Source organism: Coregonus clupeaformis, chromosome 35, assembly GCF_020615455.1.
Source record: "Coregonus clupeaformis isolate EN_2021a chromosome 35, ASM2061545v1, whole genome shotgun sequence".
Classification (NCBI taxonomy): domain Eukaryota; kingdom Metazoa; phylum Chordata; class Actinopteri; order Salmoniformes; family Salmonidae; genus Coregonus; species Coregonus clupeaformis.
The window spans coordinates 25927695-26071873 of record NC_059226.1 but is presented as its reverse complement, the minus strand read 5'-3'; the positions used below and the strand labels follow the sequence as shown (position 1 = coordinate 26071873).

The 144179-nt window shown below is 43.0% G+C and overlaps 3 protein-coding genes across 3 annotated transcripts; 1 reads left to right on the top strand and 2 right to left on the bottom strand.

Moving 5' to 3' along the window:
* Window positions 1-27271: 27271 nt before the first annotated feature.
* On the bottom strand, window positions 27272-92654 carry LOC121551224 (E3 ubiquitin-protein ligase rnf213-alpha-like). Its single transcript, XM_041863780.2, has 67 exons — window positions 92511-92654; window positions 91016-91165; window positions 90432-90592; window positions 89164-90120; window positions 83702-83913; window positions 81672-81842; window positions 79709-79911; window positions 79186-79475; window positions 78503-78762; window positions 78019-78228; window positions 74412-74604; window positions 70101-70156; window positions 69828-70005; window positions 67399-67566; window positions 67177-67275; window positions 66965-67087; window positions 64949-65132; window positions 64450-64623; window positions 64028-64180; window positions 63258-63880; window positions 60785-60944; window positions 60338-60555; window positions 60082-60219; window positions 59676-59840; window positions 58194-59478; window positions 57888-58069; window positions 57593-57748; window positions 53883-57491; window positions 53600-53724; window positions 53384-53497; window positions 53172-53296; window positions 52912-53034; window positions 52732-52796; window positions 50604-50757; window positions 50111-50252; window positions 49706-49897; window positions 49277-49407; window positions 48475-48632; window positions 48065-48277; window positions 47233-47420; window positions 46807-46927; window positions 45255-45355; window positions 42994-43176; window positions 42494-42663; window positions 42262-42364; window positions 42037-42151; window positions 40458-40668; window positions 39727-39923; window positions 39307-39429; window positions 38604-38714; window positions 37989-38228; window positions 37331-37406; window positions 37214-37248; window positions 36989-37089; window positions 36560-36716; window positions 35661-35835; window positions 35362-35456; window positions 34779-35030; window positions 32799-32931; window positions 32415-32498; window positions 32057-32237; window positions 30964-31165; window positions 30345-30422; window positions 29961-30158; window positions 28918-29007; window positions 28398-28576; window positions 27272-28148 (listed from the first exon to the last, which is right to left on the bottom strand). Exons 2-67 carry the CDS (start codon window positions 91116-91118, stop codon window positions 27995-27997), a joined length of 16026 nt encoding a protein of 5341 aa, XP_041719714.2. The 5' UTR covers window positions 91119-91165; window positions 92511-92654; the 3' UTR covers window positions 27272-27994.
* Window positions 92655-110618: 17964 nt separating this feature from the next.
* LOC121551914 (neuropeptide B-like) lies at window positions 110619-111777 on the top strand. Its single transcript, XM_041864591.2, has 2 exons — window positions 110619-110975; window positions 111477-111777. Exons 1-2 carry the CDS (start codon window positions 110712-110714, stop codon window positions 111603-111605), a joined length of 393 nt encoding a protein of 130 aa, XP_041720525.2. The 5' UTR covers window positions 110619-110711; the 3' UTR covers window positions 111606-111777.
* A 428-nt stretch (window positions 111778-112205) lies between these two features.
* Window positions 112206-143704, bottom strand: LOC121551559 (guanine nucleotide-binding protein G(o) subunit alpha). Its single transcript, XM_041864263.2, has 10 exons — window positions 143491-143704; window positions 143197-143341; window positions 140077-140168; window positions 138266-138358; window positions 135866-136026; window positions 129850-129978; window positions 125404-125533; window positions 124976-125047; window positions 122366-122453; window positions 112206-112597 (listed from the first exon to the last, which is right to left on the bottom strand). Exons 1-10 carry the CDS (start codon window positions 143527-143529, stop codon window positions 112407-112409), a joined length of 1140 nt encoding a protein of 379 aa, XP_041720197.2. The 5' UTR covers window positions 143530-143704; the 3' UTR covers window positions 112206-112406.
* Window positions 143705-144179: the final 475 nt, after the last annotated feature.

Below are 144179 nucleotides of genomic sequence, written 5' to 3'. Positions count from 1 at the left end.
TCATCTTGTCTATTTCAAGTCTTCTTTCATTGATTGAGACAGGTGGGTGTCCACCCCAAAGTGCCGCATGTCATGATGACAGTAAGTATTTATTTTAATAACGGAGTATTTTCTAAATTCAAACTGACCCCCTGCAACTGGACACAGACATTTTATGAGACTCTTGTTTCCACAAATCGAGGACGAAGACAGACAGTACCTATCCTGTAACTCCCAGTAATGGATACCAAAAATCATTGGTTAAATCACATTATTGGGTTTAACAATGTGTAGCTAAGAGAACTGGTGATCAGCAGATGATGGGAGAGGTGGTCATGAGGAAATTGTCATTAACAAAGAAACATACAGTAAGAAGAAACAGTATGATCAGTGTAGTAAAGGGAATAGTTGTACAGCTGTGGGAGGAGTGTTGTCATGATCAAACTGCCATTCAGCTCCTCTTGAGACATCTTCAGCTTGAAATCCAGCATAATGTCCAATCCATCGAGAGGGATACAGTTCACGGGATACAGTTCTGTTACAATAACACACGCAGGCAAAGGAATTCTGTTCCTCTCCATCTGGAATCCACTCCAGGAAGAAGCCCAGGCATCACACGATATTGTCTGTAAGACTGAAAAATATAATAAATTATACTCTATTGTACAGTTTCAACATTAGGGTAGAATAGTTGATACATGTGCACAGGCACAGAGATTACATGTAGAACAATATCCAGCCTAACATAAATAAATATGGCATAACCCTCAACCTTGGCACGGTGACCAGACTGTACAAATGTATCTAGGTAGGTAGGCAGACAGTATTTAGCTACAGCCATGTCTATCAGGCATGCTTAGGCAAATATTTGTATAGTAAAACCAGCTCATCAGTTTGAGAATTACAACAGTAAATTGTTGTATTATTGTTTCTCACTGTTAGCGAGTAAATTTAGCTAGGTAGATGGATAGCCAATCATTGTTATTTACATCTGTTTGAAATCCTATCTTGCGTCATGCCTATAATTTTGTGAGATTGAAATGCGTCCATGGCCATAATCATAACCAATGTCAACCCTCATCAATTATGTTACATAGCTAGCTAGTAAAATTATTTACAGTTGCTGATGTTACTCATTTGCTAATGATTTAAAAATGTGAGGCGTGGCACATAACAAGTTAGCAGGAGCTAGGTTAACTAGCTAGCCATCTCCAGTCATGTGCTAACATTTGCTGGTAAACCTAGCTGGTTGTAATGTTGTAGCTTGTTGTTTAGTAGCCATATTTACAACTAAAAAGAGAAGAAGTTTTACAATCGAGATACAATATATCTCAGATTGTAAAACCTCTTAGATTTTTAGTTAAAGATTTGGCTACCTGTAATTGATAAGCTAACTTAGATAACTAGCTAGACTAGATAGCTACCTACCTAGCTAACTACCTAAGTTAGCAAACAGAAAAAATATTTGATTGCCCCCCACTGTAACACAGTAGTATGTTAGCCAGCAATACACAATATTGGCTTCAGTAGATAAACTAAAGTTAGCTACCTAGCTAGGTGGCTTGCAGTAAAAATAACTTACTTAGACAGCCACTGTATTTGTCATCTGCCCTCTTGGTGCTGGCATCAGCTGTAGCTGATCTTACAGCTAAATCCAACTCTCTGTTTCGAATCCTCTTCGCTATATTCTGGTTGAAACGTGTATGGTTGAATGTCATCATGTAGCTAATAGAACATCAAAAAATTCTCCATTGTCTAATTCATGTTGATGAGAGGAATCACTTGAAGCCATTGCGGTCTGGTCAGTTCTTTCAGTTTTGCTCAACGGATTGTGTTGTTAGTGTCCACCTCCCTTTCATAAAAGCCTGCCTTGGGGGAGGGATGGGGCCAGAGCACAAAGGACAAACACACGAGTTGTAGTTTTTCAGAGATTGGAAAAAATGTGTCAGCTGGTAAATTTAGTAATGAATCCGCCGATAGGAACATCGCTGAAAGACGTCCAATGGCTCTATCGAAACAAGGACCACCATATCTACACGCACAAAGACATACTGTATAGTGCGATCAGTATCACATAGAGCCTTCGCGAAATGCCACAAAGCAGAACTACATTTATTTTCAGATCTCGCCGCCCACCATCAATACACTGGAAGCCGTCATAGGGTGTATCATTCAGTGCATGAATCCCAGACCTGCCTTCCTCCAGGGCTATTATGTGTGAAACACATCTCAATGACCTAAAAATGCCTCGGACATGATGAAAACAAGCCCAGATTCCCCCAGTGTGAAATTCCCCTGTAGTGCCTGCAGGTAAAATCTAAATGCATTATAATGTATTGTAATAAGGCTTATAATGCGTTATGTTTCTCAGGTATCACTATTTCAACTGATTCCAAAAGGCTTGTATTTAGTCAGGGTCATTATTAGATGATTATAAGACAGTGTAAGGGTTCATAGTTCATACATGCTCATGGCAAGTTTTACAATGCATTATAATGGCAGTTAAGTAAAGTGTTACCAAACAGACCAGCCAATGTCTCTGTGTGGATGATGAGGTAATCTCTCTCTCTCTCTCTCTCTCTCTCTCTCTCTCTCTCTCTCTCTCTCTCTCTCTCTCTCTCTCTCTCTCTCTCTCTCTCTCTCTCTCTCTCTCTCTCTCTCTCTCTCTCTCTCTCTCTCTCACTCATCTCCTTTTTCCCCTTCTAATTAGCCTTTCATCGGAGAGGTAGGGAAAACATAACCCCATAATCCACACTCTCTAATCTGGTACAAGATGTCTTTCGCCACCTCCATTGACTGTGTGACAGGCTCTCCAGGCTTATTATGACAATGGCACCAAGGTAATAATTCTAATCCTCTGGTACCGGCCATGTAAACAGAAACTGTCTCACATCCGTAGCCATTATATAGTCATCGCTACAAGGCTGTCAGGTAAGAACGCATCTCAGGAAGGAGAGAATGAATAGGGAGAAAAGAAAGAGGAATGAAAAATGTGAGAGGAAGAGTGAGGAAGAGGAGAGAGAGAGAAGTGGGACCTTTTTCGAGACTGTAATTGCATTATATAACATTATTTTCTATTTGCCTGGCTGTTTCTCTTTAGGCAGCGAGATCTTTCTCTTGTGAATGTAAAGTCCCATTTCGCCTCTGACATTTCTCATACCTATAAACATTGATACTCATATTATTCTGTTATTTTATTTATTTTTCAAGTTAATCATAGAACTCCAAAATGAAAACTCTATAGCTTGTTGCCTACTTTCTGTAAAATGCCACACAACTAAGAGATCTTTGGCCACTGTTTATGACTACCTGTAAGCATTTCACAGATGAATACCATTTCAGTGACTCTAATCTGATCCTTTTTATAAAGTGACCTTTAAAATATTATTTATAGATTATTTTACCCTTAAAGGTTACCCTTAGTGCCTATCCAAAGAGAACCGCCTACGACGATTATGAGATGTCTTCTTGCTCCTCTTCAGTCAACTTTCGTCAACTATTTTAGAGAGGTTGTTAGGAGGTAGATGTGGCTGGTGTACGGCGTCCATATTAGGACAGTCACACTTATATGGAAGTATGGACACCAGACCGGTGTGACTTTCTGCAGCTCTTTAACCCTTCCTCCCTCTTCCCAGTGCTCTGTGTGGCCTGTGGTGCTAGGACCCATTAAAGGGCAATCTGCTATTGATGCATCAATTTTTGGACTTATAAATTAATGATCTGTACAAATTGATTCTTGAAGAATATAACTTATAAATAACCCCATCAGAACCCAAAATATAAGCTGTTTTTAAACAAAGTAAATGTGAACAAACACTATACATCCTCAAAACATGGTTAAAACTAGAATATTGATATCATCAAATTAAATCAAATCAAATTTTATTTTTCACATACACGTGTTTAGCAGATGTTATTGCAGGTGTAGCGAAATGCTTGTGCTTCTAGCTCCGACAGTGCAGTAATATCTAACAAGTAATATCTAACAATTTCACAACATATACCCAAATCTAGTAAGGAATGAAATTTATGAATATATACATATGTGGACAAGCAATGACAGAGCGGCATGGACTAAGATACAGTAGAATATTATAGAATAGAAGTAGAATATTATAGAATAGCTCTGTCTATGAATTTGAGAGTGGTTACATTTCTCCAGCCCCATCCCATAGCTTTCTATCGCAACAAGGGGCGGGGAGTACGCTTTGTTATTGTTTCAACTGCTGATTGTCGTTTTAAGAGCCCAGATCCAGCAGAACCAAAGTGCTAATCCCTCATACAGGAATTCAAGGGAAAGTGGGAACAGCTGAGGATCTAGTGGAGGGCTGGGGAATGAGGAGCAGCTGCTGTGCCTCACTACCTCTCTCACTGCCTCACAGCATCACCGCCTCTATGCTTACCTCAATGACTGCATCGTCACGTCTCTGCCTGTCTCCTTCCCTGTCTCTCTCTCTACCTCCCTGTCTGCCTATCTGCCTCACTGTCATGGAGATGGGAGTGTTGAGGTAGAGCAGACAGAGGACTGGATCTAGATGTAATAACACGATACAGGGTCAGGGGATCAGGATGGACTCAGGAGGGGAACATATACATTTTGTGTGATAGCAGATAAGACAATGTATGTGCAGTGAGAATAGAATACTAATAATAGAATAGAATAGAATCTAACAGAATAGTGATGTATGCTGGACAGAGGTTGATGTATCTAAACCCATTAAAACCTTCATTTCTGTCACAGGGTTAATTGGGTTGCAGAGAGCAGATTCTTAATGTTCCCTGGTTATATTCTGTGGCTTGGGAGACCAGCAGAAAGCACTTCTGTTTCAGCACCTTGTAAAAAATATTACTCTTTGAGTCATCGGCCTTGAAACACAATGTTCCAAACTTTTTCCCCTCTCAAACAAAATACAATCCTGATGAATGTGCAATGGGGGGAGAAGAAGAGGAAGAATTTTGGCCCCAATAATTATATCCAGTGACTGGATAAAACAAAACAGAGCGAGAGAGGCGGTGGCTTCTCAAACTTCGTGAAATGTAACACCACCTGACAATGCAACCCTGCGCTGCTCAGATTCTTCTTATTGTTATTTGGGAAATGCTAGACATATTTCTACGGCTTCTCAAACACCCTCTCCTCTTACCATAACAAGGCCAATTCAATATGGTGCTATTATTGCTGTGTGGAGTGCAGGGAAGAGCTGTCTGCCGGTTGCAGGGTTTGGTATTGAAATTCATGCCTTCATAATGAAACTGGTGTGAAGTGGGGGTTAAGGTTTCATGGCCAGGGCTGGGCTGCCCGGGTTTTAGGCAGCAGGCTCCTCCACTTGGCCTGTTTTGTGATTACGCAACACTGCAGAAAGCAGCGAGCAAAGTGGTAATTGGGAGAATGTATTTTTTTAAAGTCCTGTTGACAATAACGTGATGAGACAACAGAGAACAATGCATCAGAACATGTTTCTATTTGTAATACAGGCCTTTGTGACAACAATCAGGACATCCCAAGAATGTCAACTTATTTAGAGTACAATGGCAAAGACAAGACTATCTACAAAGCAATATTAATTAAAGCAATCCATGCAAGGCTGGAATTTTGTCATATTTTTTCCTTACCCTGAAGAATGTACTCACTCTGAAATGCTGTGCCTCCCATAATCCATTGTGGTATGTTCCCACTTAACTAGTAAATGTATTTTCTCGTCCTATATCTAATAGAACAATATGGCAGTGCGGCTCTTAATTTCTTCATTGTGCTTAGAGGGCAACCCAAGTGTTGAGCGCTAAGGAGGAGTGCATACAATTAAGCTAATATAAAGTTAAGGGCTTGTAAGTAAGCATTTGACAAATAAAATTTGATTGGATTTGATTTGATATAATTCACAGATTGGCTAAAAGCAGCCTCTCCACTCACTCTCTCCCTACCTCACCCCACCCTGACCTAGATACACATACATTTCTGATGACGTCATAATTAAAACACTAATTTGATAATAATGCAATAACAGCAGCACCCTGGAGGGCTTTTTTAAAGAAAACACTTACCCAGACCGACAGTAAAGCACGTGTAATTCCCCATAGAGAATACAGTAGCTTATGTCGGTGTGTTTTTGGGGGGCTCCGGACCTTTTCAGGGGACGGATTTCATACGGTAATCATTGAAATTTTCACTCCCTATTGGCAGGGCTGGCGTCGACCACCCAGTGGATGATATTGGATCCCTAAGGACATTGTGATTCGAAGGGTTAAGTTGGAAGCACTTCCAAGATCACTGTACTCAGGCCTGAAGTAGGCTATATGGGTTGATGTTTGTAATGTTGAATGACATTTTTTCATTTACAGGCCGTTGTTTAGAAGATTTAGAAGTGGTCTTTTGTTTTCATTGTCGAGGGGTGAGCTAAGGGCAGCTCCACTAGCTTCAGGTAGGAGATGGCTCTGGTTAAAGGGCATATAACCCTCTAATAGATTTGAAAGTGGAGCAATGTTAAAGGCAGGCTGATGACCTAGCTTGTAACCAACTTTAGTCATTTCTTATTTGCCCTGGAACACAAAAAGCAGCAGATAGAACTACATGGACACTACTTAAAGGGATAGTTCACCCAAATTACAAAATGACACATTGGTTTCATTACCCTGTCTATGGACAAGGTATAGCAGCAATCTATGATCTGCTTTAGTTTCCCTGGCACTGTTTCCACACGCTAACGTTTTAGCATTTGTAGCACAAATCCCATTCAAGCCATGGGACCGATATTAGGTTTTTCACGCATCATGTTCAAATCATCTACAGTATAAGATACTTTGTTGAGCTTCACAATCAATTTGAGATACTTTTGGATGATTTGGACATGATGCGCAAAACTGTAATGCCAATATCGTTCCTATGACTTGAATGGGATTTGTGCCACTAATGATAAAACGTTAGCATGTGGAAAAAGTAGTAGGGAAACTAAATCAAAGCATGAATTGCTGTCATACCTTGTCCATAGGCTGCTTACAGGGTAATAAAATCAATGTGTAATTTTGTAATTTGTGTGAACTGTCACTTTAAGGTCCATATGTTGGCCAATCCTTATTGTTGGGTGAGGGTACTGTCAGCTGAGTGTGCTTTGATATTTAACAAGATGGCTGTTACACCCGGCTGTTAAAGCTGTTTTTGGAGCTGTTAAATCTCTATTCACAAACAATGTCAATGGGATGGGTTGTCATTGTCCTTGGCTTCTGTCTGTTTTCTCTGAGCGTTTGATGCTTGTGATGATCGGCTGATGTGACCCCAATAAACCAAGCCAAACCCATCTCAGCTGACAAAGCTGAAGGACACAACGCTGGTTGTTTCTTTCAGAGAAGGCTAATAGTGCCATCTAGTGGTCCCAACTCACCCTGCAGTTAGTTCACAGGGACAACACTCTTCCTTTTGATATAGAAAATATTATGTCATCATGGGAGGTTTGTGAGGAACGTGATATCATGAGAGTGCCAACGTATCTGTGGATTGATGTAAGAATGACTGCCACACACTCATTGAGGGTTGTTCTTTTTCCCTGAAAGGAGAGCTGGTGATGGTGGGCAGCTCAATGTTCTGTCCTGGCTGTGGCAAGACAGAGACAGAGTCCCTTTACCCATGCCAGCTGTATCTCAATGATGCCAGTCCATTTGTTACCAAAGCATCGATCTTTACCCACCGGTTACACACAACCGCTCCATGAATATCATTAGGCGTCCCCGATTCCGTGTCGCATTTTCGGCCCTCATTTATTCTCATCAAGGGGACAAAGACAATTAGGGGCAGGGCATCCATTTTGGCTCCTTTGTTTACAAATTGTTTCAGGCCTTTTGTGAGGATCCACACGGCCGCTCTGCTCTAAAGACCACAGAAGTGGAAGGGAGAGCAATTGAGCTTGTTCACTGAGCCTTGGTCCTCCAGGCCTGAGCGCTGTAGATCACGCCTCATACCCCATTGTGGGGGTATGTTTGTCCCATGTGTTCCCTCAGCAGGGCTTGCTAATGAGCACGGGGCAGCGGGGCGAGGGTGGCGGGGGAAAGATGTCTGCCGAACTCCCTGACAGGTTTGGCACACTGACAAGAACTGAATGGGCCAATGCTGCATGCCATTGCATGGGGCATCATGGACATCTTGCACTGTCTGTCATTCCACAGGTCATATAGAAAACCTTACTGCTGAATATTCATAAAGGCTACTTAATGTAGTAGGCAGACTATAGACTGCCTGGCATGGAAAGTCCTGACCCTATTTGTTTTGGGGGGCCATGATATAGACAGCCAAACCTCTTTAGTGATGTTAACTCCCACTGTTACCATGATATAGACAGCCAAACCTCTTTAGTGATGTTAACTTTGAGTATCATTATCCAATTCATTTATGCTTGATACACACAGGAAACTGTTGAGCGTGAAAAACAGTGTTGCAGTTCTTGACACACTCCAACTGGTGTGCCTGGCACCTACTACCACACCCGGTTCTGAATGGCACACATACTGTACACAATCCATGTCACAATTGTCTCAAGGCTTAAAAATCCTTCTTTAACCTGTCTCCTCCCCTTCATCTACACGGATTGAAGTGGATTTAACAAGTGACATCAATAAAGGATCATAGCTTTCACCTGGATTCACCTGGTCAGTCTAGGTCATGGAAATATGTTTTATACACTCAGTGTGTCCTCCATTTCAAATTGCTTCTCATAAGCATACATTTTCCATCTGCCCAAAGTCAAAACACAGGCAACATACTCTCTATTTCTATATTTTGAACACTGTCACACATTTTCACAAATAAATATGTTATATATATATATATATATATATATATATATATTTGTTGAAGTAAAATATCTGTGCTCATAAGTCTAACTGAAGGATTTTAAATATGGAAAACACAAATGGATATGTAAACATGGTCAAATGTACCACAACCTGTTTGCATCTCAGACAGTGAGTAAACAAAGGGAACAAACACGAACCAAAAAAAGGAAAAAAGAGACTTGTACCTTATGACTCATCTTGAGTACAAGAGAAGGCAGTTTATCTAAGAGTATGAGTTTTGTATTTTTCATTGTGTTTCCTATGGTCCTGCCTTGACTGTGTAATTACTTGGTCTTGTCATGTAGGGCTCCCTTGAAAAATAGACCTTCTTCCCAATGGGACTCCCCTGCCTAAATAAAATAAAATATTATACATTAAAGGTCCAATGCAGCTGTTTTTTATCTCAATATCAAATCATTTCTGGCTAATAATTAAGTACATTACTGTGATTGTTTTCAATTTAAATGGTCAAAAAGAAACAAAAATAGCTTCTTAGCAAAGAGTAACTTCTCAAGCAAGAATTCTGCTAGGACTGTCTGGGTGTCAGGATGTTTAAATAAACCTGTGATAGTGGAACAGGCCCCTTCCCTCAAAATTCATCTTAGCATGACATGCCCTATGTTTGAAAAATATAAACGTTAAAGGGATAGTTCACTCGTATAAAAAAAAATTTGGTTTCATTACCCTGAACAAGACAAGACCTGGCCACTGTCTTTAAATGCTTACTTTCTTGTTTTTTTGTCCAAAAACCAATGCCAGTCCATAGCAGAGATAGTTACACATTTTGAGTCCAAATCTTCCCAAGTGTCTAAAATGTATTGTGTGTAGTCCAATAATGTTACTTTAAGATGATTTGGACATAAACTGTGAAAAATGCTAACATCCAGGATATTAACTTGCATTGGTTTTTGGACAGATGGACAGATAAAAAAACAAACATATGGCATTGTAAATAAGCTACAGCATGGATTACTGTCTTTTTTTCATTCTCGCAAATATATATATATATACGTATACATACATACATACATACGCATACATATACACATACACACATATAAATACATATACATACATATATATACATATCTTTTTTTTTAAATATATTTCCCTTTATTACTTTCCAACCCCACCACCCCTTCCCTAATTGGAGTAAACTAAGGAACAACAATGCTTAGGCCTCTACTATACGTATACATACATACATACATACGCATACATATACACATACACACATATAAATACATATACATACATATATATACATATCTTTTTTTTTTAAATATATTTCCCTTTATTACTTTCCAACCCCACCACCCCTTCCCTAATTGGAGTAAACTAAGGAACAACAATGCTTAGGCCTCTACTTCCAGCTTATACTATATACATATATATATATATATATATATATATATATATATACATACTATATACATTTTATGGACACAGCCAATTTTACAATAATTATATTTTGATTGTTTTTACTCCTGAACTTCCTCTACCCTCAACCTCTCCGATCATTTTCATGATGTCCATCCGGTTTGCTTCTATATGCCATATCTTTCTAACTGTGCTCTTTCACAAAAGCTCTCAACCTATAACTTATATACTTATTATGGATTACTGTCTTACCTTGACAATAGACTGCTTACAGGGTAGAGAAAATAATATGCAATTTTGTAATTTGGGTGAACTATTTTTGGGTAACTATCCCTTTAATATATCTTAATGACTATGTTTCATATTGTGTTAACCTAGTATCATCCTCATGGCCTCAATGATTTTACAGATTGTTGGGCTTTGAGCCAAATATCAGCTGCCCTCTGTCGGAAAACAACCTGACTGATGCCCAGGTTTAAAGTGGTGCCGAACATGTAGAGAGAGATAACTGTGTACAAGGTTTTATCGTCAAAGTATGTAGAGGAAAGAACATTGCTTAAGTAATGAATGAAAATCCACACTGCTGTAAAGAAGTAGATCATCCCCTGCAGGATACCGGCGATGGTGACCCTCATCTGACTGTGCAGTCGGGGAGAGGAGAAGGGGCTGCCGCTCTCTTTCATGCTCTTCATGTGTCTGTTCAGGTGACGCACCATCACACAAAGGCAAAATAAGACGTAGATCATTTCCAAAAACAGACTTGCTGTCGATGTGTCAAGCAGGACGACTTTTGGAGAGGCAGCATCATCTTTTGGAGTGGCATTAGTTGATGTGGTTGTGTTATTAAGCAGCACCTTTTTGGGAGAGACATTAGAAGTGCCATTCATTGATGTGAAACCTGTGCTATTAGTAGGCCATTCTTCTGAGGAATACAATTCTCCTGCAGCCCTAACAGCAAATTGAAACATAAAGAACATCCTGTCGCCAAATAGGCCCCAGTAGATTATGCTTTTGATGTTCCTCTTCACCCAGGTGAAGAGAGCTCGCTGGGCAGGGATGATCTGGGTGTAGTAGAAGAAATTCAGCCAGACAGAGGTTGACATGCTGGTTGATGCCATGTACACCATTATTAGATAAGCAAAACAGAAAAACTCAGAACTGGCAGAGACCATCCACAAGCATTGTGCTGCAATGAGAGAGACCAGGTAGACAGTGGTACAGAATACCATAGATCCCAGGAGTAACTTCACAGGCTGTTTGAGTCCCTCTCTGCCGTGCGGTGGACAGAGCATGCAGGAAGCGAAAAATAGGTTTGCAAAGATGTTTAGTAAGGTGAGTGGTCCGTTGACTATTATCACCGACATGTCGTCCATCGTTATACGTGTCATTTCTGTAGAGTGTATATGTGCAGGGACAGCCTATCTTCTCTCTCAGCGTCTAGTGTTCAAATGCTGGACACCCCATCCCAGCCAGTTGTCTGAGACACCAGGAAAACAAACTCAAACATAGCACAACCTATTTACATTGCACATACCCATATGTCAATGATTGAGGTGTACATCAACCCAAAAGGAAAACATTGGGTGAAACTTTTTATGAAGCAATGATATACAATAAATGCCTTATAAGTGCATGTATTATTCCTTATAATACACATATAGTGCCTTATAATACCCTGTATAAGATATCATAAATGCTCATAAGTAGTTACAGCATCCTTATAATACATCGCTGTAATCAAATCAAATCAATTTGTATTTGTCACATGCGCCGAATACAACAGGTCCTCTTTTTCCTGTAGTCCACAATCATCTCCTTTGTCTTGATTACGTTGAGGGAGAGATTGTTATCCTGGCACCACACGGCCAGGTCTCTTGCCTCCTCCCTATAGGCTGTCTCATCGTTGTCGGTGATCAAGCCTTAGCTTAGTGATGAGCTTTGAGGGCACTATGGTGCTGAACGCTGAGCTGTAGTCAATGAATAGCATTCTCACATAGGTGTTCCTTTTGTCCAGGTGTGAAAATGCAGTGTGGAGTGCAATAAAGATTGCATCATCTGTGGATCTGTTGGGGCGGTATGCAAATTGGAGTGGGTCTAGGGTTTCTGGGAGAATAGTGTTGATGTGAGCTATGACCAGCCTCTCAAAGTACTTCATGGCTACAGACGTGAGTGCTACAGGTCGGTAGTCATTTAGGCAGGTTAACTTAGTGTTCTTTGGCACAGGGACTATAGTGGTCTGCTTGAAACGTGTTGGTATTACAGACTCAGTCAGGGACAGGTTGAAAATGTCAGTGAAGACAATTGCCAGTTGGTCAGTGCATGCTCGGAGTACACGTCCTGGTCCGGAACAGCTGATGCTCTCATGCATGCTTCAGTGTTGCTTGCCTCGAAGTGAGCATAGAAGTAATTTAGTTTGTCTGGTAGGCTAGTGTCACTGGGCAGCTCGCGGCTGTGCTTCCCTTTGTAGTAAGTAATAGTTTGCAAGCCCTGCCACATCCAACGAGCGTTCGAGCCGGTGTAGTACGATTCAATCTTAATCCTGTATTGACACTTTGCCTGTTTGATGGTTCGTCGGAGGGCATAGCGGGATTTCTTATAAGCGTCCAGGTTAGAGTCCCGGCAGCTCTACCCTTTAGCTCAGTGCAGATGTTGCCTGTAATCCATAGCTTCTGGTTGGGGTATGTACGTACGGTCACTGTGGGGACGACGTCATCGATGCACTTATTGATGAAGCCAGTGACTGATGTGGTGTACTCCTCAATGCCATCGGAAGAATCACGGAACATATTCCAGTCTGCTAGCAAAACAGTCCTGTAGCTTAGCATCTGCGTCATCTTACCACTTCTTTATTGACCGAGTCACTGGTGCTTCCTGGTTTAGTTTTTGCTTGTAAGCAGGAATCAGGAGGATAGAGTTATGGTCAGATTTGCCAAATGGAGGGCGAGGGACAGCTTTGTTCGCGTCTCTGTGTGTGGAGTAAATGTGGTCTAGAGTTTTTTTTCCCTCTGGTTGCACATTTAACATGCTGGTATAAATTAGGTAAAATGGATTTAAGTTTCCCTGCATTAAAGTCCCCGGCCACTAGGAGCACCGCCTCTGGATGAGCGTTTTCCTGTTTGCTTATGGCCTTTTACAGCTCATTGAGTGCGTTCTTAGTGCCAGCATCAGTTTGTGGTGGTAAATAGACAGCTACGAAAAATATAGATTATAACTCTCTTGGTAAATAGTGTGGTCTACAGCTTATCATGAGATACTCTACCTCAGGCGAGTAAAACCTTGAGACTTCCTTAATATTAGATTTCGTGCACCAGCTGTTGTTTACAAATATACACAGACCGCCACCCCTTGTCTTATCGGAGGCAGCTGTTCTATCTTGCTGATGCAGCGTATATCCCACCAGCTGTATGTTATCCATGTCGTCGTTCAGCCACGACTCGGTGAAACATAAGATATTACAGTTTATAATGTCCCGTTGGTAGGATATCCATGATCTTAGTTAGTCTATTTTGTTATCCAATGATTGGCTAATAGGACTGATGGTAGAGGCAGACCCACTCGCCGCCGGATCCTTACAAGGCACCCCGACCTACGTCCCCGATATCGACGTCTCTTTCTCATGCAATGATGGGGATTTGGGCCTTGTCGGGTGTCTGAAGAAAATCCTTCACGTCCGACTCATTAAAGAAAAAAACGTTGTCCAGTACGAGGTGAGTAATCGCTTTCCTGTTATCCTGAAGCTCTTTTCTGTCAAATAAGTTACAAATAATGCGAAAAAACACGCACAATAGCACAATTGGTTAGGAGATCGTAAAACGGCAGCCATCTCCTCCGGGGTCATTCTCTCAATGCATTATATAACCGGAGAACATCATGCTTTGTAGCGTTCCTGATCAGAAAATGGTCTGTCACAGGCCTCAAATACAATATTTGACATTTTAGTATTGTTCAAATGGTAGGACGAGATGGTAGGTGAACTCACTACTCATAAACACATCATATTATGTCTATGTGGAGTAAGATGATGGCAAGGATCTTCAACTAAATCTCCTGAATATTGATATTATAATAATATGCCATTTAGCAGACGCTTTTATCCAAAGCGACTTACAGTCATGTGTGCATATATTTCTACGTATGAGTGGTCCCGGGGATCGAACCCCCTACCCTGGCGTTACAAGCGCCATGATATACCAATTGAGCTACAGAGGACCGCATTCATCAGATTTTTCTTGAAGGTTGGGTGATTTTGAGAAAGTAATTGTTATAACAAGAACATTTTCAAACACACAGCACTTGGGAAAAATAGATCAGGGGTGGCCAACCCTCCTGGAGAGCAAGCAGGATTTTCTTCCATACCTATTTTAAAGAGATAGTTCACCCAAATTACAAAATACAAAATGTTTGTGTCCTTACCTTGAAAGCAGTCTATGGACAAGGAGACCACTATCTATGATTTGGTTACCCACTACCATCAACCATTAATATTAGTATTTCCTGTGCAGAGCCTTGGTGTAGGGGTAACGCTCCCTGGCACATGTCGCATTCAAATTTACCCCTGAGACCAGGGTTCAAGCCCTGATTCTAACCTTCCCATTTGCCTGTCTCCCCATTTTATTACTGTCTGAATAAAGTGTCAAACCACCAAAAAAATTGGTAAAACAATAAAAATATTAGCATACTTCAAACTTCATCCCCCCAAAATCTCAAAGTAACAAAATTGTCAATTTTTCAGTGTTCAGTTAATGTTCAAAGCATCCTGAATACACCTGACCTGTGGTTTGTGTCAAAATATGTAGACTTGCAGGAAATTAGCTTTAAAACAGTAAAAGTTTACTGGGGGAGGACACTCAGACCCCTGTCTAGGGGTTGTGCCAGGGGGCGATGAAATTCACATAGCAAATCTCACTCCAAGCTTTCTTCAAAAGTTGGCAGCCCTGAAGTAAAGTGTGATCATTTCTACAATGGATATCAAAACGCAACAACACAGAGTTAGATACCCTGGTAACATTTTATTTGACAGTGTCAAGTACATGGAAAGTGCCTGTTTGGCAAACTAGGTGGTCACATGCATCCATAACATTCCCTTCCACCTCCCCATCACAAGTCTGTAGCCGGTCTGCTAGCTAGCTCCCAGCTCTATCAGGTCTGAAGCCTGTCCGCTAGCTAGATCCCAGCTCTATCAAGTCTGTAGCCGGTCTGCTAGCTAGTTTCCAGCTCTATCAAGTCTGTAGCCAGTCTGATAGCTAGCTCCTAGCTCTATCAAGTCTGTAGCCATTCTGCTAGCTTGCTCCCAACTCTATCAAGTCTGTAGCCGTTCTGCTAGCTAGCTCCCAACTCTATCAAGTATGTAGCCGGTCTGCTAGCTAGCTCCCAGCTCTATCAATTCTGTAGCTGGTCTACTAGCTATCTTCCAGCTCTATCAAGTCTGTAGCCGGTCTGCTAGCTAGCTCACAACTCTATCAAGTCTGTAGCCCGTCTGCTAGCTAGCTTCCAGCTCTTTCAAGTCTGTAGCTGGTCTGCTAGCTAGCTTCCAGCTCTATCAAGTCCATAGCTGGTCTACTAGCTAGCTCTCAACTCTATCAAACGTCTTCCTGTAGACAGGCAGTTTAACCACAGACAGAACAAGAAGCCAGATCTCTATCCATTTAGAGCCTCTTCTTACCACCAAATATGGTGATGAGAGGAAGTCCCGTGGCAGGAAGTGGGAGAAGATGGAGCTAGATGAAACTTGGACGACATTCTGCACATTTTCTCATCAAGGAAACATTAGATCTTTATACAGTTTTCTATTCCCAAAACTAGAATCTGTTACAAACAGTGCATTAAGTTTTGTAGACCTGACTCTTTCTTGTGTTAGTTATAAAAACCTTTGATTTAACTGTTTAGAGAGGCAAAGTCTGAGCACGAGCAGCCCCACCGATGACTAGCTAGTGAGTTATCTAGCTATGTATCTAGACTTGAGCATTTAGATATACAGTGCATACGGAAAGGACTCAGACCCCTTCCCGTTTTCCACATTTTGCTACGTTACAGCCTTATTCTAAAATTGATTTTTTCCCTAATCAATCTACAAACCATACCCCATAATAACAAAGGGAAAACAGGTTTTTAGAAATGTTAGCAAATTTATGAAAAATGTCACTATATTTACATAAGTATTAAGACCCTTTGCTATGAGGCTCGAAGTTGAGCTCAGGTGCATCCTGTTTCCATTGATCATCCTTGAGATGTTTCTACAACTTGATTGGAGTCCACCTGTGGTAAATTCAATTGATTGGACATGATTTAGAAAGGCACACACCTGTCTATATAAGTTCGCATAGTTGACAGTGCATGTAAGAGCAAAAACCAAGCCATGAGGTTGAAGGAATTGTCCGTAGAGCTCAGAGGCAGGATTGTGTCGAGGTACAGATCTGGGGAAGGGTACCAAAAAATGTCTGCAGCATTGAAGGTCCCCAAGAACACAGTGGTCTCCATCATTCTTAAATGGAAGAAGTTTGGAACCACCAAGACTCTTCCTACAGCTGACCGCCCGGCCAAACTGAGCAATTGGGGAAGAAGGGCCTTGGTCACTCTGACAGAGCTTCAGAGTTCCTCCTCTGTGGAGATGGGAGAACCTTCCAGAAGGACAACCATCTCTGCAGCACTCCACCAATCAGTCCTTTATGGTAGAATGGCCAGACTGAAGCCACTCCTCAGTAAAAGGCACATGACAGCACACTTGGAGTTTTCCAAAAGGCTTCTAAATGTCTCTCAGACCATGACAAACAAGATTCTCTGGTCTGATGAAACCAAGATTGAACTCATTGGCCTGAATGCCAAGCGTCACATCTGGATAAAACCTGGCACCATCCCTTTGGTGAAGCATGGTGGTGGCAGCATCATTCTGTGAGGATGTTTTTCAGCGGCAGGGACTGGGAGACTTCTCAGGATCGAGGGAAATATGAACAGAGCAAATTACAGAGAGATCCTTGATGAAAACCTGATCCAGAGTTCTCAGGACCTCAGACTGGGGTGAAAGTTCACCTTCCAACAGGACAACGACCCTAAGCACACAGCCAAGACAACGCAGGAGTGGCTTTGGGACAAGTCTCTGAATGTCCTTGAGTGGCCCAGGCAGAGCCCGGACTTGAACCCCTGTCGCAGGTGGAGACGGAGGCTATGGAGACATACGTCACCGAGTCCCTGCACCAGGGGTACATACGTCCCTCCACTTCACCCGCCTCCACAAGTTTATTTTTTGTGAAGAAGAAAGACGGCGGTCTGCGCCCGTGCATTGACTATCGACCACTGAACAAGGAGACGATTAGATTTAGTTATCCTCTCCCCCTCATTCCATCAGTGGTTGAGTCATTGCATGGAGCGCGCTTCTTCACTAAATTAGATCTCAGGAGTGCGTACAACCTGGTGCGTATCCGAGAGGGAGATGAGTGGAAGACAGCATTCAGCGCAACCACGGGCATTATGAATACCTGGTGATGCCCTATGGTTTGATGAATGCTCCCTCAGTCTTCCAGTCCTTTGTGAATGAGGTGTTTCGAGACATGCTTGGTCGCGGTGTAGTGGTCTACATCGACGACATCTTGGTGTATTCCGCTACGCGCGCCGAGCATGTGTCCCTGGTTCGCAAAGTACTGGCTCAACTGTTGGAAAATGACCTTTATGCTAAGGCAGAAAAGTGTACTTTTTTTCTAGCAGTCCGTCTCCTTCCTCAGATACCGCATTTCTACCACAGGTGTGGAGATGGAGGGCGACCGCATTGCAGCCGTGCGTAATTGGCAGACTCCAACCACGGTAAAGGAGGTGCAGCACTTCATTGGCTTTGCCAACTATTATCAGAGGTTTATCCGGGGCTTTGGCAAGGTCGCAGCTCCCATTACATCTCTGTTGAAGGGTGGGCTGTCCCAGCTCCGCTGGTCTGCTGTGGCTGACAGGGCCTTCAGTAACCTGAGGGAACTGTTCACCTCGGCCCCGGTACTGGCCCACCCCGATCCATCACTACCGTTCGTAGTGGAGGTGGATGCGTCCGAGGTTGGGATGGGAGCAGTCCTGTCTCAACGATCGGGCACGCCACCCAAGCTCCGCCCCTGTGTGTTCTTCTCAAAGAAGCTCAGCCCAGCGGAGCAGAACTACGACATTGGTGATCGGGAGCTGTTGGCTGTTGTCTGAGCTCTGACAGTGTGGAGACATTAGCTCGAGGGGGCGAAACACCCATTCCTCATCTGGATGGACCACCGTAACCTGGAGTACATCCGGGCAGCGAGGAGGCTGAACCCTCGCCAGGCCAGGTGGGCCCTCTTCTTCACCCGGTTTGATTTCACACTGTCATACATTCCGGGTACGAAGAACGTGAAGGCAGACGCACTGTCCCAGCTGTATGATACAGAGGAGAGGCCCAGAGACAATAACCCCATACTGCCAGACTCCTGCATTGTGGCGCCGGTAGTATGGGCGATGGACGCAGATATAGCGCAAGCATTACGCACAGATCCATCTCCACCACAGTGTCCAGCTGGGCTGCAGTACTTGCCTGCGCTTATCCGTGATCATCTGATCTACTTGGCACACACGTCACCCTCCTCTGGTCACCCAGGTATCGGTCGTACAGTGAGCTGCCTGACCGAAAACTACTGGTGGCCTACCTTGGCTAAGGACGTGAGGGTGTATGTTTCCTCCTGCTCAGTGTGCGCCCAGAGTAAGGCACCTAGGCACCTCCCAGCGGGTAAGTTAAAACCTTTACCAGTTCAACAACGACCATGGTCTCATTTGAGTGTTGATTTTTTAACTGATCTGCCTCTCTCTCAAGGGAACACCACTATCCTGGTCGTTGTGTACAGCTTTTCGAAGGCCTGCCGCCTCCTTCCTCTGCCTGGTCTCCCCACGGCTCTGCAAACTGTGGAGGCCCTGTTTACACACGTATTCCGGCACTACGGGGTACTACGAGGTCCCCAGTTCACGTCAAAAGTCTGGAAGGCGTTCATGGAACATCTGGGAGTCTCGGTCAGCCTGACCTCTGGGTTCCACCCTGAGAGTAATGGGCAGGTGGAACAGGTTAATCAGGATGTGGGTAGGTTCCTGAGGTCCTATTGCCAGGACCGGCCGGGGGAGTGGTCGGTGTTCCTGCCTTGGTCAGAATATGCCCAGAACTCTCTCCGCCACTCCTCTACGAACCTAACGCCATTTCAGTGTGTTTTAGGTTATCAAACGGTTCTGGCACCGTGGCACCAGAGCCAGACCGAAGATCCTGCGGTGGATGACTGGTTTCGGCGCGTGGAGGAGACGTGGAATGCTGCCCATGTTCACCTCCATCGCGCCGTGCGTCGTCAGAAGGCCAACGCTGACCGTCACCGCAGTGAGGCCCCCGTCTTTGTACCGGGGGATCGGGTCTGGCTCTCGACCCGGAATCTGCCCCTCCGCCTGCCCTGCCGGAAGCTGAGCTTGCGGTTTGTAGGGCCGTTCAAAGTCCTGAGGAGAATCAACGAGGTCACATATAGGTTATTACTCCCCCCTGATTACCGTATTAAATTATATGTCTCTCCTCAGGCCGGTGGTGGCTGGTCCGCTCCAGGAGTCTGAGGTGCGGGAGGTCCCTCCACCTCCTTTGGACATCGAGGGGGCTCCGGCGTACTCTGTCCTGTCCATCCTGAATTCGAGGCGCCGGGTGGGGGGCCTTCAGTACCTCGTGGAGTGGGAAGGGTACGGTCCGGAGGAACGGTGCTGGGTCTCGGTGAGGGATATCCTCGATCCCTCTCTGCTGAGGGACTTCCATCGTCGCCATCCGACTCGCCCTGCTCCGCGTCCCCGAGGCCGGTGTCGGCGCGCTGCTGGAGCTGCGCGTCAAGGGGGGTGTACTGTCACGAATTCAGCTGAGGCTGCCCCTCCTCCTTGCTCGGGCAGGTTTCGGCGTTCGTCGTCACCGGCTTACCAGCCACTACCGCTCCATTTATCATCACTCTATTTGTCTTGTCTTGTCTTGTCTTGTCAATCACACACACCTGGTACTCATTCCCTCATTAGTCTGTGTATAAGTGTTCCCTCTGCCCCCTTGTCCTTTGTGAGTGATTGTTCGTTGTGAGATTGAGTAGCTCGGTTAAGGTTGATTTTCCCTTGTGCTAGTTTCGTTCTGTCTACATTATTGTACACTGAATAACTCTTGATTTCTGTGTTTTACCTCCTGCGCCTGACTCCGTCATTCACACCTCAACACATACTCACTAACTGTAAGTCGCTCTGGATAAGAGCGTCTGCTAAATGACTAAAATGTAAAATGTAATAAATACACTTATAAGGCATAGAAAGTGTTACCGAACATTGCATAATATTCCTGCATGAGTAAAATTAGCTAATATGCTATTACAGAGGGACTATAACAACATTTCTGAAAGGCTCTTGAAATCTCAGGATGATTGCTTTTACGGAGGCATCTCTCTTCTCAAATGGAAATAGTTTGTATGCCAGTATGAAAATGGGTTCAAATGTACCATAACCTGTTTGCATATCAAAATCACATGGAAATACCAACCAGCTTCCAATTGCTGGCGTGCCTCTGAAGCTATGCAGGGTTGGGCCAGGTCAATCCAGGGGTGTATTCATTCCACCAATTCTGTTGCAAAAAGGTTTCTTAAATGGAAGCAAACGTAACGAAACGGAGCGGGACCTACCTGAATTTATCCAATAGAAACTTGTTTTGCTCGGTTTGCTTCCATTTGGTTCTTAAGCGATAAACTGTTTTCATAATGACCCTGGTCAAATGCTTCTGGAAGTGGTGTTGGAGGGCCAGTAGGGGGCACTGTTCGAAAATCCCAATGCCCCAGGGCAGTGAATGGGAACCACTTAGAACCATAGGATCCTATGGTTCTAACGATGAACTTAGCCTTGTGGGAACAACATCCCATTCATAGAAGATGTTGTTCCCACAGTGACGATTAGAATTTATCCAAACCAAAAACTGTGGATAGATTGCAGCATTCACGTAAAACTGAAAGCGCGAACCAACACATTTAACCATGGCAAGGTGACTGGGAACATGGACGTGTACAAACAAGCAAAACGACAGAACAGGGACAAAGTGGAGTCGCAATTCAACGGCTCAGACACAAGGAATATGTGGCAGGGAATCCAGACAATCACAGATTATAAAGGGAAAGCCGGCCATGCCGCCGACCCCTTGCACCCGGACAAGCTAAACACCTTCTTCGCCCGCTTCAAGGAAAACACAATGCCGCCGACGTGGGCCACCACCATTCACGAGGACTGTGAGCTCTCGTTCTCCATGGCTGACTTGAGTAAGACATTTAAGCGTGTTAACTCTCGCAAGGCTGACGGCTCAGAGCATGTGCAGACCAGCTGGCTAGGGTGTTTAATGACATATTCAATCTCTCCCTATACCAGTCTGTAGTCCCCACTTGCTTCAAGATGTCCACCATTGTTTCTGTACCCGAGAAAACAAAGGTAACTGAACTAAATGACTTCTGTCATCATGAAGTGCTTTGAGAGGCTAGTTCAGGACCATATCACCTCCACCTTACCCGACACCCTAGAGCCACTAAAATTTGCATACCGCCCCAACAGATCCTCAACACGGGGGCCCCACAAGGGTGCGTGCTCAGCCCCCTGCTGTACTCCCTGTTCACCCATGACTTCGTGGCCATGCACGTCTCCAACTCAATCATGAAGTTTGCAGACGACACAACAGTGGTAGGCCTGATTACCAAGAACAACTAGACAGCCCACAGGGAGGAGGTGAGGGCCATGGTGGAGTGTTGCCAGGAAAATAACCTCTCCCTCAACGTCAACAAAACAGCAGAGACAGCAGAGAGAGCATGCCCCCATCCACATTGACGGGTGCGCAGTGGAGAGGGTGAAAAGCTTCAAGTTCCTCAGCATGTACATCACTGACAACCTGAAATGGTCCATCCACACAGACAGTGTGGTAAAGAAGGCGCAACAGCGCCTCCTCAACCTCATGAAGCTGAATACATTTTGCTTGGCCCCTAAGACCCTTACGAACTTCTACAAATGCACCATTGAGAGCATCCTGCCGGGCTGTATCACCGCCTGGTACGGCAATTGCACCATCCGCAACTGCAGGGCTCTCCAGAGGGTTGTGCGATCAGCCCAACGCATCACCGGGGGCACACTGCCTGCCCTCCAGGACATCTACAGCACCCAGTGTCAAGGACCTCATCCACCTGAGCCATGGCCTGTTTACCCCATTACCATCTAGAAGGCGGAGACAGTACAGGTGCATCAAAGTTGGGACAGAGAGACTGAAAATCAGCTTCTATCTCCAGGCCATCAGACTGTTAAATAGTCACCACTAGCCAGCCTTCGCCCAGTACCCTGCCCTGAACTTACTCACTGTAACTAGCCTGCTACCACCTGGTACTATACCCTGCACCTTAAAGACTGCTGCCCTATGTCCATAGTCATTGAACACTGGTCACTTTAATACTGTTTACATACAGTTTTACCCACTTCATATGTATACACTGTATTCTAATCAAGGCTCATCCTATATAATTACTGCTGTACACACCTTTTCTGTTCATATACTGTCCATTCTGTCTATACACACCATCAAATACATATAATGTATATATACACTGAGTGTACAACACATTAAGAACACCTTCATAATATTGAGTTGCAATTTTGTCCCTCTGAACAGCCTCAATTCGTTGGGGCATGTGGACTACAATGCTTCCCAGAGTTGTGTCAAGGTTTCTGGACGTCCTTTTTGGTGATGGACCATTAAATGATAATGCCCGAGAAGCCGGTGTTTGGAGGATATATTGGCACGGGTGTTTTTAGGCCCAAGACAAAGTCGAGGGCCGGCAAACCGTACCACTATATCCTCCAAACACCGGGGTCGAGGGCATTATTTGTATTTGGTATTTTATTAGTATCCCCATTAGCTGTTGCAAAAGCAGCAGCTACTCTTCTTGGGGTCCACACAAAACATGAAACATGACATAATACAGAACATTAATAGACAAGAACAGCTCAAGAACAGAACTACATAAATGTATCACTTTTATACAACAGGTTACCAACATATTCAAATAATGATTTACATATTTTCATTAAAAACGTTATTTTTATGAATTTATTCATACTATTTCATCCTTCCACAAGATATAGTCCCAACACAAATCTAGGGTTGCTACCCAAGCCGGCTGGTCGTTCGTTCTATCGGTTCGGTTGCTAGAGACGCGACCCAGTCGTTAAGTCTTTTTGTTCTGTATCTATGGACGCGACCCAGTTGATCGTTCTAAATGTTCTATTGCCATACTGGCTGGCAACGTTCTTATCCCTTGCTTGCTAGCTAGCAAACTACGGCTAATTGACAGTCACGTCAAACAGTGCAGCCAGAATAACAACAAAGTAGCTTCATTTGCATAAGCTGTTTTCTAGTGACATTTATTTGGATACATCCAAAACAATGAGCTAATTCATTACTATGTGACAGCTGGAGATCAAATTTTAATATTGAAACAATGTTGCAAATGCCGGAGAGAAAGACAGCAAGGTTTATACAAATCACCGCTGTTGAAAACTAAACGTTAGTCTAAAAAAATGTTGAGATAATGTCTAGATGCTTTTTATAGTGGCGATCAAGTTGATAAATTGCCTGGCTGGGCTGATGAGACAGTGGATTGCGCAGTCAGATGGAACAGAGTAAATAGGCATTGTAACGTCATAGATTTAGCCAGTGGTAACTTGTGGAATAGACACCGGCTGGAATGTGGTTTTAACCAATCAGCATCCAGGATTAGACCCATCTGTTGTATAATTCTTGATACACACGGGAAACTGTTGAGCTTGAAAAACCCAGCAGCGTTGCAGTTCTTAACAAAAAATGGTGCGCCTGGCACCTACTACCATACCCTGTTCAAAGGCACTTAATTATTTTGTCTTGCCCATTCACCCTCTGAATGGCACACATACCTGGCGCCGGCGAAGATGGCGGCCTCGCGACTAGCTCTTAGGAAACTTTGTGGTATTTTGTTTTACATTATTAGCTCAGAAAGTGTTTTGTATCATTACATACAGCCGGGAAAAACTATTGGATATCAGAGCGGCAGTAACTCACCAGCAATACGACCAGGAATACGACTTTCCCGAAGCAGACCCTTTGTTTGCCCTCCCCAGGGCAATTGAACTGATTCCAGCGGCTGACCCAAAACATCGCCGGCGGAGGCGAGGCACTCAGAGCGGCCTGCTGGTTCGACTTAGGAGGCGCGCACACCACCCACCGCTTCCAAGTATACTACTCGCTAATGTTCAGTCTTTGGATAACAAAGTCGACAAGCTCAGGGCAAGGATTTTTTTCCAGAGACACACCAGGGCCTGTAACATACTTTGTTTCATGGAAACATGGCTCCCTGGGGATATTCTGTCGAAATCGGTCCAGCCAGATGGGTTCTCAGTTCATTACTTAGATTTGTGTGTACTGGGTATATGTTGTGAAATTGTTAGATATTACTTGTTAGATATTACTGCACTGTCGGAGATAGAAGCACAAGCATTTCGCTACGCCCGCAATAACATCTGCTAAACACGTGTAAGTGACATTTGATTTGATGTCTCAATTGTCTAAAGGCATAAAAATAATTATTTAACATGTAGCCTTCATCTACACTGACTGAAGTGGATTTAGCAAGTGACATCAATGAGGGATCTTAGCTTTCACCTGGATTCACCTGGTCAGTCTATCTTGGAAAGAGCAGGTGTTCTTAATGTTTTGTACACTCAGTGTATATTAAAATTCCTGACTCTGACTCGTTCTGATATTTCTTAATTTCTTTCTTTACATTTTTTGGGGATTTGTGTGTATTGTTTTGTATTGTTAGGTATCACTGCACTGTTGGAGCTAGAAACATAAGCATTTCGCTGCACTTGCGATAACATCTGCAAAATACGTGTAGGTGACAAAGAATGTAAGAATTGTTGTTATAGTCCGGGTAATTTGAATCCCTCTCTGCCACTAATGATAGCATAGTTTATGGTAATGATGCAGGTGACTTATGCAATATTCCCTTTTTGGGTTGACGTTACACCTCAATCATTTGCATGTATCGGCGATGTAAATAGGTTATGCTACGTTTGAGTTGGTTTTCCCGGTGTCTCAGACACCTGGCTGGGATTGGGTATCCAGCATTTAAACACCAGACGCTGACAGAGAAGTTAGGCTATCCCTGCACACAAAAACCTCTTTAAAAAATGACACGTATCATGATGGACAACTTGTCGTTCACAATAGTCAACGGACCACTCACCTTTCTCAACATCTTTGCAAGCATATTTTTCGGCGTTGTGAAACCAGCCCATAATGTATCATCTAATTCAGTGGTATTCAAAGTCAAGGTCGCGGGGGAAATGCAAAACAAGAATACAGATTATTGTATGAAAAACAACATTTTGCATACCCAATCTCATAATAGCCTACTCACAGTACCGCAAGATGTTTTTTGTTAAAGTTAACTTTTAAAACTTTTGAAATCAGTAGCTAGCCAAACGAGAATGTTTAGTTTGCATGCCATAGCTGAATGCAGTTTCAACACACTCATTTCCCCCATTCCATTTACTCTTTTTGTTGTAGTTCTCAGGACAAAACATTTAAGCAAACAATCCCAATTCTAGTGCAGTAGCAGCACAGTTCCTAAACCAGAGGCCTAACATTGCCAGACCTGACAGAAATGTTTTTGTCAGTTTATTTTGTTGATAAAATTGAGTTTGTGTTTTCGAACGTTTTTTAAAAAATTTATCGTAAAAGTTCTAGTATTTATTGGTTCTCTTAGTTTTTATACGAAATTAAAATGTAATGTATTTAACATTATTGGTTGATTTCCAGATTATTATCATTATTTTTGAAGTTTGGTTTCTACTAAAAACGTTTGAATACACTGATCTAATGTATAATCAGAGGTAAACTGTCTTCGGGTTCATGAGTCTTATGTATTTAGTACTTTTTTGTGTTTCCCGTTTCTTCGTTTTCCATGATATTCTACTTTTCTTTTATTTTAGTTGCAATGTTGAGATGTGAACTTGCAAGTAAGCATTTCAATGTACTGTTTATACATGTTTCCTGCGCATATGACAAATACACTTTGATTTGAGATTTTACTTCAACTAATATAATAAATATAATCGAAATATAATTTCATAAGTTATATTTGTCAAAATGTGTGACTGCTTTGTGTGCAAAATAAAGAAATAGAACAGAGTTTGTTGCCTGCATCTTGACTTTGGGCTGATGGAGACCACCTGGTCAGTATAAAAAAAATACATTCTGCTGGTATCATCTTCTTTTCACTTATGTGTTACACATCACAAACAAATACATTTGATTATGACTCTCAAAAATGGGACGGTCACTTTAAATGTTAATTTGCTACACCCACAGTCCTGAGCCTAACGCTGTTCTTTGATTGAATGACTGTCACTTAAGTCTTGTGGCGCCAAGACAGATTTCAAGAAATCACCAACAAAGAAAAATGAGCTGAGGCAAACAATTTATTTTGTTTTAACATAATAATCACTGCATGTCACACTCTTCAGCAATGAAATGGAATACAGAAACAACATTTGGTCCAACTTTAAGTTCAACAAGAGGAACGTCAAGCAAAGTGCCAAATACAATGAGCATGGATTATTCTGTAAGGCAGTGATTCTGAAAGTGGAAACTGTCATGCCATTTTTCAGTGTTGATTGTAGATGAGTCCGTTATGAAAAAACTAAACGTATCACTTGAGGCAAAGCCATGTAAATAGATATCTACGGTGGCCTTTGGGGACACCATAGATATCAATAACAAGGCAGCTTCAGAAAATTTGCAGAGTTATAGTCCAACATCTCATCTAGTTGCGTCCCTGAGTCTAAGATCATTCAGTCTTCACTACCACCACTATGTGAAGGAGAAATTCACATTTAAAAAGTGCACACAAGACCATCAGCAGTCAATAAACATTTTGTGCATCACAGGAGGTTGGTGGCACCTGAATTGGGGAGGACGGGCTCGTGGTATTGGCTGGAGCAGAATAAGTGGAATGGTATCAAATACTTCAAACATGGTTTCCATGGTTTCCATGTGTTTGATGTCATTCCATCCGCTCCGTTCCAGCCATTATTATGAGCTGTCCTCCCCTCAGCAGCCTCCACTGTACGTGCATATTTATCAACTAATATAAATTAAATGGACAAATATTTGCTAATTACAACTTTCGTAATTTCCTCTAACTTTTAGGAACGTCTCAAAAGAGCGTTCATTCATTGTACTCCTAGTACAAATCACATTTCACTTTTTAGATACCAGAATTATATAGTATATAGGTATTGTGTATTGCACATGAGTAGAATATGCCTGCTGGCACTTTGAAAGCATTTCCGAAAAGGCACTCATTGCACGTTCCACTGTGTAAAACATATGAATCTATATCATATAAGTGTATTCTTAAACATGACTGTAAACATATATTTGGCCCTTACATACAGTATACAGGTACTATAAAGTCTATACAAAGTGTGCATCTGAAATGGCACCCTAACCTGTACCCCAACCTGGTGGGTCAAAAGTAGTGCACTACATTGCTGGAGTCTGGGGTTGGAGCTTTGGCTCTGTTCCCTTCCGACTTGTCAATCCTCCAACATCGTCTGTCCCACTGACTTCATACTGTCCTGTCTAAAAACCAATAAAAGTATGAAATGATGTTAGACTCTGCAGGGGGGGGGAAAGTAGTGCACTATGTAGGGAATAGGGTGCTATTTGGGACACATCCAAAGGCAGAGTAAAGTCAATGAGGAGGTGGTGGAGCTATCTCTGGCTGCGCTCCTGTTTGAAGGCCACAGTGAACTTCCAGGCTTCGATGTACTGAGCCAGGCTGATCTCTCCGGGGAACAACTCGTCCACGTCGTGGGGAACGTCAAGGTCCTTACGCTCCATGTAGGACAGCAGGGTGTCTTTCAGGCTGCAGGACGATGGAGGAAAGGATAATGGACATGTGATTTTTACTTTCATCAAACATGCCTCACCCAGAGATGTTTGTGGGCCTTGTGAAACACATACGTGATGTTCATTTGACGTAAACAATACTACAAAATTGAACACTACAATTTTGCTAATCCCGGAACCCAGAACCAAATCTATGGGCACTAGGTAGCTAAGGGTGTCAAGAGAGACTACACCATGCCAGCTAGCTGTTATCCCCTTGGCTTACCCCCAGTCAGGCCTGTATGTGTCGAGGGCACAGGGGTTCTTCAGGACCAGCAGCAGGAACTCGTGCATCTCCAGCAGGAACGAGTCAGCGCTGCTCTTGGTGAAGAACGTAGTGAGCAGCCTCCGCTCTTCATCGCCCAGGGGATTCCTGTACTTCTCTGAGACCCCCACAAACGGGTCCTGAGGATGGGGAGGGAGGGATGGAGAGGGGGGGTTTAGTGAAACTTCTACTAATAGATACACACTAGGGTGAAACATGACATTACGATCATTTGCTATTTATCAGATTTTGTAAGTTAGTATAACTAAAGTTAGTGTAACTGAATTTTGTAAGCTAGTAGAACTTAAGTTACAATGTTACAACTTATGTTGTAAGTTATTCAAACACATCTCACCCACACAAACAGTAATCCAGACAAACAACTTCATAACCAGTGTAAAAACATGACCCTAACAAAACCATTAACAGTTTAATGTGAAGACTGTTGTCTGGGTGAATGTGTGGTGTCTCGTCGTCTTACCCTCTTGAGGCGCAGCATGTTCTCCGACTTGAGTGAGGTGAGGAGCTGCCACAGGGCCACACAGTGTTTCAGACTACACCTGCTCAGGGCCTGCATGAGGACAACACAGTGTTTCAGACTACACCTGCTCAGGGCCTGCATGAGGACAACACAGTGTTTCAGACTACACCTGCTCAGGGCCTGCATGAGGACAACACAGTGTTTCAGACTACACCTGCTCAGGGCCTGCATGAGGACAACACAGTGTTTCAGACTACACCTGCTCAGGGCCTGCATGAGGACAACACAGTGTTTCAGACTACACCTACTCAGGGCCTGCATGAGGACAACACAGTGTTTCAGACTACACCTGCTCAGGGCCTGCATGAGGACAACACAGTGTTTCAGACTACACCTGCTCAGGGCCTGCATGAGGACAACACAGTGACTCAGACTACACCTGCTCAGGGCAACATTGCACTGGATTTGTGCAAAAAAGGTTAGCATTTGAAACAGTGGCCAGGTAAACAAAACCAAATAATGCATTGCTGTCTTACATCCATAGACTGCTTACAGGGTCAGGAAACCAACATGTAATTTTGTAATTTGGGTGAACTATCCCTTAGTTTAATATAACCTCCAATCACATGGTCAGAAAACATGACATCACTGCTAACGGGTTCTCTCTTGAAAGAGCTCACCTTACCGAGAGATGTGTTGTATTAACTTTAGGGTACAATTAATACCAATTAGGCTAGATAGTGATTGATAATATGCTAGCTATATACCCCAAAAAGCTTACGACAACAAGATTAAATTAAGACACTAATTTCTGTTAAGGGTATCCATCTGTTTACTGGTTCCTGTAAGGAAGCCAATGGAGAGCCAGCTAGATGGAGTGGTGAAACAAAAATCTGGCTTTAGGCTCTCAGCTACCAACTAAACCATTCGACAGAGTGGACAGAGTTATCTCTGTCATAAACAGAGTGTAGGACAGAGATATGTTACTGCTGCACCCGGACAGTCTGTGGGCTCCAGACTGCAGACGGAGGAAGGGAGCTGACCTTGAGGATGTGTGGGGCTGTCTGGTCTCCCATCTGCAGAACCTCCTCCAGGTAGCGTTCTAGCTGCAGCTGGGGTTCGCCGCCTGTCATGGCCAGGAAGCCCAGTGCCACCTCCACGGTGGAGAGCGCCTCACACACCTCGCTGTATGACTGCAGCTCCCCAGCTAGCGCTGACAGGGTCAGGATGGGCAGGGGCTCCTAGGGACACAAAGGGAAAAGGTCACAAACAGGGAAATGACAGCGACGTGGACCAGGCATAGAACAGGGTCAACTCAACCTCATGCCTGGGTTGTGTTCCAAAACTGGATGTAGAGTACCAATCAAAGATTTCCCCGTTCATATCATACCATGTGACAACATGTCACCAGAGTTATTGTGACTTACCTGTTGAACCTTTCCTTTTACGTCCTTGAGGATATTTTCATAATTGCGGTCATGTCTGTTCACCAGGGTTGGGATTCCCTGTATGAGACGGCAGTTAGTAACAAATCAAAACCTCTTCCTGTTTACTACATGGTCATATAGTAACGCTGTTGTCTTTACCTCACTGTTGCTGCTTTTACACAGGCAGACACATTCTGATCTTTTTTACTCTAATTGGTCTTTTGACCAATCACATCAGATCTTTTTCAGAGCTGATATGATTGGTCAAAAGACCAATTAGTGAAAAAAATATCAGAATGTGTAACGCAGCTTGTGACAGCTAAGTGTTTCTGTAAAAAGGGAAATCTATACAGTTCTGGTTTAACCTCTACCGCACACTAACTTTAGTAAAAAATATGTTTATAAGTGGATGTAGTTTTACCCTTTAAGAGCATATTTAAAAAATGTATTTCATAACATTTGTTATTGTTAGACGATTGCTAATGAACTTGGCGTCACCCTACGAGAGAGTTTGTCACATTAACAATGTACCTTGCTGCAGCACAGGCATTTAGTAACTTTGTTGATGCCTAGAACTGTACATTTGACTGACCGACAGCTGAGAGACAGACTGACTCACGTTGAGGGTGACGAGGGGCTTGCCCTGCAGGAAGCGGGCCAGGATCTGCTGCTGGATCTTGGGCAGGTCGTACTCGTGCAGGGCCTCCTGGCCACGCTCCACGCTGTACTGGCAGTTGGACAGAACCAAGGGCAGCAGATCTCTCTCCGGCTCGTAGCGGATCATGTGCAGGTCGCTCAGGTCCGCCGGGCTCACTGTGTAGCTGGGGGAGGGAAAGGAGAAGAGTGAACTAATGTGGTTCCAATGGCTGGGTGAGGTAGGGATCATGGTGCTGCCAGTACACCAGGGTTGTGGGTTTGAGTCCTGCATGGCCACATATACCGATATACTGCATGTGTCAATGTTGACAGTTCTGGAAGTTTCTTTGGATAACAGGGTCTGCTAAATGACCATATTGTTGGTGTAAGAATGTGTGTAAGCGGGTGATATCAACCATGTCTGCTTCTGCTTTCTATCAGTTTGGCTGGCAGCATAGCGCAGTGGTTCCCAACCAAGGGTACTAGGACCACTGGGGGTACTTGACCTATCCACAGGGGGTACTTGGGAAGACTCATGAGACCATAGGCCTACTGGTAAAATGCACATGAGGGGGTACTTCAGGGGTACTCTGGGCAGAGCAAAATTCAGTTGGTGGTAGAGTAACCAAAAGAGGTTGGGAACCACAGGCCTAGCAGTTAAGAGTGTTGGGCCAGTAATCAAAATGTCGCTGGTTTGAATCCCCGAGTCGGCAAGGTGGAACATTCTGACGTTCTGCCCTTGAGCAAGGCAGTTAACCTGCAACAACAACTGCTCCCCGTGCGCCGATGACGTGGATTAAGGCAGCACCCCGCACCTCTCTGGGTTAAATGCGGGAGACACATTTCAGTTGAATGCATTCAGTTGTACAACTGACTACATCTCAGATCGATGTAGTCTGAGATATGTATCAAACGTCTCAGTAGGAGAGCCGATCCCAGATCAGGTCCCCCCATCCATGTGATCTTATTGTGATCCTAAAGGAAAAACTGATCCTGAATCAGCACTCCTACTCCGAGATGCTTGGTTACTTCGGCCCCAGATGAGTGAAAATGAAATAGGACAACAGCACCCTCACCTGGTCTCCTCTCCAGTATGCTTGTCAACGCAGTAGACCAGTTCGTTGTGCAGGGCGATGAGGTAGCTGACCAGCGCCGTGGAACACAGGCCGGAACCCTGTCGCCGTGGCAACAGAACCAAGAAGTCACTGGTCAGGTCCAGGTCCTCTTGGCAGAACTCGCCAGGGATTTTAATCTCACCTGGAGCAGAGCCAAAACACACAGATTACAATCACAAAATTGCAGATTAAGAAATCATGCATGAATGCCCCTCCAAAGAGCATATTTTAAAATATTGTATATATTTACTGAATATTATTTATTTATTTCATTATTAACAGAGCCCTAGACTTGTGCTATGTTTATCTTTGCTCATACCGTTGGTTGCCAGGGAGACCCGAAGCTGATTCCACGTTGTCAGGAAGATTTTGATCCGTTTCTCGTACCAGGCCGAGAGGGAGGCTGTGAGAACAAACATAATAATCAATCTATAAGCCTATATTGTAAACAAACTTTAATACTCTTTTGATACTAGTGTTCTGGCCTGAACTGTAGAGCTGACTCTTAGATTTTATTTTCCAGCCTCTATGGTGGAGGCATAACTGGCTACTACACTACAGCTTAGCTCGGCTGGCCTCAATAGTGAAATAAATGATATATCTGCTCGCTGTATGATGCCAATAATACAAACAATACCACTGATGGTTTTCAGTTGGACATACAGTACTGTGACTAACCCAGAAGTATAGTTTAAACTAGTACCTGCTTTCTGGCTGTGAAGGAACTCTGCGATGGTTCCGCAGTTGAGGTCGGTCACGTTCTGGAACCTCTTCACCAGATCTCTCTGCAGTGCCAGGATGTCAGGAAGGAACTTCACCAACCGCAGCTCTGCCTCCTGTCAAAAGACCAATCACAGGCGGGTGATGTTACGGTCGTATATTACGGCAACCAATCACAGGGTATGGTAAAACAAACTGCCAATCACACTGCATTGAATGAAGGTCTGACCAACATTATGACTGTAAATGAGACTGTAAACACGTTTAGGGTCTTGGAGTGATTAGCCACTGAATACATACAGTGCATTCGGAAAGTATTCAGACCACGTCCCTTTTTCCAAAAAAATTTACAGCCTTATTCTAAAATGGATTAACTAAAACATTTTTGTCATCAATCTACACACAATACCCCATAATTATAAAGCGAACACAGATTTTTTGAAATTTTTGCAAAAGTATTAAAAATAAATTCAACTGATTTTACTTGATTTGGAAAGGCACACACCTGTCTATGTGCATGTCAGAGCAAAAACCAAGCCATGAGGTCGAAGGAATTGTCCATAGAACTCCGAAACAGGATTGTGTCGAAGCACAGATCTGGGGAAGGGTACCAACACATTTCTGCAGCATTGAAGGTCCCCAAGAACACAGTGGCCTCCATCATTCTTAAATGGAATGGAAGTAGTTTGGAACCACCAAGACTCTTTCTAGAGCTGGCCGCCCGGCCAAACCGATCAATCGGGGGAGAAGGGCCTTGGTCAGGGAGGTGACCAAGAACCAAATGGTCACTTTGAATGAGCTCCAGAGTTCCTCTGTGGAGATGGGAGAACCTTCCAGAAGGACAACCATCTCGGCAGCACTCCACCAATCAGGCCTTTATGGTAAAGTGGCCAGACTGAAGCCATTCCTCAGTATAAGGCACATGACAGCCCGCTTGGAATTTGCCAAAAGGCCTCTCAGACCATGAGAAACAAGATTCTTTGGTCTGATGAAACCAAGATTGAACTATTTGGCCTGAATGCCAAGCGTCAAGTCTGGAGGAAACCTAGCACCATCCCTATGGTGAAGCATGGTGGTGGCAGCATCTGTGGAGATATTTTTCAGAGTCAGGGAAAGATGAACGGAGCAAAGTACAGAGATCCTTGATGAAAACCTGCTCCGGAGCGCTCAGGACCTCCGACTGTGGCGAAGGTTCACCTTCCAACAGGACAACGACCCTAAGCACACAGCCAAGACAAAGCAGGAGTGGGTTCGGGACAAGTCTCAATGTCCTTGAGTGGTCCAGCCAGATCCCGGACTTGAACCCAATCAGACATCTCTGGAGAGACATGAAAATAGCTGTGCAGCGGCGCTCCCCATCCAACCTGACAGAGCTTGAGAGGATCTGCAGAGAAGAATGGGAGACACTCCCCAAATACAGGTGTGCCAGACTTGTAGCGTCATACTCAAGAAGACTCAAGGCTGTAATCGCTGCCAAAGGTGCTTCAACAAAGTACTGAGTAAAGGGTCTGAATACTTATGTAAATGTGATATTTCCGTTTCTTATTTTTAATAAATTTGCAAAAATATATATTTTTAACGTTTATGCTTTGTCGTTATGGGTTATTATGTGTAGATTGATGAGGGATTTTGTTTTTGGTTATCAATTTTAAAAAAATGTGGAAAAAGACAAGGGGTCTGAATACTTTCCGAATGCACTGTACATTATACTGAATGTTTTGGTTGTTTCAGATTATTTTGTGCTAATAAAAATGAATGGTAAATAATGTAGTGTCATTTTGGAGTCACTTTTATTGTAAATAAGAATAGAATATGTTTCTAAACACTTCTACATTAATGTGGAGGCTACCATGATTACCGAAACAAGGAGGGAATACATGAACCTATCCAATAAGGAACACTTGCTTCCATTGCAAAAAAAAAGAAGACCCAGGTTTCCGTTCAGCGGTGCCTCAGCTCTTACCCTCTGTAGGAAGCGCCAGAGCATGGGCAGGGTGTCCTTGCCGTCGTGCTGCTCCACAATGTGGGTGAGGCTGAGCAGAGACACACGCTCCCTGCAGCTCCACACGGCTGAGCTGTGGATCAGAGACCCCCGGGGCAGAGAGGTCAGGAAGAGGCGCGGGTCCCCGAACACCAGCCTCATCACGGGGTTGGAGGAGACCCGCGAGTCGGCCCGGACAAAGGCGTTCACCTCCTTCAGCCGCCTGTCCAGGTGCTGGAGATGGGATGGGAGGGGAGAGAAAGAGAGAGAGAAGAGAGGGTCTCATTTAGATATCAATGGTTCTCTGTTATTCAGGGCAGTGTTCATTAGACACTAAACAGAATAAAACAGATTCAAACAGAGAGGGACTACCTAGACTTGTCCAATAAGAAATGCAAACATTTAAAAAAGTTTTCCGTTGCGTGCTCTAATGAACGACGGTTATAGATGGACCAATGAAAGAAAACAAATATCGTTGACTGTATTGAAGATGCTAAAGAAATTCCTTCATCTAGAGATGGCAAACTGAGTAAAATGGTGACTTTGTGATGTCAATAGTAGGTACCTTCAGCTGAGGGGTGATGATGTCATTGCTGACGGTGGTCTCCCAGCCGTTTCGAGCCTCCTTGGTGGAGAGCAGGTTGTCATAGGGAACAGGCCCTGGAGAGAGAAGCAGAGTAGAGTGAGGGAAACTTTCAGCATCTGACATCAATTACAGACAATGATTCAAAAATAATAATAGTACATTTTTATACATTCTTTCACTTTAAACTACCTTCACCTTAAAGCACATTCTAAGACCTTTTACTTGTTTTTAGTGATTGTAAACCTATTGAGGACATCGCTGTGTTTCTGGTCCCTTACACTGACCAGGCTGGTGGGGCTCCAGAAGGCTGCTGATGACCAGGTGGACGGTGTTGACCGTGTCATCTGACCCCTTCCCCAGAGACCTGGTCACCTGCTCCATGTCCTTCAACAGGTGGTCCCACAGGAATGTACCGGGGTCGGGCACTGGAGGCTCGATGATGGCACCGATGACCTACAGAGAGAGCGAGGGGGGAGGGTAGAGAGAGCCGGAGAGAGAGAGAGGGGGGAGGGTAGAGAGAGCCAGAGAGAGAGAGAGAGAGAGAGAGAGAGAGAGAGCCAGAGAGAGAGAGAGAGCCAGAGAGGGAGAGAGAGCCAGAGAGGGAGAGAGAGCCAGAGAGGGTAGAAAGAGCCAGAGAGAGAGAGAGAGCGAGACACAGAGAGAGAGAGCCAGAGAGAGAGAGAGAGAGCCAGAGAGGGAGAGAGAGCCAGAGAGGGAGAGAGAGATGAAGAGACTCAGTTGAGGCAAGTGTCCTTCAATAGATGTAACTGTCAGCACTGGACAACAGCCAAACCAATAACCACATCCATCCATCTACAACAGTTACATAATAATATGCCATTTAGCAGACGGTTTTATCCAAAGCGACTTACAGTCATGCGTGCATAATTTTTTTTTCGTGTATGGGTGGTCCCGGGGATCGAACCCACTACCTTGGCGTTACAAGCGCCGTGCTCTACCAGCTGAGCTACAGAGGACCAGAGTTACCTCTAGTACAGTGGTTTTAAAACCTCCCCAGACATTTCACAATTTAGTTGAACTAACACTAATTCACCTTATCAAATGCTTGATGATTAGTTGATAAGTTGAATCAGGTGTGTTAGCTCTGGAATAGTTACCAATGGAACGGCTCTGTGTCCCCGATGAGAGTTTTGAAAATCTGTTCTAGTGTACCTACCTGGGGGTGACTGCTGGCCCCTAGCAGCATGGCCATGTGTGTGATCAGGCGCAGAAGGTTAAAGGGCACTGGGGACATGTTCTTGGTGTCCTGCATGTCCAGGTTGTCTCTCCGTCTGGGATCTCCCAAGATGTGGCCAGTCTGGGTGCGGTCACCCCTGTGAAGAGGGAAAACATTATCCAGTACTGTCACGATACCAGACATGGGTTCAAATAGTATGAGCCTGCTTGGATTGGATGGCCAGATGGGTGGGGTTTGTACTTTTGGGGGCTATTCCATTGGTTCCTTTGTGCCAGGTCAGCTCAATCAAGCACAGCTAAACAATTTGAAAGAAAATAAAATACTGTTTGAACCCAATTCTGCACAGTGCAGCACCTGCTCAAGCCATTATCAACTGTCTTTTATAAATTCCATAAAAGTCCCACTCACTGGATCTGAAAGGCTTGGAAGCCAGGGACAGCTTTGTGGTTGTCCCCTCCGATCTCATGGCCACAATCCAGGCATCGACTCCTCTCCATGGGCTGGCCACACTGTGGTAATGGTCAGACAGAGGGGTAGGAGAGAGAGAGATTCTGAGAAACCGTACTTAAACTGAAAGTTAGGGCCAAAAGAGAAGATCATTCAGAATAAACTAAAAACTAAAATGTTATGTACCTCACCGATGGTGCACGGGTGATTGTTGGGACAAACTGTGTAAGAGCAGAAGAAAAGCTTGACGACTTCACATTTTAGACAATTAAATCTGCTAAATCTGTCTGTTACTATACTTACAGTACCACTGCAGCTGCCCCATAGCTTTGTGAGCCACTGCTAGCATGTCCTCTGGCATGGTGGGGAGGAAGGCTCTCTATAGACACACAGGAACAAACAGCAACGTTAGCTGGCCTTTACATGACGAACAGAACGGAACAGAACGGGGTACTAGGACCACCCTGGAGATAAGTCACTGGCTTTAATGTGTTGAAAGCTGTTGTTTTCATGGACTGTATTGACTGCTATTTCATTGATGTGGTGGATATGCGTTTTAAAATATTTAAATAATTAAATCAACCAACCCTTTTCAGACTATAGGGCAAAACCATGCTGTGATAGCATTGATATTTATTTTCACAGGTTACCTTTTCAACACGATTCTATCAAATGTTGAATGAATATCAGGCCAGCCCAGTACAGTTTGGCTCGGCTCTGTAGTGTGAAAGGGGTTTAGCCTGGATTCCTTCCAGACCAGGGGTGTCAAACTAAATTCCTGGAGGACCGTGTGTATGCTGGTTTTTGTTATTTCCTTTCTATTCGTGTCAAATGAAGACCTAGGCAACCAGGTGAGGGGAGTTCCTAACTAGTCCTAACCCTATGGGCCATGGTCAAAACTAAAGTAGTGCACTACATAGGGAACAGTGTGCCATTTGGCACCCAGTCACAGTGTTCCCACCTGCATGTTGGCAGGCAGCAGGGCCAGCTGCTGGAGGGGCGTCAGTAGACCCTGGTTCCCACAGAGCAGCACTGCAGCCAGGTGGACGCTCAGCTCCACCACCACACACTGGGCCCCAGAGGCCCGGGACGACCTCCAGGGCCCCAGCCGGTTGGCCACCAGGGCCTGGGCGAAGGCCCTCACCTCTGGGCTGACCAGCACCCTGGAGGCCTGGATGAATACCAACAGGTCCTGGCATTGCTGGGGGAGTAAAATATATTTGGTTAAACAGAGAGATGTAGAGAAACAAGTCTTATATGGGAAGTGAGGAGACAGTTGATACAGTGTTATCTTTAGGTGTAAAGACACTGTGTTGAGACAGGTGAAGTATGGAAGCTGAGGTGACAGACAATAATATTCCTTTCTCTTGAAGTGTGCACTCGTTCAATACTTCCCGCAAATCTAAAAGCATTTGATTGGTGGAGGCATGGGCTAGTAGGAGTTTCCACCATATGTCTTATATCAGTCATTTCTTTTCAAATCAGTGAAGGAAGGAGAGATCATTTACACTTTGGGAGGAAGGAGAGATAATTGGGACTACGTCACAGTATTTTGTCTTCGTATAAGGACTCTTACCACAGGTTTAGGATGGAAGCTGTCATTGGCTGATCTGTAGAGAGAGGTGACTTCTCTGAACAGGGCCAGGAGCAGGTAGACCGCCTTCTTCTGTGGCGGACATGTACAGCCCTGCACACACACACACACACACACACACACACACACACACACACACATCCAATGCAGCTGTTTTTCTCTCAATATCTAATCATTTCTTGGTAGCAATTAAGTACCTTACTGTGATTGTTTTCAATTAAAATGGTCAAAAAGAAACAACAATAGCTTCTTAACAAAGAGCAATTTCTCATGCAAGAATTTTGCTAGGACTGTCTGGGAGTGGTCTGAGTGGGGAGGGGAAAACTGAAAACTAGCTGTTATTGGCAGAGGTTTGGAACTTTTTCTTATTGGTCTATTAACTCATTTACTGCATGGTGATGTCACCACGGAAGGCCAAAACTCGATCCCACCAAAACAGGCTGAAATTTTGGGCAGTCTTTTCAAACAGCTCTCACACTAATAGGGCATTATCATCATTTTCACAATTTCACAGTATTTTTCCAACCTTATAGTGTTATAGTTTTGACAGCACTGGGCCTTTAACAGTTTAAACATAATATCTGATAGAAAGAACAAAAATTAACAAGCAAAATCAAATCACAAGCTTATGCAAAATGCTCTGCAGGTGTTTCAATTATGGAGTAAAGTAGAAATACACCAATACCTCACAAGCCTTGTCCAATCCCTCGATTTTGCCTTCCATCATTGCCTTGGCAACAGCATCTCGGATCGTCTTGTAATCCTCTCCACACACAAGATATTGGTCTATCTGGCTGCCATCTTCATTCTGAAGGACATTAGAAGAGCGCAAGAGTGGTTAAAAGGGTATGAAAGATATTTTATATCATCACATGAATACAGGACTACTTAGTAAAAAATGTTTTTGCTACATACTCCAAAAATGCTAGCCATGAAATTCTAGATATTAAATACCCATCTAACAAACTTAAAAACATTTTGGAATAAATAAGAACACCCTAAACTAAAAGGTTGACTATCCCTGTACCACTTCCAGCTTTGTATTGACATATTATTGCACCCTACATTACTCTCCTATAAAGAAAGACAAAATGGCCACCATTACATGCTGCAGAACTTCAGCAGGGAACAACCACCGGACGTCAGCCACCTTCAGGAGTTTCTGAACAAACTCCACACCGCGCTGGCTGCAGATCTTACGGATGAGGTAAACCCGATACCAGTCGTTTCCGCTGCGTCTACACAGGTCCACCACGCTGGTCAGGAAGGCTGCAACGCCGTTAGGAGACTCCTCCTGCGATCCTATTGGACCATAATGGGAGAGGGAAGCGTCACATGAACACATACGATTGATCGAGAGGGGGACGAGGATAATTAGGCAAACGTATAGAAAAAATACAAAATATATACAGTATATGGTTTATTGTCACATACACCGGGTAGGTGAAGTTAAATGAGCTGTTTTACAGGGTCATCCATAGCAGTACGGTATCCCTGTAGCAAATTAGGGTTAAGTACCTTGCTCAAGAGCACAGACAGATTTTCCACCTTGTCGGCTCGGGTATTCAAACCAGCGACCTTTCGGTTACTGACCCAACAATTTAACCGCTAGGCTACCTGCCGCCCATAAATACATTAAAATAATTGAATAGTCTATCAAATAAATTATATAAATTGTACGACAGTTGGCCTACATCAGTAAGTATCATTTTTTATTATAAGTGTCGTGTTCAACAGGAACAAAATGGAAGAAAAAAACATGAGTGATACTGGGAGACTACTTGAAATGGTCCAATAAGAAACCCTAGTGAAAAGGATTGAGGATGATGTACATACCTGTGGCAGCAGCAGCAGACAGCATGTGGACCAGCAGGTCTGCAGCCCTGTCCAGCCCCATGCGCACCCTGGCCACCTGCTGCAGGTACTCTACGGTGGCTGCGTGGCCAGCGTCCAACTGCAGGAAGTCCCCCAGGAAGACACTCTCGTCCTGCAGGCAGGCCTGCTGCTCCGCCGCCGTGTGACACTGCATCCACTCAAACATGGAGTCCTGGGATGGAGAAGAAGGTGTGATGATGATGTCACATGTAGAAGCTAGGTGAACACTTAGCCTCAATATAAACAACTCTCCCCCCTCCCCCACATCCAATTTCCCCGCAACACAGTGAAGAGGTTAGTGCTATCTGACATCCCAAGGATTCTGGATAGCAAAGACTATTTTAATTTTAGTTTCGTCCATCAACATCAAAACAGCCTTAAAAACAATATTTTTTGTAATTGAAAACATATTTCACAGTGATTTAGATGGTACAATGATTCCCTACACCAGGGCTGCCCAACCCTCTTCCTGGAGATATACTGTCCTGTAGGTTTTCAGTCCAACCCTATTTAGCATATCTGATTCAGCTAGTTAAGGTCTTGTTGAGCAGCTAATAAGTAGAATCAGGTGTGTTAAATTATGATTGGACTGAAAACCCACAGGACTGTAGATCTCCAGGAAGAGGGTTGGGCAGCCCTGCCCTACACTACTCAGTGCTTGTTTTCTTACATAAACTGAAATTGAGTGTGGAATTTTAGCAACCAGGAAATGACAGAGCGATTTCTACATCAGCCATTGTTTGCTGTGCTCGAGGAAGAGATGACCACGCCTTTTAGTGACGTCAGTGTAAGAGGATGCAGTTTTCCCATCTGGCTTGTGTTGTCAAATAGAAAGTCTGCATTTTAGAATGCGATTTTATATTTTCTGAAATTACAATGCAAAAACTCTACATGTAGCTCCTTGAAACAGCATTATTCACTGAAATGGCACTATTCACTGAAATAGCACGCGTCACTGAAATAGCATATGTAGCCATTGACGTCACTAAATCCACAGCAGTAAAGAATGAGTTTAAAGCAAGCCACTATGTTTTAATTTTAAGGCTAGGATTTTGCATTAAATCCAAACAGTCAAGTCAATGTACTTAGCTGATATCTCTTCAAACCAACAATTACTGCTGCATAACTCTTTACATACACCAACCACATAAATGCTACTGTTGATTCAATGGGCCATATGTACACCTACCTCCAGACAGTTGATTCAATGGGCCATATGTACACCTACCTCCAGACAGTTGATTCAATGGGCCATCTGTACACCTACCTCCAGACAGTTGATTCAATGGGCCATCTGTACACCTACCTCCAGACAGTTGATTCAATGGGCCATATGTACACCTACCTCCAGACAGTTGATTCAATGGGCCATATGTACACCTACCTCCAGACAGTTGATTCAATGGGCCATATGTACACCTACCTCCAGACAGTTGATTCAATGGGCCATCAGTACACCTACCTCCAGACAGTTGATTCAATGGGCCATATGTACACCTACCTCCAGACAGTTGATTCAATGGGCCATATGTACACCTACCTCCAGACAGTTGATATACAGAGAATACAGTTCCGTCTTGTCTGATTCCTCCAAGATGTTGCTCTGTTCAACTGCCGTCAGGTGCTGCTGCAGGTAGCCTTTGACATCATCAAAGCTTCAAAACAAACATGAATTTAATAAAACAGTGAGGGGCATTTGAAAAATCTTCATCTACTTAAAATCATGAATTAAAGAGTAGTCTAGCAGTACTAGTCACATAATCACCTGTATTTGAGCAGGAGTTTGAGTACAACCGACCGAACGACTGGGTTTTTGTCAACAGAGTCATCAAAGGGAGAGAGGGCCTTGGTCAGAATCTGACGATGACCTGGCAAAGAGGAAGAGGATTGTGAGGACAACCACACACACACAAGACAAACACACCACAAGAAATACAAACACACAGCGGCACACACACAGCCCACACCCCCATCGCCACCCACCCACTCCCACTCACCACCTCTGATGATGGGCACAGAGTGGACCTCCACCATGAGGAAGGACAGCAGGTGGAGGATGATGGCCCTGCAAGGGGGAGAGTTGTCCTTGAAGCACACGGTTGAGACCAGGTCTATGAAGAAGGTGTTGCACTGCTTCCTGAAGCGGGCGTTCTGGTTGATGAGAACCCTGTATAATAACATGATTGACACAACCGTGACTAACAATGCAATGAAACCACACATACTGTATGTCACTAATGAAATTCCGTTACAGTATGAAAGCAGTTAACTGGTGAGCCTAAAAAGCATACACAAGAACAGTATTGCGTAATTAATGAATTGCAGTGAAATGAATGAATGAATTGAAGCTTAAATCAACAATAAACATTAAAATAGGATTAAATCACAATAAAGTCAGAGTTATTTCCATAAGGTTATCATCTCCAGATAACAAACAGACCCATCAGTATGTCTAACAACCTTAGTCATGTCCTAATCAACGAGGGTCCGCCCTCACCGTATGTCTTCAGAGGGCCTGAGGGCGAAGTCGTCTGGCACCACCAGCATGCAGAGAGGACAGTACATCTGACCTGGGACCAGCCACTGTCTGATGCAGGCCAGGCAGTAGATGTGGTCACACGGCAAGCTCAGGGGGTCGTGGGGGTCGCCCATACACACAGGGCATGGCTGGATGCCAAACCTTGACACGGACAGGATAGTAGTATGCAAGTTAAGCATACAGCATGAAGGGTAATGAGTTTCATTCATTCAATATATATATATATATATATATATATATATATATATATATATATATATATATATATATATATATATACACACATATACATACACACACACACACACACACATACAGTTGAAGTCGGAAGTTTACATACACCTTAGCCAAATACATTTAAACTCAGTTTTTCACAATTCCTGACATTTAATCCTAGTAAAAATTCCCTGTCTTAGGTCAGTTAGGATCACCACTTTATTTTAAGAATGTGAAATGTCAGAACAATAGTAGAGAGAATGATTTATTTCAGCTTTTATTTCTTTCATCACATTCCCAGTGGGTCAGAAGTTTACATACACTCAATTAGTATTTGGTAGCATTGCCTTTAAATTGTTTAACTTAGGTCAAACGTTTCGGGTAGCCTTCCACAAGCTTCCCACAATAAGTTGGATGAATTTTGGCCCATTCCTCCTGACAGAGCTGGTGTAACTGAGTCAGGATTGTAGGCCTCCTTGCTCGCACACACTTTTTCAGTTCTGCCAACACATTTTCTATAGGATTGAGGTCTGGGTTTTGTGATGGCCACTCCAATAACTTGACTTTGTTGTCCTTAAGCCATTTTGCCACAACTTTGGAAGTATGCTTGGGGTCATTGTCCATTTGGAAGACCCATTTGCCACCAAGCTTTAACTTCCTGACTGATGTGATGTCTTGAGATGTTGCTTCGATATATCCACATAATTTTCCTTCCTCATGATGCCATCTATTTTGTGAAGTGCACCAGTCCCTCCTGCAGCAAAGCACCCCCACAGCATGATGCTGCCACCCCTGTGCTTCACGGTTGGGAAGGTGTTCTTCGGCTTGCAAGCCCTCCCCTTTTTCCTCCGAACATAACAATGGTTATTATGGCCAAACAGTTCTATTTTTGTTTCATCAGACCAGAGGACATTCCTACAAAAAGTACGATCTTCGTCCCCATGTGCAGTTGCAAACCGTAGTCTAGGACTCATTTTACTGTGGATATAGATACTTTGTACCTGTTTCCTCCAGCATCTTCACAAGGTCCTTTGTTGTTGTTCTGGGATTGATTTGCACTTTTCGCACCAAAGTACATTCATCTCTAGGAGACAGAACACGTCTCCTTCCTGAGCGGTATTACAGCTGCGTGGTCCCATGGTGTTTATACTTGCGTACTATTGTTTGTACAGATGATCGTGGTACCTGTACTCCTGAGTGGCGCAGTGGTCTAAGGCACTGCATCACAGTGCTAACTGTAAAAAAATATGTATTCACTAACTGTAAGTCGCTCTGGATAAGAGCGTCTGCTAAATGACTAAAATGTAATGTAATGTACCTTCAGGCGTTTGGAAATTGCTCCCAAGGATGAACCAGACTTGTGGAGGTCTACAATTTTTTTCCCTGAGGTCTTGGCTGATTTCTTTTGATTTTCCCATGATGTCAAGCAAAGAGGCACTGAGCTGGAAGGTAGGCCTTGAAATACATCCACAGGTACACCTTCATTTGACTCAAATGATGTCAATTAGCCTACCAGAAGCTTCTAAATCCATGACATCATTTTCTGGAATTTTCCAAGCTGTTTAAAGGCACAGTCAACTTAGTGTATGTAAACTTCTGACCCACTGGAATTGTGATACAGTGAATTATAAATGAAATCATCGGTCTGTAAACAATTGTTGGAAAAATTACTTGTGTCATGCACAAAGTAGATGTCCTAACCGACTTGCCAAAACTATAGTTTGTTAACAAGAAATTTGTGGAGTGGTTGAAAAACGAGTTTTAATGACTCCAACCTAAGTATATGTAAACATCCGACTTCAACTGTATGTGTGTGTGTGTGTGTGTGTGTGTGTGTGTGTGTATATATATATATATATATATATATATATATATATATATATATATATATATATATATATATATATATATATATATATACACACACACACACACACACACTATACTATAATATATCCAGACAGAAATATACTCCAGACAGGAAAAGGAAAAGGAATCTGTACCTTAAAATGCACTCCATTGCTCCGTCTTTGCAGGCTTTCAGTATACCGATCACCGCCTCAAACGGCTTCTCACTTTTTAGGTCAGAGTTCTTCTCAAGGACCTTGACGGAACAAAGACAACAAATGGCATTTTGAAAGGTAAATCAACTGTACACTGAACAAAAATATAAAACGCAACATGTAAAGTGTTGGTCCAAGGTTTCATGAGCTGAAATAAAAGATCCCCGAAATGTTCCATACGCACTGTGTATGTCTCAAATTTTGTGCACACATTTGTTTACATCCCTGTTAGTGAGCATTTCTCCTTTGCCAAGATAATCCATCCACCTGACAGGTGTGGCATATCAAGAAGCTGATTAAACAGCATGATCATTACACAGGTGCACCTTGTGCTGGGGAAAATAAAAGGCCACTCTAAAATGTGCAGTTGTGTCACACAACACAATGCCACAGATGTCAGAAGTTGAGGGAGCGTGCAATTGGCATGCTGACTGCAGGAATGTCCACCAGAGCTGTTGCCAGACAATTTAATGTTAATTTCTCTACCATAAGCCGCCTCCAACGTTGTTTTAGAGAATTTGGCAATATGTCCAACCGGCCTCAAAACTGCAGACCACGTGTATGGCATCGTGTGGTCGAGCGGTTTACTGATGTCAACGTTGTGAATAGAGTGCCCAATGGTGGCGGTGGGGTTATGAAATGGGAAGGCATAAGCTACGGACAACGAACAATTGCATTTTATCGATGGCAATTTGAATGTACAGAGATACCGTGACGAGATCCTGAGGCCCACTGTCGTGCCATTCATCCGCTGCCAGCACCTCATGTTTCAGCATGATAATGCACGGCTCCATGTCATAAGGATCTGTACACAATTCCTGGAAGCTGAAAATGTCCTAGTTCTTCCATGGCCTGCATACTCACCAGACATGTCACCCATTGAGCATGTTAGGGATGCTCTGGATCGACGTGTACGACAGCGTGTTCCTGTTCCGGCCAATATCCAGCAACTTCGCACAGCCATTGAAGAGTAGTGTGACAACATTCCACAGGCCACAATCAACAGCCTGATCAACTCTATGTGAAGGAGATGTGTCGCGCTGCATGAGGCAAATGCTGGTCACACCAGATACTGACTGGTTTTCTGATCCACGCCCCTACCTATCTGTGACCAACAGATGCATATCTGTATTCCCAGTCTTGTGAAATCCATAGATTAGGGCCTAATGAATTTATTTCAATTGACTGATTTCTTTATATGAACTGTAACTCAATAAAATATTTGAAATTGTTGCGTTTATATTTTTGTTGAGTATATTATTCTGATATTAGCCCCAGCAAATCAAAGGAGTGGTGTGGTTACCGGTTACATTTACTAAAATAGACCACTGGAGGGCACCATTGGCTCAGTACTGATTGACGCTTCTGGACTATCCAGTACTTTCCATTCCCTAAAAGGCAGTTTCCCCAGACACAGATAAAGCCCAATTTTTGATGGAGATTCTCCATTGACATCAGCACTCCTATAGATATGACCCCAGACCACACTGACCTTGCACAACCCTCTGGTGTGCTCCAAGACCAGAGGCTTCAGCTTCTTCTCCACTGCCTCGATGCCCAGTAACATGTGCTCCACAAACAGAGACAGGGTGAAAATCCGGTTCCATCCGGTCCTACAGGAACCACAGAACAAACACAACTCACTCAAAAAATTTAACTGGCATTCTGTTATTCTAAAGTTTTAGCAGCTACCAAATCATACAAAACTGCCCTTCAGATGACTGGATAGCTTTACACTTCTTTTAAATCAAAATCAAATCAAAATTAAATAACAGACTTTTGAAGGGACAAGGCAACAAAACCTAACGACAGTTGATAAATAGTGTCAGTTTATGTACTGGCCATGTCAGTGTCACTGTGTCAACCTTGCCATTCATGTTCCTGTCATTGAGATTGAATAGAATCCCTGTTAACTCACTGAACTCTGTGGACCATGACCATGCTCCTCTCCTCATAGTGTCTCAGACTCTCCTCGGAGCAGACCAGCTCGATGGGAACCTGGAGCCTCTTGACCTGCCTGAGCCAGACCAGCCGCTGGCCGTCTGTGTCCAGAGCCTGGGGCTCCAGGAACTCTACACAGGCCACAGCCGCATACACGTCCAGCACCTGGGGAGTTAACGCATGGTTTCAGGGTTAATGCAGTCTGGTGTAGCCAGGCAGAGGAGAACATAGATGCTTGGCACACAAGGCTATGGTCAATGCAAAATGACACAATGCAGAGGAATATACTTAAGATGTCCTTGTTCCTGAAGTAAAAATATATTAACACAAGTATTTGTGCCAATACAACAGAACCCACACAGCATAAACAAGTGTTATTCCAGCAAGCACTGATCTCCCCTATGCTTGAGCTAAAACACAAATATTGACCTTCCATTTAATCTCTACCAGCATTCAAAAGACTGGAAGAAAACAAAAGTATCACTGCTTGAAGTAAAATGAATCCCTTTAACACTGAACTGGCCTGCTATACTAGACCTTTAACACTGAACTGGCCTGCTATACTAGACCTTTAACACTGAACTGGCCTGCTATACTAGACTTATACCTTTTGCCAAGCGTGAGATGCTTTTTCTTCAATGAAACTTGGACGTAAGCAGTGCTGCTCCTGGTTCTAATTTCAAGATTTTCACACCGAAAACCCTTGATGGAGGTGGATCGCGGTCTGCTCGCGCTGGCCAAAAGTTAGGAATCCAGTGCAGCAGGTATAAAACCACAACGGCCCAGTGTAGCTCCCCAGTAATACTGACCAGTTCATCCCCCTCTCTGGCGTGCGTGTTCCCCCGGAGGACCTGGGCCAACTGGGGCTCGATACTGATCATCCTGAACAGGTTCTGCAGGCGGTTCTTAAACTCATGGTAGGCAGCGTGGACCCAGGGCAGCGAGGTCACTTCCTTCTCCATGACGTCATCGTGACGCAGCCGCAGCTCGTTCACACAACAGGTCAAGGCACCGCAAAGGAGCTGGATGGTTGGTGAGGATGTATGGATGCGTACAACCACACACACAAACTAATCATTAACACCTTGAAATAACAATTCAATTCATCTTTAACAGTCCAGTCAGAAACAGACATCGCCAGGGATTGCTGGGATCCATAAAAAAACACACTAATGGCATCATGATATAAATGTTGAAAGGAAAAAAATTTAACTCCTACCTGCAGATCCTCCTGACAGGTCACACTCATGGTCATGGAGATGAAATCCTGCAGGTATCTGTGGAAGAACTCAGCCTGCATCTCCGGGTCTGCCTTGGTGATGTAGCGGCCCAGTGGGGTCTTCCTAAAGAACTCCTCAAACTGGCTCTGAGTGTGACCTGAAACAACATAACTAGGTTAAATGAAGAGAAAATCAGATTATTCTTAGATAAGAGACCTAGTACTGAAGAATTATGGAACACAACATATAGACTACAACCAGGGATTTAGCAGTAAAACATAAGGTGGGTTAATGCTGAACGTTAGTCGAAATGATGAACACTAAATTGGCGTAATGGCTATGTAATGCCTATTCACAAAATAACAAGGTGTGTAAATGAATTATTCTCCAATACAACCCCTGGTTACAACATATAACAGGGTTTTCTGATAAAAATAAATAAAATACTTTTTTTTTTTCCATTGTTGGACATAAGACTGTAAAAACACCAGGAAATCAGCTCCAATTGATTTTAATTTAAGAAATCTGTTCCCAAGTATTCCCACGCTAAATAGAGAGACACGTGATCATATGCAAATGTAAGCAAGATTTGAAATTATTATGTTTTAGTCAAACATTATATATCTGTTTGGGCTTCTTGCAGTCAATTTGCAGTCTACAAATTATTTGTAATTATGTTCCTGCCCCCCACCATCCACTAAATGTATTTATTTTTTAAATAACAAACGGCCCTTGGCTGAATCTAGTTGATGATCCCTGATATTTAAGTTAGACGTATGAGGTATTGTCATAACCTACTACCTTCACGCTGTAGAGCATGGACCCAGAGTTCATCCAGGTAGTCCCTGATCCTCCAGCTGAAGGGCATCATGCAGCCGATGTTCTTGTCCAGCCCAATGTAGTTCTGGACCAGGATGGTCTTTGACTCTGAACTGGGACAGGGAGGGAGGGGTTAATATAGAGTGGAAAGAGAGAGGGAGTTGTTGATTCACTGACATTCTAGAATCAGACCTGACAGAAGACAGCTTCTCTAGTCTAGAACACATCAATATAATTACTAGAAGGGACAAAGCCCCTCAGACCACGGCAATTTGACTGGAATACTCAATATGGCCGCAGGTCCACCCATCGCAGAACAACAACTTGATTAGAAATGGCCGTTCTAGTCATTCTATTTCTATGCTCTCTAGACCAACAACATAACCATTGCTGTGCCAGTATAGTACTTACTTGCGGTCCAGTCTTGTGTAGGGAACCTCGAGTAGTTTGTCATTCCCAAAGATGTCCAACCAGAGTTTCTTGACCGCCTCTCCAGAGTTGGAGTCCAGCAGAATGTCCAGGTTGCGGTCGCGGTCGATGACAGAGACTAGCTGGGCCAAGAAGGGAATGACCACAGCCTGCACCCTCTTCCATAGGGTGTGTCTGGTACAAAAAGGTAGAAAACAGTTTAGTACAGCCGTTTATTGACAATATGGTACAAGTCAAAATGTATGGTTATTTGGCCAATCAATAATATCTTATGTCCCATAAAGAGATCACTTTTTTTAACTAACTATTTAAGGTCCCTTTGAATTTAGCAAACAGATGAGGATTTGTATTGGTATAAGACGTTTTGAAATCATAGTGGTCACTCACCTGAATGTCCCCCCTTCCTGCAGTGCGTCAATGTTGGACGCCTCCTTGATGACCCAGTTATTTGAGGACAGTTTGAACGTGTTGTCATCATGGGTCGACAGCAACGAGTGAAGACGTCTCTTCACGGTGCTCAGAAATTCAGCTGTTCATAAACATTCATAGTCTGAGTATAATCATTGTGAATGGAATGCATGTCAATGATCACCCATTGTTGTGCTGTATCCATGCAAGCCCGGGCATGGTAATGCCAGATAAGTATGGAGATTGCTTGTTGAGCGTCTCAATTTTCAAACTTCTCCAGTGCTAGCACGCACTACTGCTTAAATATAGCGCGCCAATGGGTAAGCAGTTACTGAGAATAGGTCTAAACAGCAATAATAACAATAGATGTATTTTATATAGCGATTATTACCGCAAGAAAAATCTTTCAAGTCGCTTAAATAAAAAATAAAAAAATAAAAAACAATGAGTACTATAGAAGTATTGCTCTTACCTCTTATTTCCTGGTTGTCAGTCAGGAGTGTGAGCAGGATCTCCACTCTCCTGGTGCTACGGACTCCTCCCTGCAGCTGGTCTCTGAGCATGCCCACTGCGCTCTGCACACAGCTACGTACCAGAGCAGTGGTGTCCACAACTCTCCCCCAGCTCTGCAGTAGGAACATGGTCAAAGACACATGAAACATGAGGAAGGTGTTCTAAAACAACATGGGTTACAGTGCATTCGGAAAGTATTCAGACCCCTTGACTTTTCCACTTTGTTACGTTACAGCCTTATTCTAAAATTGATTTTTTTTTTTTATAATCAAAATACCCCATAATGACAAAGCAAAAACAGGTATAGAAATTTTAGCAAATGTATTAAAAAAATAAAATAATGAAAAACCTTATTTACATACAGTAAGTATTCAGACCCTTTGCTATGAGACTCGAAATTGAGCTCAGGTGCATCCTGTTTCCATTGATCATCCTTGAGATGTTTCTACAACTTGGAGTCCACCTGTGGTAAATTCAATTGATTGGACATGATTTGGAAAGGCACACACCTGTCTATATAAGGTCCCACAGTTGACAGTGCATGTCAGAGCAAAAACCAAGCCTTGAGGTCGAAGGAATTGTCCGTAGAGCTCCGAGACAGGATTGTGTCGAGGCACAGATCTGGGGAAGGGTACCAAAACATTTCTGCAGCATTGAAGGTCCCCAAGAAAACCTGGCATCATCCCTACGGTGAATCATGGTAGTGGCAGCATCATGCTATGGGGATGTTTTTCAGCAGCAGGGACTGGGAGACTAGTCAGGATCGAGGCAAAGATGAACGGAGCAAAGTACAGAGAGATCCTTGATGAAAACCTGCTCCAGAGCGCTCAGGACCTCAGACTGGGACGAAGGTTCACCTTCCAACAGGACAACGACCCTAAGCACACAGCTAAGACAACGCAGAAGTGGCTTCGGGACAAGTCTCTGAATGTCTTTGAGGGGCCCAGCCAGAGCCCGGACTTGAACATGATCAAACATCTCTGGAGAGACCTGAAAATAGCTGTGCAGCAATGCTCCCCATCCAACCTGACCGAGCTTGAGAGGATCTGCAGAGAAGAATTGGAGAAACTCCCCAAATACAGGTGTGCCAAGCTCGTAGCGTCATACCCAAGAAGACTCAAGGCTGTAATCGCTGCCAAAGGTGCTTCAACAAAGTACTGAGTAAAGGGTCTGAATACTTATGTAAATGTGATTTCCAGTTTTTGTATTTTATACATTTGCAAATATTTCTAAAAACCTGTTTTTGCTTTGTCATTATGGGGTATAGAGGGTAATCCATTTTAGAACAAGGCTGTAACGTAACAAAATGTGAAAAAAGTCAAGGGTCTGAATACTTTCCAAATGCACTGTATGTACACTAAAACAACATGGGTTATGTACATATGTACGATATTTTAAATGGTGCTACACACAGGATTGTTTTAAATTTTTGCATTGTAATTTCAGAAAATGTTGATAATTTATCTGCCGCTAATAGCGGAATGATAGTGTTTTACAGTAAAACCCTACCAGAGGAAGTCCAACATACAGAATGCCAAAACAATATTGTAGCAACTATTAAACACCTAAATGTTAGTCTAACATCAAAGTCCATCCACATTTAAACAATGACATTATATCTGTTTCTAATGCTATATACTGTAGACCTGTCATATAGGACCTTTCAACCAAAAATAGGATTGTTTCTACACCGTTTGCACAATTTCAGTTTATGTGAGATGACTAGTGTAGGGAATCTAGCAAATCTGATTCAGCTAGTTAAGGTCTTGTTGAGCAGCTAATAAGTAGAATCAGGTGTGTTAAATTATGACTGGACTGAAAACCCACAGGACGGTATATCTCCAGGAAGAGGGTTGGGCAGCCCTGCCCTACACTACTCAGTGCTTGTTTTCTTACATAAACTGAAATTGAGCGAACTGTGTAGAATTGTAGCAACCAGGAAATGACATTCGCACTATATAACACAACCACAAAGTCAGAATGGCAATCCCATTTTGACAACGGATGCCCCTCTGGCAGGAGAAATCAATAGGCGAATATCACAGCCAATCACAACACTGGTGGGTAAGTAATACTGTAAAACTCACTGTTTGGTCTTCGTGTTCCAATTCCTGCTGCTCTGTCTCAGTGTACATGTCATCTACTTCCATAGCTGTGCACAAACATAGAAGGCTCTTAACTATGTTGACAGGTACTTCATTCTGAAGAAGTGTATCAGTATGAAGACATTGTCATTATTATCAAAACAAGTGTAAAAGGTAATTCACCTTCAGGCTCATCCTTCTTCTCCTCAAACAGTTGACTGATGGTAAGGTTTCTCAAGGCTTTGATATCTGACACAATATCTTTAGATCTTCTGAGGTCATCTATATGAACTGACCTCCAGGGGTCTATGGGATTTTTAAAAATGTATAACTTAATGAAAAAAATATATACATATATTTCAATCTCAGATTATCTTTTGTACACGTATACCATTTCAACATGTTCTAAAGCTGTAAAATGTTGGAACCAACGATAACCTCACCTCCATGAAATCCAACATAGGATGTCCCTCCTTCCATTCTTGGCAGTTTAGTAATGAAGTAGACAAAGACCTTGCCTCCCATCTCCTCTTGTCTTGATTTGTTGATTTCATTGATGGCAGAATATCTGAAATGAATTAGATAAATTATTAAGATAGAATCCGATTTAGTTGTATGTATTTATCAAATTAAATGTATTCCAGACTTCACTTACTTGGCGGAGGCAATGAGATTTGCACTGTGCGACGCTTCATCAAAATCTGACTGAATGATCAGTATTTTGTTGCCAGATGTATTCTCTCTCCCATTTCCAGACTTGAGGAAATGCCTAAGAAGAGAGCAATGTTTTTAACCTGACCAAAAGCTTTCAACTCAACGGCTAATGGATAATCAATAAAGCATTATGAGGATGAACTAAAACGTGTCAAACCTGATCTTCTTGAGGAAGGAGTGCTCAGTGTCAAACTGCTGAAGAGAGAGAAGCTCGACATTGTGCACCACCTCTTCCAGTGGTCCAACATCTGATGCTGTTAAAAGTCTGGAAAAGGTGGTCACCTGGGAAAGTTCAAATAAGAAATTAGCACTATATAAACAAACGTTTAATAAGAGTTGCAGAATGTAATATCCCAAAGTTCCCAGGGTTTTCAGAAATTTCTGGAACGTTTCTGGAATTTTTAAAGCCTACTTTTGATTGTGATGAAAAAAATGGTTACCTCTGTGAAGGAGGAATGGCATTGCTCGTCTTGTTGAGTGTGAGAGAAGATGAAGTCGGCCAAAGAGCTGTTCTTCTGGTCCTCAAAGTAGACCCTGGCCAGATGTTCACTCTCCACCCGGGGGAGACCAGTGCAGTCCAACCGAACCACCGAGTCTGGAGTGGCACAGTTCAGAAGGATCAGTTTGGCCTCATCCAGGACTCTTCTTTGGGGGTCAGAAATGTCTGTCTCTCCCCTCTGTTTCTCTGTCATTTGGAGGACCACCGAAGCACATGTGTCGTAATGGAAGCCAATGAAAACGTCAGGAGGTAGGTACTTGTATGTCTGGGGGGCCATGGAGTGTTGGTTATTAAGGGCCACAAACTGCCCAACCCATTTCTCCAACTCTACAACAACTGCTCTTTGTTCCTCCTTGAGAACTGTATGGATGTCCAGATAGTGCTTCTCAAGCCTGTTGATGAGAGGGATTGGAAACTGTTTGTAGACCACCTCTTTCTCCTCAATGACAATCAGCCTGAAGTCTTTGTGCACTCTACATTTGACACGATGTGTCCCCAGTCCCAGGTCAACGTACTTCTGTCCTCCCAAGCAGACGTAGTACTGGTTCAGAGCATCGTAGAGACTTTCGTAGAGGTTCTGCAAGTTCAGGAGCACAACGGTTTGACCGGTTTCCATGCAGATCTTGACTCGGTTGATGTTGCGGCAGATCTGGGTGTACTCTTGGTCCTTGGGGAAGCTAGACCCGAAGATAATCTCTGGCTGGCAGCTCTCGGAGAAGAAGGTCTGCTGCAGGATCTGTAGGGCTGCATAGTTCTTGGTCAGAACTAGCAAGTAGCGGCATTCTTCCTCCTGGCCAATCGCTGAAATGTTTTGTCTCACAAGATCGATGGCGCTGGTGCTCTCCAGATTCAGGTTGATCTGTATTTTCTGGAGCCTTTTGGTGAAGACCGTGACTGCATCCACGTCGTCCCTGCCACTGAAGTTCCTGAGGACCGCCTCCACAATCTTCTCTGCACTAGGCCTCTGTTCGGAGGCCTTGGTCACCGCGAAAATCATCTTGATCAAGCTGTAGTAGTCACGCAAACCAAAGAAACCTTTCCCCTGTTTATGGCAGATGTTTAGGTAGGCCCTGGCAAAGGGTTGGAAGAAATCCCTGACCTTCTCCAAAATCATTGTGTCAGACGAGCATATGCCTTTAGCGCTCTCAATCAGCTCTTTCTCGTCGGGGTCGCCACGTGAGACGAAAATGCCTCTATTCATCTTCGCAGGATCCAAAGCCCAGTTGGAGATGCCGATGAATCCAACCTTTTTGTGCGGTAGCGGCTCATCATCGATGCATCCCTCTTCTAGCAGAGGATGGAGGGTTTTCAGGGGCATTTTGGGAGAATCCTCGGCCAAGCCAATCTCATCCAGCACCACCACAGATATATACTCCTTCAGGTTCTTCCCCTCTTGGAAGCGACCACATTGCTTGAACGTGTTGATGATGCCCTCTGGTGTGGAGTGAGGGCTGCACTGGAAGGACACCAGGTGAATCTGCTTCAGCCTTTTGTAGAGGTCAGAGTGTGCGGCTTGGCCCTGCATGGCATCTGCCACCAAGGTTTTAGACAGAGATTTTGAACTCCCAGGTTTCCCCACCAAGAACAGGGGGATTCTCAGCTCTATACAGACCACCATCATGAAGACATTCTCTTTCAGAGCGTTGTTTCGTGCAATAGTTTCACCCAGGGGCACTCCGCTCAGAAGGAGATCCTGCATGAGGGAGATCTCCTGCATCACTTTGAATGGGGTGTAGGATTCAGTGAGGTATTTGCAGATTCTCTGTCTGTACTTGTCCTTGTTTTCCAAGCAGGCGTGGTAGCATACTCCCAGAGCCATCACTACAGACCACAAGACTGGGTCTCTTGCTTCTGGCTCCCTCTTGTTCCTCTCAGCGTTTTGATTTCTCTGATACTGATTTAGCTCAGCAAGCAGCATCGCATGGTTTTTGTAGAACCACACAAAGGCTTGCATGCAACGTTCCACGTCCCTCAGACTTACGAAGCTACATTCGTCTTTCCTTGTCCGCATGTACCTCTGCGAAGCAGACAGGACATCCGCGATCAACCTGCTGTACACTATATCGATCGTGTTGGTCTCAACCACCCTCTGGACAATCTGCTGGATGTACATTTTTTCAGTGTGATCGTTGAGCTGTCCAAAGTCCCACACCAGAGGTATCATGCTGGGGGGCAAGGCCTGGACTCTGTACACCAACTGGCGGAGAGGGATAGAGCCCAGCTTCTCATCAGTCTCTTCAGCTCTGACTCGATATCCCAGTCCAGCAGACTCCAACCTCTGAATCATCTCGTCAGTGTGTTTTCTGTAAGGGTTGCACGCGGCGATGATCTGCAAGCCGCAATGGGGCACCAAACACTCTCCCTCCACTGTATTATCACAGAGGACTTCCTTGATACTGCTAATGGCTTCAGTGGTGTTGGCTTCGTCAAAGAAGAGTACAGAGTCAAAGCCGTAGTCTTGTTTGTTGGTGAACGCAATGGCTTCTGCTTCCCGGACTTTGGTGTAGATCATGTCTGAGCTGGTTCCACCGTGAACTTTGACTAGCTTCATGTTCTCCGTGGCCACTCCGCTCCTCCTAAGCTCACAGAGGAATTTAATGAGCCTTGTCTTCCCACAGCCTGTCTCCCCCATGATTATGACTGGGATGCCACACCTGAACCGCATGTGGATGGCCAGCATCTTCAGTATGTTGTCGGTGGTGAGCTCATACGTTTCGTCAGGATCAAGAGGCCACTGGATTCCCAAGACGTTGCAAAGGCGTTCAATCTTCTCCCCTCTGGGCAGTTGGTCAAAGTCGATGTTGAAAGGGACTCTCTGTAGCGTCAGACCCTCGTACAGCTCTCTGGTCATGATGTCTCTTTTGATCACCCTTCTTGTGGATGGATCGATGGCGTCAACAGAGTTCTGTTCGTTGGGCTGAAGATGGAAGCCAATGAAGGTCATGGACACATGGTCATCGTTGAAGAAGATGTACGGATGTGGTTCTGACTCCCATCTCTTCCTGATCCGGAAGGGAGCCAAGTCTTCATCGCTGACCCCAGTCAGGTCCATTTGCTGCCTCCCGGGGCTCTGGTCAGAGATGCTGAGGGACGGAGTGGCAAAGTCCTTGGCCATCAGAATCATGAAGTCCACCACAAAGTTCTTGAAACCCTGGAGGGTGTCCCCGGTAAAAGAGGCATCACAAAAGACTGACGTCTCACAGTCTTGTAGTTGAAGGTTTAAGAACCATGCGAAATTCCTTAACTCGGCCCACGATGGGTCTATTATGCCACAGAACATAAAGAGCATCTGTAGACATTCTACATAGGTGCCTTCCACGCCATTGTACATGAAGGTGTCCAGGTCGATGTGATTATGGAAACGCGTCAGATACTGGTAGGGTCGTTGGTACGCTTCACTCCTGAACTCTTGGTCATCCATTAATGGGTCTTCAAGCTTTACAAAGGAGGGGTCTTCTAGCATCCTCATTTCCAGATCTAGAACCTCTTTTGGTGGGCGGCAGAAGACATTTGGGAACACATCCAGGAATGTGGAGTTGGCACTTGCATTCTGTAAAGAAATAAAGTGTGAAGAACGAAAGTGAGAGTGTGCTTTTTCTCTTATCACAATCAAAATGTATGGGATTTAACACCAAGGAACTAAATATTTACTGTTCTTGGGCCATTTCTGTGCAAGTTTCCTGTTGACTGTAGGATCTCAATGACGTAAAGCTGCTTGTTGCTGCATTTCCACATCCTTCCCTCAGAATCCATCAAATATCCCAAGACCAACAGTTTGAAGAGAAACTCATAGAGGCCTTTCTGCACCTGTTGATAAATACAAAATAAAGAAGAAGAATTTCATCAAAATATCACAGAACGAATTAGCATGGATAAACATTCTATCAAAAATAGTTAAAGTATCACTAAGCAAGTCATAATGACCAATAGGCTACAGAATATTTACTGAAGATGTGACATCGAAGTGGAAGATGGTGAGCTCTTTCGACTTGGGGGTATTCAGCAGAGACTGAAGAATGACATTCTCATCAACCCTTGGCTCGATCAAGCGGATGCATTTCAGCAGTGAAGGCTTCTTGGTGGAGTGTTTCAGTTTTTCATACAGCCTCTTGATGTAAAGGGACTTACCTGAAAGTGTGAAGAACATGTCATTATTTTGAGCATAAATCCAGCAGAGAAGTAGGATATATCAAACCACCAATTCAATGATCAACAAAAGAGTATACATAAACTGAAGGCCAAATATACTCACCAACTCCAGCTCTACTGGACAACACAACTCCAACAAACAGTCTGTCCTTGAACACAGCAGCAGCACTGCTCTGATCTGACGGGACAGTGTAGTGTTTGTTGAGGTATCTCTGGATACCGCTCAGGGGTTCCTGGGGCACCATGTGCAACCTGTACTGGCTGAAGGCCGAGGGAAGGTAGGCATGCTCTCGGTCCGAGCTGCAGATGATCACGAGCCTGTAGTCCTTCCTGCTCTGCATTTTGATTCGCTGGAAAAAGCTCTCCACTTTGGAGCTGACGTCGTAGCTCAGCTGATCTCCGTAGAGCATGGTGTAGATCTTCTGTCCTCTGTACCCGGCAGTGAGGCAACGTCTGAGGAACAGCTCCACCTGCTCGTAAGGCATGGAGGAGCTGCACAGTAGGACCTCATCGTATGTGGGCAGCGGCTCGTGTTTGCTGCTCATGTAAATGGAGATGCAAGCCGTCAGGATCTCGTCGTGTGGGGAAACTATGAGGTTTGGACTTCCGATAGCCAGGCCCTTGGGCATCAGTCTTTCAATGCTTTTGACTTTATTCTCATCAGTCATGTCTCCTTCATTCTCATCACCTATGTTGGTCAGAATTTCTAACAGTCTTCCAAAGCTTCGGACATCGAGAGTGTCTGGGAGGAAACTCTTCATGTCTCTCATGTAGGCGTTCCACATCAAGTCCAACTTTCCTGAGCCGCTAATGTGCTCCACAAGACTTGGAAGATCGTCTGAAGAGAGATTAAACTCTCTAATGAAATCTGGACCTCCCTGTGCACTGCTCGGCACCTCAACAAAAGTCTGGAAGTCAATGTCCTCATTTTGCTCAGGTGGGTTAGTGAGGATCTCGTATTGGAGTGTGTGCCAGGTTTGCCTAAGATCAGAAGCCGTGCAGTTGGGTTTGACGAAGGAAAGCATCATGAGAACTTGGTCCTCCAAATTCGACACATTCTGCTGAGTGAGCTTACTGCACAGGTATACGATCTGCTCAGCGGTGTAGTAGTTCAGGTAGTAATTGTGGGATCTTTGTTTGTCCATGAAGTCATTCCAGTACTTCAGACACTTCTCCATCTTCCTGCACAGCTCGGGAAGCTGTTCCACGATGCTGCCCTCCACCATAATCACACTTACAATGCTGCCAAGGTTGAAGTCCATGATGATCCCGGCGTCTTGGCTGAGGGAACTACAGTTGATGTTGGCCTCCCAGTGTCTGAAAAGGGGGTTCCCAGCTGTGAACAGGGCAATGAATGCCACAGCTAGCCTCTGGACACTGGCAAAAACCTGAGGAAAATAACAAAGTGAATCCTTGTTTTATAACGGCCCATACCAAATGCTCCTCTCTGCTATAACTATATGACTAAAACAACATAGCAGTATATTTACCAAGCTCACCTTAGAGAAGAGGCTTCAACCTCAACTGACTTGCCTGGTTAAATAAATGTTAAATTAAAGACAAAGATACAGAAAGACTACAGTACCTCTGCAAACTGGTCCACCTCACACTGGCCCTGGTCCCCTTTCCCAGACATGAGCATGAGTTTGTTCTGCAGTTCCCTCAGGTCCTCCAGGGAGTAACGGCGCATCTCATGGCCCTCGTCGTGCTCCTCTGGGATCTGCAGTTTCAGGGCCGTGTCCAGGCTCAACTGGAAGGACAAACAGACAAAAATACTGTCGAAGCATGGCACTGTAGAACTAGGATGTCATTATTCTACTCCACTGAAGTTTCATTCTAAAAGTTTTAACCGAACTTCAAAGCATAGGTAAGCAGTTGGAACAAAGTCCTGGCTAAAATGAACATGAGTAACAGCTGATAGTTTCAACCATCTTGAAAATAAACTCAAAGTTACACAACTGTATATTCTATGGCTTATTGTTCAGGCCTACCTTCTTTTGGTTCTGGGCACTGATTATGTAGATTCCTTTACTGTTGATGGCTGATGCTAAGGAGAGAGAGGATAGTTCCACAGATCCATGGCTGTCCTTCACAGTCTTCAACCACTCAAGGTGGCGCGCTGTGTCACGCTGCAATAAGGACATTCACAGTCAGGTAGTTTTCCACTTTTAAAGGGATAGTTCACTTTTTGAAGTTTTGGCTTATTTAAAAGGTAGGTTGAAAATAAGTTAGATATCAAACTCTCACCAGCTTCTTTGGGAGGTTGTTGTCATTGTCCAATGCCCTCCACAGCTTCTTCAGCACCTCCTTGAAGGCCTGAAAACCGGAGTCTGGCTTCAGTTCGTACAGCATCGGGGAGTAACCCAGGACGGCGTCGTGGAAACAGGCCACACGGTCCACGTCGAGGTCATTCTCCCCAGCAGAGATGGAGGCCAGGTCAACAAACACTTTCAGCTCGTTTATATCTGGAATAATGCACAACAGACTGATTAATCCAATTCAATAGCACTACATTTATCCCACAATGGGTAATTTGTAGACAGGCAGTTTGGATACAGAATAACAAATAACATGATGAGACCTCATGATAATCACATGAAACATGTGACTATCTATTTTCAATAGATACAGTTAGTGACTGATTATTCAAACAAAGCTTATTTAACCCAGATGATACTCCATCAGCCAATTTACCTTCAAGAGCCTCTTTAACCCAGATGACAAAGTTTTTCCTGAGGCCGAGCTCCTGGAGGCACAGTCTGCGGGGCTCTGTGATGTCCACCAGAACCAGCTTTGTCTGCATCAGGTCGTTGTCAATACGATCTAGGTGCTCCCTCTTAAAGTCCTCATGCGTCTGACAACAGAGAAACACCGAATTAGTTTGAGTATTGTTTGTTATACCACTACTTGGTTCTGATTGGCTGAAGGTTTAACACAGTGTAGTTCTAGCCAAAATGCCTTATTAACGTTCCATATCATACAGAAAACCGAACACACATCCTGGCAATGTTAGCTTCAGATAACTTTGGTTGGGATTCAAACAAATCACATTGCACCGACAACGCACCTGACAATGTCCTTGACATTCTGCAAGATAATATTTAAATGGTAAACGCCACGGGTGTCAGCTCAAACATAAATTACCTTTTTTAATTCAAGTGCAGTGCAATGTCGGCGCAATGCAGTTTGTTAGCTAGCTAGCATTAATTTGTTAAATCAACTTTTGACGAGCGCTGTCATTTTCGGCAGTGGTGGCCAGGACATACGTAAATTTTTGGTATATATTGTAAACTAGCTAGAAAGCTGATACAATGTTGCCTATTGGCAAAAGCAAACTTGCTAACATTTTCTATGTTTGAGAGGTAGCTTAGGACAGTTGGCTGGCTAGAATAAGTTTATTACCAAGGTAACTAGTGTCATTTACATTTACATCATTTAGCAGACGCTCTTATCCAGAGCGACTTACAAATTGGATATGTATGTATCATGACTTGCCCTCATAGGTTGAGGATCAAACATTCCTGCTAGGCAAAGGTTTGAACACCCCCTTTCCTTGGGGCCAGTTTTATGACTTAACAGCCAGTCATAAATAGTTTGCAGAAAAGGACTCCTTTTGGTCTCTAGTATGGGAAGAAAGAATTTCCCTGTGAGACAAAGGAAGTCTTCCCGCTAAGACTCCAACATCCAAAAGTGGATAATGAAACAATATTCCTACTTAAAAGAATGTGGGAAATGGTCAGTGGGGATCTAAAGAATAATCATGTCATATTGTTTATTATTTTGTGATGTCATTAAGGATGGTATCAAGTAATAACTGTAACTCAGAAAGTGTACATATTCTATCTATCAAGTTTACATCTAAATGTTGTATAAAAGATATGATTAAGTATGAGAGTATTTTGGTGAAGATAGGAATGTGATTTTAGTCTTCTAACGAGATAATCGTTTTTCATATAAACTATGCACAGTGACTACTCACGCCCCGAGTGACATCAGAGATCGTGTAAACATGATGGAAGCCCCTTTTACCCCGAGTGCATAAAAAGCCTTGAAAAACAAATCAACCTTTAGGCCAGCAGATGTGAAGTGTGAGCCAAACGTTGCAAATGGTTGAATTTCTACCAGACCAGTAAGCCCCACGGCTTAAAATAGTTGACACTCTACAAGACCAAGAAGCGTGAAGCTGAAGCTACACGTTACAAAATGGTTAGACTAGGAAGACCAGAAAACGTGAGACGTTAGTCCACACGTTTGAAATTGAGAAACTCTGAAACTCTCAACCTCTACACGAGGTGAAGAAGATGACAATGCACTAGACCTTATCATTTCAGTCTGCAGCTGGCATGTATAGTGGGAAGGACAATCCCTCTCCGACAACCGCTGGTACATCTGAAGTATCCATTCTAACCAGTACTACGACCAGAAACTCTACCAATTACATTGGGATCTCTGGTGGGCAAACCAGAGTCCTACATCATCAACTCAACTATCGAGGACAGCTACACGTAAATACATGTTGCATTTCTAATCTGAAAGAGCGTTAATAGGGTGCATAAGATTTATGACTACTGTGAGCATAGTCTCCAAAGTAACCACGATAGTTTGAATCTGTCTCTCCCTTCCACTCTGACCCTCCTTCTACCCAAGCAGTCATGTGATTGTTAGTCCAGTCCACTAGGCACCTGTTTTCATTGTATTACGTTAGTACTCAATAACCTATGTTTGTATTGTGTTATTATTTAGTTAGTAAATAAATAATTAAGCCAATTTGTGTATTGCTGATTCATCAATAAGGTTAGGGTTCTTGCAGGTTCCAGGATTATGCGACATTCAGAATGAGACTGATAAGAGGTAATTATTTAATAAGTGACTGTTATCGATATAACATATTTATCTTCTAAGAGTTTAATTCGGGAGATGGTAACTCGTTAAACAACTTCTTCCGTGGTGCCCCAAATTCCTAATGAGTTAATTGTTACATTATTAATTTAATCGAGTGACAATTAAACATAGATAGGTGATTCGATAAATAACAGTCATACATTAAAGTAAGTCACGTAACGACACTAGCTGCCTAGCTACGTCAGTGAATGTGCAGAAAAGAGGTAGACATTTGTTTTAAACCAGTGACAACAAATAAATGAAACAGCAATTCACACCAACTCACAACTTCAAGCAGTGTCTGCAGGACTTGGAAGTTGCCTTGAAGGTTCAGAGTCTGCTTGACCAGCATGATGACCTGAGCCGACTCCACAGCCAGGTGAAGCTCGTGGTACTGCTCAATCTGCTGCACCCTTCTCTGGATCCACTGTTTGTTATCTGACTTGTCATTTCTGCACATGATATCCAAGTCCTGAGCCAGCTCTTCGTACTTGCCTCTGTAGGCCTTGAAGAGAGTATCGACCTCTTCGAGCAGAAGGCTGCCGTTCTTCAGGCATTTGTAGATCTCAACGTACTTAGCATAGCAAGGCAGAAAAATATCGCTGTGTATTTCGTCTGGTCCTACGAAGTAGTCGACCGATTCCGCCGGTTCTTCATGGTCTTCGTCATATCCATCTCTCCTGGCAAGGTCTTGGGCCTGTTTCTCCCAGCACAACTTGAAGATGTAGCTGTCTTTGAATGTGTGCAGAACCCCTGCCATCTCTCTCACGTCGTCATCGAGTTCGAAGAAGGTGACCACACCGGCCATCGGAGAGGAAAGCTGGTCAAACGGATGGACCTCCATGAATTGGTCCAGGGTCATGGCCTCGATGTTGGTCTGTAGTCTCTCTTCCAAGCCTTCAAAGTCAACTGCAACATAGAGGGATAAAGTATGAAAATTATTAGGACCACTGTTCAGACCAACCAAACACAACCTTCCCTGGAAAGATTTGACTTTCATTCACCCATTACTTTTCAAACACATTCACAGATTTGCTTAGCAGCACACACACCTACCTATGACATGTTCCTGTAGTTTGCGGCTCATGGTAAGCAGGACTTCCACCAGCTCCTTCTCATGGTAGACAGCTTTCACCTCCTCCTGCCTACACAGTAGCAGCCTTTTCATGGGGGCGCTGTCCTTGTAGCGCTCATTCTCCGAAAGACAGTCTGCATCGAGATCAAAATACACATTTCATAAGCAAACAGCAAGCACTAAGATAATTTAAAAAAGAAAGCCTTTATCAATATTATGAAATCCTTTCATATGAACAAAGAACTTGGGTTGCAAAATTATGGAAACGTTCCAAAAGTGCTCCAAATTTTTAATAAACCCGGTTGGGGAATTCCCAGTTGAAATAATCTTCCAACCAGGATTTCTGAAGAAGCTGGAAACGTAAGGAACGTTTTCAACCCAACAAAGCACAACCTTACATTACCTATTTTCAGCAGCTCTGTGAAAGTATCCCTCTTCTCCAAGGCGGAGTTGAGCAGTTTGATCCGGATGTTTCCGTGGACCAGCTGGTTGGAGATGGCAGTGAAGGACGAGATCGCTACAGTCATCCTTTCCCTGGCTTCTTCAGAGAGCTGGTCAATCAGCTTTTCATCTGCAACTAAAACCACATACGATTTACATTACAATATGGGGTAAAAGCAGCACACTGAATACTGAAACAAGATAGGTTAAATGCTTGAGACAGTTACAGGACTCAATTTTAAACCACTGAGATCACAAAAACTCTTATAACACAACATACATTTGAGCTCCAAAAACTTCACCAGGTCTGGGACACAGTGATGGCCAAAGACCGCCAGAAGAGGAGAGTCTGTTTGCGGCACCATACGGCAGCCAAAAACATCATGCAATCGGAACATACACTAAAACAGGTCCATTAAATAAGACTGATTGAAGAACAGTAAATAGACTGATGGAAGTACCATGTAGCTGGAAGATGTTCTTGGCGGCTGTCCAGGAGAGCAGATGTTGAAAGACCACCTCGTCTTCTTCGTGGTAATCTCCACGCTCGTTTCTCGGCCAGGACTTCTGGATGATAGCGGAGATGAGTTTGCCAAACTTCCAGTTGATCCTGAACCGGTCAAAGAGTTTACCCTCGGACTTGCTCTGTGTGAGAAGAAAACACATTGAAGAGATTGAGATTTATACAGTATATGAATTACTAAAATAAGAGATTAGGCATATGTCTTAGCCAACTTCTTCATCAAGGTTTATTTTCCATTTAATTCTGAAGCGGTTGAGTTTCATAAAGGCATAACATTTTATAAGTAGATGTATAAAATGTTATATGGGTTCATACCTACTTATAAAAAGGTAATTAAATACACTGCTCAAAAAAATAAAGGGAACACTTAAACAACACAATGTAACTCCAAGTCAATCACACTTCTGTGAAATCAAACTGTCCACTTAGGAAGCAACACTGATTGACAATACATTTCACATGCTGTTGTGCAAATTGAATAGACAACAGGTGGAAATTATAGGCAATTAGCAAGACACCCCCAATAAAGAAGTGGTTCTGCAGGTGGTGACCACAGACCACTTCTCAGTTCCTATGCTTCCTGGCTGATGTTTTGGTCACTTTTGAATGCTCTAGTGGTAGCATGAGACGGAGTCTACAACCCACACAAGTGGCTCAGGTAGTGCAGCTCATCCAGGATGGCACATCAATGTGAGCTGTGGCAAGAAGGTTTGCTGTGTATGTCAGCGTAGTGTCCAGAGCATGGAGGCGCTACCAGGAGACAGGCCAGTAGTACATCAGGAGACGTGGAGGAGGCCGTAGGAGGGCAACAACCCAGCAGCAGGACCGCTACCTCCGCCTTTGTGCAAGGAGGAGCACTGCCAGAGCCCTGCAAAATGACCTCCAGCAGGCCACAAATGTGCATGTGTCTGCTCAAACGGTCAGAAACAGACTCCATGAGGGTGGTATGAGGGCCCGACGTCCATAGGTGGGGGTTGTGCTTACAGCCCAACACCGTGCAAGACGTTTGGCATTTGCCAGAGAACACCAAGATTGGCAAATTCGCCACTGGCGCCCTGTGCTCTTCACAGATGAAAGCAGGTTCACACTGAGCACATGTGACAGACGTGAAGATCTGCAAAGTCTGGAGACGCCGTGGAGAACGTTCTGCTGCCTGCAACATCCTCCAGCATGACCGGTTTGGCGGTGGGTCAGTCATGGTGTGGGGTGGCATTTCTTTGGGGGGCCGCACAGCCCTCCATGTGCTCGCCAGAGGTAGCCTGACTGCCATTAGGTACCGAGAGGAGATCCTCAGACCCCTTGTGAGACCATATGCTGGTGCGGTTGGCCCTGGGTTTCTCCTAATGCAAGACAATGCTAGACCTCATGTGGCTGGAGTGTGTCAGCAGTTCCTGCAAGAGGAAGGCATTGATGCTATGGACTGGCCCGCCCGTTCCCCAGACCTGAATACAATTGAGCACATCTGGGACATCATGTCTCGCTCCATCCACCAACGCCACGTTGCACCACAGACTGTCCAGGAGTTGGTGGATGCTTTAGTCCAGGTCTGGGAGGAGATCCCTCAGGAGAACATCCGCCACCTCATCAGGAGCATGCCCAGGCGTTGTAGGGAGGTCATACAGGCACGTGGAGGCCACACACACACTACTGAGCCTCATTCTGACTTGTTTTAAGGACATTACATCAAAGTTGGATCAGCCTGTAGTGTGGTTTTCAACTTTAATTTTGAGGGTGACTCCAAATCCAGACCTCGATGGGTTGATCAATTTGATTTCCATTGATCATTTTTGTGTGATTTTGTTGTCAGCACATTCAACTATGTAAAGAAAAAAGTATTTAATACGATTATTTCATTCATTCAGATCTAGGATGTGTAGTTTAAGTGTTCCCTTAATTTTTTTGCGCAGTGTATTAAATCTGTATTTAAGTAAAGTGTTACCACGAGTCTACTGACCTGGCACAGTGAGGTGACAGCTTCCAAGGCACATTTCTCGATACTCCTGGCCACGTGAGGGTGAGATTCATTCAGGATCTCCATCTGGGAACAGTAGATCTCTATCTGATCCAGGGGAGACTCCTAGAAATGTGGAAAAGGTATGTCAGCCATTTCACCAATGGATATTTCAGTCAGTTCTCAATTCTACTGTATGTGTGGTAGTTTCTTACCCGTTTCAGTTTTCCCTCCAAGTCCCTAGTGAACGTTTGTCTCCATTCCTTTGTGAAATCGTCATTGGCAAACTTGAGAGAGATTATGTTGTTCCACATCTGTGAGTCGTGGCAAAAAATAAAGAACATAATTAGTCAAAAAACAGACACAGCACTACAACTAAAAAAATGAAAAATTCAACGTTATGATTTGCACAACAAAATATAAAATGTTCTCCTCACCTCAATCTCTGTGGTAACATGGACGCTGAGGTACAAGGTGGACACACCCCTGCCCAGCAACCGATCTCTGAAGGTTTGGCCGATCCAGGATCTGACGATCACCATCGCCTCAGACAGCAGCTCCAGCTCTTTGGCATGCATATGCTCCCTTACCACGTCCTTAGTTGCCTTGAAAGGAATGGTAAGTTATTTTAATCATTTTTGGAAAATGTCTCAACCATAGCAATCCGATTACTAGAAAGCCCCTCAGACCACAGCAATTTGACAGGAACACTCATGGGTGCACTCAATATGGCCGCCAGTCCACCCATCACAGAAAATTGACTTAAAGGGGAATGTCCCTTCTAGTAATTATTTTTCTATGGTCTGAACTAGTCGGCTGTACCTGCGCCAAAACGCTGATATTTCTCCTTCTATAGCATGTTCTCTATCTTCTTTTAAAATAGTGAACCAACATGTTTTCAGCACTTTTATTTTCAATGCTCTCTCGTCTCTCTGAAGCAGACATATAGAGAGCAATATGTTTGGAACATTTAATCGCAATAAAGAATCATGATACAGTGCATTCGGAAAGTATTCAGACCCCTTCACTTTTTCCACATTTTGTTACGTTACAGCCCTATTCTAAAATGGATTAAATTGTTGGTTTTCCCATCATCAATCTACACACAATACCCCATAATGACAAAGCAAAAATAGGTTTTTAGAATTGCTTGCAAATGTATTAATAATAAAAAACGGAAAGACCCTTTACTCAGTACTTTGTTGAAGCACCTTTAGCAGCGATTACACCCTTGCGTCTTCTTGGGTATGACGCTACAAGATTGGCACACCTGTATTTGGGGAGTTTCTTGCATTCTTCTCTGCAGATCCTCTCAAACTCTGTCAGGTTGGATGTGGAGCGTCGCAGCACAGCTATTTTCAGGTCTCTCCAGAGATGTTTGATCGGCTTTAAGTCCGGGCTCTGGCTGGACATTCAGAGACTTGTCCCGAAGTCACTCCTGAGTTGTCTTGGCTGTATGCTTAGGGTCGCTGTCCTGTTGGAAGGTGAACCTTGGCCCCAGTCTGAGGTCCTGAGCACTCTGGAGCAGGTTTTCATCAAGAATCTCTCTGTACTTTGCTCCGTTCATCTTCCCCTCGATTCTGACTAGTCTCCCAGTCCCTGCCGCTGAAAAACATCCCCACAGCATGATGCTGCCACCAACATGCTTCACCAAAGGGATGGTGCCAGGTTTCCTCCAGACGTGACGCTTGGCATTCAGGCTAAAGAGTTCAATCTTGGTTTCATCAGACCAGAGAATCTTGTTTCTCATGGTCAGAGTCCTTTAGGTGCCTTTTGGCATCATGTGCCTTTTACTGAGGAATGGCTTCAGTCTGGCCACTCTACCATAAAGGCCTGATTGGTAGAATGCTGCAGAGATGGTTGTCCTTCTGGAAGATTCTCCCATCTCAACAGAGGAACTCTGGAGCTCTGTCAGAGTGACCATTGGGTTCTTGGTCACCTCTCTGACCAAGGCCCTTATCCCCCGATCGCTCAGTTTGGCTGGGCGGCCAGCTCTAGGAAAGGTCTTGGTGGTTCCAAACTTCTTCCATTTAAGAATGATGGAGGCCACTGTGTTCTTGGGGACCTTCAATGCTGCAGGCATTTTTTGGTACCCTTCCCCAGATCTGTGCCTCGACACAATCCTGTCTCAGAGCTCTACGGACAATTCCTTCGACCTCATGGCTTGGTTTTTGCACTGACATGCACTGTCAACTGTGGAACCTTATATAGACAGGTGTGTGACTTTCCAAATCATGTCCAATCAATTGAATTTACCACAGGTGGACTCCAATCAAGTTGTAGAAACATAATAATATAATAATATATATAATATATAATAATAATATAATATAACATCTCAAGGATGATCAATGGAAACAGGATGCACCTGAGCTCAATTTCGAGTCTCATTGCAAAGTGTCTGAATACATTTGTAAATAATGTATTTCTGTTTTTATTTTTTTTTATTAATTTGCAAACATTTCTAAAAAACCAGTTTTTGCGTTCTCATTATGGGGTATTGTGTGGAGATTGATGAGGAAAATGTGTATTTAATCAATTTTAGAATAAGGCTGTAACGTAACAAAATGTGGAAAAAGTGAAGGGGTCTGAATACTTTCCGAATGCACAGTACATATAGAATTCCAATACATATGGTATCAGCACCTATGTATCATGATAATATACAGTAGTATTGTAACGTCCCTGAAAATTCGAAGAAATACAAGACGGTGGACAGATTCAAAGACATGTTCTTGATGCATTTTTAGCTTATCAAAAAACCTTGTTATCTAGAGAGTCAGTCCATACATACTGATGGCCAACCGCTTTTCTAGGGCAAAGTCTAAATGAGTCATCAGACATTTGCTACTTGAACTCCACATACCTGTGACTCAAAGGTCCGGGCAAACTCGGATACGGAGACAACCATGTTCATGCATGCCACAGGGATGTCTGTGAAGTTCTGAGTGTAGGTAGAAGTCGATCGTACTCCTCTGCAGATCTTCTCAAGTAGTTTCACTGCAGTTGCCAAGCACTCTCTGCCATACGCCTCACTAAAACAACTGCAACCACAAGAAACAGTGGATGTTTTATGATAACTATCATCAAAGATCAAAAGGAAACAAGTGAACCAAATTAGGTTCAGTAAGTCAATCACCTGTATTTCTCCTCGATGAGATTGCTTTGAATGTATGAGAGAGTGTCCGACACATACTGCAGGACAAAAAAAAAAACACATTGTTAAAGTTAAAAACAGTTGATTTGAAAATGAATGCTCTATAATACTTTTAAGAACATTCTGGGTTTATTGGCTAAGATACAGAGATATGAAAGAGTGTGCTGAAAAGGCTGTGGGCCGGATTCAAACCCATGCTGCAGGAGTATATAATATGTACTCCATATATATACACTGCTCAAAAAAATAAAGGGAACACTTAAACAGCACAATGTAACTCCAAGTCAATCACACTTCTGTGAAATCAAACTGTCCACTTAGGAAGCAACACTGATTGACAATACATGTCACATGCTGTTGTGCAAATGGAATAGACAACAGGTGGAAAGTATAGGCAATTAGCAAGACACCCCCAATAAAGAAATGGTTCTGCAGGTGGTGACCACAGACCACTTCTCAGTTCCTATGCTTCCTGGCTGATGTTTTGGTCACTTTTGAATGCTGGCGGTGCTTTCACTCTAGTGGTAGCATGAGACGGAGTCTACAACCCACACAAGTAGCTCAGGTAGTGCAGCTCATCCAGGATGGCACATCAATGCGAGCTGTGGCAAGAAGGTTTGCTGTGTCTGTCAGCGTAGTGTCCAGAGCATGGAGGCGCTACCAGGAGACAGGCCAGTACATCAGGAGACGTGGAGGAGGCCGTAGGAGAGCAACAACCCAGCAGCAGGACTGCTACCTCCGCCTTTGTGCAAGGAGGAGCAGGAGGAGCACTGCCAGAGCCCTGCAAAATGACCTCCAGCAGGCCACAAATGTGCATGTGTCTGCTCAAACGGTCAGAAACAGACTCCATGATGGTGGTATGAGGGCCCAACGTCCACAGGTGGGGGTTGTGCTTACAGCCCAACACCGTGCAGGACGTTTGGCATTTGCCAGAGAACACCAAGATTGGCAAATTCGCCACTGGCGCCCTGTGCTCTTCATAGATGAAAGCAGGTTCACACTGAGCACATGTGACAGACGTGACTGAGTCTGGAGACGCCGTGGAGAACGTTCTGCTGCCTGCAACATCCTCCAGGATGACCGGTTTGGCGGTGGGTCAGTCATGGTGTGGGGTGGCATTTCTTTGGGGGGCCGCACAGCCCTCCATGTGCTCGCCAGAGGTAGCCTGACTGCCATTAGGTACCGAGATGAGATCCTCAGACCCCTTGTGAGACCATATGCTGGTGCGATTGGCCCTGGGTTACTCCTAATGCAAGACAATGCTAGACCTCATGTGGCTGGAGTGTGTCAGCAGTTCCTGCAAGAGGAAGGCATTGATGCTATGGACTGGCCCGCCCGTTCCCCAGACCTGAATCCAATTGAGCACATCTGGGACATCATGTCTCGCTCCATCCACCAATGCCACGTTGCACCACAGAATGTCCAGGAGTTGGCGGATGCTTTAGTCCAGGTCTGGGAGGAGATCCCTCAGGAGACCGTCCGCCACCTCATCAGGAGCATGCCCAGGCGTTGTAGGGAGGTCATACAGGCACATGGAGGCCACACACACACACTACTGAGCCTCATTTTGACTTGTTTTAAAGACATTACATCAAAGTTGGATCAGCCTGTAGTGTGGTTTTCCACTTTAATTTTGAGGGTGACTCCAAATCCAGACCTCCATGGGTTGATCAATTTGATTTCCATTGATAATTTCTGTGTGATTTTGTTGTCAGCACATTCAACTATGTAAAGAAAAAAGTATTTAATAAGATTATTTCATTCATTCAGATCTAGGATGTGTTATTTTAGTGTTCCCTTTATTTTTTTGAGCAGTGTATATATATATATACACACACACACACACAGTGAGGGAAAAAAGTATTTGATCCCCTGCTGATTTTGTACGTTTGCCCACTGACAAAGACATGATCAGTCTATCATTTTAATGCTAGGTTTATTTGAACAGTGAGAGACAGAATAACAACAACAAAAAATCCAGAAAACGCATGTAAAAAATGTGATGAATTGATTTGCATTTTAATGAGGGAAATAAGTATTTGACCCCTCTGCAAAACATGACTTAGTACTTGGTGGCAAAACCCTTGTTGGCAATCAGAAGTCAGACGTTTCTTGTAGTTGGCCACCAGGTTTACACACATCTCAGGAGGGATTTTGTTCCACTCCTCTTTGCAGATCTTCTCCAAGTCATTAAGGTTTTGAGGCTGGCGTTTGGCAACTCGAACCTTCAGCTCCCTCCACAGATTTTCTATGGGATTAAGTCTGGAGACTGGCTAGGCCACTCCAGGACCTTAATGTGCTTCTTCTTGAGCCACTCCTTTGTTGCCTTGGCTGTGTGTTTTGGGTCATTGTCATGCTGGAATACCCATCCACGACCCATTTTCAATGCCCTGGCTGAGGGAAGGAGGTTCTCACCCAAGATTTGACGGTACATGGCCCCGTCCATCGTCCCTTTGATGCGGTGAAGTTGTCCTGTCCCCTTAGCAGAAAAACACCCCCAAAGCATAATGTTTCCTCCTCCATGTTTGATGGTGGGGATGGTGTTCTTGGGGTCATAGGCAGCATTCATCCTCCTCCAAACACGGCGAGTTGAGTTGATGCCAAAGAGCTCCATTTTGGTCTCATCTGACCACAACACTTTCACACAGTTCTCCTCTGAATCATTCAGATGTTCATTGGCAAACTTCAGATGGCCCTGTATATGTGCTTTCTTGAGCAGGGGGACCTTGCGGGCGCTGCAGGATTTCAGTCCTTCACGGCGTAGTGTGTTACCAATTGTTTTCTTGGTGACTATGGTCCCAGCTGCCTTGAGATCATTGACAGGATCCTCCCGTGTAGTTCTGGGCGGATTCCTCACCATTCTCATGATCATTGCAACTCCATGAGGTGAGATCTTGCATGGAGCCCCAGGCAGAGGAAGATTGACAGTTATTTTGTGTTTCTTCCATTTGCGAATAATCGCACCAACTGTTGTCACCTTCTCACCAAGCTGCTTGCCGATGGTCTTGTAGCCCATTCCAGCCTTGTGTAGGTCTACAATCTTGTCCCTGACATCCTTGGAGAGCTCAATTTATAACATTTCTGACATGCGTTTTTCAGGAATTTTCTTTCTTTGTTTAACACTTTTTTGCTTACTACATCATTCCATATTTGTTATTTCATAGTTTTGACGTCTTCACTATTATTCCACAATGTAGAAAATAGTAAAAATATAGAAAAACCCTTGAATGTGTAGGTGTGTCCAAACCTTTGACTGGTACTGTACACACACGTTCTGGAGTAAGCAACTAAGACCACTAAACTACCATAGCCCACTCCTACAGTGTATTAGTTCTTCAACTAGTTATAATAAACTGATTGAATTTAGCTATATAGCACGTTTACCAGCAGCTCAATGCACTTTACATACTGTACCTTCAGAAAGTACATACCTCTTGACTTTTTCCACATTTTGTTGTGTTACAGCCTGAATTTAAAGTGGATTCAGATTGTCACTGGCCTACACAGAATACCCCTTAATATCAAAGTGGAATTCTGTTTTCCAAATGTTTGACTAATTCATTAAAAATAAAAAGCTGAAATGTCTTGAGTCAATAAGTACTCAACCTTTTTGTTATGGCAAGCCTAAATAAGTTAAGGAGTAATAAATTTGCTTAACAAGTCACATAATCATTCAGTTGAAATAATCATCTGAATTGGAATGGAGCTGAGCACAGGCAAAATCCTAGATGAAAACCTGGTTCAGTCTGCTTTCCACCAGACACTGGGAGATGAATTCACCTTTCAGCAGGACAATAACCTAAAACACAAGGCCAAATCTACACTGGAGTTGCTTACCAAGAAGACAGTGAATGAAAGTGGCCGAGTCACAGTTCTGACTTAAATCTACTTGAAAATCCATGGCTGAACCTGAAAATGGTTGTCTAGCAATGATCAACAACAGATTTGACAGAGCTTGAAGAATCTTGAAAATAATAAATGGGTTAATGTTGCACAAACCAGGTGTGGAAAGCTCTTAGAGACTTACCCAGAAAGACTGACAGCTGTAATCACTGCCAAAAGGGATTCTAACATGTATTGACTCAGAGGGTTTAATACTTATCAATCAAGACAGTGTTTAATTTATTTAATTGTATTGTACAAATGTTAGAATTTTGTGTAGATCTTTAACAAAAAATGACAAGTAAATTAATTTTAATCCCACTTTGTAACACAACTAAATGTGGAGTAACAAGCGGTGTGAATACTTTCTGTAGGCACTGTAGTCAGAGGGGAGACTAGGGTCCAGCTCACCTGGTTGTTGCTATAGGTGACATCCTGAGGGGCCCTCAGAGTGAAGACATGGAGCAGGTCCAGCAGTTCCACGTTGATGAGGACGCTGCATTCCATCAAGTCCTCTATGGGCAGCAGACACATCCAGGACCGAGACACTAGTCTGTCCATCTCCACCAGATGGCCATTGTTTTTCATGAGATTCAACATCGCTCTAAAAACAGAGGGAAAAAGGAGGGATATCAGAGATCACCAATTCATATATAAAAAACAGTGCCTTCGGTAAGTATTCAGACCCCTTGACTTTTTCCACATTTTGTTACGTTACAGCCTTATTCTAAAATGGATTAAATAAAATAAAAATACCCCATAGTTTGCAAACATTTCTAAAAACCAGTTTTTGCTTTGTCATTATGGGGTATTGTGTGTAGATTGCGGAGGATTTTAAAAATCCATTTTAGAGTAAGGCTGTAACGTAACAAAATGTGGAAAAAGTCAAGAGGTCTGAATACTTTCCGACGGCACTGTATGTATGTACCGTAATTTTTCGGACTATAAGCCGCGCCTTTTTCCCAATTTTTCGACCCTGCGGCTTATATAACGGTGCGGCTGTTACGGATACAGGTATCCGGTGTCTTTTTGTGTTTTTCCTCTCCTTCTGCCCTAATCACAGGTGTCCTTTATGTTCCTGATTGGTGGTCGTTGGGGTGTCTGCTGATTGCTAAGGTGGACCAATCAGTGGACATTCCTCTGCATTGTACCACCTGTTTCTGGTTTTTCAATCACACATCCCATTGTTTAAAAGCCGGTCAGTTGTGTTTGTTAGTAGAGACTATTTCTGTATGCGAGTATGGATACTGTGGTGTCCTGTGTACTCACTAAGTTGCTGGTTACTCTGTTTGGTAATTTTGTTAGAGACTATTTCCGTATGTGAGTATGGATACTGTGGTGTCCCGTGTACTCACTAAGTTGCTGGTTACTCTGTTTGGTAACTACGTGTGTTTCTGGGAAAAGGGGAATTTAAGCAAGTTGCCCTTGGGCGTACATTACCCGTAGGAAGAAAACTGTCTAAAAACACTAGTTAGACCTGAGCGGACCACCCACTGTATTTTTGTATGATTAGCAGTAGCTTCGCGGTTCTTGAGGCAGGCAAGATCAGTTTAGTTTTTTTTTTACACTATTGTTTCATTTCTTGGGTCCTGCTCAGCCCTTTTTCCCAAACCTTTACCGTGTGTTCAAAAATAAACCTTTTATGTTTGACGGTAGTTTATGGTTGTCGTGTAGTTTTTGTTCTCACTGTTCCATGTCACGCTTCTAATTCGCATGAATTATGTTACGGGTCTCATGTCCATCCACCCTAGACGTTTAAAGCCACGGGGTTCGTAACAGCGGCTAATCTATGGATTTTTACAGCTAACGGCCACTCGAAGACCTCCTAAATCTATGGATTTTACAGGTTACAGTCCACCAACTTTAACTCTATGGGCTCTATGACCGGTCCGCGCCCCCCACCTTTAAGAAGACTTTCTTGAAGATTGGGTGAACACACAGAGAGCAGACGGCCGAGGTGTTTCCACCGTGCAGATCCGACTGAAAGCTGAAACAGTCGCCACCGAAATGAAAATTGAAAATTGTAGAGGTGGACCATCCTGGTGTTTCAGATTTATGAGACGAAAGGGACTGTCCATCAGGGCGCGGACGACTGTGTGTCAGCAACTCCCTCCCGACTACCAGGAAAAAATAACAAACTTCGGCGAATTCACACAAAGAAAGATAGAGGAATATTCCATCGGACCGGACCAGATCATAAATATGGATGAAGTGCCTTTGACGTTTGACCTGCCTCTCACTAGGACTGTTAACAAGAAAGGTGAATCGTCCATCACGTTGAGAACCACTGGCCACGAGAGAACGAATTTCACTTGTGTTCTTGGCTGCACAGCATCTGGATTAAAGCTTCCGCCAATGGTGATTTTTAAGCGGATTACAATGCCAAAAGAAAAGATCCTGAACGGCATCTCCTTTAAAGTCAACAAGAAAGGGCGGATGATGGAAAGCGTAATGAATGAGTGGCTGAATGAGTGCTACGTCAAGCGCCCTGGAGGATTCTTTCGCCCAAAAAAAGCTTTGCTCGTTTTGGACAGCATGAGGGCCCATATAACAGATTATGTGAAAGCAGCCATCAAGAGCACAAACTCGATTCCAGCTGTGATTCCTGGGGGCACAATGAAGCATCTGCAGCCACTCGACATCAGTGTCAATCGTGCGTTCAAAGTGGCACTACGCGTTCAGTGGGAGGCGTGGATGACTAGCGGCGATAAATCATTCACCAAAACTGGTCGCATGCGAAAAGCAACTTTCGCTCAAGTTTGCGAGTGGATCCTGATAGCGTGGAGGAGTGTCAAAACATCCACGATCATTAACGGGTTCCGAAAGGCTGGACTGCTGCGTGATGAAGAGGAGGACGCCGCCACAGCTGAGGCCCTTCAGAGGCTGTTCGATTCCGACAGTGACGAAGAGGAGTTCGTTGGTTTTGAGAGAGCGACAACGAAGGAGAGAGGAGAGTGGCTGACGAAGCCACCCTGAGCCTGTTCGTTTCCGACACTGAAGATGAGGACTTTGGTGGTTTTAGTACGCAGGAAGAAGACGGAGATGAGGATTAATGACTTGACTTTTCTGGTTACAGCCGTGTACTGCACCTTAGCCTAAAAGATGAAGACGAGGATTAATGACTTTTCTGGTAGGCTGATTACCGTATGTTTTAAGCAGCCGTGTTGCTGCAACTTTAGGCTTACTGTCGTGTTACAGGCACTTTATTTTGCACTTTAAAAAAAACACATTTAATTTAGCCATTGTTATTGCCTCGTCAAGCGCTGTAAGCTTTGTTTTTTGTTATGGTACTACTGTAGGCTATAATGTAGATAAATATTCAAAGATGTGCACACTTTTTCAAGGTTTTTCAAAAATAACCAAAGTTAAGTGGTTAAATGATTGTGACGCTATTAACTAATTTTGCTGGGGAACCCCTAGCACTCCCTCAAGGACCACTTGTTGAAAACCACTGCTGTAGATCACTGCCGGTATGTAGCGCTGGGAGCGCACTCGTTTAAGTTTGAAAGTTGAAAAGTTTGTGTGTCTGAAACGCTATGTGATACAGTACAGTTTACACAGCACAGTATATGTTCTGTAGCTACTATTGCACTAAATGGTAACACTTGAATACGTTATGCAAATATGCAACTTGTTTGTTGAAATGTTAATAATGGGAGCTTCCTCAAGCAGCCATCTCTTTCCCGACAATCCCCTCTGTGCACGAACCCTTACATATGGTAATTAAACATTAAAACACCTGCGGCTTATAGTCCAGTGCGGCTTATATATGTACACATCATTCAATTTAGCTGCTGCGGCTTATACTCCGGTGCGCCTTATAGTGCGGAAAATACGGTATCTATAATATATATAATTTTTTGGTTTAAAATATTCATTTCTAGAGGGAATTTTGTTTCTTTGTTCGTTTACCAAAAAAGGAACAGAACATAATTGTGAAAGGCCAAACCTTTAGCGTAATCTAGTGAGACAATAAGAATGATTTTCTATTACGACGAGGAGAATGGAAGTCCTGTACCTCCTGTCCTGGCTGTTGAGTGTCATGTTGCCCGCTTTGAGGCCTTGGAGGCCCGCCCAGGACAGCTCGTACTTGGGGGTGACAGTGGTAGATATGGGTGCGAACGGTTTGGAGGATCCCTTGAGGAGGTGGAGCAGGGGGAGCACCAAAATCCACCGGGGCCCTTCAGTCTTAACACTGTTGATCAGAGCCACCAACATGTCTGGCAAGCTGGTCAGGAGAAAAATACAGCAGGTTGTTTTTCACACAAAAAGAAAGACATCAATCAGCATTTCTTTGTCCACAAACAATTAATGAGAACTCATCCACTAACATGTACTGCTGTCAAACACTTTCTGTTAGAAACTGTTTTGAGAAAATGTGTATAAAATTTTACTCAGTTGTTTCAGACTAATACAAATGATTACATCTTGTATAAAAACAAACAATAATCAGTGTCTGCAATAGGCAAAAAATAAGCAGAAATCCCGACGCCAAAACCCACTTTTTGAGACCTGAGACGGCTTGGGAGAAGTCGGTCCAGTACTGCAGGAAGGAGTCTTTGGGCAGCTTGGGCAGGCACAGGGCAGTGCAGAGCCGGGTGGACTCTCCGTGGTCCAGCTTGAGGCTGAACTGCTTCCACACGTACAGCATGACCACGGCTGCCCTCATGGGGTCCTGGATGAAGCAACTCTTCCCCTCACCCTCCTTCTGCAGCTGAGGAACAACGTTGTCCAGCATGAACTGCTTCAGCAGCTTCCTGACCTTGGGGAGGCAGAACAAACAGTGAATGTTAACAGATTTGTTTTGGGGACAGAAAATACATGTGGAAAAAAACTAAACAGCAATCATTACAGAAATGATAACTCCCACACACAATATTACCTCTACATTTACAGCATTGTGCAGAGTCTGCACATTTATTGGGTGTCATCTTTTCTACAAGTCAAGCAAATAGACGCAGTGAAATGCTTGCTCTCATTTAACTTCTAACAGCAATATATTAGAAAAGGGGAGGCAGGGCAGGAGAAGGCAAAACAAGCAAAAGCCAAACAGGGGGGAAAGGTCTAGGCCAGGGTGAAGAGGTGGGTCTTTAGAAGGGACTGGGAGATGGAGATGGATTCTGAGTTTCAGATAGGTGGAAGGAGGGAGTTCCTGAGCCTGTGTGACATTTACAACTTCACTTACATCTTTTTCGTCGTAGTCTAAGGAGAACCATTTCTTGTGTGTCTCCTCATAGACAAACGGGTTCCCGTAGATCTGGTAAAACTGATTCAGCTGATTGAGGAAACTCTTGAAGTTAATGTCAGTCCAGCTCCTGAGGAGGTCAAAGATACTCTCTAGCATAACCTTCCCTGCGATTTCTCGGCCTTCGATGACACTTTTTCTTTGGTCGGGCCAAAAAGCGTCTTTTAGTCGCTTGAGCACGTTCTTGGATGGCTCCACACAGATGATGTCATCATACTGATGCCAGTCCCCTGAAACCAACCAACATAATTGTTTAATATGATATCTGCATACATTTTAGACAATTTCCTCACATGTAAGAAAGTGTTTGAACAAAATAGACTAGCAGAACCAAATAGATGTATAATAGAAATCACCAATAAGGTTTTGAACTTCATGTTTATATGAAGTAAACAGAACATTTTAAAATCAGTGACTTACAATCAAGACCTGCTACAGAAATTGTTATAGCAACTGCACCCACCTTCTTCATTAAGCAGATGGGATTTGACAAAAAGACATCTGTTGGTGGTGGGGTGGGTAGAATCCAGTTTGTATATGTACTCATACTCGTACTTTTGCTTTTTATGCTTGTAGACGAGGTACTTGTATGGTATGGACACGGTTGCATTAGATTTGCTTGTGATCAAGCTCCCTTGGACTAGGAACCCATGATCTCCAAGATCCCTGTAGAGATGCATTGGTTTATCATCTGCTGCACATCACATACAATAACCAACACAACGAGTCTGTTGTTTTCTATGTGAGATAGATGGGAACAATGTTGAACATTATAAGCAGCTACCTATTGAATACATATTCAACATATTTGGCAAAACTGTCTTGATGGCTGATACATGTACAGTGCCCTCCACTATTATTGGCACCCCTGTTTAAGATGTGGTCGAGGACTTCCAAAAATTCTCCTTTTTTTTTAAACAACAGAACCCAAATGCAAAAAAAGAGAAAAATCCAACCTTTTATTTAAGTACATTAATTTGGTGGTAAAAAAAATAATCACACATTTAGGAAAAAAATTACTTGAAATGATGTGTCCCACAATTATTGGCACCCCTAACAATTCCGCTGAAAATTAATTGATTTTTTTTTAAATATATTTTTCTGTAGTTGCTAAAGTTGGTCAGGGTATCTAGGAACTTTTAATTAGTAATTCATGACTTCCTGTTTCCCTGGGGTATAAATATGACGTGACACAGAGGCCTAATTCTCTTACCCATTTGTCAACATGGCAAAGACAAGAGAACACACCATTCAAGTAAGGCAGATTTGTGTCGACCTTCATAAGTCAGGCAATGGCTACAAGAAAATAGCCACTCGCCTTAACTTGCCGTATCTACAGTCAGAGGAATTATTAAGAAGTTTAAAACAACTGGAACAGTGAAAAACAAGGCTGGAAGAGGTCCCAAGTTTATCTTGCCACAACGCACAGTGAGGAGGATGGTAAGAGAAGTAAAAAAAAGTCCTAAGCTCACTGTCACAGAATTGCATCAAAGAGTGGCATCTTGGGGTCACAAAGTCTCCAAAACAACCATCAGACGCTCTCTACATGCCAACAAGCTGTTTGGGAGGCATGCAAGGAAAAAGCCTTTTCTCACTAACACTCACAAACGTAAACGTCTGGAGTTTGCTAAGCGGCACTGGGACTTCAACTGGGATCGTGTGCTTTGGTCAGATGTGGGTCTGGCGTAAAACAAAAGATGAGTATGCCGAAAAGCACCTCATGCCCACCTTGAAGTATGGTGGAGGATCTGTGATGCTGTGGGCCTGTTTCTCTTCCAAAGGCCCTGGGAACCTTGTTAGGGTGCATGGCATTATGAACGCTTTGAACTACCAGGACATTTTAAATAAAAACCTGATGGCCTCTGCCAGAAAGCTGAAGACGGGTCGTCATTGGGTCTTTCAGCAGGATAATGATCCAAAACATGTGGCAAAATCTACACAAAAATGGTTCAGCAGTCACAAACTCAAGGTCCTCCCATGGCCATCTCAGTCCCCAGACCTCAACCCAATCGAAAACCTGTGGGGCGAGCTAAAGAGGAGAGTGCATAAGAGAGGACCCAGGACACTGGATTATCTAGAAAGATTGTGCAAAGAAGAATGGTCAAAGATCCCTCTCTCCAAACTTGTGAAATGTTATAGGAGGAGATTAAGTGCTGTCTTGTTGGCAAAAGGGGGTTGTACAAAGTATTAACATCAGGGGTGCCAATAATTGTGGGACACATGATTTCAGGGTTTTTTTTTTCTAAATGTGTGATTTTTTTTTTTACACCAAAGTAATGTAGTTAAATAAAAGGTTGGATTTTTCTCTTTTTTTGCATTTGGGTTCTATGTTGTTTAAAAAAAAAAGGATAATTTTTGGAAGTCCTCGACCACATCTTAAACAGGGGTGCCAATAATTGTGGAGGGCACTGTATTTAAAAACCTACCTAGACACAGTGAGCTCAACTGAATTGGTTTTCCAGGTCCCAATGTTCCCCCCAGCCCTGATGAAGATGCGGTCCTCGTCTGGGTTTAGCTTGAAGTCCTTCGAGAGGACAGCGTGGAAATAGATTGTGAGTCTCTCACTTGCAGAGACCTGTTTATTCCCTGGAGGTATCCTGAAATTGGACCAAACAAATGAATTCGATGAGTATTGTATTAGCTAAGTGGAGGTGTGCATGATTGATACTGATATACTGATAAAAGTGATTTGAAATGTGCAGAGCCGAGGTTGAATGTGTAACACTCCCGGCACAAGCACATCCCCCACCGGAGACTGGGGTTCAATCCCCATCTCCACCCTTCCTCCTACAGTGCCTTCAGAAAGTATTCATACACCTTTACTTTTTCCACATTTGGTTGTGTTATAGCCCGAATTTAGAATGGATTAAATTGAGACTGTCTCACTGATCCACACACACACACACAGAAAAACCCTTGAATGAGTAGAACACACACACACTACCCCATAATGTCAAAGAAAATTGTAGAAAATTAATACAAAAATGTTAAGCAGAAATGTCTTGAGTCAGTAAGTATTCAACCCTTTTGTTATGGCAAGCCTAAATAAGTTCAGGAGTAAAAATGTGCTTAACAAATCGCATAATAAGTTGCTTGGACTCATTCTGTGTTCAATAATAGTGGTGAACATGATTTTTGTACCCCACACATACAATTATTTGTAAGGTCCCTCAATCGAGTAGTGAATTTCAAACAGATTCAACAACAAAGACTAGGGAGGTTTTTCAATGCCTTGCAAAAAAAGGCACAGATTGGTAGAAGTGTGAAAAATAAATAAGCAGACGCTGAATATCTCTTTGAGCATGGTGAAGTTATTAATTACACTTTGGATGGTGTATCAATACACCCAGTAACTACAAAGATACAGGCGTCCTTTCGAACTCAGTTGATGGAGAGGAAAGAAACTGCTCAGGGACTTCAACCATGAGGCCAAGGGTGATTTTAAAACTGTTAGAGGTTGTTTAATGGTTGTGATATGGGAAAACTGATGATGGATCAACAACATTATAGTTACTCCACAATACTAACCTAAATGACAGAGTGAAAAGAAGGAAGCCTGTACAGAACACAAATATTCCAAAACATGCATCCTGTTTGCAACAAGACACTATTTTCTGTTGTATTTCTGACTTTATGTTTTTTTACCCCATATGTAACTCTGTGTTTTTTTTATTGCACTACTTTGCTTTATCTTGGCCAGGTCGCAGTTGTAAATGAGAACCTGTTCTCAACTGGCTTACCTGGTTAAATAAAGGTGAAATAAAATAAAAAAATAAAATTAAGTAATACTGCAAAGAAATGTGGCAAAGAACTGAACTTTGTATCCTGAATACAAAGTGTTATGTTGGGGGCAAATACAGCACAACACATCACTGAGTACCACTTCATATTTTCAAGCACGGTGGTGGCTGCATCATGTTATGGGTATGCTTGTCATCAGCAAAGGAGTTTTTTGGGATAAAAATAAACGGAATAAGAGCAGGCAAAATCCAAGAGGAAAACCTTTCAGAGACAAATTCACCTTTCAGCAAGACAATAACCTAAAACACAAGGCCAAATATACACTGGAGTTGTGAACTCAGGAGTGTGAATACTTATAATAATATTTCTGCATTTCATTTTCAATAAATTAAAAAACATGTTTTCACTGTCATTATGGGGTATTGTGTGTAGATGGTTGAGAAAATAAATATATTTAATCAATTTTGAATTCAGGCTGTAAGACAACAAAATGTGTAATAAGTCAAGGAGTATGAATACTTTCTTTGCTTACTTTACTTCTGTAGCTATGGTTAAAGTGGATTTCCACTCTCAAAAACATGTTTTGAAATAAGCATATCATTGAGGGTCTGTGGGTGTTTTTGAAAGTGCTTTTGTGCACAAAAATATGCCTTTCAGGTTCTTCATGCTATCATTGTGTGACTTCTGTTATGAACAACAGACAATTTGTAAATACCTTTTTGGCGGTGGAACATCCTGACCCTTGGTTTCAGAGTCGTCGCTTTTGTTGTCTTTCTGTTTCTCTTTATTTACACCTGGGCTCTGTGGTGTAGGGGAGGAGGAGGAGGTGGTGGTGGAGGCGTCTCCTCCCCCATGGGCAGGCTGCTGCTGGACCTCCATGTTCTCCACCTTCACCTGTGGGTCCACACTGGAGCCTCTGCTCTCCACCTTGCCAGAGGACAAACAGAGAGTTTGAGGATCAGTCTGCTCTCCGCCTGGCCAGAGGACAAACAGATACAGTGAGAACATCTCTTCAAATAGCAGCTTGGTTGACCTCCCTAGCGCACTACACCTAGGAAGAAAAAACAGAACACCTTACTGTTCTACTCATCTTTCTTGTGCGAATACCGGAACTTATATTTTCTTACTAGCACGGATTTCGCTGATAGCTGCTTTTATGAGGAAGGTTTCACTTGAAATGACTCGGATATGTGCTTGTTTTACCAACCTTAATTGAATGCGCTGATTGTAAGTCAAATGTTAAAATGTAAATAGTGTGTTTGAAGGGATGAGTTTCAGCAGGGCGAAGCGCAGAATATAATCACTCAAGACTATAATTAAAGGTGATTTGTAGATCAGTGGTTCTGCGCAGTCCGACTACAATGTAGTTGATCTCAAACACACACCAAGTCAGGGAAGGTAACAAGCTCCCCCCGCACCCTTAGACAAAACAAACTACATCACCCATAATAACCTAGTCTAAGCATTTTTTTGACTAATCTAGTTAATTAGCGCACATGGTGGCAAATGTTGCCCTAATTCAGGTTTAGAATACAGGCTATATTAAGTTAGGGTTACCTTATGGAAATAAATACTAGCCCGTATCATAGCAACATACAAATACATTGGATTGATAAAAGAGAACCCCATGGTGTTAGATCAATACTATTCAGATATGAAGAGATATAAACTGAGTGTACAAAACATTAGGAATACCTTCCTTATATTGTGCACCCCCTTCTGCCCTTAGAACAGCCTCAATTCGTTGGGGCATGGACTCTACAAGGTGTTAAAAGCGTTCCACTTCAATGTTGACTTCAATGCTTCCCACAGTTGTGTCAAGTTGGCTGGGTGTCCAGTAGCGTTGCAGTTCTTGACACACTCAAAACCGATGCGCCTGGCACCTACTACCATACCCCGTTCAAAGGCACTTCAATCTTTTGTCTTGCCCATTCACCCTCTGAATGGCACACACACAATCCATGTCTCAATTGTCTCAAGGCTTAAAAATCCCCTAAACTAATTGAAGTGGATTTAACAAGTGAAGTTAATAAGGGATCATTCATGTAAAGCTTAGAGACGATATCATGTTAAATACTGTTGAAGTAATATGGCTACAAGTTTACCTTCCTCACCAAAAGCCCATTCTTGTGGGAAGCTGCTATAGACCACCAAGTGCAAACAGTCAGTATCTGGATAATATGTGTGAAATGCTTGATAATGTACAGTTGAAGTCGGAAGTTTACATACACTTAGGTTGGAGTCATTAAAACTCGTTTTTCAACCACTCCACAAATTTCTTGTTAACAAACTATAGTTTTGGCAAGTCGGTTAGGACATCTACTTTGTGCATGACAAGGAATTTTTCCAACAATTGTTTACAGACAGATTATTTAACTTATAATTCACTGTATCACAATTCCAGTGGGTCAGAAGTTTACATACACTAAGTTGACTGTGCCTTTAAACAGCTTGGAAAATTCCAGAAAATGATGTCATGGCTTTAGAAGCTTCTGATAGGCTAATTGACATAATTTGAGTCAATTGGAGGTGTACCTGTGGATGTATTTCAAGGCCTACCTTCAAACTAAGTGTCTCTTTGCTTGACATCATGGGAAAATCAAAAGAAATCAGCCAAGACCTCAGAAAAACAATTGTAGACCTCCATAAGTCTGGTTCATCCTTGGGAGCAATTTCCAAACACCTGAAGGTACCACGTTCATCTGTACAAACAATAGTACGCAAGTATAAACACCATGGGAAACGCAGCTGTCATACCGCTCAGTAAGGAGACGCGTTCTGTCTCCTAGAGATGAACGTACTTTGGTGTGAAAAGTGCAAATCAATCCCAGAACAACAGTAAAGGACCTTGTGAAGATGCTGGAGGAAACAGGTACAAAAGTATCTATATCGACATAACCTGAAAGGCCGCTCAGCAAGAAAGAAGCCACTGCTCCAAAAACGCCATAAAAAAGCCAGACCACAGTTTGCAACTGCACATGGGGATAAAGATCGTACTTTTTGGAGAAATGTCCTCTGGTCTGATTAAACAAAAATAGAACTGTTTGGCCATAATAACCATCGTTATGTTTGGAGGAAAAAGGGGGATGCTTGCAAGCCGAAGAACACCATCCCACCGTGAAGCACGGGGTGGCAGCATCATTCTGTGGGGGTGCTTTGCTGCAGGAGGGACTGGTGCACTTCACAAAATAGATGGCATCATGAGGAAGGAAAATGATGTCGATATATTGAAGCAGCATCTCAAGACATCAGTCAGGAAGTTAAAGCTTGGTCGCAAACTATTATTCTGACATTTCACATTCTTAAAATAAAGTGGTGATCCTAACTTACCTAAGACAGGGAATTTTTACTAGGATTAAATGTCAGGAATTGTGTAAAACTGAGTTTAAATGTATTTGGCTAAGGTGTACGTAAACTTCCGACTTCAACTGTATGTGATATCAACAGAGAAGTATATTTTCTGGGTGATTTAAATATTTTCTGGCTCTCATCAAGAAAGAAATTCTAACTGTAACTAGTGCCTGCAACCTGGTTCAGGTAGTCAGTCAACCTACCAGGGTATTTACAAACAGGACAGGAAAGAAATCATCAACATGTATTGATCACATCTTTACTAATTTAAAGCAGTATCCAAATCCATAGGATGTAATGATCACAATAGGAAAACCAAAGTTTCAAAGGCTGGGCCTAATATAGTGTATAAGAGGTCATACAATAAGTTTTGTAATGATTCCTATGTTGATGTAAATAATATTTGCTGGTCTGTGGTGGGTAATGAGGAGCAACCAGATGCTGCACTTGACACATTTATGAAATTGCTTATTCCAGTTACTAATAAGCACCCACCCATTAAGAAAATGACTGTAAAACTGTTAAATCCCCTTCGATTGATGAGGAATTGAAAAATGGTATGGTTGAGAGGGATGAGGCAAAAGGTATGGCAAATAAGTCTGGCAGCCCAAGTGATTGGCAAACGTACTGCAAATTAAGAAATCATGTGACTAAACTAAATAAAAAGAAACTATACTATGAAACAAAAATAAATGATATAAAGAATGATAGTAAAAAGCTTTGGAGCACCTTAAATTACATTTTGGGAAAAAAGGCAAACTCGGCTCCATCATTCATTGAATCAGATGGCTCATTCATCACAAAACCCACTGATATTGCCAACTACTTTAATGACTTCTTCATTGGCAAGATAAGCAAACTTAGGTATGACATGCCAGCAACAAACGCTGACACTACACATCCAAGTACATGTGACCAAATTATGAAAGACAAGAATTGTACTTTTTAATTCCGTAAAGTCCGTTTGGAAAAGGTGAAAACATTATTGTTGTCTATTAACAATGACAAGCCACCGGGGTCTGACAATCTGGATGGAAAATTACTGAGGATAATAGCGGACGATATTGCCACATCTTAAATTTAAGCCTACTAGAAAGTGTGTGCCCTCAGGTCTGGGGGGAAGCTAAAGTCATTCCGCTAACCAAGAAAAGTAAAGCCCCCTTTACTGGCTCAAATAGCAGACCAATCAGCCTGTTACCAACACTTAGTAAACTTCTGGAAAAAATGGTGTTTGACCAAATACAATGCTATGTCACAGTAAACAAACTGACAACAGACTTTCAGCACGCTTATAGGGTAGGACACTCAACAAGCACAGCACTTACACAAATGACTGATGATTGGCTGAGAGAAATTGATGATAAAATGATTGTGGGAGCTGTCTTGTTAGACTTCAGTGCAGCTTTTGACATTATCGATCATAGTCTGCTGCTGGAAAAACTTGAGTTATGGCTTTACACCCCCTGCTATAAATGTGGATAAAGAGTTACTTGTATAACAGAACACAGGAGGGTATTCTTTAATGGAAGCCTCTCAAACATAATCCAGGTAGAATAAGGAATTCCCCAGGGTAGCTGTTTAGGCCCCTTCCTTTTTTTCCATCTTTACTAAAGACATGCCACTGGCTTTGAGTAAAGCCAGTGTCTATTTATGCGGATGACACAACACTATACACGTCAGCTACTACAACAACTGAAATAACTGCAACACTTAAAGAGCTGCAGTTAGTTTTTCGGAATGGGTAGCAAGGAATAAGTTACTCCTAAATATTTCCTAAACTAAAAGCATTGTATTTGGGACAAATCATTCACTAAACCCTAAACCTCAACTACATCTCGTAATCAATAATGTGGAAATTTAGCAAGTTGAGGTGACTAAACTGCTTGGAGTAACCCTGGATTGTAAACTGTCATGGTCGAAACATGGGGAGAAGTATGTCCATAATAAAGCGTTGTTCTGCATTCTTAACAACACTATCAACAAGGCAGGTCCTACAGGCCCTAGTTTTGTCGCACCTAGACTACTGATCAGTAGTGTGGTCAGGTGCCACAAAGAGGGACTTGGGACAATTGTAGTTGGCTTAGAACAGGGCAGCACGGCTGGCCCTTAAAAGTACATGGAGAGCTAACAAAAATAACATGCATGCCAATCTCTCATGGCTCAAAGTGGTAGAGAGATTGACTTCATCACTGCTTGTTTATTTAAAGAGGTGTTGACAAGCTGAATGTACCGAGCTGTCTGTTTAAAATACTTGCACACAGCTCGGACACCCATGCATACCCCACAAGACATGCCACCAGAGGTCTCTTCACAGTCCCCAAGTCAAGAACAGACTATGGGAGGTGCACAGTACTACATAGAGCCATGACTCCATGGAACTCTATTACACATCAGGTAACTGATGCAAGCAGTAGAATCAGATTTTTTTTTTAAACTGGTAAAAATACACCTTATGGAACAATGGGGACTGTGAAGAGACACACACAAAGGTACAGACACATGCATACACACACGATAACATATGCATTATACACACACGTACACATGGATTTTGTACTGTAGATATGTGGTAGTGGTGGAGTAGGAGCCTGAGGGCACACAGTGTGTTGTGAAATCTGTGAATGTATTGTAATGTTTTTAAAATTGTACAAACTGCCTTAATTTTGCTGGACCCAAGGAAGCGTAGCTGCTGCCTTTGCAGCAGCTAATGGGGATCCATAATAAATACAAATAGCTTTCACCTGGATTCACCTAGTCAGTCTATGTCATAGAAAGAGCAGGTTTTGTACCCTCAGTGTATTTTGTAATGTCAAGCAGCTACATTACCTCTGATTTCTTCTGAGAGCCAAACACCATGTCCTTATTAACAGTGGTGGGTGGCTTCGAGTCGTGGTTCTGCTGACCGTCTTTCCCTTCCTGTTTGTCTTGCCGTGTCTGGTTCTGCTTAGCATTCTGGTTTGCATTCTGGTCCAGGTTCGTCTGCTTTGAGTTGGCCATGTCTTTCTTGTTCTTGGTGCTCTTCGCTTCAGCAGCCTTTGGAGCTTTCTGGTCAGCGGTCTTTGCGTCAGCAGCCTTTGGAGCTTTCTGGTCAGCGGTCTTTGCGTCAGCAGCCTTTGGAGCTTTCTGGTCAGCGGTCTTTGCGTCAGCAGCCTTTGGAGCTTTCTGGTCAGCGGTCTTTGCGTCAGCAGCCTTTGGAGCTTTCTGGTCAGCGGTCTTTGCATCAGCAGCCTTTGGAGCTTTCTGGTCAGCGGTCTTTGCGTCAGCAGCCTTTGGAGCTTTCTGGTCAGCGGTCTTCACCGCTACCGCTGAGGCTGACTGAAGAGGGGGGATGGTGGTGGTGAGGGACGCAGGAGTGTCATTCGGAGCCGACTCTGAGGTCTGTTTTGAAGGTGACTGAGATACGTCATTCTCTTCACTGCTCTGTTTATCTTTCCCTGCGGCAGGCTGGCTCTCTGCGCCGGCCTCAGGCTGTGACGAGGCAGTGCTTGGAGGACCTTGATTGTCAGACGTGTTCCCAGTTGGACTGATTGTACTGGGAGCTGCCGATGTTGCTGATGCACTGGCTGGTTTCTCCACTGAGGCAGACGTGTCATGAAGTGAGTTGGGTGTCTCGTCCATGGCGCTGGCATCGCTGTCGCTGTCGGAGGACTCTGCAACTTCCTGTTTCCTGCTCTTCCCCTGGCTGTCCATAAGAGAGATGTCGGACAGGTCAGAGGTCACCTGGTCAGAGTCCAATGACGCAGGGCCGTCTTTCTTCTTCTTGGTCCTCTTCCTCTTTTTTCTCTGATTGAGCCAAAGGTTGAAACAAGAGAACAAACCTTAGCATATCCACTCTTCCCTCAACCAACATGACTTAATTTGGTATTTTATTAGGATCCCTATTCACTGTTGCAGCAGCAGCTACTATTCCTGGGGGCTACAAGCTAGGTGAACAATTATAATCCGTTTTTTATACCTGAACAGTATTATTGATACAGTTTAGTGACCGATAAAAAAAAAACTTTTGACATAAAAACCTTTTCAAACACAACATAATAAAATCTGTGAAATTAGAATGAGGAAGTTCTGAAAAACATGTTGGTTTTAATATCCACCTTTTTCTTAGGGTTGCTGTTAGGCTCTTCATTGGGCCGTTTTGGAGAAGTATTCTTTTCCTGGTTGTTCAGGGATGACCCATCGCTCTGCGTTTCTGTCTTCTCTGTCATACTCTCCAATGATGGCTGTAACAGTTTAGGTGAACTTCCAGAAGTGTTGTCTGCATTTGAAAAACAAATCATCATCAGTTGCATTAGTGGTTGTGAATTACATTGTCAAGCTGATCATAATTCCCTCAATTGTCTGGTGTAGGCTATATCCCCCTCTTCCTTCAGTCACCATTACGGTTGTAAAATCAATACTCTTTTGATGGAGGGTTTGAGTCAGATCTTTTTGCAGTGTGCTGACAGCACCCCTTCTGAAAAGTACTTTATATAGGGGCAATTCCACAATAACACAATATTTCAATTTAAAATGTATGTCAAACTAAAAAGAATGATTGCAAAGTAAAACAAACCATACAACTCTATGCACAAGGCCTACTTTTAACAATTTCCACTGAACATTTTACAAAAACAAATCAAGTTTCTTCAAGTAAAAAAGCATGTATTTATATAATATAACATTAGAGGGCAATACTGACCCGTCTCATTGGTGAGCGATTGTGTAGATAGCTGATGGCCACACTGGCTGCAGTATCTTGCAGTTTTCTCAAACCCAACACGGCCACAACCGGTGCACTTCATCTTGAAGTTTCAATGGCGACTGTATTTCAGACGGAACAGTTGAGTATCTATGACAGAGCCCGGGAGCAAATCTCTTTCACTTTCATTTCACTTAAAGGTGCTTCCATTTCAATGAAATGTGAGAAACAACTAGCCAGCTAACGTTATAGCCACTTCGCTAATCTAAAACCAGTCAAATATATTCTAGGATCCGTTTAGTGGCAGACTGTATAATATCTACCCCAAACCAAATACATACATACATACATACAACATACAGTATCTTCAGTCCAGGCTATAGCTACTGTTAACGTTATGGCTCTACAACCAAACATATTTTTTTAATGTAGCTAGTTAGCTAATGCCATCTGCATGATTGAACTAGAAATAGCTTTTCCTTCCTAAATATTTGTATCAAAGTCATCCTAATATATAACTTATTACAGACCAAGTAGACAAGTTTTTTTTAAAAATCAACTACCTAACAGTAGCTAGCTAGATCCTGATGTGTGGTTGTTCCCCGAGGCGCAAAATCTGCCCACGCCCACCCAGCGATTGAGAAATTATCCAATGGCAAACGAATCCTCTGCAACACTCATGATAGCCACTTCCGCTTTCGTTTCTAGAGAACTACACAACAGCCTAGTGCCTGGATAATTAACTAGCTAGCTATATTACAATTGACGAATGCAAAAGCTCATCGGAAATGACAAAGAAATGCACTGATATTATCAATAGTAAGCGTACTAGCTAGTAGATGTGTTACTGCCTGGTGGTCGTTAGCTAGCGCGTCTCGGTTCAGCTAGTATAGCTACATTCCACTCGACAAGGAGTGTAATGTTAGCTAAAACGACTGGTTCCCAGACCAGTGGATAGCTGCTAACTAACAAAAAAAGCCCAACCACAGATTAAAGTTAACATATAGCTAGTTAACTCCCATATAAACTGTTGCAAATTAATGTCAAAACCCCGTCACCGGCATGCCAACGTAAAAAAGTTGTCTCCTCTGTATTGCTAGCTGACATGTAATGTAGCTAGCTAACTAATTATGACACCAACCCCTGCGCAACAACATTGCACTGCCTCGCTAGCACGCTAACTTCGTGCACAACTTCACTAAGTTAGCTAGCTAGGTAATTCATCTGTGACACCAAAAACCAATAGTTACATGACTATAATTCAAGCAGTTGCCATCTAACCAGCTTGGTAAATAGCCTACACAATTGCTAACTACTACGTGAGCTAGCTAAATGGCCACTTTGAGTTGCCGTTAGCCTCCCACACCATCAGACCTCTTCACCTCAGTGCTAGCCTCTTCGCTCCGGGAATGTGTACAGGTCTCCCAGAGCGAATAGGCTACCCCAGTGCCAAAGGAAGCTAATTGAAAATAGCTTTGCTACTGTGTACATTTACCTGTGTTAATCGCACGATTGTATGTGATCAGGAATAAAATGATGACCACGATGTCGAATTACACTTTCGTTTTGTGATAAATGGTTGTCAACAAGCTCATCAGTGTCCGCATGCCTTAGCTATCCAACTATTTCTTTCAGTGAGTTCCCAATGTATCACATGCATTGCAAGCGAAGGCAGCTACATGGTGGGGGATTTCCGAATGACATGGTAGGTTCTTGCCCTTAAACTGTCCAACTGTGAAGGTCACTTTTTTTTTTCCCATTGTGTTTTCCCCAAGTGAATTAATAAAGGTTCATTGATTAATCAAGAACTGATAACAGCTGCTGTTTGTTTGGGCCCCCATGCCCATTACAGCAAACTTTTCTGATTATTTGGCATGAACTTGCATGCCAAGTTAAATGTGCAATGCTTTGACCACCTTTAAAAATTATTATTTAATGATAGAATTTGCCAGTGTTAATTGAACCATTGCAAATGTTTGGACTGAAGCAACACCATTTCCCCCTAATGTTCAATTGAGTCAACATGAATGAGATTCAAGGTAATATGAGATCTGACTTAATTGCATGAACATTATAATAACAATGTTTTCAATATTTTTGAGGCACAAGCCCTCCTCTACTGAAATGGTGAGCACTGAGCACCGTCCATTTATGCCTGCAGATCTCCTCCACAAGGCCTCACAGCTCAGGTTTCTAGCCCAGGGATTTCCCCATACACCCAGAGTGGATGGGGTGTACAATGTGTACAGCTCCCCAAGACGTTTTCTCTACAATCACTGTGACTCAGCTGTCTGTACACCACCCTAGTAGGCTACTACTACTGCTGTACCTCCTGCCAAGTGGCAAGAGCAGGCTCTAAAGTGAGAAAGTTGCACAATACTGGCATCATATTACAGGAAGTCTAGAATACAGCTTGGCTGCTCATCGACTGAGGGTTGGCAATGATGGGAAGTGAAGAGGAATATTTGCAACAAATAGACATTGTTTTACATTTACATTTTAGTCATTTAGCAGATGCTCTTATCCAGAGCGATTTACAGTTAGTGAGTGCATACATTTTTCATACTGGCCCCCCGTGGGAAACAAACCCACATTGCATCTTAATTGTGGGCAATTCCACAGTAACAGAGTGATGCTGACACTCAGATTATTCACTTTAAAATGTTTGTCGAACAGAAACCAATGATTGAAAAGTTAAACAAACCATACAACTCTATGCACAAGGACTACTTTTAACAATTCCCACTGAACATTTTACAAAAACACATTCCCTTTAAGAACAGTGGAGATGCAAAGTTTGGAAACATAATGATGGTTTGTGCTGTTTGTGATGTCATTCTTTTACCATCATTCTGGTACCAGAATGACAGGGAGGGGGAGGGGACGGCGACAAGGGAGAACTAACCTAGCTTTATGTTCCCGTCATAACCACTTGATGAGTTATCGAAACATGAGGTGGACCAGGTTCTTTGCCCTGACATTCAGCTGGACTGCTCGTCTTGAATGGAGGCTTGGTGGTCCAGCTAGACGCCATCCTGCAGTGTCACGAGGACACAGGTAAGCATGAGTTATTGACTGGGGTTCGAACTAAATCCTAGGCATTTGTCTTCAGGGCCTGTATTTATAAAGCACGTCAGAGTGTTAGTGCTGGTCTTGGATCATAATGAGTAAGACTATATGGACAGGGAGGGACCTGATTCTAGATCAGCACTCCTCTGAGACACTTTATGAATACAGGTCCTGTTCTTAAGCGAGGTCATCACGAGAGCGTAGTTCACCAAACCACCTCCATTACTCATGTATGCAAGGGAAAACAGGGGCACAACCAACAAGGCACGACATTCAGAATGTGACAGACAGTAGTGTCTTGTACCCAGTTGAAAATATCCTCTGTCCTTGCTTCAGCATGATGTCATGAACCTTTGCATTTTATCTTTTTTTCAGAATGTGAGACTGACAACTTTCTGCGAGTTAGAATAGTAGACTACACAAGGCTCAATTTTGAAATTTGGTTGTGCATCAGCAGTTTTACTCTTGTTATGTCAGTCACTGATAGTCAGTCGATTAGCCCATGTCAGCTAACACTTTTTAGATTGCTAAGTTAGTTTAGCGGCTAGCTATCTAAACTTGTTATCATGGTCAAATTACCTGCTGGGGGGCCCCCATTGATTTGTTAGTCAGTCTCACTCTAAAAACTGCTAACATTTCTCTCCACCTGTGTCGAATTGGTGGAATTGCAGGAAATGTGCTGTAAAACGGGTGTGCAGGCCTGGAAGGACTACCAGCTCAACACTGCGATGCGTCCGGTGGAATGAGGGACCGGTGGGGAAGAAGAGGAGGAGGGAAGGGTAAAAGATAGTGCAAGAGCAGGGATTGGAAAGGCTTTTGCAGCAGAGTTCGCCAAGAGGAAGGAGGTGGACTGTAAGAGGTACATTCAGGCCCTCAGAAGGAAGAGATGGAACAGCAGGAAGTGGGTAATGGGCTCTCTGGACCCAAGAAGGAAGAGAGCAAGGTATTTCCAGAAAAGAGAGAGGTGGAAAAGAAAGGAGTAGGTCCAGAAAAGAGAGACGTAGAGAAAGAAAAGCGGTTTCAAAAGTAAAGGGGGCGGTAGAACAAGAAAAGGGGGAGGAGAGTGTGAAAAACCCAGACACTCAGGAGAACACTACTGAGAGGCTGAAGAAAGTGAACTCGGGATTCTGCCACGATGGGAAGATGCCTCCCTGCCTCTCTCAGAAGCACCCTGGTAAGATAGGGCTGTACGTGGACTGTGACCGGGGTCGCCTGTCCTCTTTCTCTGTGTCCGGAGCCAGGGTGAAGCTCTTCCACAGGTTTGAGAAGGTGTCGTCCGATCCATCGCACCCGGCCGTCTGGCTCAGGGAGCCGGAGATCAGGATGACCTTCAGATGATGGGGTCATGGGTCAAGGGGCTATGCCATGGTGATGCTTCAGCTCAGAAAATGGAGAGTAGTCCTAGAAATATAATTACCAGAATGAACATTCCCATTCAAGTCTATGTTCTGTGATGGATCTAGATCTATTTCTATAAGAAAAACTGTCATTAAAGAGGGTTTCAGAGGGGGGCTTCTATGTCATCCATTGTAGGTCACAGAGGGAGTGCACATGGAGAGGTGATGGACTATGAATTTGCGTAAAAAATTAAATAATAATAATTAGACTGATACACTTCATGTTTTTATTTACATGTTTACTGAAGACAGTAAAGTATAGTGGTTAAGGATAGCTATAAAGTACATACAATGAAATTTAAGTACTTTAACTTTTTACTGCAGTGGGCTAAATCAGGGTCACACAGTGTTTCTTGGTAGTCTTAAATACATCTACTTTGAAACAAAAGTATACACCTCACACACATGGTTATGGGCTTAATAAAAGAAGACACCTGTACCATGTCAGATATAGAGTTGAAATGTATTCCATTTTGAGTTTGCATCTCAATATTACACTTTATATACATCACAGAAGACTGACATATAGAAAAAAAACATTTTTAAATAGAAACCCAGGATTTACAGTTTTTAAAAAAAAGTAATATTTATTAATTTTGAAAAATATTAACATTCCACCCTTGAGGCCACTAGAGGTTGCTTTTGGTCATTTGACTGCAGGAAAGGGTTTTAAAATTAAATTAAGTAAAATGCATTGCCATCTGCATGACTAGGTGAAATACATTGGAAAAAGTCACACAAAAAGCAACAATGTCTCAAAATATTGGGGTCTTTATTCTTATGGAATATTTAAATGAGTGGACTGCAGATATCCAAGGTGGCAATTTGCATTGTCTCAGGTGTATTGCCGATATCATAATCTCTTCCTCTGTACACAGCTGCGAATTCATGCATCATGCAGAGGCTCTGTTCTGACCTCTAGTGGAGTCCAATAGATCCTTAGGGTCCATTGTGTGAGGTTCACCATCTCAACTTGCCTGACGACTCAAAGTAACTGCAATCTTCTGCCGTTCTATGTTTGCTACATATTTCAGTCAGACTGCCACCATTTAAGTCGTTTGTGGTGACGTCAAAATGAGGTCATCAGCGATTGGATAATCTCTAACCAATCAGAGTATCAAAGCCAATGAAGAATTTTCAAAACGGTGCTTTACCATAGAGAATGATAAAGGCTGTATTAGCAGGGGCAGTGTCATTGAGGGCTTCCACCATTTTAATGTAATCAACTGGGTGGGACTTCCAACATCATGGGCTGATCCCTCCTGGTGACCCTGTTGGAGTCAGGTCCAACCGGGTCATCAGGAGGGATCAGCCAACCTGAAGAAGAAAATAGCCTCAATTTGCGCTGCCCATGCTGTCACAGACGCCATAATGTCATAGATACAAAGATGAGTCCTCTATATATGCGCTTTACCCACGTGTGTTCTGGCTCTGGCCCAGCCCATCAGTTTCTGGGACCAATCAGAACGGTTAGAATGTCTTTGCGTTCTAGATATCGTCAGGGAGGTAATCAGATCCAGACTCAGAAGACACTAACATCCGTAGGCGTGGCATAGCATTTGGTCGGAACAAGGAGTTTGGTTAGCCAGGCAACATCTCAACTACTGCCTGAAACCAAAATAAAGTCTTAACAAAGCTTAAAGAAGGTATGAATGGGTCAATGTACACATTGTAAAACAGATTTGTTTTTTACTTCTGAAATGATCTGCCTTACGTTTACGGTAATAGTACTGCGTGATCATAATGTTTGTTGTATTTTAAAACATAAAGTCAATAAAGGCTACGTTTAGACAGGCAGCCCAATTCTGATATTTTTACCAATCACATCAGATCTTTTCACATCAGATCTTTTTCAGAGCTGATCTGATTGGTCAAAAGACCAATTAGTGAAGAAAAAAAACATTAGAATTGGGCTGCCTGTCTAAACGCAGCCAAAGTGACATAGTCTTAGTTGAGATGTGTTACCTGAACACAGTGCTGTAGATTACTTGATCATCCTGGGCCTGTTTCCCCCTAGGAGTAGGTCTAAAAACAGGAACACAGTAATTCATAATGTTTGTTGTATTTTAAAACATAAAGTCAATAAAGGCTACGTTTAGACAGGCAGCCCAATTCTGATATTTTTACCAATCACATCAGATCTTTTCACATCAGATCTTTTTCAGAGCTGATCTGATTGGTCAAAAGACCAATTAGTGAAGAAAAAAAAACATTAGAATTGGGCTGCCTGTCTAAACGCAGCCAAAGTGACATAGTCTTAGTTGAGATGTGTTACCTGAACACAGTGCTGTAGATTACTTGATCATCCTGGGCCTGTTTCCCCCTAGGAGTAGGTCTAAAAACAGGAACACAGTAATTATCATGGTTGTGGAATTCTATTGTTGTTATCATTGCCTTTTCCATTATAATTGCTATTGCACAAATCATTGTTGCTAAAGGCTGGTTTATACTAGGTCTAACAACATGTCTGTAGACCATTAGAATATGAAGAAGTGTCGTTGGCAAAAACTACATTTAATTTATACGCAGGTCAACTGTCTGTGGACTGTTGTTGGGACGGTCATTTTCCTTGTTGCAGAGAGGATATAACAGGTTGGTACCTGGATACTACACTGTAGAGGTCCTGCTTGGCTTGCTGCTCCCTGAACATGTGGAAACAGAAACACACATATATTGTTATTGGTTATCACAATATATACAGTGAGGGAAAAAAGTATTTGATCCCCTGCTGATTTTGTACGTTTGCCCACTGACAAATAAATGATCTGTGACACTCTGGCTCCATGGACTTTGATATTTGAGCCAGGGTGTATTTTGTTTTGTTGGGTATTTGGGTGTATTTCGATGTTGGTAGTTCTGTTGTGTGTATTTCTAGGTTTGCCTTTCTGTTGGGTTCATTTCTAGGTTTGGTCTATGACTCCCAATCGGAGGTAACGAGTGTCAGCTGTCGGCTCGTTATCTCTGATTGGGAGCCATATTTAATCTGTATGTTTTCTTGTTGGTTTTGTGGGTTTTTGTTCCTTTTGGTCAGTGTACCGTAGGACTTCACATTCGTCATTTGTTTGTTGTTTTCGTGGTTGCTTTTATTTAAATAAAGTCATCATGTTCACTCCACGCGCTGCGTATTGGTCCGTTCCTCAGACGATCGTGACAGAAAAACCCACCATAAAAGGACCAAGCGGCGTGTCAAGCGGCAACAGGATCCACCTACACAGGATTTATATCCACCCATAAAGGATTCATGGACATGGGAGGAGATTCTGGATGGTAAGGGGCCTTGGGCACAACCGGGAGAATATCGCCGTCCTCGTGAAGAGCTGGAGGCAGCTAAAGCCGAGAGGCGGCGATATGAGGAGGCAGCACGGAGGCAAGACTGGAAGCCTGTGGGTACTACCCAAGAATTTCTTGGGGGGGGGCTAAGAGGGAGTGTGGCGAAGTCAGGTAGGAGACCTGCGCATACTCCCTGGACTGACCGTGGAGAGCGAGAGTACGGGCAGACACCGTGTTACGCAGTTGAGCGCATGGTGTCTCCTGTACGCAGGCATAGCCCGGTTCGGTACAGTCCAGCTCCACGTATCGGCCGGGCTAGATTGAGTGTTGAGCCGGATGTCATGAAGCCGGTCCCACGCAGCTGGTCACCAGTGCGTCTCCTCGGGCCGGCGTACATGGCACCAGCCTTGCGCATGGTGTTCCCGGTTCGCCCACATAGGCCGGTGCGGGTTATTACACCTCCCCGTACTGGTCGGGCGACGGGGAGCATCAACCCAGGGAAGGTTGGGCAGGCTCAGTGCTCAAGGGAGCCAGTACGCCTGCACGGTCCGGTATTTCCGGTACCACCTCCTCGCTCCAGCCCAGTACCACCAGTGCCTACACCACGCACCAAGCCTCCTGTGTGTTCCCCGAGTCCTGTGCGTCCTGTTGCTGCTCTCCGCACTAGGCGTTATGTGAGTCCCCAGGGTCCAGCATGCCCTGTTCCGGCTCTCCGCACTAGGCGTTATGTGAGTCCCCAGGGTCCAGCATGCCCTGTTCCGGCTCTCCGCACTAGGCGTTATGTGAGTCCCCAGGGTCCAGCATGCCCTGTTCCGGCTCTCCGCACTAGGCGTTATGTGCGTTCCCAGGGTCCAGCATGCCCTGTTGCTTCTCTCCGCACTAGCCCTGAGATGCGTGTCCTCAGCCCGGTACCTCCAGTTCCGGCACCACGCATCAGGCCTACGGTGCGTCCCCAGGGTCCAGCATGCCCTGTTGCTTCTCCCCGCACTAGCCCTGAGATGCGTGTCCTCAGCCCGGTACCTCCAGTTCCGGCACCACGCATCAGGCCTACGGTGCGTCCCCAGGGTCCAGCATGCCCTGTTGCTTCTCCCCGCACTAGCCCTGAGATGCGTGTCCTCAGCCCGGTACCTCCTGTTCCGGCACCACGCACCAGGCCTACGATGCGCCTCAGACGGCCAGAGTCTGCCGTCTGCCCAACGGGGCCTGAACTGCCCGTCTGCCCAACGCCGTCTGAACTGTCCGTCTGCCAAGCGCCGCAGGAACTGCCCGTCTGTACTGAGCCTGCAAAGCCGCCCGTCTGCCATGAGCCTTCAGAGCCGTCCGCCAGACCGGAGCCGCTAGAGCTCTCCGCCAGACAGGAGCAGCCAGAGCCTTCCGCCAGACAGGATCAGCCAGAGCCTTCCGCCAGACAGGATCAGCCAGAGCCTTCCGCCAGACAGGATCAGCCAGAGCCTTCCGCCAGACAGGATCAGCCAGAGCCTTCCGCCAGACAGGATCAGCCAGAGCCTTCCGCCAGACAGGATCAGCCAGAGCCTTCCGCCAGACAGGATCAGCCAGAGCCTTCTGCCAGACAGGATCAGCCAGAGCCTTCCGCCAGCCAGGATCCGCCAGAGCCGTCCAGCCAGGATCCGCCAGAGCCGTCCAGCCAGGATCCGCCAGAGCCAGCCAGCCAGGATCCGCCATTCAGTCCGGTGCTGCCCCTCAGGCCGGTGCTGCCCCTTAGTCAGGTACTGTCCCTTAGTCCGGTGCTGCCCCTTAGTCCGGTGCTGCCCCTTAGTCCGGTGCCGCCCCTTAATCCAGTGGGGGTTAGTTGGGGGGTGGTCATGTGGAGGGGGCTACGGAAGCGGATAGTGACTAAGGTGGGGTGGGGACCACGACCTGGGCCAGAGCCGCCACCATGGACAGACGCCCACCCAGACCCTCCCCTAGACTGTATGCTGGTGCGCCCGGAGTTCGCACCTTTAGGGGGGGGTACTGTGACACTCTGGCTCCATGGACTTTGATATTTGAGCCAGGGTGTATTTTGTTTTGTTGGGTATTTGGGTGTATTTCGATGTTGGTAGTTCTGTTGTGTGTATTTCTAGGTTTGCCTTTCTGTTGGGTTCATTTCTAGGTTTGGTCTATGACTCCCAATCGGAGGTAACGAGTGTCAGCTGTCGGCTCGTTATCTCTGATTGGGAGCCATATTTAATCTGTATGTTTTCTTGTTGGTTTTGTGGGTTTTTGTTCCTTTTGGTCAGTGTACCGTAGGACTTCACATTCGTCATTTGTTTGTTGTTTTCGTGGTTGCTTTTATTTAAATAAAGTCATCATGTTCACTCCACGCGCTGCGTATTGGTCCGTTTCCTCAGACGATCGTGACATGATCAGTCTATCATTTTAATGGTAGGTTTATTTAAACAGTGAGAGACAGAATAACAACAAAAAAATCCAGAAGAACGCAAATGTTATAAATTGATTTGCATCTTAATGAGGTGTCTTTTATACAGGTAACGAGCTGAGATTAGGAACACACTCTTAAAGGGAGTGCTCCTAATCTCAGCTTGTTACCTGTATAAAAAACAGTATTTGACCCCTCTGCAAAAAAGATTTCTGGCTCCCCGGTGTCTTTTATACAGGTAACGAGCTGAGATTAGGAACACACTCTTAAAGGGAGTGCTCCTAATCTTAGCTTTTTACCTGTATAAAATACACCTGTCCACAGAAGCAATCAATCAGATTACAAACTCTCCACCATGGCCAAGACCAAAGAGCTCTCCAAGGATGTCAGGGACAAGATTGTAGACCTACACAAGGCTGGAATGGGCTACAAGACCATCGCCAAGCAGCTTGGTGAGAAGGTGACAACAGTCGGTGCGATTATTCGCAAATGGAAGAAACACAAAATAACTGTCAATCTGCCTCGGCCTGGGGCTCCGTGCGAGATCTCACCTCGTGGAGTTGCAATGATCATGAGAACGGTGAGGAATCAGCCCAGAACTACATGGGAGGATCTTGTCAATGATCTCATCGGCAGCTGGGACCATAGTCACCAAGAAAACAATTGGTAACACACTACGCGGTGAAGGACTGAAATCCTGCAGCGCCCGCAAGGTCCCCCTGCTCAAGAAAGCACATATACAGGGCTGTCTGAAGTTTGCCAATGAACATCTGAATGATTCAGAGGAGAACTGGGTGGAAGTGTTGTGGTCAGATGAAACCAAAATCGAGCTCTTTGGCATCAACTCAACTCGCCTTGTTTGGAGGAGGAGGAATGCTGCCTATGACCCCAAGAACACCATCCCCACCGTCAAACATGGAGGTGGAAACATTATGCTTTGGGGGTGTTTTTCTGCTAAGGGGACAGGACAACTTCACCGCATCAAAGGGACGATGGATGGGGCCATGTACTGTCAAATCTTGGGTGAGAACCTCCTTCCCTCAGCCAGGGCATTGAAAATGGGTCGTGGATGGGTATTCCAGCATGACAATGACCCAAAACACACAGCCAAGGCAACAAAGGAGTGACTCAAGAAGAAGCACATTAAGGTCCTGGAGTGGCCTAGCCAGTCTCCAGACCTTAGTCCCATAGAAAATCTGTAGAGGGAGCTGAAGGTTCGAGTTGCCAAACGTCAGCCTCGAAACCTTAATGACTTGGAGAAGATCTGCAAAGAGGAGTCGAACAAAATCCCTCCTGAGATATGTGCCGACCTGGTGGCCAACTACAAGAAACGTCTGACCTCTGTGATTGCCAACAAGGGTTTTGCCACCAAGTACTAAGTCATGTTTTGCAGAGGGGTCAAATACTTATTTCCCTCATTAAAATGCAAATCAATTTATAAAATGTTTGACATGCGTTTTTCTGGATTTTTATTTTGTTATTCTGTCTCTCACTGTTCAAATAAACCTACCATTAAAATTATAGACTGATCATGTCTTTGTCAGTGGGCAAACATCAGCAGGGGATCAAATACTTTTTTCCCTCACTGTATGTCTTTCTTAAAAGTAGCATTCTTACCATATAGAGCCGTAGATGGGCGTAGCTTCCTCATTCTGCTGTTGTCTAACAGAGGACATGAACACAAAACACAGTGCAGTTAGTTAAGGTAACATCACCCATTGATTTGTGTATTGTTTAATCAATGATCACTTTACTTACATGTTTGCCCTTTGCTTGGTGTTGATGTGCACTGTTGCATAGGTGACTTCTTCCTGTTGAGATGGTTCCTCCTCTCTCCGCTCTTTTGTCAGGCTACAGTCTGACGTGGGGCTGGTTACATGCACTTCTGTGGTCTAGATACAGTCAGATAGAGACAGAGAAAACACCGGCAATGCATTTGTGAACAGCAGAACTTTCTGCACAATAGTTTTTTAAAAATCTGGGCAGAACAAAGTTAAGCTACAATATTTCCACTTCCTTATTGTAAATGATCACACTTTCACACCAATTTCCACTGCGAATCAGCCGGTACACTTGCCCCTACCCACACACAGACATATACAATTACGGTGTATGCTGGTTACAGGATTTTCTGCTTGCATCTCTCTCACCACGAACGTTATGGGTGTTTTTGTGGTGAAGACTCTAGGCATGCTGATGGCTGTAGCATAAATGGTGACTGCTTGCATTTTGTTCTGTACATGTTGTAGCTGTGCAACACTGGCTGCAACTTCATTGGGTTCAAACATTGACCCTACATGACTATCATCATAACAATTAGTTTGAGGATAATGTAAGAATGATTGTGTGGTTGCAACACAAGAGCACAAATATGACAAGCGTATAGCCCAAAACAAATAGCTGGTAACAAATAGCTGGAAAAATAGCTGGTAACAAATGGTTTAAAACATGTTGTCACCTGTGTGTTCTCTTCTGAGTCTGGTTCTGGTGGTGTAGTCTGTTTCCTGAGGACACAGAAATAGACAGCACAGAAATGACTCATTTAGAATGCTAAGTAAATCATCTTAAAATATTAGTTTGAAGAAATAGTGGTTGAAACCTACCTGTTAGCAACTAGATGCCAAGCGACCATAGGCACAATGATAATCATTGACACTACAGCAAGAACTGCAATAAGTATTGTTTGTGTCACAGCTGCCATCCCCTTAGCATGCTCTGCATATGAACACAAAAGTGTTTACATTTAAATTACATTTGAATCATTTATCAGACGCTCTTATCCAAGGCGACTTCCAGTTAGTGCATTCATCTACAGATAGCTATGTGAGACAACCACATATCACAGTCATAGTAAGTACATTTGTCCTCAATAAAGTAGTGATCAACCAAGTCAGTGTTAGTAAGAAAAGGCAAGTGCATTTGTTTTTACATTTCAGTTTTCTGATTGTTAGAATTGTTACTTTTTATAACCCATGTTGTGGTTACAAAATGTTATGGTACTTACCGTTGACTCTCAGAGTTAGAATAGTAGAATTCTGTCTTCCATGCTTATTGCTGACGACACAGAAGTATTTCCCACTATTACTAGTTTGAGTACCATTAAACCGTAGCTCAGCCTGATATACCATTTCCAGACAACTGTCTCCATCTATTTTAAACCAAGTGTAGTTCAATGCTGGGTTAGCATTGCTGTTGCAGGTCAGAGTAACATCACTACCCTCCAGTACTTCAGATGACGGCCAGACTGAGAATGAGGTATTCCTAGGGCCATCTGAAAGAGATCAGACCACATCATCAGGTTGTTATCTTACATCAGTGGCTTTTTAGAAAACAGTGTTACTTGTTAATAAAACCTTCCTTTACTCACATTCAACATTGACCCTGATAACGTCAGAAAGTGGTCTATTGTGATGCTTTGGCGAACATGAGTAGTTTCCAGAGTCTTGGAAGGATATGTCACGGAGGTAAAGAGTTGAGGACTCCTCTTGCAAGGGTTTTCTGTTCTTGAACCACATAACTGCAGATGAACAGTTGTTCATACAGGTCAGATTCACACAATCGCCTTCTTTTATTGGTCCGTGTACTTTGGGTGTTGTCATCGAAATGATCAACTCTAAAAGTGGAGAAAAAACCCTGGTAAATGTCCTAATCTATAGACAATGCAATGGTGAGCTAAGCCCGTTTCACTTTTGAAGCAAATGAAGGAAAACAGACTTACCAGAAGCATTCAGTTTTGCACCATTCTGACCCGTCCACTTGCCGCCTTTGTTAGTTTCAAATCTGAATGCATATTCTCCACTGTCTCTCTGCTCTACTTGGTGGATTTGCAAAGAACAATTATGATCTTTGTTACCAACGTACTCAAATTTGGTGGCGGCATGAGTTGTGTTATTACTATCAATGATGAAAGGGCCATCAAAAAACTGTTTCCTCCCGTGACTCCACATGACCTTTTCCACTGTTAGGGTCTCGTTATCAAGCATATCAGGATATTGATATGTGCAGGGAATGACAACAGAAGAGCCAGTTACTGCACAGATCTCTTTCTGTTGATATTCCACAAGCCAGTCGCTGCACAAAACCCCTGAAACAGAAATCTAGGTTTTATTGATTTACACTCTCCTAAGTAAATACAGTGCCTTGCAAAATTATTCATGCCCCTTGAATTGCTTCACATTTTATTGTGTTACAAAGTGGGTTTGACATTGATTTAATTGTCAACAATGTACTAAAAATACTCTGTCGAAGTGGAAGAAAAATTCTATTTTTTTCATATCTAAAATATAATTGTTGCATGTATTCAGCCCCTTTGTTTAGGCAAACCTACATGAGTTCAGGAGTAAGATTTGGCTTAACAAATCACATAAAAACATGGACTCACTCTGTGTGAAATAATAGGGGTTGACATTATGTTTGAATGACTAACCCTTCCTCTGTACCCCATACATACAACATCTGTAAGGTCCCTCAGTCAAGTATTGAATTTCAAGCACAGATTCAACTACAAAGACCAGGGAGCTTTTGGAAAGCCTCATAAAGAAGGGCAGTGATTGGTACATGGGTGACAATAAATCAGACATTGAATATATCTTTAACCATGGTCAAGTGAATAATTATGCTGTGGATGATGTAATAAACCACCCAGACACAACAAAGATAGAGTCATCCTTCTGAACTGAGCTGCAAGACAGGAAGGAAACTTCTCAAGGATGTTACCATGAGTCCATTGGTGATTTAAAACAGTTACAGAGCTTGAAGAATTATGAAATTCTAATATTTCACAATCCAGGTGGCTAAAGCCCTGAGAGACTTACCCAAGAAGACGCATAGTTGTAATCGCTGTCAAAGGTGTTATTAACATGTATTGACTCAGGGAGATTAACACTTATGCAACAACTATATTTTAGTTATTTAATTTATATATATATTTTTTTATCCACTTTGACATTACATGTGATTTTGTGTAGATTGTTGACCAAGAAATTACAATTAAATCAATTTTAATCCCACTTTGTAATACAAATCCAAGGGGTATGAATACTTTTTCAAGGCACTGTATTTAGACAGTGAAGCTCTATAATCCAGCATTTGGATTTGAGATCAAATGTTTTATATGAGGTGAGAGTTCAGAATGTCACCTTTTATTTGAGGGTATTTTCATATATATGTTTTACAGTTTAGAAATGAATGCGCTTTATGTATCTAGTCCCCCCATTTTAAGGTGTCAAGTATTTGGACAAATTCACTTATAGTGCAATATTGTGTCATTTTGGAGTCACTTTTTCTTATTGTGATATTTATCTGTCTGTAACGGTCTCACTCATAATTTTTCACGATTCATTCAGGACTATCCGTAATCCTGGTAGCATCCACATTAATGTAGACGTGTTTAGAAACATATTTACAATAAAAGTGACTCCAAAATGACACAATACATTATATACCATTTATTTCTATTGGGCACAAAATAATTTGAAACACAACCAAAATCCAAACAGCAAATTTATCCAACAAGTTTGTAGAGTCACAAGCTTGATGTAATCATTGATTGCTAGGAATATGGGACCAATACTAAACTTTAATGTATATATAAAAAAATATATATATATATGCCGACGCCCCACAGTTTGGGAACCACTGCTATACACTGATGTCTATCATTTTAAACTGTTTGGCAAAATATTACTCTGGAAAGTCTAAGCATGATACATATAATGAATTAGTTCCTAGTTGTTATAATTACATTTAATTAATATTTTTAATTTCCTTTGTCGTTCTTACCAGGCAAAAAAAGTAGAGCCAGAGCCATTTCCATCCAGATGGGTTGTGTCAGCCCAACACTCATCTCTGTAGCCACACAGCAATCTCTCTAAGGTCCTCCACTTGAAACAGAGTTCTTCATACTGCAGTCAAAAATGCAGAGTGAACCTCAGTCCTCTAGTTTAAACACAGACATTTTGTGTCAATTAATTTAGGGGCCTGAAGTTACTCATAAGGAGCTGCACTGCAAAAAGGCAAACTGTCTATGCAAGTGTCATCAAAAGACAAAAAGTCTGGGTGTATCAGCTAGCTAATGAGCTGAGTGAGAGTCACCTGATGATATCAGAGACGCTCTCTGAAACCAAATCAGGTCATTTTACCACAGGCACAACGTGCCTTCAGGAAGTATTCATACCCCTTGACTTATTCCACATTTTGTTTTGTTACAACTTGAATTCAAAATCGATTAAATCGATTTTTTTTGTCATCCATCTACACACAATACCCTATAATGACAAAGTGAAAACATGTATTTAGAAATTGTTGCTAATTTATTGAAAATGAAATACAAAAATATCTAATTTACATAAGTATTCACACCCCTGAGTCAATACATGTTAGAATCACCTACAGCTGTGAGTCTTTCTGGGTAAGTCTCTCAGAGCTTTGCTCACCTGGATTGTACAATATTTGCACATTATTATTTTTTAAATTCTTCAAGCTCTGTCAGGTTGGTTGTTGTTCATTGCTAGACAGCAGTTTTGTTTTATTATTTTTATTTCACCTTTATTTAACCAGGTAAGCCAGTTGAGAACAAGTTCTCATTTTACAACTGCGACCTTAGATTTTCAAGCTGCCATAGATTTACAACTGCCATAGATTTTCAAGCCGATTTAAGTGAAAACTGCAACTAGGCCACTCAAGAACATTCAATGCTATCTTGGTAAGCAATTGCAGTGTATATTTGGCCTTGTGTTTTAGGTTATTGTCCTGCTGAAAGGTGAATTTGTCTCCCAGTGTCTGTTGGAAAGCAGACTGAACCAGGTTTTCCCCTAGGATATTGCCTGTGCTTAGCTCTATTCTGTTTCTTTTCATCCTCAAAAACTCCCTAGTCTTTGCCGATGACAAACATATCCATAACATGATGCAGCCACCACCATGCTTGAATATGAAGAGTGGTACTCAGTGATGTGTTGAATTGGATTTGCCCCAAATATAACATTTTGTATTCATGACATAAAGTTAATTTCTTTGCCACATTTGTTACAGTTTTACTTTAGTGGCTTATTGCAAACAGGATGCATGTTTTGGAATATTTGTATTCTGTACAGACTCCTTCTTTTCACTGTGTCATTTAGGTTAGTATTGTGGAGTAAGTACAATGTTGTTGATCCATCCTCAGTTTTCTCCTATCACAGCCATAAAACTCTGTAACTGTTTGTAACATTGGTCTCATGGTGAAATCCCTGAGTGGTTTCCTTCCTCTCCGGCAACTGAGTTAGGAAGGACGCCTGTATCTTTGTAGTGACTGGGTATATTGATACACCATCCAAAGTGTAATTAATAACTTCACCATTATCAAAGGGATATTCAATGTCTGCTTTTTATTTTTTATTTTTTTTACATCTACCAATATGTGCCCTTCTCTGCAAGGCATTGGAAAACATTGCTAGTCTTTGTGGTTGAATCTGTTTGAAATTCACTGCTCAACTAAGGGACCTTACAGATTATGGTATGTGTGAGGTACAGAGATGAGGTAGTCAATAAAAAATAATGTTAAACATTATTAAATCAAATCAAATTGTATTGGCCACATGCGCCGAATACAACAGGTGCAGACATTACAGTGAAATGCTTACTTACAGCCCTTAACCAACAGTGCATTTATTTTTTATAAAAAAGTAAAATAAAACAACAAAAAAGTGTTGAGAAAAAAAGAGAAGAAGTAAAATAAAATAACAGTAGGGAGGCTATATACAGGGGGGTACCGGTGCAGAGTCAATGTGCGGGGGCACCGGCTAGTTGAGGTAGTTGAAGTAATATGTACATGTGGGTAGAGTTAAAGTGACTATGCATAAATAATAAACAGAGTAGCAGCAGCGTAAAAAGATGGGGTGGGGGTGGGGGGACAGTGCAAATAGTCCGGGTAGCCATGATTAGCTGTTCAGGAGTCTTATGGCTTGGGGGTAGAAGCTGTTGAGAAGTATTTTGGACCTAGACTTGGCACTCTGGTACCGCTTGCCGTGCGGTAGCAGAGAGAACAGTCTATGACTAGGGTGGCTGGAGTCTTTGACAATTTTGAGGGCCTTCCTCTGACACCGCCTGGTATAGAGGTCCTGGATGCCAAGAAGCTTGGCCCCCGTGATGTACTGGGCCGTACGCACTACCCTCTGTAGTGCCTTGCGGTTGGAGGCCAAGCAGTTGCCATACCAGGCGGTGATGCAACTAGTCAGGATGCTGGTTTATTGCACATAGAGTGAGTCCATGCAACTTAAGACAATTTTTACTCCTGAATTTATTTAGGCTTTCCATAACAAAGGGGTTGAATACTTAGAGACATTTGAGCTTTTCATTTGTAATTAATTTGTAATTAACTTTGACATTATGGGGTATTTTGTGTAACACAAAATCTCAATTTATTCAATTTAACACAACAAAATTTGGAAGATATCAAGGGGTGTGAATACTTCCTGAAGGCACTCTAAGTCATTTCCACTTATACTGTATGTTAGCCACAAACAGAGACCTGTGGAGGTTGAGGGCGTGACCCAGATTGTACCCTCTGCTCCGTGCAAAAAAAGTAGGCCTACCAGTCACAACTGCTGCTGGGGTCCAGACCAAATAAGGAGAATATTGTTACACTGAAGTGATTTTGTATGTAATGTAGTACGTTGTCCACATGATGGCAGACTACTGTGTATGACTCACATTTCCAGAAGTAAATTATTTCCAAATCTATGGGTTATTCCACACAGAAGATTAAAGAATAAACCAACTATATGAAAATGCGGCATACACGTGTGAAACCAAAAATGGATATTAGACAAAACAGAGAATAGTTTAATACTGTAATTGAAAAAACTAAAACTTTGATAAATCTATTTTTTTTTTTCATTTTAGCAGACGCTCTTATCCAGAGCGATTTACAGTTAGTGAGTGCATCCATGTTCATACTGGTCCCCCGTGGGAATCGAACCCACAACCCAGGCGTTGCAAGCGCCATGCTCTACCAACTGAGCTACACGAGACTACGAGTCTATTTTAAAAAAAAGCTCTCAAAATGTTTACTGTAGGTAGGCTATATGCTAAACTTCACAGTGGGTCTCCAATAAATAAATAAAAACACACCCAAAAAAAACATCACATATTCATTATTATATAGGAAACTTGGAGCAACATTGTGAATTGTAAACCTTGTAAATCATCAAAATTAAAGTGCTTAAAGTGCTTTGATTTGAGCAGAACCTGACGTTACTACTCTTCAGCAGTTCTGACCTTTTGGTGAGTTTTATAAGCTGATACATTCGCTTCATCTAAATTAAACGTCAGATCATGTCTGACACCATACCCCCCTTCAGACTAGCGTACATCCCTGGCTCTCCAACGCGTAAAACGGATCAATCCATACAGGATTCTATCAAGCGGAATATGAATCACCCACTCTATTGTAGCCTAGTTGACGAAATTTAAATACGATCACGAGGTCACTATATAAAGAGAGGACAGTAGGAATAAAACATATACCAAGTTCTCATTGAGGTGAAGTTATAGGGAGAAAGTTAAAGGAGCGCAAGAACGAGAACTTCACACAGTGTTCGACATGGAGAGGTCCGTTAAACTTGCTTTAGTAATTGTAGTTATTTCCATGCTGGTTTCTTGCAACCCAACAGAAGCGTGGTACAAGCAAGTTTCCGGCCCAAGCTACTACTCGGTGGGCAGAGCTTCGGGTTTGCTGTCCGGGATCCGGAGATCACCATATGTTAAGAGGTCCGAGACCGAGTCGGTGGCGGACAGCGGAGAGTCTACGGTGAACAGCATCCTCTCGGAACAGAGCAGTCGACTGAATTTGGTCCTTAAATCTATGGTAAGAGGCTATATTTTACATTACTTATGTTCAATTGAGCAATGGACACAGGCACTTCCTGTGGTCCATAAAAGTGCTTAAAGGTGCGTAAAAGTTCAACATTGCACAGGGCACAGAACATAAGAATGATCAAAAGTAGTCCAATTATGTTTTCGTTTTTTTGTTGGTAGACTATTATATATTTCAAACAGTTTATTTCTGAGAGCACACCCTGAAACTGGATCATCATGAAGGTCCATTCAGCACAACCAAGTAGCCTACAGCCTCATTGTACAGTCAAGTTTGGAATAGATTGGAAGACACCTACAATAAATCAAAAGGACACATTAGAATATCAGTTAATAAGGTCATAAATTATTCTTTTCAAAATCCACATTTTGGGGAAATTAATCTCAAATCAAACAGGCACAGCAGGTCTTGAACATCAATTAACCTTCTCATAATTCGCTTAATGTTGCATTATGTTCATTAAAATGGCTTGTTTTTTTTTTGCTGTTTCAGCCTATTTGTATCAAAGACATCACACCGAACCTGCAGAGCTGCGAACTTGTTCAGGATGGCTCAAGCTTATTTCAATGTAAAGCAGACGTGTTCGTATCGCTCGACTCATTGGACTGTGTGGAAGCATGAGCAGCACCCCGAACGTGGATGGACTGATAATGTTCGATGGAACCGAATGTTTCTTATTTTCCATGGCACAAATATAATTGTTTTGTGTAAAAGTCTGTTTTAGCGTCTTGCCATGCGCGTTCTGACTACTACTTCCCCTAACGGGTAATAGCCAATGTCTCTGTTAAAGCATTTTTATTTAATGTATAGCAATGTACATATTAATGTATTAATTTCTGAAAATGTATCTTTGTTCATGAATAAATAAGTCTTATATTGCACTCAAATTATTTGACCCAATTATTTTGCCCTATAGGCCAAAATTAATCCAGCTTCATAAATGTTATCAATAATTCTCACCCAAACACCTACAAAATAATCACCTATGTGTATGTAAATGTGAAAAAGAAATGTTAGTTAACTCAAATAGGCTATAATGCAAACCACTCAAGCTTGGCATACATCTGCCTCCATCTTAAAATAATTACCATCATCACAAAGACAAGTAGGCCTATATATTAATTTATTGAATTAAAACGCTTATAAAATAAAATGTCAACACCAACATGATTATTGGAAGAAGAAAAAAAATACAGCCAAAATGAGGAATGTCCATTCATATTAACTTAGCTCAGTCCTTTAAATCCATGATGGCAATAATAATTAACTAAAGGATATAGCTTTGAATGTCCTGAGCAACTAAATTAAGTTGGTTTTACAGATCATAACAGTAAAAAGAAATGCACACAAACACAATGACATCAATAAAATCTAGAAAGTGTCGTTAAGGCACTGTTGCAGTCAATGGACCCAGGTCAGGTCTTATAGCAATGAGACCACCTCCAGGTTCTCCTTGATGATGGTGTCCATGACGACGTGGAAGACCACCTGTACGTTGTGGGTGTCCGTGGCGGTGGTGTAGTGGTGGTAGACCAGCTTGTTGGGGGTCCTGTTGCAGGCCACAAACATGGCAGTGATGTGACGCGCGGCAGCATCCACATCCCAGTCGGCTCCTGTATAAGGGGACATAGCAGAGAAGTCATGTCAATTGAGTGACATATACCCAATTGAGTGAAGTATACAAGTTGAATTTCAAGTTCAATCTCCAAAAACGGACTGGCCATAGGGCAGTTCTGGCAAATGCCTGACGGGCTGGTCCATCTTTAGCCCATGTTTAGTAAATATAATTTTTTGCGCTGTGATCATTATTTGGCTAATGATAGGTCCTCAAAAAATAAGTAAAAAAGAGCCATTAGAAATTTCCGGGCAAATATACACTGCTCAAAAAAATAAAGGGAACACTTAAACAACACATCCTAGATCTGAATGAATGAAATAATATTATTAAATACTTTTTTCTTTACATAGTTGAATGTGCTGACAACAAAATCACACAAAAATTATCAATGGAAATCAAATGTATCAACCCATGGAGGTCTGGATTTGGAGTCACCCTCAAAATTAAAGTGGAAAACCACACTACAGGCTGATCCAACTTTGATGTAATGTCCTTAAAACAAGTCAAAATGAGGCTCAGTAGTGTGTGTGGCCTCCACGTGCCTGTATGACCTCCCTACAACGCCTGGGCATGCTCCTGATGAGGTGGCGGATGGTCTCCTGAGGGATCTCCTCCCAGACCTGGAGGTAGCGGTCCTGCTGCTGGGTTGTTGCCCTCCTACGGCCTCCTCCACGTCTCCTGACGTACTGGCCTGTCTCCTGGTAGCGCCTCCATGCTCTGGACACTACGCTGACAGACACAGCAAACCTTCTTGCCACAGCTCGCATTGATGTGCCATCCTGGACGAGCTGCACTACCTGAGCCACTTGTGTGGGTTGTAGACCCCGTCTCATGCTACCACTAGAGTGAAAGCACCGCCAGCATTCAAAAGTGACCAAAACATCAGCCAGGAAGCATAGGAACTGAGAAGTGGTCTGTGGTCACCACCTGCAGAACCACTTCTTTATTGGGGGTGTCTTGCTAATTGCCTATAATTTCCACCTGTTGTCTATTCCATTTGCACAACAGCATGTGAAATGTATTGTCAATCAGTGTTGCTTCCTAAGTGGACAGTTTGATTTCACAGAAGTGTGATTGACTTGGAGTTACATTGTGTTGTTTAAGTGTTCCCTTTATTTTTTTGAGCAGTGTATTTTCTCAGTCCGCCCCATCCATCTCTATAGGCTTGTAAGCTTATTCCATACAATCATCATCATCAATACTCCATCACACGATTACAAAGACTGTTCCATATCACCATCAATACTCCATCACACGATTACAAAGACTGTTCCCCATCATCATCCATACTCCATTACAAAGACTGTTCCCCATCACCATCCATACTCCATTACAAAGACTGTTCCCCATCACCATCCATACTCCATCACACGATTACAAAGACTGTGACTCTGGTATAAGAGTGCTGTATGGAAACATGTTTTGTAGCTATCATGCACCAATGGGGTTTGCTGTCCTAAAAATGAAAACGGTGGGTGTCTACTGAGCCGTGCTCCTAGCTAGTCCTTAAACCACACAGTATCAGCTAGATGTGTGTTTGTTTCAAAATCATGGAAGGACACTTGAAAAGTTTGGGAAAATCCAATTTGCCTGGAGATGTGAAAATAAATAAAATGTCTCATTTTGGCATGATGAACTGAAACTCAGTGAAAAAGTTACATTATGTTCCGTGACAAGTTCATACCAAGTTCACGCAAAACAACTTGGTTCTTATATAGGGGAAAACCAGAGAGAGAACACATCTCTGCAGCTCCACTGAAGACTGAATCACCTCTATTTTAATTACGAAGCCTCCAGTTCTGAGGGATGAGAGTGAAATATTTAACTGTTACTGAGCCCTGAGGACCAGAAAGAGGCTGTGTATAAGTGAGGTGCTATCGGTCTGCCATGATAACCCCCCCCTGGCAAGACATTATTCTGGCTTCTGAGACAGTTGCTGCGTCTGAAATGGTACCGTATAGAGCTCTGGTCAAAAGTAGTGCACCATGTAGAGTATAGGGTGCCATTTGAGACGCAGACATTGTCTTGTTTCTTGATACTCCCATTGGGAATGCAATGAGTAGGTTTCCCTCATGCTGCAGGGGAAACTGCAGGAGTTCCAATCTAAAGAATGTGGATACTGGATGTATATTCGAGGTAACAGTAACACAAGGATGCCTGCAGAGAAGGGATTCTCCCTATGGAGAAACTGGTCCCGCTATAAAATGACACGCAGCTTATAAAGCCTTCATAAACACTACATAAATGTATAACCGTATGTCATACTCTATAAAGGGCTCAAATGTGGCATAACTGTGACAACCAATGTCAAATGTGCATTAACCCACTGTCAAATATGACATAAACCTGTGCTTTATAAAGGGTTGCATAAGCACTGCTTAATAAAGGCTTTCTAAAATCAATAAATTGAGGCTTCACAAAGCATTTATAATCTTGTCATGCATCTTGGTAGAGCATTGCAATGCCAGGATAGTGGGTTAGATTCCAGGGACCATCCATATGTAAAACTGTATGCACATGATTAAGTCGCTTTGGATAAAAACATCTGCTAAAATAGCATATATTATTTTACTCCAAAACATTTCTAGAATGGCCCAACCGCTTTCCCTCTTGGGTGCATAGCCAATATTGACCTCAACATTCCGCAAAATGCTGTGCTGCAGGATGACAGGCTCTAAAGTGCAGTCATGCACAGAAAACCAATAAAAATGTCTAACGCCTTTTAAAACCATTTAAAAATGTGCCTAATTCTGTTTGTCTCCCCCAAATTCCGTTTTCTTCTCGGTTTTGTTTTTCCAGATTTTCACAAATCTTTCTGGTTTTCCCCCAGTTGTTTTACACACTTTAATAAAAAATAATAATAAATGAATTAGATTTTCTGTGTTCACAACAATGCTTAAACCGCATCAGGGGACAACTTGAGGTCTAAAAAAAACATAACTTAGATTTTTTAGTGTAGTTACCCTTTAACACACTGTTTGGTTAGCAATGTTTCTGTAGCAGAGTAAGCACACGTGATGGAATTAGCTAATCAAATGGCCATTTGTTTTGCCACTGGACAGCGAAAAATAAGTGAACCTTTGTAATTTTGTGGTAGTTAAGGTTCAAGTCAGATTACATAGCTACTTCAAATCATTATTTCAAATCATTTTGGTGACTTCACAGCAGTTGCTAGACAGCTAACATTAGCTAGATAGCTAGCTTACGTTAACAGCATAAGTTCGATAGCTAGCTAACTATACCGATATACAGTGGGGAGAACAAGTATTTGATACACAGCCGATTTTGCAGGTTTTCCTACTTACAAAGCATGTAGAGGTCTGTAATTTTTATCATAGGTACACTTCAACTGTGAGAGACGGAATCTAAAACAAAAATCCAGAAAATCACATTGTATGATCTTTAAGTAATTAATTTGCATTTTATTGCATGACATAAGTATTTGATACATCAGAAAAGCAGAACTTAATATTTGGTACAGAAACCTGTGTTTGCAATTACAGAGATCATACGTTTCCTGTAGGTCTTGACCAGGTTTGCACACACTGCAGCAGGGATTTTGGCCCACTCCTCCATACAGACCTTCTCCAGATCCTTCAGGTTTCGGGGCTGTCGCTGGGCAATACGGACTTTCAGCTCCCTCCAAAGATGTTCTATTGGGTTCAGGTCTGGAGACTGGCTAGGCCACTCCAGGACCTTGAGATGCTTCTTACGGAGCCACTCCTTAGTTGCCCTGGCTGTGTGTTTTGGGTCGTTGTCATGCTGGAAGATCCAGCCACAACCCATCTTCAATGCTCTTACTGAGGGAAGGAGGTTGTTGGCCAAGATCTCACGATACATGGCCCCATCCATCCTCCCCTCAATACGGTGCAGTCATCCTGTCCCCTTTGCAGAAAAGCATCCCCAAAGAATGTTTCCACCTCCATGCTTCACGGTTGGGATGGTGTTCTTGGGGGTTTTACTCATCCTTCTTCTTCCTCCAAACACAGCGAGTGGAGTTTAGACCAAAAAGCTCTATTTTTGTCTCATCAGACCACATGACCTTCTCCCATTTCTCCTCTGGATCATCCAGATGGTCATTGGCAAACTTCAGATGGGCCTGGACATGCGCTGGCTTGAGCAGGGGGACCTTGCGTGCGCTGCAGGATTTTAATCCATGATGGCGTAGTGTGTTACTAATGGTTTTCTTTGAGACTGTGGTCCCAGCTCTCTTCAGGTCATTGACCAGGTCCTGCCGTGTAGTTCTGGGCTGATCCCTCACCTTCCTCATGATCATTGATGCCCCACGAGGTGAGATCTTGCATGGAGCCCCAGACCAAGGGTGATTGACCGTCATCTTGAACTTCTTCCATTTTCTAATAATTGCACCAACAGTTGTTGCCTTCTCACCAAGCTGCTTGCCCATTGTCCTGCAGCCCATCCCAGCCTTGTGCAGGTCTACAATTTTATCCCTGATGTCCTTACACAGCTCTCTGGTCTTGGCCATTGTGGAGAGGTTGGAGTCTGTTTGATTGAGTGTGTGGACAGGTGTCTTTTATACAGGTAACGAGTTCAAATAGGTGCAGTTAATACAGGTAATGAGTGGAGAACAGGAGAGCTTCTTAAAGAAAAACTAACAGGTCTGTGAGAGCCGGAATTCTTACTGGTTGGTAGGTGATCAAATACTTATGGTCATGCAATAAAATTACTTAAAAATCATACAATGTGATTTTCTGGATTTTTGTTTTAGATTCCGTCTCTCACAGTTGAAGTGTACCTATGATAACAATTACAGACCTCTACATGCTTTGTAAGTAGGAAAACCTGCAAAATCGGCAGTGTATCAAATACTTGTTCTCCCCACTGTAGCTAGCTAGCAGGCTAAACTAAATAAAAAAATCGCCCTAGATCCAGCCACTTCAGTCATGTCATGAGATTTATAAATGAAAGAGGATTATAACACCAATCGAAAGGAGTTTTCCCATCTCCCCATATAGAGTATTTCTGGTGCAGCACAGAAATGCCCTTATCCAGATGGTGACAAAATACTGGTTTTTATACCGAACAAAAATATAAAGAACGCAACATGCAACAATTTCCAAGATTTTACTGAATTAGTTCATAAGGAAATCAGTAAATTGAAATGAATTTATTAGGCTCTAATCTACGGATTTCACAAGACTGAGAATACAGATATGCATCCGCTGGTCACAGGTACCTTCAAAAAAAGGTTCATAAAATCAGTCAGTATCTGGTGTGAACACCATTTGCCTCATGCAGCGCAGGCCACAATCAGGCTGTTGATTGTGGCCTGTGGAATGTTGTCCCACACCTCTTCAATGGCTGTGCGAAGTTGCTGGATTTTGGCGGGAACTGGAACACGCTGTCATACACGTCGATCCAGAGCATCCCAAACATGCTCAACGGGTGACAAATGTCTGGTGAGTATGCAGGCCATGGAAGAACAGTGCCATTTTCAGCTTCCAGGAATTTTGTACAGACCCTTGCAACATGGGGCCGTGCATTATCATGCTGAAAAGTGAGGTGATGGCGGCAGATGAATGGCACGACAATGGGCCTCAGGATTGCGTCACGGCATCTGTTGCGTTTTAGCAATTTGAATGCATTGTGTTCGTTGTCCATAGCTTATGCCTGCCCATACCATAACCCCACCATGGGGCACGCTGTTCACAACATTGACATCAGCAAACCGCTCGACCACACGTGGTCTGCGGTTGAGGCCAGTTGGACGTACTGCCAAATTCTCTAAAAAGATGTTGGAGGCAGTTTATGGAAGAGAAATGAACATTAAATTCTCTGGGAACAACTCTGGTGGACTTTCCTGCAGTCAGCATGCCAATTGCATGCTCCCTCAAAACTTGAGACATCTGTGGCATTGTGTTGTGTGACAAAACTGCACATTTTAGAGTGACCTTTTATTGTCCCCAGCACAAGGTGCACCTGTGTAATTATCATGCTGTTTAAATCAGCTTCTTGGTATGCCACAGCTGTCAGGTGGATGGATTATCTTGGCAAAGGAGAAATGCTCACTAACAGGGATGTAAAGAAATTTGTCCACAAAATTTGAATAAGAAAATCTTTTTGTGCATATGGAAAACTTCTGGGATCTTTTATTTCAGCTCATGAAACGTGGGACCAACAATTCACATGTTGCGTTTATATTTTTGTTCAGTGTACTTTAAGGTTGGAACCAACATGCACCTCCAGCAGGAAGAGAGGCAAGAACCAGTCGTCCGCCAGCTCAGGGACAAGTTACACTATTCACAGCCCTGTGTAGTGTTCAATGTAATTGCATTGCTCGACTTTGAAACTTAAAGAATTTGTATTGTTTTAAGAATGTAAAGAGAAAATGTATGGTTTAAACGGGTCTTTCAATTTATTTTTGTTTTAGCTGTTAGTGATAATTGTTAAGTGTTAACATTTCACTAAGCCTTTGCGTTATGACCAAAGCGGTCTGACTTTATAATAAGTACAGAGTCATATGATACAAGGCATTTATGCATGTGTTATAAAAGACCAAAGGGCTCTGACTTCAAATCAACTGTCAATAAATAGGTTATGCTTTGCTGATCGTTGAAGGTTCTCTCATGATCCACAGGTTACTGTAGGGCGTGATGTATTTAGATAAGTTGATGGACCTGCAAAATGTACGTTTGTGTGTGTCAGAGCCCAGATGATTTGCAGTAGTCCTACCAGAGACTACCACACCAGGTATTACTCTTCTGTTCCCATGGAGACCAGGGCTTGATTACAACCTGTTACAAAAGGTGCCAACATTTTGTGGCTGATCTTTCTGCAGGGGAGTGGGTGAATGGGTCAAAGACCTGACTGAGCCCAGCCCTGCAAGGTATGGCTCGTTATATTGTTGTGTCCGTGTACTGAGGAACATTTAACTTGGTTCCAGAAGAAAGACACATGTGCCATGTGCACAATAGCGTACATAAGCCTGGGATATCAACCATTCAAAGTTGGCTATAGTGGGAGTGTCCATAGAATTCTATGGGAGTGACCTTACTGAGTAAATTGTTTGTCGTCATCAGGCTGTCCTTTGTTAGCAAAAACATTACCCCTGGTCATCACTAGTTAACACAGCCACAACATCTTCATTATGGCTAAACCCTGCCCATTTCCACAATTTCTCTTCTTAAAAGTTGATTTTAAACCAAACTGCTAACCTTATGCCTATCCCTAACCTTAAATTATGACCAAAAAGCACATTTTTGTTTTCATGATTTAGCTAATTTTGTCTGTGCTATTTAGTGAATGCCATTCCCCTGGCCTTAAAAAAAAGAAGCTAGCTAATGGCTTCACCGAGAAGATGAAAGACTACACCATTAAAATCTGTGGTCAATGTGTGTCGCACTTGTGGGGGAAAACTATCCCAATTAGAGTTAAACAATCTCCAAAACCTTCAGACCGATACAACAGAGGCGCACACGACACGTGGGGGAAGGTGTTGTGGGAGATGATTGATTGGTAGATTAAGCCAATGAGCAATGCTTCTCACGGCACTCTGTATTGGCTAACGAAGGACAAGTTTGATGGTTTGGTCTACCAGACCGTCGGTGCATTTGGGCGGAAGGGTCTGGGAACGAGATGAGGTGTAATGGGACCAACATGACTTCACTTTAGAGCGTGTGCCATCTTTCAGCACAACATGTCACCCTTTATAAACATGTGTTTATATAATATTCGACATAGTGGGCTGTCACATTTGACATTTGTGATTGTCACAAAAACAGGCCACATTTATGAAGCCTTTATAAAGCATGACATACGGTTACAGACACTTTGTAACACATTTATGTAATGCTTATGAAGGCATTATGAAGAATAAATGAAGCATTTATAAGCTGCACCGAGAAACTGGTGTATACAGTGCCTTCGGAAAGTATTCAGACCCCTTGACTTTTTCACTTTGTTACGTTACAGCCTTATTCTAAAATGGATTAAATAAATAAAAATCCTCAGCAATCTACACACAACACCCCATAATGACAAAGCGAAAAAATAAAAAATATATATTCAGCCCCTTTGCTATGAGACTCGAAATTGAGGTGCATCCTGTTTCCATTGATCATCCTTGAGATGTTTCTACAACTTGATTTGAGTTCGCCTGTGGTAAATTCCATTGATTGGACATGATTTGGAAAGACACACACCTGTCTATATAAGAAAGGTCTCACAGTTGACAGTGCATGTCAGCGCAAAAACCAAGCCATGAGGTCGAAGGAATTGTCCGTAGAGCTCCGAGACAGGATTGTGTCGAGGCACAGATCTGGGGAAGGGTACCAAAAAAATTTATGCAGCATTGAACGTCCCCAAGAACACAGTTGCCTCCATCATTCTTAAATGGATGAAGTTTGGAACCACCAAGACTCTTCCTAGAGCTGGCCACCCGGCCAAACTGAGCAATCGGGGGAGAAGGACCTTGGTCAGGGTGGTGACCAAAAACCTGATGGTCACTGACAGAGCTCTAGTTCCTCTGTAGAGATGGGAGAACCTTCCAGAAGGACAACCATCTCTGCAGCACTCCACCAAATCAGGCCTTTATGGTAGAGTGGCCAGATGGAAGCCACTCCTCAGTAAAAGGCACATGACAGCCCACTTGGAGTTTGCCAAAAGGCACCTAAAGACTCTCAGACCATGAGAAACAAGATTCTCTGGGCTGATGAACCCAAGATTGAACTCTTTAGCCTGAATGCCAAGCGTCACGTCTGGAGGAAACCTGGCACCATCCCTACGGTGAAGCATGGTGGTGGCAGCATCATGCTGTGGGGATGTTTTTCAGCGGCAGGGACTGGGAGACTAGTCAGGATCGAGGCAAAGATGAACAGAGCAAAGCACAGAGAGATCCTTGATGAAAACCTGCTCCAGAGCGCTCAGGATCTCAGACTGGGGCAAAGGTTCACCTTCCAACAGGACAACAACCCTAAACACACAGCCAAGACAACGCAGGAGTGGCTTCGGGACATGTCTCTGAATGTCCTTGAGTGGCCCAGCCAGAGCTTGGACTTGAACCCGATCTAACATCTCTGGAGAGGCATTGAAAATAGCTGTGCAGCAACACTCCCCAACCAACCTGACAGAGCTTGAGGATCTGCAGAGAAGAATGGGAGAAACTCCCAAAATACAGGTGTGCCAAGCTTGTAGAGTCATACACAAGAAGAGTCGATGCTGTAAATCGCTGCCAAAGGTGCTTCAACAAAGTACTGAGTAAAAGGGTCTGAATACTTATGTAAATTTGATATTTCAGTATTTTATTTGTATAATTAGCACAAAAAAAAATCAAAAAACCTGTTTTTGCTTTGTCATTATGGGACATTGTGTGTAGATTGAGGGGGAAAAAAAACAATTTACATCAATTTTAGAGTAAGGCTGTAACGTAACAAAATGTGGAAAAGTGAAGGAGTCTGAATACTTTCCGAATGCACTGTATAGCCACCAGGATCCATACTGACCATATATAGCCATAGGCTCTATCACACATTCATCTGATTATTTTGGCAGCAGAAAGACTATACCTTTTGATTTATGTCAAGTAATGCTTTATTTTCTGATATTTTAATCTACGTAGTCCGACATACCTGAGGAATACACACGAAGAGTTAAAACTGATTTTGATGATTATTGAAGGAATAATGCAAAAAGCTTTATTTCTTTGACACATACAATTCTGCGTTTTTGGATTGACTGACTTGGCCAACAGCGAAAACTAACCAGAATTGATACCAAGAAAGTGTATTTTTATTCTTTACTTTACCTTTGTAACTAGGGAGGTAGAGTCGCAAGTGCCTTCCTGAGTTTAAGATCTTCTCCTGGAAGAGGTCACTTTTGTTCATTAACAGAATCTGAAAAAGATTTGATGACAATAAAAATAATAAATCTGATGCGACTAGAGCTTCATTCCACAAGCATAAATAGCTAAATCAATGTCAACATTTAATCATTCAACATTTGAACAATTCCTAAGGACATAAGGATGTAATAACTCAATAAAGATAGAACTCAAAATGTTCCGAAAGTAAATCTTTAAATAGGAGCTGGAGAGCTTGTCAAAACACTCTCCCATACATTCCTTATAAACTCACTCCTGACCTATACCAACTCACATAACATGACACACAATGGCTTCCTAGAAGAGAACCAAAAAGACTGATATCGTTTTTCAATGCAGGGTCCACAGCTGGTGTCAAACCTGTGAATCACAGTGACAAATATCAATCCTTAGCTAGTAAGAGAGAAAGAGAGACCAGTAATGAAACCTAAAGGTGAAAGACGAGGGAAAAGGGTTGGGAGGTTGGCCACTGTGACAATATATTCTGAACAAAAAATATATAAAAACGCAACAATTCATTTTCTCTAAGTTTTTACAGTTCATTTAAGGAAATCAGTCAATTGAAAAATGCATTAGGCCCTAATCTATGGATTTCACATGACTGGGAATACAGATAGATATGAATCTGTTGGTCACAGGTACCTTAAAAAAAAGGTATGGGCGTGGCTCAGAAAACCAGTCAGTATCTGGTGTGACCACCATTTGCCTCATGCAGCGTGACACATCTCCTTCGCATAGAGTTGATCAGGCTGTTGATTGTGGCCTGTGGAATGTTGTGCCACTCTTCAATGGCTGTGCGAAGTTGCTGGATATTGGCAGGAACTGGAACACGCTGTCGTACACATCAATCCAGAGCATCCCAAACATGCTCAATGGGTGGCATTGAGTATGCAGGACATGGAATAACTGGATTTTTCAGCTTCCAGGAATTGTGTACAGATCCTTGCGACATGGGGCCGTGCATCATCATGCTGAAACGTGAGGTGATGGCGGCGGATGAATGGCACGACAATGGGCCTCAGGATCGCGTCACGGTATCTCTGTGCATTCAAATTGCCATCGATAAAATGCAATCGTCTTCGTTGTCTATAGCTTATGCCTGCTCATACCATAACCCAACCGGCACCATGGGGCACTCTGTTCACAACGTTGACATCAGCATACCGCTCGCCCACACAACCCATACACGTGGTCTGCGGTTGTGAGGCCGGTTGGACATACTGCCAAACTCTAAAACGTTGGAGGCGGTTTATGGTAGAGAAATGAACATTCAGTTCTCTGGCAACAGCTCTGGTGGACATTCCTGCAGTCAGCATGCCAATTGCACACTCCTTCAAAACTTGAGATATGTGGCATCGTGTTGTGACAAAACTGCACATTTTAGAGTAGCCTTTTATTGTCCCCAGCACAAGGTGCACCTGTGTAATGATCATGCTGTTTAATCAGCTTCTTGATATTTCACACCTGTCAGGTGGATGGATTATCTTGGCAAAGGAGAAATGCTCACTAACAGGGATGTAAACAAATTTGTGCACACAATTTGAGCAAAATAATCTTTGTGCGTATGGATCTTTTATTTCAGCTCATAAAACATGGGATCAACACTTTACATGTTGCGTTTATATTTTTGTTCAGTGTAACTAACGACTGTCAGAAAACGACACCCTCGACCAAAAACTGACGATGACTCACATCCACAGTCTAAACGTCTTTTACAACCTTTTACAGTCTAAACGAGACAAATTAAACAAGCTCGTTACACGCTTTTTATAAACAGTTCCTCCGGCCTTGGCGCTGAACTGAGATTACCTCAATTATGCCCCTTGTGTGGCAATTGCCTGTGTCTGAGGCAATTAGAGGTAGTTGTGCCGCCTGCGGCTGGCTGGGCAGAGGTGGTTAGCAGGAGGCACTCTGAGGGCTTTAATCCACTGGGCTTCCCTCAGCAGGTCACAGCGTCGTGGTTTTATTTAACCTTTATTCATACAGCTAAGTCAATTAATAAAACACCATGATGCGATGGCGACCTGTTTGAATGTTGTGGAAAGTTCAGAAGGATCATGTAGAACAGACAGACGTGTAGAATAAGGCATCACGTCAGCTCAATATGTGATATGCCTGAACGTGGCCCTGGGCTCTGCCACAACGCATAGACAGCCCCGACATCAAACACATGCCATTGGAATAAAGGTAGGTGTTTCCTCTAAAACTACTGATCCAGGGACAGATATTATTTCCTCCCCATAATGGAGGAAATAAGCTTAGGATTGGGTGGTAGGCTAATCTATATTCTGATCCTAGATCTGTCATTAAGGGCAACTTCTACCTGCAGCTGAACATGGGTAACATGGAAGTGGCCAGAGGAGAAATGGTCACTGAGGTGGACAAAGTAATTTGTAATTGGTGACCTTGGTTGAGTGTGTAATGGTTTTAGTTAGGGTTGACATTAATGTTTGGGAAAGGCAATCATTTGGGAGGATGGTGTTATGGCAGAAATTAGTTTAGACTTTGTCAGACAATCTCCATGTAAAAACTTACCAATGAGGTACTTCTGAAAACTGTGTTAGTGCAGATGGATGTAAAGAGTTCAAGGCTCTCTTGTAGCCGGTTCTGAGAGGGAGAAAGAGCGAGAACAGGGAGAGAGGGATATGAACAGAGAGAACGAGACAGCGATAGAAAGGGGGGCGAGAGAGAGGAAAGAAAATCAATGATCCTGGACATAAAAGATCAAAACAAAGGTTCACAATGTCAGATAAAACACAAAATATTTTGATTTCAAGTCTAGTTCAAATATTTATGGTACCATACAAAGCTTTAGGCCTTTCTACTGGTTTGTTACATTGTTCTGATGTAGAGAAGGCATTGTAGTGTACACAACATCCCCCTCTACCTTTTAATCTAAGCTGAGACTGAAGAACAGCTCCAACTCCCATACCTTCTGCTAACTGGCATATACTATCTATTACCATAGAGCGGTCCTCCATCAGGGTCATGTCGTAGCCACTGAGCGCCACAACAAACAGCACGGCCCGGACACAGTCAAAGTAGCTGAGCCACTTCCTCCTCTTGGTCCGCTGGCCACCAACTTCATACATCCTGTAGGTAGGCAGACGGCCAGAGACCGACAGACAACTTTATTCACAACTTCGACACAGACATGAGGTGACAGAATGAAGTAACACAGGCTACAGCTTCTGGTGTCAATCATTTAATTTCCAAAGAGTTGTAAATATGATCTACATAACACTCCACAGGGGATATCATTGTAAGTTTGAGGTTGAATGCACCCTGAAACAAAATGCCATAAATAGTGTATGAAAGATGGACGGAGACAAACTTCATATTACCAATGGAAAGCTTAAGAAAGATTTGACAGAGTGGAACAGTCACTTGTGGAGAGAGTTATTGGCAGCAGTGTCCAGATGCAACATGACAAGGAAAACAAAATTGATTTCATGTCCCTGTTAACAGAACTTCAATTTCAGTAATTATAGTGTCACCTTGAAATGTGATTAACATCAAATGAAGCTAAAGAACTTAGTTATCCATTCAAACGCATGAAAATAGTCCAGAATGTTGAACAGAATTGACTGGAAAAATAAACGTAAAAGCTCCAGAACCACCCATCACAAATGTTTCCAACTTCCACATTTCATTGATTTGTCCTTCTATCCACACAAGGTGTCAGGCACAAGGGAAATGAGAGTTCCAAAATCAATGTGATTCTCCACTCCAACTCCAGTTCCGTCTTGGGACTTGCCATCGATAAAATGCAATTGTGTTCGCCGTCCGTAGCTTATGCCTGCCCATACCATAACCCCACCGCCACCATGGGGCACTGTTCACAACGTTGACATCAGCAAACAGCTCACCCACATGACGCCATACACTTGGCCTGCGGTTGTGAGGCCAGTTGGACGCACTGCCAAATTCTCTGAAACGATGTTGGAGGCGGCTTATGGTAGAGAAATGAACATTAAATTATCTGGCAACAGCTCTGGGTGGACAGTCCTGCAGTCAGCATGCCAAAAGCACGCTCCCTCAACACATCTGTGGCATTGTGTTGTGTGACAAAACTGCACATTTTAGAGTGGCCTTTTGTCCCCAGCACAAGGTGTGCCTGTGTAATGATCATGCTGTTTAATCAGCTTCTTGATATGCCACACCTGTCAGGTGGATGGATTATCTTGACAAAGGAGAAACACTCACTAACAGGGATGTAAACAAATGTGTACACAATTTGAGAAATAAGCTTTTTGTGCATATGGAACATTTCTGGGATCTTTTATTTCAGCTCATGAAACATGGGACCAACACTTTACATGTTGGGTTTATATTATTGTTCAGTGTATATTATACCGAGCACCACAAGCAAACACAGGAGCTCAGGAATAGGCCTACTGTACTCCAATCTCTAGGGATTAACACCAAGATGGGTAAAGTAGTAGTCTGGTCCCTTAGCGAACAACTCTTCTGAGAATTGTCTAAAGCACACACAGTAGGAGTAGAGCATGGGGAGTAAAAAAAATATATAAAAAAATAACTGGAAAACTAGTATTCAGTGTTGAATCCCTGTAAAGCTCAGGGTCTTGGTGACACAGGTCATTATGATACAGTGCCCAATCTGCATCGAACGGTCACCAGGAGTGTGATTGCACTACCCTTGTCATAGACAATTAAGCAGTTTGTCTTTGGGGTCACATTTAGTTTTAAAACCGGGCAGAGCAAGGTTAGCCTGGTCCCATACTGCATACAACTCTTCCGTAGGAGTCATGTAATTAAATGAATGAACACACAACAGAAAGGAGTTAGCTACTTACCTGACTACATAACAAACATGCAACACAGAGAGGAGTTAGCCATTTACTGGACTACCAGGCTACAGCAGCGATCCCTGAGATTCCGGTCATTGAGGTAGAGTATTTTTGTAACCATTACAAGACCGCTACATGACTGGGTCATGATGCGCATTCATAAAAGTGTTGCTTGTCATGATAAGAAAAATTTAAGTTGACATTTAATGTTGCTGAAGTTTCGTTTTACACCTGTATCCACTTCTAATACCTGGTAGTGTCATTGATCATTCTTCTACGTCGACAGCACAAGAGTGGAGCTGAAGCATGATGATGTGACGTGTTCAGAAGGCTGGAGCACAAGGAGAATCAGCAAGGAGAGAAAGGGGTGGCGGGGATTTAAAGTGGCCATTAGGAGGAAACCTCTGTTGCTATTCCTTCGCTCATAGAAGCGCAGAGAGAGCGAGCGCGACATCAATATCTCATAGGTCTGATTCATTCCTCAGTCAGCCATCTCAACCTTTCAGCTGTGAGGGGGTGTCTGCTAGCACTCCTTAGGCACCCCTGGCTAAGTCGTGAGAAGGGCCAGACAGGGCTACCATGGGACATCAGAGCCCAGAGAGTAGGGCAATCACCAGGGTAGACTGGTTTATAACCCAACCCCCTCCCACCCTGGAGACCAACCCCCTCCCACCCTGGAGACCAGCATGCTCTTTCTTTGTCCCAAGACACTTTGGGAAAAGTGCAGTCCAACAAATGATTCTGATCATCAGAAGGCCTATTCAACTGTTTACTACATTTGTTTTTCAGTCAAACAGAAGCCCTGGCTCTTGGTTTCCTATAAAGCTGAAGGATAGAGCTGGAGAAATGTAACCACTCAAGTTCATAGATGGAACTTTGGAGCTGCCCAAATCCATCCCCACATTTAAAAACAATTGTTGTTTCAATGGGCGCACTCATTTTGCAAGCGGGGAACAAACATTCACCGCCCCCGCCCCTACAGTACTCAATACAATGGCAAACTCCACCTTCGCCACCCACATAGTTTGGCACCCCCTGGCTATTATTCACATTTGAAACATTTGGCCACATTCATTATTCAATAAGGCCAATTGAATGAGACAGCAAAAACATTTCACTGTGAAATTATAGGCATTTAAAGTATATTGCATGGAGATTACAAGAAATGTCATGCAGATGTAAGGGGATTTGATTTAAACTCATACATTTCATTATTGAACAAATTAAACCAAGGGGGGGGTTTGGAAATTATATAATAAAGATACGTTTAAAAAAAATACATATATTAGATTTGAAGTGTGCAACAAACTTTCCTCAATATTTAATGATTCCATAGAAACACAAAACCCTATCAGCACTACATAAACTAGAATATTACCAATTGCTTACAGAAATGCCTTAATCATTTATGCAACGTTGTGCCCTTTGTCCATGGCATCACATTGTGGGAACAAAGTGATATGGCTGAGGCATGATTCACTAAGTTTCACCCACCCCTCCACGTCACAGAAAGGCAAGCCAAAAAAGAACAAAGGCGAATTCAAGGCTCTGAGGAAGGTGTCTGACAAGCCGAAACGTAATTGTTTCTGTTTTCCCCTGTAGTACATTTTAAAATCATGGTAGACATCCGAGTACTCCTTTTCTTTTTCTGATATAGTCACAATATGACGTGCCCTACTGTAATTATTATTATGTTTTTTTATTGTATTCATGCTGGGCTGAAGCACGTCTGGGTACGCTTGCATTTATGAATTCAAGTCTCTGGAAAACAGCATGTTGGGAAAGTGATTGCCATCGGTTAGAAATAGAATACATTACATTCTCTTATGACGTGATAGTGATTCACGGACAATCTTCTTGCACAGTTCTGCTCTGTGCATCAGGAGACCAGAGACAAACTGTGACAACTTGTCTGAAGCCATTTCTTTTACAATCACTCACAGCTGAAACACCAGACTTATACAGAGGCTTATTATACACATGCATGAAGCGATGAGGGGAAATTGTCTTCATACTACAACAGTTTACTAGAATGAGTCGATACAGAAGACTGTTTTGAACATGTATTTTTCTTGTATTGGTTTGAGATTAAGCTCCATGGACATTCAGAATAAAGCTCATTTGAAAATGGTCATACTCAAGGAACCATAAGATGACGACGATCACAAGAGGAAGTTGGCATGCAGAAAATTGTTTGAAATACCACCATCGCCTGTAATCATGTAGTGTGGTCAGTATGACGCCTACCCTCTCTAAACAGTCATACCACAAACCCATTCACACCACCACCCACATGCCTACTGAAATAACACTATGAGACTGAACTGAGAATGTATGATCACGCAGAATATTTTCTGAAGGTATCAATGGGTGTCATTGTCTTATGACAGAGGGCGTCATTCTAACGGAGTCGTTAGTTACACTCTGAAGTAAGACAATGGAGGTGTACATATTTTTTTAAAGAACAACAATTGGAAAATAACATTTAGAAAGCAAGATTAATGTATTGGACAAGATTGGTGGGTAGACGAATTATGGACTGGTTTAGATACAAGGCAATTCTCACATGAGATAGAACCAGTGAAAACCCTTCCTTACCTGAAAACCATGTGATTGGCTGGAAACCGAGTCTCGATGATTCCGGAGGTTCGCACTCTCACCCGCAGTACGTCCACCTCAGTGGGAATGTATTTGGGAGCGATGATCCGACTTATGTTCTCAAAGAAACTGTGAAAGGCAGTCAGAGGAAATCACAGTCAAAGGAAACAATCAGCTTTAAGACTTTGTGTAAATGGTTTAACTGAAGAACATATCGGGCACTGTTGATAAAAATGTTTTACCAACATGGTGAATTTGCCCCCAGTTGTATGTTAAAATTGTGTTCAAAATGTATTTAAAATATTCAGAGGTTTCATTGATGCATTAACCAGTGAATAATGGAGTAAAGATAGAAGCATTACATTGATATATATATATATATATATATGATGAGTTGTATGAGGTTTCTGAGGCAGTTTAATTAGTAACTTGTACAGATAGACACACAGAAAGAGAGACAGAGAACTACATTAAGCAGTCATTTGGTAGTGTGAGATCAGAGGACAGTCCACTCAGTTCCTAGCTAGGTGGGTTCCACCACCAGAGGACCAGCAGTCTAATCTATTTGAACAGACAAACGTCCACACTAAAGGTATTCCGTGAGAGATGCTTTGTGTTGAACGTGTTCATAGAAAACTCCCTTAATCCGTAGGCTCCACGGGGACTTGAGTCAAAAGATGTCCATAGTGATGAGAAAGAAGGGATTGTCAAAAACAACATCCAAAACTGTGGATGGTGTTAAAACGCAACAAGCCTTAAGGAAATGCCAAGGCTCTAGAATTTGCAATTATGAAGCATGTTCCGTGTCAACACACCTCCGAGGCCTTTACTCATCGTATGCAAATCAGGTTCATGAGCCATCATTATAAAACGCAAGCTTTTTGCTGGAATACTCAGAAGGTATAATGGTAGAACTGTATTACCATAGACTGACTGTTTCAGCCGAGCTCTAAAAGCAATGTCCTTTCCATAAGAGAGAAAACTCATCATTAGAACATGATGAGAGCGTCTGCTAAGTGACCAATTATTTATTTATAATTATTATTAAAACAAGTCACAATAAAAAAAAGGTACAAACAACCATTAGAAGGGAAAGGCCAAATGAGCAGTGTTGATATAAGTGGGGAGGAATAACATGAGACATATTGGAGCTGACCTTTTGATCACAGAGCAATTAGCACTTTTCACAAAGCAACACACACAAGCTGGCGCAGTAGAGAACGGCACGAAGCGTAGTAAACTGATAGCTACAGGGTGCGACTGCGAGGCTTCTGCCAACCACCTTCCTACCCACGCTGCACTCTACACCTCCCCGAGCCAAGCATCCGTGACATTCCGGTCCAGTCTCTTCGTGTCAGCCACCAAGGGTTCACATCCACTCCCTCCAGCCCCTCCCTCCATTCCTTCAGCCCTCACACCCTCCCAGAATGCAGCACTCCCTACATGGCTGGTGATTTTGAGTTGCGGCCAACAGGCCCTGGGTTCAAATAGTATTAGTTTCCATTCAAATACAGTGAGCGTTTGAATGAACCTGGCCTGGAGCGTGCCGGATGGATGGGGGCTATTCCATTGGTTCCATTGTGCCAGTCAAGTTCAATTGAGCGCAGCTAAAGTATTCAAAATAAAATAAATACAATTTAAACCCAGGTCTGGCGGCCATGAAGCCCAAACTGTCCGCTGTCCGGCAGGCCATAGTGGCATCTCAGTGGGCCACAGAGGCCCAGGCTACAGGGGCGGGAGCTCCAGGCAGACTCCGCTGCAGCGGGGGGTTGATCCAACCTGGCACCCTCAAAGAGGACACAAAGCTTGGGTACGGTCATGACACCCGCACCCCCTGCTTTCCTCTGCTGGGCTGCTGTCTTGGAGGATCGTGAGTTTGGAAGCAGAGCTTCAAAGTGATGGGGATGGACTGTACAAGCAGAGTTATGTTCAGCTTGGGTTAGCAGTGTTTACAGAAGCCAACAGTCCCAGTTCCTCACAGCCTCCTCTAAAACCCCAGTGGAATAGTAAAGAACTACAGGTCAGGAGCAGGTCTGAGTCAACTGTCATTTCTGTAACAAAAGAAACAAGTCTGTATGAAAAAACAGTTGTCTCTTTTACATGTAAGTTGTCAGTTCACTGAACAGCCTCTTGGACAGTCTCAATACTCTAAAATGGCTTCCTCTCCTCATCACCACCAATGGGTGAAATGACAGGAAAGGTTTCCATTATATTGCTTTCACCTGAAATGACCTGCCAGATCAGTGATCGGCAGAGGAGAGAAGACGAGGAAAAAACTTGACAGAGCCTTCGAGTCCATCATGTAAAAAGAGCAACACGGGTTCAGTCAATGACAAACACCTCTTGGCATTTATTTTTTTATGGTCATTTCCTCCCTTCACTCTCCCTTAACATTCAGAGAAAGTCAAAGTGTGTCACTACTGTCTGATCTGCCAATTCATGTGGAAGAGATCAATTAGAACAGGTGGTCTAACAGAGACAGAGGACAGAGACAGGGGAGAGAACTGGGACAGAGGTAATCCTTAGTAATATCAAGGGTGTTTGAAATGGCACCCTAAACCCTAGTGCCTACAGGGCTCTGATCGAAAGTGCTGCACTTTAAAGGGAGTAGGGTGCCATTTCAGATGCAGACAAAGACACTTTATTGACGGGTGGACGGGAGGAGAGAGGACAGTGGGAGAGAACGGGAGGAGAGGTAGAGAACGGGAGGAGAGGTAGAGAACGGGGAGGTAGAGAGCTGGGAAGAAGGAGGTAATCCTTAATGTCACATTACGACTCCCGCTCTCAGCCAGAGTAGGAGACACTTTAACGAGTCCCGAAAATGAAGCGTCATGGTGGACTGGTCTTTCCTTAGTCCGGGAAGATACTGAACACCTCACACGACAGAACCCAGCACCTGTTTCACTGATAAGAGCATACTCTCTTTCTCTCTCACAAAACATTAAAAACACATGCCCTTTCCATGGCATAGACTGACCAGGTGAAAGCTATGATCCCTTATTAATGTCACTTGTTAAATCCACTTCAAATCAGTGTAGATGAAGGGAAGGAGACAGGTTAAAGAAGGATTTTTAAGCCTTGAGACAATTGAGAAAAGGATTGTGTATGTGTGCCATTCAAAGGGTGAATGGACAAGACAAAAGATTTAAGTGCCTTTGAACGGGGTATGGTAGTAGGTGCCAGGTGCAATGGTTTGAGTGCGTCAAGAACTGCAACACTACTGGGGTTTTCACGCTCTCTCCGTGTATCAAGAATGGTCCACCACCCAAAGGACATCCAGCCAACTTGACACAACTGTGGGAAGCATTGGAGTCAACTTGGGTAGCATTGGAGTCAACTTGGGTCAGCATTCCTGCGGAACGCTTTCGACACCTTGTAGAGTCCATGACCCGACGAATTGAGGCTGTTCTGAGGGCAAAAGGGGGTGCAACTCAATATTAGGAAGGTGTTCCTAATGTTTTGTACACGGCGCATGTGCGTGCGCGCGCGCAGCATACCACCCTACATTCCACTGCTGGCTTGCCTCTGAAGCTAAGCAGGGTTGGTCCCTGGATGGGAGACCAGTAGCCCTTGATCATGACTCAGTTCCATTACATTACACATTAGAGTCATTGAATGAAGGCGTCTTCTGTAGGGGGGAGTTTTATTAAGATCCGTGACGCTCGGTCTGAACATTAACACATCGCTTGCGGTACGGTTTTGGAAGCATAAAGAACTCCAAAATCAAAAAGGTTAAATTGATACACACCTTTATAGAGTTAGGGTTCCCACACGGCCATATTTCCATATTACAGCGCTTGTTTACGGAAAACAGAGTGGACTACCTGTGCTAATTAGCTATCTGCGTCTTCGAACACCTGTTTGTAAACGGAAGTCTGACACCACAAACGTGTTGTCTCTGAAAAAGAGAGTGTGAAATTATTTTGATGTGATATGAAAGTAGAGGGATTTATGTTTCTAGAACCGTACCGCAATTGAAAATCAATTCACGTTTAGATGGAGTATTTGGCGGTTTTGGCTTCCAGAGCCAATTCACCCTTTAAACAGAACATGTAAGGTCCTTGGACGAAGGAGTAACGTTAGGCTGCTTTAGTCCATTATTGGGCTAAGAGACCAGATGCTGCTGGAAGTGATGTTGCAGGGCCAGTAGGAGGCACTCTTTCCTCTGGTCTAAAAAAGATCCCAATGCCCCAGGGCAGTGATTGGGAATATTGCACTGAGTAGCGTTCCGTCTTTCAGATGGGACATTAAACGGGTGTCCTGACTTTGTCTTCACTAAATATTCCCATGGCACTTATCGTTAAGAATAGGAGTGTTAACCCCAGTGTCCCGGCTAAATTCCCAATCTGGCCCTCATTCTAGCATGGCCACCTAATCATCCCCAGCTTCCAATTGGCTCATTCATCCCCCCTCCTCTCCCATGTTACTATTCCCCAGGTCGTTGCTGTAAATGAGAATATTCTCAGTCAATTTACCTGGTAAAATAAGGGTAAAAAAAACTTTTTCCATCAAACAAACTCATGAAATCATTGTGAAACATAACTAAAGAGAGCGGAGCAGAATGCTACCTCCGTTAACCCAAACCTACATCATCATAATCCACACTTTACTTGATCACTGGAAAAACACCCTATTGAGCAAATGTAAATGTCCCTGAAAACAAGGCATAAAGAGGCCCTAAATTGGGATTTGAGGACACTTGAAACAAAGTGTCGTAAAAACCCACCACGCTTCACATGAAGCACCTAATTGCGTCGCTCACCAAGGACGTGGTGCGATGTCCCATCATATCACATGCTTAGAAACACAGCTGATCAACCCCCACAAGAGATGACGTGTGTCTATGACACCAGAACAATACAAACATTACCATTCTGATCATGACCGCAGTTCAGGGCAGGGGTCTGTTTTAAGAACATGTAAAACGCATGCACACCTCCAACTACAGAGAATGACGCCATGGTGTTTAAGTACCCATCTAAATAAGTGAGTCGAATATACAGGAGTATCTTCAAAGAGGTCAAATCGGGCACAAACTGGTGCAGATTAAATTGGAGCTGGGTAACTTTGTGTGGATCCATCACCACCCCCTCTGGCTTACAAACCCATACATAGCCCTCTAACAGTCTGATGCCACCTTACCAACAAACCTCCATACATGCCCTCTGATGCCACCTTACCAACAAACCTCCATACATGCCCTCTAATGCCACCTTACCAACAACAGCCCCCCAGGTGGTGGGTAAAGTAAAGCGGAATTGCTGTGACGCAGGACACATGGTCGCTACCTAGCTCATAACGCAGACAGTCAGAAGTCTTCTAACCAATTATCCCAGTCACAACCCACCTCTGTAAGTAGTAGTATGTATATGTATGTACTACGTAGTATGCACACAATCCCCTGTTATCGTCCCCTCACTTGCTCACTACCCAAGATACACTAGTCACACATCAGACAAGCATTTCAAACTTAATTTGCATGCCCTTTCTTCATGTCCTTTTTGAACCAACCACCACGTTTACAAAGATATTCCGCAGGCATTACATTATAATGAAGGACCAATTAAAAATGTCAATTCAGCAAAATGTCAGGATAATCATTTCCTGTGACGGATGTATTTTTAGCTACAATCCCATTATGTGTGTATCGACGAGGAAGTAAGCAAAGGCTTCCCTTGTAGAACCTGGGAGGATCCACACGGCATAGTCAGTCTGGATGAGGTGGGACAGTGCAGATAGAACATGCGTCACAATCCCAGTAGCACGATTCTTGATTTTCCATGGCAAAGAAGAAAAGAAGCCACGAGGCAGACTATTAAACTCTATGGGCCTTTAAGAACCTGCTTTTTGTCAAATGCTTTCTGCTATACCTTAAATTATAGGATGCGAGTGACAGTGAAAAAGATGAGAAACACTGCCGCTACCTCGCGCTCCATATGTTGTTTCCTTGCCATGATAATACTTCAGAGTACTGTGATACGGAGTATGGTGACAACACTACATGTAAGGTACTCACTAGAGCGCAGAGTCGTTGAGTTGGAACTCGTAGCCCCTGGCGGCTGCAGCTCTCACACCCTGGTCGGCCCAGAGAGCACAGAAAGACAGGGCCACAAACGGCAGCAGCTCCCCGTCCTCCCCAAAACACTGGCCACAGGACAGCACAGAGCGGGCATGGGCCTGCATGGGGACAACAGGCAGAGGGCTTAATGATCACCAATACTCCAGGGAATATAATGAAAATGTGCTGTCTCGGGTTGTGGTCTTTAGAGAATTAAAAACACATGCTTTTTTATTTATTTAAGTTTTGCTATGTAAAATGTGTGTTTCTTATTGGACTAGTCCAGGTAGTCCCTCCCTGTCTCAGTCTGTTTTCTTCCATTTGGTGCCTAATGAACAACCCAGCTAAATCATAATGGGACAGATGTAGAAGATAAATGCCAGTCCCTGTGCCCATTTGTCATTATCAGTGAGGTCAAGAAAGATGCGTCAGGCAAAGAGGCCTTTAAACTTCGAGAAATCACTTGTGATCGTGTTAGGGATGTAGCTAGGAGAATACCAGAGCAAGACTGACATCTGAGCACTAAAGTTTCAAAAAGAGGACACTGGCCAAGGGCAGAGATACAGTGGGGAGAACAAGTATTTGATACACTGCCGATTTTGCAGGTTTTCCTACTTACAAAGCATGTAGAGGTCTGTAATTTTATCATAGGTACACTTCAACTGTGAGAGACGGAATCTAAAACAAAAATCCAGAAAATCACATTGTATGATTTTTAAGTAATTCATTTGCATTTTATTGCATGACATACGTTTTTGATCACCTACCAACCAGTAAGAATTCCGGCTCTCACAGACCTGTTAGTTTTTCCTTTAAGAAGCCCTCATGTTCTCCACTCATTACCTGTATTAACTGCACGTTTGAACTCGTTACCTGTCCACACACTCAATCAAACAGACTCCAACCTCTCCATAATGGCCAAGACCAGAGAGCTGTGTAAGGACATCAGGGATAAAATTGTAGACCTGCACAAGGCTGGGATGGGCTACAGGACAATAGACAAGCAGCTTGGTGAGAAGGCAACAACTGTTGGCGCAATTATTAGAAAATGGAAGAAGTTCAAGATGACGGTCAATCACCCTCGGTCTGGGGCTCCATGCAAGATCTCACCTCGTGGGGCATCAATGATCATGAGGAAGGTGAGGGATCAGCCCGGAACTACACGGCAGGACCTGTTCAATGACCTGAAGAGAGCTGGGACCACAGTCTCAAAGAAAACCATTAATAACACACTACGCCGTCATGGATTAAAATCCTGCAGCGCACGCAAGGTCCCCCTGCTCAAGCCAGCGCATGTCCAGACCCGTCTGAAGTTTGCCAATTACCATCTGGATGATCCAGAGGAGGAATGGGAGAAGGTCATGTGGTCTGATGAGACAAAAATATAGCGTTTTGGTCTAAACTCCACTCGCCGTGTTTGGAGGAAGAAGGATGAGTACAACCCCAAGAACACCATCCCAACCGTGAAGCATGGAGGTGGAAACATAATTCTTTGGGGATGCTTTTCTGCAAAGGGGACAGGACGACTGCACCGTATTGAGGGGAGGATGGATGGGGCCATGTATAACGAGATCTTGGCCAACAACCTCCTTCCCTCAGTAAGAGCATTGAAGATGGGTCGTGGATGGGTCTTCCAGCATGACAACGACCCGAAACACACAGTAAGGGCAACTAAGGAGTGGCTCCGTAAGAAGCATCTCAAGGTCCTGGAGTGGCCTAGCCAGTCTCCAGACCTGAACCCAATAGAAAATCTTTGGAGGGAGCTGAAAGTCCGTATTGCCCAGCGACAGCCCCGAAACCTGAAGGATCTGGAGAAGGTCTGTATGGAGGAGTGGGTCAAAATCCCTGCTGCAGTGTGTGCAAACCTGGTCAAGACCTACAGGAAACGTATGATATCTGTAATTGCAAACAAAGGTTTCTGTACCAAATATTAAGTTCTGCTTTTCTGATGTATCAAATACTTATGTCATGCAATAAAATGCAAATTAATTACTTAAAAATCATACAATGTGATTTTCTGGATTTTTGTTTTAGATTCCGTCTCTCACAGTTGAAGTGTACCTATGATAAAAATTGCAGACCTCTACATGCTTTGTAAGTAGGAAAACCTGCAAAATTGGAAGTGTATCAAATACTTGTTCTCCCCACTGTATATGTCTAAAACTGGGCTGACTAGTTACACTGTATGATCCTGTTAGGTCAACGTGTAAAATGGGGAATAGTTGTGGTTCACGTATCTGTTGCCTGGTGTAACTACGTATTTTAAATGGTCAAATCAAAAGGCACTAACAAGGTGGTCAGTAAGTAGCTCCACATGGGATGATGTTCCAAGACTAGCTACTAGCTCTTCTCCCTCACCTTGTTTTTCTTGTTGGCCAGATTAATCCGCAGCAGTCCCATGCCGCGCAGCACAAACTTCATGGAGGTCAGGAGGTTATCCAGCACTGCAGCCTGTGGAGGGAGGGAGTTGGAGTTTTATTTCAGTATACATGGCAGCTACAGTCTGAAGTGTGAATAAATCAAGAAAACAAAGTAAATCAGCCCCCATACCATACATCCAGACGCACAAACTCCCTCCCTAAACACCCAAGTAGTTATTTGATTAAGCATCAGTAAAAGCATTTCCTTACAGAATGGAAGCATATTAATCAAAGAGCTTTTCCATGTTCTCATATGGGTCTGTTAATCAATTCCATCCTTTACGTCAATCATTAATTTTTTTCCCCTTCCCATGGCGCTTGTTTTTGCAACATGGTTAAACAAGAGGGAATTAGGGGTGTACACCCTCCCTGCTACAGTAGGCGATGAAGGAAAACCTCCCTGCTACAGCCCAGATAGCCACAGCATGAGATGAAGGAAAACATGAAAACAGAGGGATTACCTCCATCACAAGCTAGTCAGGGGAAGCTGTTCTCATTCCAGATCCATGACATGGAATTTCCTTATACACTTAATAGGCCCGTCTGCTCATCCTTATAAACACATGTAGGCCTACATACAGTGCCTTGGGAAAGTATTCAGACCCCTTGACATTTTCCACATTTTGTTACAGCCTTATTCTAAATTGGATTTTTATTTTTTTTTACATACACACAATACCCAATAATGACAAAGTGAAAACAGGTTTAGACATTTTAGCAAATGTATAAATAATAAAAAAACTGAAATACCTTATTTACATACAGTACCAGTCAAAAGTTTGAACACACCTACTCATTCCAGGGTGTTTCTTTATTTTTTACTATTGTAGAATGTCCTTGAGTGGCCCAGCCAGAGTCCGGACTTGAACCCGATTGAACATCTCTGGAGAGACATGAAAATAGCTCTGCAGCAACGCTCCCCATCCAACCTGACAGAGCTTGAGAGGATCTGCAGAGAAGAATGGGAGAAACTCCCCAAATACAGGTGTGCCAAGGTTGTAGCATCATACCCAAGAAGACTCAATGCTGTAATCGCTGCCAAAGGTGCTTCAACAAAGTACTGAGTAAAGGGTCTGAATACTTACGTAAATGTGATTTCAGTTTTTTATTTTTTATAAATTAACAAATATTTCTAAAAACTATTTTTGCTTTGTCATTATGGGGTATGTTGTTTAGATTGATGAAGAAAAAAAACCAATGTAATCAATTTTAGAATAAGGCTGTAACGTAACAAAATGTGGAAAAAGTCAAGCGGTCTGAATACTTTCCGAAGGCACGTACACACACACACACACACACATTTCCCATTTGGGAATAAAGTTGTGTTTGTTATACTAGTCTTAACAAGCATGTTTTGATTGCCCTAGAGCTTCAAGAATGTTTTCATAGATAATGTATATATAGCCTACATACCTTGTATACAATCATGTTGTGTTAAACCCAAGGTCCCTATTACTACAGAGGGCAGTATGCATTGATCATGGTATTGTGACTGTTGAAACAGCATTAAGCCAACAACATAACAGGCTATGGACCTGTCTGCTATGGACCTGTCTGCTATGGACCTGTCTGCTATGGACCTGTCTGCTATGGACCTGTCTGCTATGGACCTGTCTGCTATGGACCTGTCTGGGTCCTTTAGAATAGTGAGAAAGTAGTGTAACAAAGCCAAGAATCCCCTTTAAAGAAAAAAACAAATACCACAACACATTCTAGAATCCCTGCCAAGGAGGGTAAAGTGTACAGTACCTTGAAGCTAATTAGCTCTGGTTTGGAGAAGCCATGACTGTGGATTACCTTCATCTGCTTGACCATGGTACTCTTACCACTCTCTGCAGCACCTGGAACAAAGTAGTCATCACATCTGAGCAGTCTAATGCTAACTTAGATGATCACATAAAAATAAATACATTAAATATATTCTGCAGTGACATGGTTGGCCATATGTGATTTGCAACCAACCTGGTCTCAGAGCATTTCGTATTTTTCTGTACATAAAAACGGACACTGGAATGAGTATGATATGTTATGTTTCGTATGGTATGTGTTCATTTGTGGATGTCTATCACCCATTTCATATGATATGTTACGAATTACAATTTCTATTATATGTTACGAATTTGTAAAACATTCAATATATTACGAATCTGCAAAACATATATGTTACAAATTCTAGCTAGTTGGCTAACGTTAGCTAGCACGCTAATGTTAGTTAGGCTAGGGGTTAGAGTTAAGTTTAGGAGTTAGGTTAAAGGGTTAAGGTTAGGGGAAGGGTTAGCTAAAAGGGTTAAGGTTAGGGGGAAGGGTTAGCTAACATGCTAGTAGTTGCAAAGTAGCACGTAGTTCAAAAGTTGCTAATTAGCAAAAATTGTCCATAATGAGACTCGATTTAGCAACCGTTTGCATTATAAGGTTAGGGTTAAGTTTAGGAGTTAGGTTAAAGGGTTAGGGGAAGGGTTAAGGTTAGGGTTAGGCGAAGGGGTAGCTAAAATGGTTAAGGTTAGGGTCAGTGGTGGAAAAAGTACCCAATTGTCATACTTGAGTAAAAGTAATAAGACACCTTAACAGAAAATGACTCAAGTAAAAGTGAAAGTCACACAGTAAAATAGTACTTGAGTAAAAGTCTTAAAGTATTTGGTTTTAAATATACTTAAATATCAAAAGTAAATGTAATTGCTCAAATATACTTAAAAGTTTCAATATGTAACTTTTTGGGTGACCCGACCAAAATCACATAAAAAAATGTGAGTTATAGATCTATTATTCTACTTGAACGCAAGTCTAAGAAGCGGTAGATCTGTTCTATGTGGGCTATTTCTATGCTTCCCGTTCTTAAGTTTTGTTTTTGCGTCTTTTACTTTCGTTTTGTACACCAACTTCGAACAGGTAAAAAAAAAAATTTTAGTTATGGAAAATATATTTCACAGCGGTTTAGATGGTTCAATGATTCACAACACTATACCATCTTATCTTGTCAAAAACTGAAATTAGGCTAACTATACTGAACAAAAATATAAACGCAACATGTAAAAAGTGTTGGTCCCATGTTTCATGGGCTGAAGTAAAAGATCCCAGAATTTTCCCATATTCACAAAAAGCTTCCTTCTCTCAAATTTTTTGCACAAATATGTTCACATCCCTGTTAGTAAGCGTTTCTCCTTTGCCAAGATTATCCGTCCACCTGACAGGTGTGGCATATCAAGAAGCTGATTAAACAGCATGATCATTACACAGGTGCACCTTGTGCTGGGGACAATAAAAGGACACTCTAAAATGTGCAGTTGTGTCACACAACACAATGCCACAGATGTCAAGTTGAGGGAGCATGCAATTGGCATGCTGACTGCAGGAATGTCCACCAGAGCTGTTGCCAGAAAATGTAATGTTCATTTCTCTACCATAAACCACCTCCAACGTTGTTTTAGAATTTAGCAGTACGTACAACCGGCCTCCCAACCGCAGACCACGTGTAACCACGCCAGGCCAGGACCTCCATGTCCAGCTTCTTCAACTGCGGGATTGTTTGAGACCAGCCACCCGGACAGCTGATTGAACTGTGGGTTTGCACAACTGACATTTCTGCATACTGTCGGAAACTGTCTCAGGGAAGCTCATATGCATGCTCATCGTCCTCACCGGGGTCTTGACCTGACTGCAGTTTGGCATAGTAACTGACTTCAGTGGGCAAATGCTCACCTTCGATGGCCACTGGCACGCTGGATAAGTATACCCTTCACAGATTAATCCCAGTTTCAACTGTACCGGGCAGATGGCAGACAGTGTGTATGGCGTTGTGTGGGCGAGTGGTTTGCTGATGTCAATGTTGGGACCAGAGTGCCCCGATGGTGGTGGTGGGGTTATGGTATGGGCAGGCATAAGCTACAGACAACCAGCACGATTGCATTTTATCAATGGCAATTTGAATATGAAGAGATACCGTGACGAGATCCTGAGGCCCATTGTCGTGCCATTCATCCGCCACCATCACCTCATGTTTCAACATGATACTGCACAGCCCCATGTCGCAAGGATCTTTACACAATTCCTGGAAGCTGAACATTTCCCAGTTCTTCCATGGCCTGCATACTCACCAGACATGTCACCCATTGAGCATGTTTAGGATGCTCTGGATCGACAGCGTGTTCAAGTTCACACCAATATCCAGCAACTTCACACAGCCATTGAAGAGTAATTCAACAATCAACAGCCTGATCAACTCTATGCAAAGGAGATGTCGTGCTGCATGAGGCAAATGGTGGTCACACCAGAAACTGACTAGTTTTCTGATCCACGCCCCCTACCTTAAGCTATCTGTGACCAACAGATGCATATCTGTATTCCCAGTCATGTGAAATCCATAGATTAGGGCCTAATGCATTTATTTCAATTGACTGATTTCCTTATTAACTGTAACTCAGTGAAATCTTAAATTGTTGCATTTATATTTTTGTTCAGTGTATTAGTTTTAGTAACCAACGGCTGAGCGATTTCTGCATAGTATAACTTTAAGTATCAAAAGTACAGATACCCCCAAAAAAACGACTTAAGTAGTAGGGCCTACTTCAAAGTATTTTTTTTCTTAAGTACTTTACACCACTGGGAAGGGTTAGCTAACTTGCTAAGTAGTTGCAAAGTAGCTATCGTGATGAGATTCAATCTAGCAACCTTTGGGTTTCTAGAAATTCGCATTATACCCAGCCACCAAAACTCCTTTCATATTTGCCTTAAGTAACCATCTGTCTTATGTAACCATACCAAAAGGTATCATGTATTAAAGTCTCTCGGATTTAGATACAGAATAATACGAAATGATATGAGACCAGGTTGTTGCAACACACACATGGACACACCGCACGCACTCAAACTTACCAAGCAGCAATATTTTGATCACGTTCACCTCAAGTTTCGCTTGCTCGAACAAATCTCTTTCTATTTTAGAGTTTTGAATTTTCGCCCTTTTCTCCTCCTCAGTAACGTCGGAGACGGGGTGAATGCAAATTGATCTCACGCACATCTAGGTTTGAAAAGTCAACTTTAGTCGAATATATTTTCTGTTAGGATGTCACATAACGACCGTCCGGAGACGTGTACTTGTTTTAAAATGTATTGAAAAACAAATTAGGTGTACACATTAACACAAACAAAGACAAGATTTGGAGATACCTGCAGGGGGGCTGGCAGAATATTGAAAAAGCGAAACATCTTTGAGGTAGCCTACCGCATAGAGCGCAACGTTTGCAACAAACTGGGGCTGAAAATTCAACACGAGATAAAGCTAAAAGAGAAATGAGGTAAGCCTAAAGAACAGGGAATATGTCCAAGGAATTTATATAGGCTATGCTACTCTGTGGTCCAATCTTGCAGCTAAACTTGCAGTTTAGAGTTCCACATGGGAGGTGACCAAACAGAAAACACCTGTGCTTTATTAGTGGAGAGAGCCCTGCTCATTTCATGAAGATATCAATCACGGGCGCGAAACTTAATTAAAGCCTACAAATACCTATTACAGTGTTCTATAACTAAGTTGATGGCTTTATTTAAACAGATACACATGCATAGTGCTTTATAATACATTAGGAATTTTTGATTTAATATAGAGTATTATCAAACGCGGCGCAGGGTAACAAACCCCGGGTCGCTGGCGTTAAAGGGGCAATCAGTAGTTGCTAGATCTATTTTTGGATTTATAAATTAATTATATGTACCCATTGATTAATGAAGAATATAACATATAAATGCCTCATGAGCTTAGTTCAACTGTCTTACCCCATCAGAACCCAAAATATATTCTTGATTTACTCCAATGTTTGTAAACAAAGTAAATGTAAACACACACTATATAGCCTCAAAAC

Bases quoted from the DNA above. Each gene is read 5' to 3' on its own strand.
- LOC121551559 (XM_041864263.2), bottom strand. From the start codon at position 143,529: ATGTTTCGCTTTTTCAATATTCTGCCAGCCCCCCTGCAG. The intron at 138,359-140,076 runs GTACTGTACACT...CTCCCTCCACAG, and splicing joins CAGAGCTAATTAGCTTCAAG to GCTGCAGTGCTGGATAACCT. The intron at 122,454-124,975 runs GTAAGTTTTTAC...AATCTTTTTCAG, and splicing joins TTTTCAGAAGTACCTCATTG to ATTCTGTTAATGAACAAAAG.
- LOC121551914 (XM_041864591.2), top strand. From the start codon at position 110,712: ATGGAGAGGTCCGTTAAACTTGCTTTAGTAATTGTAGTTATTTCCATG. The intron at 110,976-111,476 runs GTAAGAGGCTAT...TTGCTGTTTCAG, and splicing joins ATTTGGTCCTTAAATCTATG to CCTATTTGTATCAAAGACAT.
- LOC121551224 (XM_041863780.2), bottom strand. From the start codon at position 91,118: ATGAAGTGCACCGGTTGTGGCCGTGTTGGGTTTGAGAAAACTGCAAGA. The intron at 60,220-60,337 runs GTGAGAGTTTGA...TCCTTATTGCAG, and splicing joins ACAACCTCCCAAAGAAGCTG to CGTGACACAGCGCGCCACCT. The intron at 35,457-35,660 runs GTAAGGGACCAG...TTCTCTCTCCAG, and splicing joins GCCCCACCAGCCTGGTCAGT to GGCCTGTTCCCTATGACAAC.